At 34.7% G+C, this 144,179-nt stretch overlaps 4 protein-coding genes across 18 annotated transcripts; 3 read left to right on the top strand and 1 right to left on the bottom strand.

Annotated features, from left to right (window-relative positions):
• The first annotated feature begins 24,610 nt into the window (after positions 1–24,610).
• LOC149901476 (uncharacterized) lies at positions 24,611–31,031 on the top strand. Of its 3 annotated transcripts, none has more exons than XR_016457699.1 (3): positions 24,611–24,841; positions 25,052–25,136; positions 26,931–27,019. XR_016457699.1 is itself a non-coding variant. In XM_090111951.1 (3 exons), the coding sequence occupies exon 3, from the start codon at positions 29,949–29,951 to the stop codon at positions 30,405–30,407; it is 459 nt and encodes a 152-aa protein (XP_089968077.1). In that variant the 5' UTR covers positions 24,611–24,841; positions 25,052–25,136; positions 29,872–29,948; the 3' UTR covers positions 30,408–31,031. The 3 variants fall into 3 exon arrangements, 2 of the variants coding, with proteins under 2 accessions (XP_089968077.1, XP_089968076.1); XM_090111951.1 differs by lacking the exon at positions 26,931–27,019 and adding an exon at positions 29,872–31,031; XM_090111950.1 differs by lacking the exons at positions 24,611–24,841; positions 25,052–25,136; positions 26,931–27,019 and adding exons at positions 27,559–27,595; positions 29,872–31,031.
• Positions 31,032–39,855: 8,824 nt separating this feature from the next.
• LOC149901475 (uncharacterized) lies at positions 39,856–44,123 on the bottom strand. The gene is made up of 3 exons (XM_090111744.1): positions 43,812–44,123; positions 40,728–40,884; positions 39,856–40,296 (listed from the first exon to the last, which is right to left on the bottom strand). The coding sequence occupies exons 1-3, from the start codon at positions 43,969–43,971 to the stop codon at positions 40,050–40,052; spliced, it is 564 nt and encodes a 187-aa protein (XP_089967870.1). The 5' UTR covers positions 43,972–44,123; the 3' UTR covers positions 39,856–40,049.
• On the top strand, positions 41,695–75,204 carry LOC149901474 (THAP domain-containing protein 5-like). Of its 13 annotated transcripts, XM_090111737.1 has the most exons (7): positions 66,922–67,163; positions 68,777–68,955; positions 69,174–69,250; positions 70,505–70,550; positions 71,705–71,897; positions 74,441–74,494; positions 74,573–75,204. In XM_090111737.1, exons 3-7 carry the CDS (start codon positions 69,241–69,243, stop codon positions 74,969–74,971), a joined length of 702 nt encoding a protein of 233 aa, XP_089967863.1. In that variant the 5' UTR covers positions 66,922–67,163; positions 68,777–68,955; positions 69,174–69,240; the 3' UTR covers positions 74,972–75,204. The 13 variants fall into 13 exon arrangements, with proteins under 13 accessions (XP_089967860.1, XP_089967862.1, XP_089967856.1 ...); XM_090111739.1 differs by lacking the exon at positions 68,777–68,955; XM_090111736.1 differs by lacking the exons at positions 66,922–67,163; positions 68,777–68,955; positions 69,174–69,250; positions 70,505–70,550; positions 71,705–71,897 and adding exons at positions 42,713–42,851; positions 44,163–44,385; positions 51,092–51,278.
• A 15,838-nt stretch (positions 75,205–91,042) lies between these two features.
• Positions 91,043–92,720, top strand: LOC149901473 (uncharacterized). Its single transcript, XM_090111867.1, has 2 exons — positions 91,043–91,775; positions 92,236–92,720. Exons 1-2 carry the CDS (start codon positions 91,684–91,686, stop codon positions 92,633–92,635), a joined length of 492 nt encoding a protein of 163 aa, XP_089967993.1. The 5' UTR covers positions 91,043–91,683; the 3' UTR covers positions 92,636–92,720.
• Positions 92,721–144,179: the final 51,459 nt, after the last annotated feature.

Genomic DNA, 144,179 nt, shown 5'->3' with positions numbered 1-144,179 from the left:
AACTGTCAAATCTTCTACTGAAAATCTTACAAAACAGTTCGAATTAATTACATCGAAAATTAAAACTATCGAATCTAACAATGCGTCTAACCAAGAAAAAATTAACTGTCTTGAAAGGGAAATAACTCAATTAAAAACTAAAAAAATCACCGAAACTTCTACACAGCCCGTAATTCAAGAAGAATCCGTAATTCTTGAACTTAAAGACAGATATAATCGCGAAAAAAACCTGATAATTACTGGAATAACGGAAAAGATTGACAGAAATCCTGACTCACGACGTATATATGATAATGAAGAAACTCTAAAGCTCATAACATCGTTATTCAAGGACAGCCCGAAACCGATAAATTGTTTTAGAGTGGGAAAATATATCCCAAATAAAAGTAGACCTATCAAAGTATGTTTTAATGATACAAATACACCAAAAATCCTTCTTCGGAACAAAGATCACGTTCCCGCTGGTATACGTATCTACTCGGATCAAACTCCTGCACAAAAACGTTTCTTACAATCACTAAAAGTTGAATTAAACCGTCGCACAGAAAATGGCGAAACTGACCTCACTATAAAATATATTAAAGGTAAACCTACAATTGTCGTTAACCAAAAAAACTAAATAGAAATTCATTACCAAACGAAAACTACACCAGCAAAATTAATCATCTATTAATAAAAAAATACGAAGATATTCCACTACACACCTCCTCATTGAGATTTTTTTATGCAAATTTACGCAGTATTCGAAAAGCTGGAAAATTGGATGAAATAAAATGCATAATAAAATCAATAGCAATGACCACACATTTACTTATTTTCACCGAGACCTGGATTACGTCGGAAACCGATGCTAAACTGTATGAACTACCAAACTACACGCATATTTATAACTATAGACCAAATTGTAGAGGAGGGGGTGTTTCAATATATATTCATAACAGTATACCATACGAAATAACAGAAGAATTATATAAAGACGGGAACCACTACCTATGGATATATATACAAAAACTATCGCTAAACATCGGAGCCATTTACAAACCTGGAGACACAAATATAAAAGATTTTTTGGAGGTATATTCTCCACAACTCGAGAGCAGAAAAAGATCAATAGTACTCGGGGATTTTAATATAGACTTGCTTACCACAGACACAAACTCCACAAAATATCTACATGAAATTAATGAAAATGGATACGAGATTATAAATAAAATTAACAAACAATACTGTACTCGAGAAACCAGCACTTCTAAAACCATTCTGGACCATATATGTACAAATATAAACAATCACGTATTTAACATATCCTTAATAGAATCAAGCTTATCAGATCATAAACAAATCTACCTGGAAATAGGATCCCTAACGCCACCCAAACCCAAGAAGATACAATATAAGGCCCTAGACTATGAAAACTTATTCAAGAGTGCGTCATCAGCTACCTATTGTAATGAAGACAATGACTATTGCTACCTCGAGAATTTTATAATAGAACAAATAAATAGTAACAAAAAAGACAAAACAAAATTTATGAATTTACCACAAAAAGATTGGATAAACCGTGAAATAATAGAATCAATAAATTTACGAAATCATTTATGGCAACAAACAAAATCTCAACCAAATGACTATAACCTACAAGAAAAATTTATCAAGCAGCGTGAAAATACTAAAGAACTTATAAAGATGAAAAAAGAGACCTACTATATTAATTTATTCCAAAAGACCTCAAACCAACCGAAGAAAATGTGGGAATTAATAAATAATTTAGCTTTAAATAAAATAAAAGAAACAAGTGCTCCTCCAAAGCTGTTATCGGGTTCCAATTTAATTACGGATGGCGATTCTATATGTGAGTTATTTAATTCTTATTTTTCCGCAATAGGCACAGAATTAGCAAACAAAATACCTAGCATGTACCACACGAACACTGACACTACACTTTATTATACACAACTTTCATACGAGAACAAACTAAACGAACTAAAACCTTGCACAACACTTGAAGTAATAAAAATAATCGATAACTTAAATTGTAATACTAGTACTGGTCTAGACGGCATAAGCACTAAAGCCATCAAATGCTTAAAAAGCTGTATTGCTGATCGCTTAACGCATTGCATCAATAAATGTTTAACTTTTGGGGTGTTTCCGGACTCTCTAAAAGTGGCTAGGGTCAGTCCAATTTTCAAATCTGGGAGTAGAACTGATCCAAGTAACTATAGGCCGGTGTCAGTTCTGCCCGTTATTTCAAAAATATTTGAAAGAATATTGCACAATCGTCTCAATGAATACTTAATCGACAACAGAATATTAATTGATCAACAATATGGTTTCCGTACAAAATCAAGTACTCTTACAGCTACCGTAGATTTAATAACGAAAATTAAAACTCAAATAGACCAAAAGAATTTCGGATTAGGTATCTTCATCGACCTAAAAAAAGCTTTTGACACCGTCAGCCACGAAAAGCTTCTTCGAAAGTTAAAAAGCCTAGGTGTGACCGGTAACGCCCACAAAATGTTTACATCATTCTTAGAAAATAGAAGACAAGTTGTCAAAATTGATAAGTACACTAGCTCAGTTCAAAACTTATCATATGGCTGTCCTCAAGGGTCAATTTTAAGTCCTTTGCTCTTTTTGATTTACATAAACGACATCGATAAAATTGGACTTACAGGATACTTGTCATTATATGCAGACGACACGTGCCTCTTTTACTTTGATAAATCCTTACATAACATTATATCATTAGCTCAAAAAGATTTAGACTTACTTTCTACATGGCTTAAATTCAATTTACTCACAATCAATATTAAAAAAACTTCATTCATGATATTTGCAGCAAAAAATAAACCTCTTCCAAATTCTACACCAATTATTACCATAGATAACGAAATCATACAGCATTCGAACTGTGAAAAATACCTTGGACTCTGGCTAGACGATAAACTCACATGGACAGTACATATAAATCATATCAAAAATAAACTTACATCATTACTAAAATCACTCCATCGAGTAACACATTGTATTCCGAAAAAAGAACGTTTAATGATTTATAACTCCTTAGTTAAGACACATCTAGACTACTTAATTGAGATATGGGGATCAGCTTCCAAAACAAATTTAGATACACTACAAAGATCTCAGAACAAAATTATAAAAACGCTTTTTAATTACCCGTACCTAACTCCCACAAAAACACTCTATTCATCAACAAAATTACTTAAACTCTCACAAATCTACGCATATTCCACATGCATCCTTATAAAAAAAATAACAACAAACGCAACAAAATCAAACTTACAGCTACATAAAAAATCAACTAAGTATAACCTGAGAAGCCAAAATAATTTTCAACCTATCTCGACTCGAACTAACTACGGGAAAAAAACCATACTCTTTGAAGGAGCACAAATGTTTAATAAATTGCCAAACAAGTTAAAAAATTGTAAAAGTATAAATGTATTTAAAAAATTACTTAAAAATCACATTTACTGTAATTTAGAATAGTACAGTAGAATTTATGCTTATTTTGTATAATTATTGCATGATAACTAAAACTAGAGAACTAAGTTAATTTAATTTAAGATAGCATGTAACTCATTTTAAGTGAACAAATTGTTCTTATGAGTAATAAAGTCTTTAAACCTTTTTTTTTTTTTTATAATAGGAAACTGTAAGTGAGTACATATTATATTCACGGCACACCAGTAAATATAAATACCTACTCTCTCTGGCTATAAATTACAAAGTGTGCACATTGAATACTGATTCTCTTATCTCTGAGATCTGGAAATAGGAGTGATTGTAACTTGGCAGGGGAACAAATAATAATGTGGACGAACAATTTATTGGCATTCTACTAATATGTCAAATTACATTATACATTACAAGGTGTGGAAAGGTATTTATGCTAATTAATGTCTTGAACAAATTTTATTCAGCTTGTTTATGGAGCAAAGTCTCAGAATTATTAAGAAGAAAACGCATGACACATCAAAATATATGTTATTTTTCCAGCCACATTTCAGAGTGATTTATTCTTTTATAAGGAAGGAATTCGAGATAAAAAATCATGACGCCCAAATTCTTTCGCTGAAACGTTAACGATAATTGCAAGCGATTTGATATATTTCGATGTGCGAGAGGATTTGGTGACGCTGAGCCAAGTGCCAGAAACTCGTCAACCATTTGGGTTATGACGGGACTTCATCAAGCGATGAGCATCTTAGGGCTCAAACTTATAAAAGTTATTTGTGTAAAAGTTTTGTATCTGTTCTTTATAAGTTATCTGAAGTAATGCTCTGCGGTAGTATCTTATTGTTTGTTTTCATTATATTAAGTACGTGCTACTTAAAATTAAGCTGCGTAAAGTTAGATTTAGTAGGTGTATTTGCTCTTCATTTTAGGAGCTATGCAGACATTAAAGTACCCTTATTTGCGTACGCTTTAAACAACTAAAAACTCTAGGACAGTGCCTATATTGCAAACATACTTCCCTACGTTGAATAACAACAAAAATATACTGTAAATTGATTATATTTTGCGACCAAAAACTAGTATAACAATACATCAATGTCATATTGTTTTCATGATACAAAACATTGGAGTATATTCCACATTGTTAGTCACAATGTGACCCGCTTGAGGTTACTTTAATTCTATTTTGGATATATTTGCATATCATTTAAATAATGTATTTACACAATCAATGTCAGCCCGTCCGCGTCTAGTTCACTGTTCTTGTTTACGTCTTTATTCGATGCTTAATGATTGTTCATTCTGTCTTTCGGTATTACATTTTTCCGCTTTTAGCTTTACTTAACATAAATCTATCATGACATCTATATTTTGTTGTCTGTGTTTATTCAATTTTGTAGTTACATTCAGAATAAGTTAAATATGTTTGTCAGTTATTGTCATTTTCTCCCTATTTCGTATTTAACTATCGTTGGAGAACTATCTGCTTAGGATAAAAATTTCCCACTATTAAAATCATTATTAATAGCATATTAGATGCACAGATGACTGCTGGCCTGGCATGCCACGTGTGGCAGGGCTGGTGATGGCCGGTATATTGGTCGCTTGCATCATGCCCGCTTGGAGACACGCCAACATCTGCGAGTCCATTGTTCCAATGTTTGTCGATTCTCTTTGATCGCTTTTGGTGTGAGATTGATGGCGTTTTGATAATGAATTATGTTATGATTAATGTACGTTTTAGGCAAGAAATAAGAAGACAAATTTGATAAAATTCATGAATTTGATATTTTTGGTTTAATGGCATTTAAATGCTTTATAAATATAAATTTATAAAGAATAGAAAAATATTTATAAAGCATTTGAATGCCATTAAACCAAAAATATCAAATTCATGAATTTTATCAAATTTGTCTCAAATTCAACAAAAAAGGGCGTGTTCCATCGTTACAATATTGTATTCACTGAAAAGTGTTTCATATTGGTTGAGATGGTTGGTAATCATCTCAATAGATGGCGCGCGGTATGTCCCTTAGACACAAAACTAAAAGAATAGAATCTGTGAATAGAATAAATTCGATCGCACTGTCGCGCGGGTCACGAGTGGCTGTGATCGAATTTTTTCTATTCTTTATAAATTTATATTGATAAAATTCATGTTTGTTATTACGCTTAAAAGTAAGAAATGGAATTTGTTAGAATCTTTAATTTCATGCAAGAACAAGTTAATGAGAAAAGCAATTTCAAAAGTATTTTATGATCTTATTTACAAAGACATTTTTACATCAGATATAAGTTTATGAGCTGACATCAAGACGGAGGCATTTTGAAAATTTCATTTAGTTTGCTGGATATTTTGATTAAAATGCTTAGAAGCGAAGCGTTCCCGAGTTGTTATGGAAATATAACTTATATTAAAATAATAAATTAGGAAAGGAAAGAAATGCTAAAGGATTTAATTTTGATAAGTGGTGCTCCATCCAGTTTGATAAAACAATTAGAGCAAACTCGTCCCAATTTACGAAGTATATTTTTTGTTGCTATCTCGGCGGTTGATTAAATTATCATAAAAGTTATGAGACTCGCCAAATTAAATTTCTTATTCATGAAAATATATTGCGGTGGTATTTGCATAAGTATTAACATTCGTTTTATTTTGGTTGCTGCGATATTGTGAGCCATTTATCATTTTATGGGGCTCAATCAAACTCCGAGGTTGCGCACTTTAATCCTATTATTTAAATTTTCGTTGTACAATGTACAGACTCTATAAGATTTATTTCTACATTTAACTTATTATATCTGTACGAATTTAGCTTTAAATGTATTGTTTGGGTTGGCTAGGAAACTTATGGTTGCAGTTCAATGTATGCTTATCAAACATTGTCTTTTACACGATGTCGAATTTGTTAGCCAGAGCTAAAATTAGCGGTGATATTGTATAAGAGTTAATTAGTTAATATGGAGTACGGTTTCATCAGCCAGCCGTGGGCTGTCGGCTGGCGAGGCAGACAGGCCGGCGCTGGCCGCGCGCCCGCCGCCTCCCGCGACGCCCGCCATGCCCAGTGCCCATGCCAACTACTTGCACGTTTTCCCTTTCTAATTATTCTCGTACCTTTCGTTGTCAAGGCGAGAACGTTTCCCAGAATTTCTTTTGAAGTCGCGACGTCGATCCCGAAATATCTCGAAAGAAGGGCCGCTCTCGATTAATATCCGAGCGGAGCGCTCCGCAGTATCCTGGCTTACGTCCTCTAATCTCTTTATCCTAATTCGGTAAATCGCTCTGACGAAAAGCATAAAATTAAGGTTGAAATTTGCATAATCGCCGCCACGCCCGAAACTCCCCGGTTCCTCTCCTTTCATTACTATTGCGAACTAAATTTCGTCCTTCATTAACGGCGAGAGTGAGTCGATGTGAAAACTTGTCGGAGAATAGAGTCGACTTCAAATTGCGAGGGCTTATTTATAAAGGAAAGTAATTTCGGCGCCATGTTTGACAAGGTCTCGATCTGACCCTCTAAGATTAGGGTCGGATATTGAAAATTACGTTTCGATATTCAAATCTTTATTCTTCGTCTAATTGAATCGGGCAGCGAGCGGTCAACGGTTCCGCGGGCCTCCCTCGTCGCATTCAAATGGACTTATGAATCCGTTTGCTTCGATACGACTTCTAAATAAACGGCGAATGTTTACGTAACGTTTTCTGAAATAAATAAAAGAGAACAAAAACATTTATTCTTTTCGACGGAGATGGCAATCGCGAGAGATTTCTTATATTTCCGAATCAATGTTATAGAGATTGCGTCCCAAATTCAGCATTTTCGCAATACACATTTAAACAAAGCGTATATGAGAAGACGCGAGCGTATGAAGTCCATAAAAACGGAGCCATAAATGTAACGATTGCGACACTCTCAGTTTTCCGGCGACTCGGCTCCTTACGGCCAGAATGGTGTAACGTATTCAGATCGGGAAGAAAATTGGAAACGCGTCGGCACCGAAACGTTTGTTCCATTGGAAACAAAGAGCGGTGACATAACGCTCAGGGTTGGCTTCGTGCCCGCTCCCAGCCCGCGCTGACACGCGCTCGCCTGGAATTGAATGCATTTAAACAATACATCGCGTGGACAAATAAATCGAACCGCAGCCATGTTTAAGGGTGCCCGCTTGGCAATGCTGCGAGGAGTTATATAGCTAGTAGCTACATATATGTGTCCTTATTGTTCATAATGTTGCTTCGCTGTTTCGTTTACACTTTATTATAACACAAAACTAACGTCGCTAAGAAAATGTGACAAATGACGGGAAAAGAAACAAAAAATTCGGATGTAGGTAATTATAATTAAAATTCAGTGTTGAGCAGTTGGCAGCTCGTCTAGTGTTTTTATTTATATTTCGTAGAAATAGGCGTGTCTCCTTGACAGTGAGAGCGTTGACAGGTTCATGGTCGGTGTCGTTGGCAGCTGGTCCCGTGGCCCACGGGGATCTGGCCGTGGATCTGGCCCCGCGTGGGTCAAGGGACAAATCGCAAGAGGTTTATAATATGTTAGGAAATATGTTACCGCATATCTGTTTGCATTGAACTTGTATTAGCGAATAAAACTATATTGTGTTTGGGTTGTTAAATTTAACAAATAAACCGCTTGTGTGAAATTTATTTCATCACGAAAATCATAATTTATTTACTTATCACGTATTTTTTTTATTTAAATTGACATGAACATAATATTTTTAAATAATCGATTCTATTATATTATTATTAACAATAAAACTAATGATTCGTATAATGAATATAACTCCAAAGTCCTAGTTACCTAAAACGCAGAGTTGGCTTGGCTCCAAGGACAGTGTCGGTGCAGTTTCGAAGATTCCCAAATACATTGTCTTCCAAGGTCGATGGCACACGCAATGATTATTTCGGGATTTGGGCTACAGCGCTCCACAACATGTTTTACTTTAAACGGTTAAAAATAAAACGTAAGTTGGATTATGACTTGCTTTTTTGAAATCAAACGATAATACAACCATTTTACAACTGAATATATTATTTAAGATTAGTAATTGTTTTTTTTGCTCTATTATTGCAAGAAAAATTAAAGAAAACTGCATCTACAATCTTTCTTACAATAAATTAAGATGCACAGTAATTAAAATAAGCGATTTTATCAATAGTTACTTCATAAATGTTGTGCTACGAGAGTAGAAACGGCAATACAATATCAAATATGTTGTATATGTATTTGTATACTTTGTATAACGTGGTATAACACTCAAAGATTGTTTACATCGAGTTTAATATAAGAGCTTTGCTATTTCACTTGAATTAATATTCTTCGCCCGCAATCATAAATGGATCGGGTGAGAGCTTTGTGATGAGCGGTAGCGAGAGCGGATATTTAAATATCGTTAATGACCTAAAGATATGTTAATAGGTAATTGTAAAATTGTATGTAACTATGTGTAAAATTTACATTTAAATGCACTCACTGAATTTTACAAAGTAAAATTATTCTTAAACGAATTTGTACATCTTGCTCTTAAAACGATTCTAAGTCATTTAAGGACACAAAACACAAGAGAAATAATCATTTTGGATTATTATAAGTTAACCTTCCATTTATGTGCTCATACTTATAAGATATAAATTTAAGATCAAATATTTTATTTTAAGATTTGCACACATGATGTAGAAGCAGCTTTCAAAACTAATAAAAATAACTCCAGCCATTATTTCTTGACTAACGTCTTTGTGTCTTATAAATCGCTAGCACATCCGCTGTCGCTCATCACACATCACCACCCTTACCACAACTTTTCAAATAAAACTCCATCATCATTTATTGCGCAAAATTGCAAGAGCGAAGCGGTCGAGATAGACCGACCGACCTAGAGATATATTCATTTTAAACGCAATTTACGCGTCTCGATACATCATGTTTATGTGTTTGTTTGTGAATCCGCAAAAAGTCCCTCGTCTTATGTCAAAAAGCTACGAAAATTGTGAATTATAAGGTTCTAACAGCTTGAAATACTGTTTAGAGGTTGCGTGGGCGTAAATGTTCCCTAGTGGGGCATAAAATCGATTTCTACATGTATGTTTATTGAATGATTTCTCTTCAGGAGTAGGTAATAAGAAGCATTTTAAGCAAATTCTGAACACAATGAAATTAAGGTCTTACGGGAATAAAACTTCGAATAAAAATTAATGCCAAATAGCCACAATTTTTTTAGTGTTCTAGAACTTAAAATGTACAATTTTTGTAAGTAGGTACTATAAATTTAACCAATACCAGCAGACACTTAGATTTTAACTGCGCTTGATATGATAGCTTTTATAAGCGTTATAAAATTATTAGTTTACATGTTTATTTATACAATTCTCTTTGAAGTATATTCGTGCAAACATTCTTATTTCAATATTATATTAGCTGTGGCGTATTCTTCAAACATTTAAACTCAAGTTAGAATACTTTCATAACGTCTCATTGTGATGAAAAGATTAAATTCAATGAAAGTGGAAAGTTTGGCAACGTTACTAGATAAAAGTCTTTAAGATAAGCTCTCTACGTCTAATCTACACTTTATGAGGTGAATTTAAAAAAATAGGTAGGTTATTTCACTAGGTATCTAGATTTGAAAGTTTTGCGAATAACATGAAATAGGAATGTTAATGGTCAAATTCGCGAAATAAAAAAAACAAATCCGATAATATTTCAACTATAAAGTTGTATAAAGCTATAAAGCTTGCCTCATTTTCCGGTTTTATTTAGTTACCTACATTTTTATTTTTTAAGTGAATCTTAATTATCTGTAGAAGATGGATTATAACATACCTACCTAATTATAATTGTTACTGGAAATTAAGAAACGAGTAAAGTAATCGTAATAAGTCGTTACTACAATGGGCTCTCGAAAGTAGGTAAGTAGGTACTTCAAAATGAGGGTATTACCACAGTATTACCATCCTACAGTATGGCGACGAATGTACTTGTGCAGAGAAACGGAGGGGAACTGGCGGGGGGTCGGGCGACGCGGGCCGCTTAATGCAATCACGCTGAGTTTGCATTAACTATCGCGAAAGGACGACGCAGTCGTATTTTTTGTGTAATAATTTTATTATACATAGGTACTTACATATTCTATTATGACGCGCAAAATCTGTTCCGTTTACGGATGTAAATCTACATTGAAATCCCAGAAGGAAACAATATTTCAGAAAGATTGTATTAATTGTATCTGTTGAATTAAAATCAAAGCTATGTATATGTTGTCCTCATTATTTTCTAATCAGATTGTACATCCCAATGCGAATGCATTACTTAGTTAAATGGTATAATATACAATTAAGAACATCCAAAAATAAAGTGTCCACGTAAATAATATTTAGCAGTGCAATATCTGTAATTATATATTTATGAACAAATAATTACATCAGATTTAATAATCGCAATTATTTTGAATGTACATATGAATAAATGATTTCATCATAATATTAATAATCAAAATTGTTTTATTTCCCATTTGTTGCAACCCTAGCGTATTTTCGTGTGGCAGCGTAAGTACCTACGCTGGCGGCGGCATCGCGCGACATCAAAGGCGATTCCTTACTGTAGGAAATAATATTGTAATACTGTGGTATTACCACAGACTAATCTAATATATATTATAAAGGCGAAAGTTTGTAAGGATGTATGGATGTATGGATGTATGGATGTATGGATGTTTGTTACTCTTTCACGTAAAAACTACTGAACCGATTACAATGAAATTTAGCACACATATAGAGGGTAACTTGGATTAACACATAGGATAGGTTTTATCCCGGAAATCCCACGGGAACAGGAACTATGCGGGTTTTCCTTTGAAAACGCGGGCGAAGCCGCGGGCGGAAATCTAGTAATAATATACTACGTATACAAGTATTACAGATAATAAGATTACTTATTAAATACGGACCTTGAAACAAAAAAGAAATTTCCAAAGTTGTTTTTGTTAAAATGGAAATTTCCAAAGTTGTTTTTGTTAAAATGGAAAAGAATGAATGAAGGTCGGGAGGAAAGCTCCTCTGTTAACAGATTATTTGTGTTAAGCTGCTTTTGAGCTACTTACTCTATTGTATTCATTATTTTGGTAATTACTAATTAGAAAAATATGTCGATTTTAATGCCTTTTAAAATTTCTCTTGTGTAAAGATTATTAGGTGTATTATGCCTATCATATCGCAATAATTCATTTTTTACTTTTAATCAACATTTTTATGTTATTTTAAAAATATGCCTTGTAATAATAACAGTTCTTGATCGTAGCATAATAACGACAAGATACTCTAAATAAAAGAAACAATAAATAAATCTCTAATGCATCCATTACAAATTCATACCCGTAACTCGTAAGTGCTTCAATTTTCTTTTCAAAATGAAACTGATATTTTACAATGATATTCATACACAAATTCTCTTTACTTTGTTGTAATGATATATATACTAGTTTGAGTTTCAATATTAATAAAACTACCTTACCGCCCGCGGCTTCGCCCGCTTTGTCTAAAACCTAATAAATTATATACTAAAACCTTTCTCTTGAATCACTCTAGATCTCTTAAAAAAACCGCATCAAAATACGTTGCGTAGTTTTAAAGATTTAAACCTGTGATTTAAACATACAAAGGGAAATAGGGACAGAGAAGCGACTGAGTGAGAAAGCGACTGAGTGAGAAAGCGACTTTGTTTTAAATACTATGTAGTGATGATGAAAGTACCTATCAGCCATCTATCAGCACTATCAGTAAGCCTCTCTTATTAGCGATTAATAGTAGGTATGAATTACCTACTATGTACATATTAATAATTATCTTATTTTTGGCAATCACAAAGATACAATGAAACGAATAGAACAAAAATACGTATACATATAAACGGATAGTTGTATTTTTACGTCGTTCGTCACAATCCCAAGTAATTACTTATTTTAGGAAAAGCCTTAATTAAATGAGACTTCACGTTCAGAGACATATCGGATAATGCGGATATCTCTACCTCATTCACCTAATATACATCCTGTTAATTGCCGTTATAATTATTTTCAAACCAACCACCCTTATATCGAAGCTATAAACGCTAGATTTGCTTGTTCTTTATTCGAAGGATAGGCAATTATTGTGAGTTGATCTATTTTGAATTCTAATCCAAGGCGATAAGGTTTAAGTTTCTTTGTGGGGGATATCACTGGTCGATACGTGACTTGCGCAGTGCAGTTGCAAGCAGTCGCCCGACCAGTTGAGCGACTAGTACTTGCGCTAGTCGAGTTGGTCGACTGGTCGCTGGATTTCGTCCTGGCAACAATCAGCTGATCGCAGCCCCTTTCATTCAAGTCGAGCTATTTTTACTTTCAATGAATACTTAAGCACTCTTATATCACCGGCTTTGTATTTTTATCCGTAAATTATCTGTTTCAAATTAATTATGTTACTAATTATTGATACGTATTTTATAGAATGTACCTACTTAATGTACTCTGTTAGATTCTTTGAAAAGTAAAAAGCGAACGTTTTATATGCTAAAACGTTAGCTTGTGCCAAATTTATGTTTGGAAATTGTATGAATTGTATTAATTAATATATTATTACCTATATAAAGTCGCAAATCGCCATTCGTCTCTACACAAAATTTCGCGTTTACTACTTATAAAATATATTTCTGGATCTTGGATAGGATAGATTTAATGATTTATAGACAAGTCTATAATATTCCACTGAGTTCATAAGGACACTTTTAAGTAATCATGCTCTGATAAATCATAGGTTCCTAGTCACTAATAACTACTCAAAATAATAATATACAATGTACCTATTGTCATGGAGCCGCCTACGCTTCCCTGTAAATCTGTAATTAAGGAGTTATTAAATATTGCTACCTACTCATAGTCATAATTCACTTCCTAGATATTCGTACCTATAGCATTATACTATGTATTATGTTATCTTTGTTAAAGAGTAAGTAAATTAATAATAAAATACCGGATAACTTTAAGGATCTCCCAGTAAATATATTTAAGAAGAAACTGACGAAATGGTTAATGGAGAAACAATTTTATGATATTCAAGAACTTATTACATTGCGGAATCTGTGACAAGGAAGAATTAGTGACGTTTAACAATAGTGATTAGTGACGCGAAGAATTTGTGTAGTGTTGGTGTAGTGTAATTTAACTAATTTCCATTTAAATATTTGCACACCCAGAAAGTGGGTAGAATGTATTAACTATTAGCGCGTTAACATTATAATAACACCTTTTTTGTAACTACATTCTTGTAAATATAAATGAAATTTGAATTTGAATTTGAATTAATAATAGAATTATGTGCGTGGGTTTGATAGAAAATAAAAGACCCTTGTTCCGATCAATCCGTAAATCAGATGTTAAATGCTCCATGCATTACTGAATGTTATTGTACCTAGTATAATTTTAGGCAGGGTCCAAGTTACTGAGAAGATAATAGTATACAGTTAAAACAGTGTATTAATTACGTGTGACTGCACCCACAACTGCAACCGATTTAAATTGTTTTTTAATACGTTTAAAATCAATAGCATTATTTAGTAACTATTAACCTATACCTACATCGAATCAAAAAATAGCAAGACACCCAGAATCAATATTATATACCGTAGCCTACATACATGGTAGTACATGCATAGGTAGGTACCTAATATATGTTATTCTAGTTAGGATTATACTGTAAAACCCTATTCGTGTGCACTTTACGTTATCGCAAACGCCAAGCCTCATAAAAATATCCACCCCTGTTCGCCCATTTAGGGGTTCATTTTTTGGAAAAAAGCGTCATGATATAACTCGAATTTTTAGCTATAATCATGATAAAATTCACCAAAATAGTGCTGTGTGAACCTAGATGAAACAAAGGCGGACAAATGGGTTACGCTGTTACTATTTAATAATCTGTGACATTGCATTGGTATGATTCGTTGCAAGTTGCAACTAACAATCAACTAAAAAGGTAATATCAATACATCACATTCACATCATTCAATTGTGCTATTTCAAGCATCAAAATGAATCCCAAATAATCAGAATATAACACTACTAACCCGTTCTGATAACAATGGTGTAAACTAAATAGATATTACGTGCCCTCACGCAATAATCTCCCCAAATCGAGCGTCAAGTGAGGGTTCGCTGAGACAATAAGGAAAGACATCACGTCGACAAAAAATCTAGTATAATTTAGTTGCTTTTGTTAAATCTGCGTGCGTGAGGGGCGAGGGGCGAGGGGAGCGGGGCGCTCGCGGTGCGGAGCGGGCGGGGATTGAATCATGTTGAGTTTCTGTGGAAAATTTCTATTGATTACATAATAATGTGAGTGTTAGAACTTACATTTATTTATGTTTAAATTAATTTTATTTTTCAAGGACTGTACTAACTTCTAATGTGCTTCTAAGCAAAGTTTGTGTTTTGTGGTGATGAAAGATACATAAAAGCATAAGCATAGAAATTACAAAATCGATAAGTTTATTAAATTATCCGCTTTTTAATATTGCTTTCTAAGTTTCTAGTATCTAATAGGACATCTTTCTAGTTGGTATATAAATTATTAAAATCGCAGATGAACCATCCTTTGATAAAATAGTCAGTTTACTTAACACTGCGTTAATCAATAATCAAAATATTTATCTAATAAATTCCAGTTTTTAGAATTAATGTTAGTTAAAAACGTAACAATTATTACACATGATTCGACATAGTCATGGACATGCTCGTATGAAATATCGACAAGGTATTACTACCGTTGTTATATTATCGGACCCCAGATGGAGTGGGGGTGGGGGGTAACCCCATTAGCCACTGAACACCTGTGAACACTTGTGGAGCTGTTGGAACCGCTCCAACCCAGTGTTTTAGTCGTCGATTGCTTTATTGTATGATTTCTTTGTCTATTTCGTGGAATGAAAAATTCTGTTATGTGATATTATAGAAGGCTACATTGTCTTTGTTTTTAGTTCATAATGGGATATGATTTATATAGCTACTTAAAATAGATATAAAATCAATGTAAAACATTTATCATTTGAACTCACTTGCTCGTACTTATATTGGCAAAAGTCTAATTTTAAAAAATATTAGTCAGCTATTGCAATTGCAAAACTTACATCACTAACTTACATCACAGGGCTGATTTTTCAATCCTTGCAGGTTAAAACTTATTCGTCGAATAATGTATAAAACTACCATTTTAAAAACGTATTCTAATTGCCCGTATTTGACAGTTTACGTGACATTTTAATATTATCGTGTTATACTTTATTGGACGGATAAGTTTTATCCAAGCATTTAAAAATCGGCCCTAAAGGTAAAGTATATAATATGTATTCAGAAAATATATTTTATTCATAAAAGGTAGGCATGTATTTCTATCTTGAAGGCAAACAGCTGATGCATTCTAACTTCTAAGTGACCGTGAGCACCCTAAATATAAACTATTAGTTTATAGCCTTTACAGTATAGTGTAAAGAATGTTGAATTTATCAATAAAATCTGACAATGAAAAGTTTAAAATAGTAGCCAATAGTATACATAATTTACAATATCGTACATTTTGTGTGATCCTTTGAAAAACAGTAATTTATTTCAACAAAATTTCCTTACATAATTAGGATTGAACCAGCGACCTCGATACAATTCCACACGCGATGTATCACAGGTTGTGTAACCATAAATGTGTTATTTGATTTCTGAACCGAGCGCTGTCAGGTTTGTCCTTCAACTAACGTCGTGGGGGTCATTGCGGTGCACACACTTTTTGATTTATCAGATCCTACATAAATTTATTCACATAATTATGTAAAAAGAAAGCAAGAAAGCTTTCGAAAGTGTATAAAGCAAATAAAACAACGAATGCGTGGAACTTTGTTTTATGATATATACTCATGATTTATGCGACGAAAGTAACATCGCAGCGTCGCAAAACTTTTCTCATTTTCCCAAAGATGCTTCGCTATTTTTATTCCAAATAACAGAAACCGACGTCATTATATTTACGTCCATAGATTTGAGTGAAAACAAAACGACAATATCCTCTTAAACTTTTTATTACACATAAGAACATTAGCGGAACGAAAGTTGGCTCGTCACCAGACATGTGCGTCAACACTACAAATTATACTCAGGAAATTCCCGGTGGAATTGCTAATAGTAATGTTAAAATTATTGCGCAATTTTCTAATGTTTTACGTTCGAAAGCATGGTTCGGATGAAATACAGTTCATGAACAAGGCGATGACACAAATATATGTTTAGCATTCACTTCATAAGAAACGAAAGGAGCAGTTGTGTTTTAAGATGTTCAATGTATTTCTCTAGTTATAATACGGAATGCATTATACTTAGATTTTCTAATATCACCCGAATTAAGACCGTTTGATAAATGATACATTTACAAAAAGACACATTTTAAACAAACTTGTTTTGCAAAAATTAATCCTTTAAACAAATACTTAAAACATTATATACTAATGATTTCTATTCATTCATTCATTCATTCATATACTAATGATTTCTAAAAGCTCGTAATTTATTATCAATAATTAATTTATTATTAATGAAACAGAAGCTAACTGAATCGAATATATTACCCATTCACCTATAAATCATACCTACTGAAATTAAATGGGAAAGTCCCGTTAGTTAAGAATGAACTTCAAATGGACACCCCCGTATCGATCGAATTTAACCTTGGCAGTGAGCGAGGACAGCTATTTATATCGAGGGGGTCGCGGAGGTGCGGGGGTGCGGTGGTGCGGGGGACGGGGCACGGGGGACGGGGGGCTCCCCACGTACGAAACAAAGGGTGGGTATGCAAAAACTGTTAAAAATTTCTGATAGGATGGGCGGTGGGGTGCGTTTTAACATATTTCACTGCGTTTGCTTTTATACCTGTGAGAGAATAACTACATGTAGGTATAGGATATTTAATTATGTAGCTGCATAGCGTTTTTTGTGTATGAACAATGTTTTAAGCATAAAATTGTGTTTAAATGCAGTTTAAAAGCTGCACTTGCTGTATTTACATTTAAAATTTAAATGTTATACTTATTTCTTTATAAGAAAAAATATGTAAAATTATTAAAAACTAAATGCTTAGTATGTATTAATAATATTAATTAACGTACCTAAGTATATACCTAGTCCCGATTTTCTGGCAGCGGTTTTATTTATTAGAACCGTGTAAAACAAATTCTATGAATTGAGAATCCGCCGTTTTAAGTTGGAACTGGAACTGTCGTTTAAAAATACATTATTTTTTGTATCAACGAAATGTCACGTAAGCGAATATTTTTATGTGCTTTTATACGCCCAAAAGAATAACTGTTGACGACATGAGGGGAGCCAGCGTGGTTCTACATCAAATAGTATAAACTAATGGTGTGTGACGGACTGACAGATGCCAGTACCACTAGAGCTATAGAAATGTTATGCATAGTTTTGTGAAATAAAGAATTGGTACCAATGATCGGTACCTACCGCTACTTTCGTGAATATTCGGTAGGAAATCAAGGAACTTGATGAAATTGGGTATGGTATATGTAATTAGATTGAAATTATTATAAAGAATACCTACTTCTTAGATTACTTCTTTATGTTTATCACGATTTCAATGTACTTGTACATTTATGAAATGCTGATGTTTCTTAATTTATAAATATGTAAAACCATTTTAATATTGAAACACGCAAAATACGTGTTATTATATTGCGTATCATGTAGCTCATCTTTGTAAACGCAATCAACTTTCTTTTGAACATCGATTAGTGTAAAGTCACACAACAGAGACTGCATATTAATGTTGAGATTGAAGAGATAAACTGTAGGCATTATGAGTAGCCATTACCATCATTACTCATTTTGTTGCTAGGCCGTGTAGGGGTTTACAGCTCACACATAAATACTAAATATTATGTAATTTTATGTGCTATTTTAATTTTTATTTATTGAAGTGAAAGTTCTTTAGCTCAGAATAAAATTTCAAGATTTTGGTATCTTTGAATCTTGTCAAAGAAGTTTCACTTCTGACACGTATACTCGGCACACACACTCTTTTTTTATTTATTCAGGCAACATATACCTATCCACAATTTTACATTAACATAATTTCAGTAAAAAAATAAGAATTAGCTAATGGTCCGGGAGCCAGCAGCAGATTTTATGACCAAGTTCCTCTCAAGCGGTAATTAGTAAAATGCATCAAAGTATAGTATTATGAAGCCTCGTGAACGTCAGCTGGAGCTCGGTTGGGGGGAAGAGCGGTTGTAGCCTCCCGTATCAGCTGACGGTTTTTCCACCAAGATACAGCCAGCTGACATATATATTTATCCACAGTTACATATAAGCTATCATCAGGTAAATTTTTGTTTGAGAGGAAATAACGGAAAATAAATTTTTCTTTAAATTTAACTTTCATGTTCGAGACACCAGCTGACGTATAATACACCATGTTGTAACCAGCTGACTATTTTTTTTCGTTGAGATATTGGGTTAGCTACAATTTGACAAATTTTTAGCTGAGAGGAAATGAATGAATGAATGTATTTTTTTTCCTATGTGCGTGGGAGGCTACAACCGCTCACCCCCCCAACCGAGCGCCAGCTGACGTTCACGAGGCTTTATAATACTATACTCTCATGCGTCTGACGAATTATCTCTTGAGAGGAAATAGTTAACCAAATTTGCACCTGGCTCCCTAACCATAATTATAATTAATTTATAATTCATAAAAAAATACCACAGTATCTGTACAACAAGTTGGCATGGTTGGGACAACGTAGTGAAATCAACTATGGTACAAGATTCGCCAGCGTAAAACTTTCAGTTCCGAAGCATCACACCGCAGCCTTTAGAGGTGGATTCACTTACCGGGCCACAAAGTGCTGGAACGATCTCCCTCCGCCTCTGTCTAAATTAACATCAGTCAGTAGCTTTCGTTTCAAGTATCGAAACTACCTTCTAAATTCTACGAATCAGCCTTAGTACCCGTTGTAGTGTCTGTCACCATATTTCATCACTTATAATATTGTAAGTATAGTAAGTATTTATAGTTAATATGTATATCTATTTTTTAATCTACTGTATTATTGAATCCTATATAGTTCTTACTTATTTATATGTTTTACGTTTATTTTATTTATATATACCTACGCACCGACCCACCCACACACACCCACGCATACACATACACACACACACACACACACACACACACACTCACACACACGCACACACACACACACTTACTCACTCACGCACACACATCACACAGGCTGTAACTCCGACTGTCAATAGGGGTTTCTGAAAATCAGTGCTGCTAGTTGACTCAAAAGTCACTGCAGCTTTATACTGAGAAGCCCCTTTTGATAACAGACGTTGCCGCACAGTACCTGTCTAATTTTTAGGTTGTAAGTTTTTGATTGTGTAATATTTTGTTTTAGTTTTAAGTTTTTTACCATGTTTTTGTTCTTAACTACTTTATTTTTATTTTTTCTGTTTCTGTGTGGCTTGTATACTTTTTCGTTTGTTATCAATAAATGTTTTATTTATTTATTTATTTATTTATTTAATTAATAACATCTAATTATAGGTATATTTATTACCTACCTATTACATACCTAGGTATTCATTATTAAAATACATTGTTCTGCTTAATAAAATAAATGTGAATGTCTCATGCTTTGCATGTAAATCGTTGAACCGATATTTTTCAAATGAATAGCTTATAAAATAAGGGATGAAATTTGGATTGGGGTTAGAATCTATGTAAAGTGGACGCAAGCAAAGCCGCTGGCGGAAAGTTTGGAAAATTAATATTATTAACTAGAATACATAATTATTATGTATTCTAGTTTAGTGGGCGGGATTTTGATTTCTTTAATTAGCTCTTTAAAAACACATAATATCTTGTTCACATTAAATTTTATTGGGTTTCACATATTGTCTGGGGTGTCATGGCCATATAACACCTATTGGCCAAAGCCAACCTCACCTGCTCGTGGTGCACCCTGCTGGTCTACAAACGAGGCTCTGGCGATTAGTTTAGAGTGGTAGAACTACAGCTGCATACAGTCTCTGTATGTAGCACGAACGGGCTGTAGTTCGTCCGGGGCAGGACCACTACCTCACAGGAAACCGGCGTGAAGCATAAATTTGCGTTTCGCATTGGGTAAGTGAGGCATCCGGAAGCCCATCTCCCCCCCCCCCCCCCCCTTTAAGCATCATGGCAGCGGTTTTAAACAGACATTTACCCCAGGAGGGTACCAGCTCCATCGATGCTGGAGAATCCCTCCCTGAGCAATCTTGTTCAGGCCGCCCTACGTATTCTGGGGAGGGCAAAATACCGCTCGTTACTTCCCTACCAGGCAAAAAGAGCAGAAAGACCAGCGCACCCCTCTCCACGCTCTGCGTTAACTTCTGCAATATCAGGGGTATTCACTCTAACATCAACGCCGTGCATTACCACCTCGAAACGGCGAAGCCGGCCTTACTGTTTCTAACCGAAACTCAGATATCTTCACCGTCAGATGCATCATACCTTAGTTACCCTGGCTTCAGCCTGGAGCACAATTTTTTACCCCGCGCTGGTGTATGCGCTTATATCCGGGAAGATATCTGCTTTCGTCGCCTTGGTCATCTTGAAGGTAGGGACCTTTCCATCCTTTGGCTACGTGTAGAATGCGACGACCACCCGCGCATCTATGCGTGCCTTTATAGGTCCCATAGCGGAAATGACGAATCGGACCGACTCTTTGAGCACATTCAGTCGTCGGTTGACACCGTGCTTAATCAGACTCCTGCTGCAGAAATTGTTGTCCTTGGTGACTTCAATGCTCATCATGCTGAATTTCTCAAGTCACGAACAACCGACCACGCGGGTAGATCTGTACACGACTTCGCTCTTGCCTATAACCTCACGCAATTGGTATCATCGCCCACGCGAATTCCAGACATTGAGGATCATACGCCTTCTTTGTTGGACCTTCTGCTGACTTCCCACCCGGAAGGCTACCAGGTAAATGTCGATGCTCCTATGGGCTCTTCCGACCACTGCCTAGTCCGGAGTTCAGTGCCAATCTTGCGCTTACCTCGGCCTCCACGTGCAGGCCACCGTCGCGTTTGGCACTATAAGTCGGCAGATTGGGATGGGATGCGTACTTTCTTCTCATCTTATCCCTGGAGCCGAGTTTGTTTCTCCGCGAGTGATCCTAGTGCGTGTGCTGACTCTGTCGCCGATGTGGTGCTTCAGGGAATGGAGCTCTTTGTTCCAAACTCTGTTGTTCCCGTGGGTGGCAAGTCCCAGCCTTGGTTTGGTCGCTCTTGCAAATCGGCATCGCGCCGTAAACAAGATTGCTTCCAAGCCTGGGCCAATGCACTCGCGTCTAGTGATCCAAACGCCCGTACATTGAAAAGAGAATTGAACTCGGCCTCTAGGTCCTTCAAGAAGGCTATTGCAAGAGCGAAAGCAGAGCACATTGCTAAGCTTGGCGAAAGACTTGCCCTACTTCCTTCGGGAACTCGAGCCTTTTGGGCCCTCGCTAAAGCTGTGCAAGGGAATTTTTGTCAGCCGTCCCTACCATCTCTGCGCAGGGAGAATGACTCGTTGGCCCACACAGCAAAAGAGAAAGCCGACCTTCTTGGCTCTCTTTTTGCTGCTAATTCGACGTTGGACGATACAGGGTTCTTGCCACCTACCATCCCACGATGTGAAGCATCCATGCCTGACATTCGTTTTAGTCAGAGAGCAGTGCGTAAAGCACTCCTTTCCCTGGACGTCCATAAATCAAGTGGCCCTGACGGTATTCCTCCCATTGTGCTTAAGATGTGCGCACCTGAGTTGGCTCCGGTTCTGACGCGACTTTTCCGGTACTCCTACTCTACAGGCGTTGTCCCGAACTCATGGAAGACGGCTTTAGTGCATCCGATCCCGAAAAAGGGCGATCGCTCGGACCCGTCCAATTATCGACCCATAGCTATCACTTCTTTGCTCTCCAAGATAATGGAAACCATTATCAATCGCCAGTTGCTGAAATATCTGGAGGAGCATCAGCTGATCTGTGACCGTCAGTATGGATTCCGTCACGGACGATCGGCTGGTGATCTTCTAGTATATTTAACACATCGTTGGGCGGAGGCGATAGAGAGCAAGGGTGAAGCATTGGCGGTCAGTTTGGACATAGCGAAAGCCTTTGATCGGGTCTGGCACAAAGCGCTTCTTTCGAAGCTTTCTTCCTATGGGCTTCCCGAGGAATTTTGCCGATGGGTCGCCAGTTTTCTCACTGAGCGTAGTATGAAAGTCGTGGTCGACGGTTCATGCTCCGAACCTAAGCTCGTGAATGCTGGTGTACCACAAGGCTGCGTTCTGTCTCCCACACTGTTTCTTCTGCATATCAATGATTTGCTGCGCGTTAGCAGCATTCATTGCTATGCAGATGACAGTACGTGTGATGCAGTTTATGCCGGCCGAAGCAATATTTCTCGGGATCGCGTCATTGAGTGCCGGAACGATCTTGTGTCCGAAATCGAAACTTCCTTAGATGAAGTCTCGAATTGGGGTCGAATTAACCTGGTCCAATTTAACCCCAATAAGACACAAGTCTGCGCATTTACCGCTAAGAAGAATCCCTTTATCGCGACTCCCATTTTTCAAAGTACTCCCCTTAAAGCCACAGCCAGTATCGGAATTCTTGGTCTCGAAATCACGAGTGATGTGCAGTTCTCCTGTCATCTGGAAGGAAAAGCTAAGTTAGCTTCCCAGAAATTAGGTGTACTCTGTAGAGCGGGGCAGTATTTCACTCCGAGCCATCGCCTTAATCTTTATAAGGCGCAAGTCAGGCCGCATATGGAATACTGCTCCCATCTTTGGGCCGGTGCACCTCAACAGTATCTCCTTCCATTTGACCGAATCCAACGGAGAGCTGTGCGCCTCGTTGGCGAGCCAAGTCTAACCGATCGGCTTGATTCTTTAGCACTGCGTAGAGAAGTCGCCTCATTATGCGTCTTCTACCGCATTTATCATGGGGAGTGCTCTGAAGAACTGTTTGGAACACTGCCTGCGGCTGAATTCCACCACCGTACAGCACGTCACAAGCTCAAATTCCATCCATACCATCTGGACAGCTGGCGATCAACAACAGTTCGCTTTAAAAGAAGCTTTTTGCCTCGTGCTACGGAAATTTGGAATCTGCTCCCGCGGGCAGTGTTTCCAATGAGATACGATTTGGGGACCTTCAAGAAAAGAGCGTACACATTCCTTAAAGGCCGGCAACACACTCGCCATACCCCTGGTATTGTGGGTGCAAGTGGGCGACGATGTTCACTTAACATCAGGTGACCCGTCTGCTCGTTTGCCTGCTATTAACATAAAAAAAAAAAAAAAAAAAAAATTGTATCTAAAAGCTTTATAATTGATTTTGTTTTTGTATAATTTTGGCATAAATACAATTTATCACGATTCACGATCTTTAACGTCAGCTGCTAAGACATAAGAGGCTGACAAGACCCAATTTTGTCAAAATTGAAGATATTTGAGCAGTTTTTTGAGAAAAGATAATACTTGCCCATCAAAAAAAAATATTTATTTATTTATTTATTTATTTATTTATATATATTTAGGAGAATCTACAGCTGTATCCTTAAAGATAGCCACATAATATAATACTTACAATAAGCCATTTACAGATTCTCACGGCTAGAAAAATGTTAATATATAACAATTACAAATATGTTAATATTCATCATATTTCGAAGACCGTGGACGGACTGGATACATAATTGGACGAAATCGGTTCTATAGAAAATAATTGCAAAGATTGGTCTTAAAATCATCATTAAACGATTTTATGTCTTTATTTTTTTGACGTACGGGTCTGCAATTTAAAACACGAAGTCAACATATTCATACCTGAAACTCTAACGAGTCATATTTCGCATATGACCCACACTTTTCCTTAAATCACATATTTTCTTATTATTATCTTCTAGCAGCTCTCGTTTACTCCCATACAATTGGACAATGGACAGTGTACGCCAACGCGCCTTGCTAGACGGACCTGTGCTTCCCCTTTGTGCATCGAAAACATCGAAAAACTTGAGTTTAAAAATTTTAAATACTGTGTACATACTTATTTAGTGTTTACTGTTTAGTGGAGTTAGGTATAAAGGAGTGTTAATATTTAGTTAAGTGTGTAAAATAATTATAAATATTATATATAATGGGGAACAAAAATAAAAATAAAAGGATATCAAAAAAGCGCTCGTATCGTAAAAAATACGATAGAATGATGGAAGTTGTAAAGTAAGTACATTAATTCATTTACTATTACGACTATATTACCTAAGGCGCTATACATAAGGTCTAATGTCGTGTGATAATAAAATACCTATGTGTACTTACAAGAACAGATTGTTCAATGCACATCTTACTTAGCATTCGATATTTATTTTGTTTGATCTTGAAACTCGCAAGTCGCAACTTATAAAACAACAACTTTCTTTTTTATTTTAGTAAAAATAAACGTAAGAAGCAAACCGGAGAGCAAAATGAAGAACAAAATCAACAATCAGGAACGAATCTGCATACGTATACTTACGTAAGTACCTACTTCTTTATTTCAGCCCTTATGCTTATCATAATTAAAGATACATATAAACACAGTAGGTACAACTACACAACTCTAACAATAAATATACAAAAATGTTAACAGTATATAAATCAACTCGCGTAACTAGTATAGTGTTGAGCCACGTTTACAAGTTGTTTTTGAGGGTCATCACAAACCGCCTTGCTCATCGACTCGACGAATTTCAATCTGCAGAACAGGCCGGGTTTTGATGTGGTTATAGCACCATAGACCACATCCACACTGTGCGGCCGATTATGCAAAAGACCGAAGAGTACAATCAGCCCCTTTGTCTCGCTTTTGTGGACTATGAGAAGGCTTTTGACTGCATCGAAACGTGGTCTGTTCGCGAATCCTTACAGCGGTGTCAGGTCGATTGGCGATACATACAAGTGTAAAGATCACTCTATAATTCTGCAACGATGACCGTTCAAATTCAGAATCGGCGTACTGAACAATTGAACCATCTACGGCGAGGTGTGAGACAAGGTGATGTTATCTCAACGTCACAACCGCGTTGGAGGATATGTTCAAGACGCTGGACTGGATGGAAAGGGGTATTAACATTAATGGTAAATACATCTGACACTTGCGTTTTGCTGACGATATCGTTATAATGGCCGAATCACTGCATGCAAGAGATGCTGAACGACCTCGCTAATTCGCGCATCGGTCTCCGCATGAACATTGATAAAACTAAGATCATGTATAACGATCACATTACACCGGAACCAATCACTGTTCATGGGGCGACTCTCGAAGTTGTTCAGGAATACAATTACCTGGGACAAACTAATGGGTGATTTTTTCAATAAACTACTTTTATCACATAGGTACCCAAATTTCATTAAATCTGTTCTCCAACAGATTGAATCACGAAAATAAACTAAAAACCAACTATCTTTTCTTTACGATGCCCCGTCTATTTTATTCTGCACTCTTTGGGATGCCTACGTGAGACTTACGCCTTGTACCGGCAGGCGTGTTGATATCTGATCGCGATCGCTAGGCAAGCAAGTAGTTACGCTTCGCGCCGCTCACTTGAGAATCCGCTGGGAGCAAATAGGCGGGGCTAGGGGCTTGACCAAAGTTCCGAATTCTCAAGGGCATTTTGGTCTTAACAGCGTCATAATACCTAGCTACTTCATAACAAAATATGTGTGCAGTCCCATGTCCCCCTAGTGGGGTAAAGGGCAGATGCATTATACATCTGTTTCACTGATCGAATTTCTTTAGAGACAAGTAGGTGATCAGCCTTCTATGTCCTGCCAGACCGAGACATTTTTCTTTTCTTCGTCTCCACCGGGAATCGAGCCCAGGACCCCTCGGTTTTACTCTCACGCGTCAACCACTGTACCAAGGATGCGGTCTCATAATATGACAAAATATACATTAATGATTATATTATAATTTATAACAAAATATAGGTAGGTAATAACTAACAAGCAACGATACTATTACATATAAAGAAGAACAAAGAACTAAGCATTGATGCAAAAATGAATCACAATTCTTTGTCACCTTACAAGCTTATTCTCACTGATGAAAACGCCCTAATAATAGTTGTCATCCCTCGTGTGTGTGTGGAGGTTACAAGGGGAGGGGGAGTTACAGGGGAGGGGCTGCTCGCACCGGAGGCAATTCTTTTTTAATTTTCTGTATGTCGAGTAAGTGCCCTCCGTAGGAGATTAGCTATTAACTGTGCTGTTTGATGTTCGTCTTCAAAAGTGGGATTTTCTGCTGTTTTTGATGTTTTCTTTGTAGGTTTTTCATATGGACCTCAATCAAGCGATGGAGTGTCGAGTGATGCAGCTTTGAAATACAAGATGGAATGTTTGGCTGGAATATCGTTTGGTAGTCACTTTTTATAAATATTATATGTAGTTACTTAGATATTAAGTTATAAAGCACAGATAACTAATTTCTAAATAGTTACTACGTGAGTTACAGTTTGGAAGGATGGATAGATGTTTGAGTGTTTCCCGAAAAACAACTATTAATTGGATTTGTTATCTTTATTTCTTCAAAACAAGATAAACTTTTTTTAGCCGGGTAGGTAGAACTAGAGTGAAACCGCGAGCTACAGCCTACAAGTAGTCAATTATAACTCTAATGTTTGACGACCCACAGGACCATTTTTCTTCCTTTTAGATTCTACTATGATAGCTGTGATATTGAATTGTACAACCTTTAGATATTTAAGTTTTATTTTATGACATTAAGAGAATCGTTTTGCATATCATTACTGGCGTTTCCTTCTTTGATCTTTTAACAAAAATATTATTTTAATAAGAAATGACGTAATGTTTACTGCAATTCGCATCAATAAATTGCGAGATTTCTCTTACGAATAGTTCTCAAAGCAATAAAACACATCATTAAGCGTGCGATAAGCCGCTCTTGCGACATGTTTCTCGCCGTTGCAACATGTAAGTAATCCCTTTGTATTTAATTCACTTTTATAAAAGGTTTCGTATAAATTATTGTCACGAAACGCTTATTAAACATTTTTGATAAATGTCAACTACGAAAATATAAAGGACCTTCCTACCTACCGGACTAAGATGGCTGTGAAAATATTTGAATGTGTAAATTTTTATATCCCTCGAAAAATATACCTACCTCGTTAATAAAGATTGTTTCACGATGATCATTATTCTGCATATGTTTTATTTATTTATTTATTTATTTATTTTATTTATTTATTTAATTTAATTCAGATAATTGCAATATCCATATAATTGTTAGTATCATGTTACCTTAAAAAACTATGTTAGTATTAAAATTACACAATTCATTTTCAACAATACTATTTTAAATCATAATGTGCTTGAGACATGGATTTTATTCCAATGTCTCAAGACATTGCTTTCCCATCTATCCACGAAAAGAGATAGGATGCTGCTGGACGATTGCCGGACACGGCGCAACATGGATGCTGCTCTTTTCCGCATGATTGCGTGGAACCCGTCAGTGCGCGCCTCCGCAAACATTCCTGACGCACTGCAGTATCTCGGCAACCCCAGCAACATCCTAAACATATTATTATATTGCACCCGGAGGGTATTGATCGCTCTCTGGGTGTAGCTAACCCATAGGCTACACGTGTAAAACGATTGGCAAAACGCTTTAAACAGACTCACCTTTACTTCGCGAGAGCAGCGTGCAAACCTACGGGCCAGCATGTTACCCCTGACGGCCAACGCCCTCCTCTCCCTCTCAATGTCGGCATCATCCACGAGTTCATCCGTGACCCAGTGGCCCAGATACTTGTATTGAGAGACCCTCTGTAAAGGTGTATTGTCGAGAAACACCAGCGGGACTGAGTCAACTCTAAAACCACGCGATTGAAACACTAAAAGGTTACTCTTCTTTACATTATATCTGAGCCCGTGGGCCACGGCAAAATCTTCACACTTTTCTAAAAGCTTTCGTAACGCACTGATTGATGGAGCCAACAAAACCATGTCGTCTGCGTAACTTAAGTTGTTGACAAATTTACCGTCAATCGAGCAGCCGACACCAGTTCTATTGAGTCCAACAATCAGCTCATCCACATAAAAGTTAAAGAGCCGAGGAGACGTCAACCCCCCCTGTCTCACTCCGCACTCCAACCCGTACGGTTCAGAGAACACATTATTCCACCTCACCGAATTAATCTGGTGGCCATACCAATACTCAAAAACACCAATTAACTCTTCTGGAAGCTCCGTTTTATTCCTTAACTTCTGCCAAAGGAGATCATACGACACCATCTCAAAGGCCTTTGATAGATCTAGAAAACAGGCATATACGGGGGTTTTCCTCTTTGTGTAGTATTGGACCGTTTGCTTTAGACAATAAACAGCAGTTTCGGTAGACGAACCGGCTCTAAAGCCAAACTGTGCCTCGTCCAACTTTAGGTGTTTGCATAAATATCTGTCCAGCAAACCGTCCAACACTTTCGCCAATATCGTGGCCAAAGAGATGGGTCTATAGTTCGACTTATCCGAAGAGTCGCCTGTTTTATTTTTAAGTATTGGCACGACCACAGTTTTAATACAATCTTTCGGCAAATATGAGTGCCTAATGCATAGTGTGAAAAACATAGCCAAAATTCGCGGCAAATGAGAGCCAGCATTGACCAAATGCTCAACACTGAGACCGTCATGTCCAGGGGATTTACCTCTAACCATGTTTTTAATTACCGACGCCACCTCTATCGCCGTGATTTGGACCGGATTACAAACAGACGGACGGTTCTCAGTGCTGGACACTTGCCGCCGCTGGCTTAACGGTTCGACTCTAAAATGATCCCTAAACAAGTTGGCTATGCTCATGGCGTCAGTAGCGTCACCGACACTGAGAGGAATTCCTGTTCTATGGTTCATCTTATTAGTTTGTTTCCAGAAATTTTTGAAGTCCCTTTTAGCGTGTAGCGAGGCCAGAACATCCATTTTCATCATTTGCTCGTTATTTTGGCACCATTTTAGTTTTTTCTTAAACTCTCTACGTGATTCAGCCATGTTATTGTAGATAGGCCCGGTATTAGGCCGGCCACAGATCAACCATTCCTTAAAGAAAAAACGTGCTTTTCGATGCAGAGGATGCACATGTTTGTTCCAGCCAACCACTCGCTTCCTATGATGACGATGACCAGACGTACATATATAACTGGCCACCGCGGCTTCTGACATAATACATAATACTTATACTTTATTTACAGTTTGGCTGCTCTGTATAAATTTCTCATCAATTCAATCAATAGACGACGACCCACCGATACAGAAGAAGATTGAAAACATGAAACTGTTTAAAAACCTATCGGACGAGGAGTTACTGGTTGATCCTGCAACTTTTATCAACGAGTTCGGTCCGAAGCCGGCCCTTCGGTTGAAAGCACGGTATTTGGAACCAAAGGAGATGGATGTGAGACACAAAGCGATGGACTTGATGAAACAGGCGATATACGGAACCCAGGCGAGGCTGAGAGACTTGGACCCCGTGCTCGAGAAATATAAGGACAGTCCATCCATGAAGATGGCTTTCTTATACGGAAGAATGAAGCAGCTCATCATAGACATGAGGCGGATCCACACGCTCGCTCTGAAGAAACGTGGCTGGAAGAAAGTCATCGAACATATAGTGCTGTACCAATATATTGCTAAGAAACACATCGATATTATTTATATAGTGGAACATGTTATAGAGATTCACAAAGGAGTAATGGCGCAGCTTGCAGAATTTTTAAAGGAGGAATAGCCCATGGCGAATATTAAGCCTAAAATAAACGTGCAAATATAATACATAATAATATCCTCGTAGATATTACATTTTTTTTCAATTCAATTTTATTGCAATGCAAAACTCAAACTCAAGCTCAAAAATTTATTTATTCAAATAGACTTCCTCTAAAGCACTTTTGAATCGTCATAAATAAAATAATAAAGATTTGTGTAATTTTGAATGTATGGAACCAAAAGAATTTACGCAACATATTGCTATAGGGAAACCTTTCGGATATAGGCTAAAGTGGTAACAATATAAGTGAGCAAAAGTCGGTCACAACTCACAGCAACAAGGTGCAAATAATGTTCCTGGAGCCACGTGAGCTGTTCCCTTGAATAGAAACGGTTAACAAGGCCGCAACGTGCTGATATAGTACATTGTTAGCAGGGCTGCCAACCGGACAAATTGGGAAGTAATACTTTTGCCACCCTTATTGCTGATATTAGCAAAATGTAATATCAATGGTTTTGCGACAAGCCATACAGTACGTTACTCTAATTTAAATTAAATGGTTGATTGTTTTCGAATAGCTTTGTTTTATAACGATTCATTATGCTGCTACATTGTTTGTAAGTTTAAACTTCAAAGAAGCCACATAGACAAAATAGTTAATTATAATATTTATAGGTTATACACCATGTATTGTTTTAAGTTATTTCGATAAATATAAGAGATCATGATTGTAATTAAAATATATTCTAATTCAGAATTCCTGTCTTGGTTTATATTTTTATAGGCAAGATAGATGACGGAAGCGTAATGCCATTATTTTTTTCAAATCTAAAAATAAAAAAAATCCAAAAGTGCACGCCTCATAATTTTTTTTTAATAAATATTTATTAATTATTATTTTTGTTTATTTAATAACAATTAAACCACATCGAATCAGACCCTGAAAAATGAAAGGGTTCTATTCCTGAGCATACTCAAGCGTAAGAGAAAAAAAAAGACTCGATTAGTAAAGTATTTCGGTCGCTATCGTGTTAACAAGAAAAAGGATCCGCACATACAGACACACGGACGTCCAAGACAGAACTTTTTTAAACTGTTTTTTAACTAGTTTAAATAACAAAAATGACATCAAAAATATCATGAACGTTAAAAATAGTGTTTTTTCTTAATATGTGTGTGTATGTATTATCTTACAAGTGCAATGTATGATACATAAAGACATTTTAAGTTTGAAAAATCAGATGTTTTGCGCGAAGTGACAGTAGTACCCACCTCAACGCTTCGCTTATGAGGCGTGCAATACCTCTATTTGTATGATCTGCCTGTCAATAAACTTGTTTGCATTTCAATTGATATTTTGTCTGCTATTTTTGACGTTATTTCTCACAGCCACAGAGCATGTGACCTGTGAGAGCTAGACTATTGAGAAGCAAAATTACCAACATTTGGAGGACACTGAAGAATTATTGATCCCGACGCACATAGAAAGGTCAAGCGTGATCTTGATTTGAAATTGAAATGTCAACTTATTTGTGTTGAGTACGAAAACAGGTTGACGCGTACGTATTATGAGCAGGATTGAAGTCCTTATGTGGAGGGGATAAGGTCTAGATTCCAGATGGGTAAATTTTGTTTTCATAGTTTCAAGGACACGGTGGAATTTAGAAGATAGTTATGTAAGTGTGATGTGCACGGGTTGTAATAAATAGCCGTGCTCAGGGGCAAATGATCTTTGAAATCTGTTTTTCAAATAAATTTTATGTTTGTAAATATTTTAAGTAGGTATCTAGTATCTACCGCGGATTTTCTTTTTCTTTCTTTTTTGCGGTTTTCAAACTAGCCGCTATGAGACCATATTTCAGGCTTAAAAAAAAATTAGTAATCTGTGCCTTTACAAAACATACCTGAACTAAAAAGCAAAATCTGTAAATATAGGTTTTGAATGAAATTGCATTTCAGAAAATACTTAATCGAAATCGTCATTGAAATATATTTATTTTTGTAAAGCATCTTCTATTTGTTGCATTCTTATAAGTACTTTAAATAGTTTTTGATAAGCTTCTTCTGCTTTATTTATCAGGTAGGTAGTGACGAACGATTAATGCAATCGAGTAGATCAAAGTCAGGATAATATTTTTTTACCACTTGCTTGCAAAGAAAAAACGAGCAAAGAAAGTTGCTGGAACACTTCTGGAACATAATCAATTAATATTATTTAAAGTTACATAAGTGTTTATTATACTGTGTTTTTTTCTGCCTTAAGATTTTTTACGCTAAAGCCTAAAACCAACCCAACGGAATATTCCATGATCCATCTGCAATTTCGACTCAATACAGAATACAGATACACACAAAATCGTTCAAGCAGAGTGCGCATACCATAAACACGCACGCCAGCGGACAGTCCCAGCTCCCCGCCCCATAGCAACAACATGGCGATCATTGTTGGTGTAATTACGCCTCACTCAACGATCCTGCAATTGCCTTAATGTTGGTAATCGGTTCGTATACAAATAGCCCGTCAACTGTTATGACAGAGGTTTGACTGGACGATGTTAACGAGGGTTTAAGCACTAATTGAAATGTATACAGTAATTTGATTTGAAAATTGATCACGGTTGATATTGAAATGTAAAGGATAGTTATGTTTGTTTTGACCCAATTGAGGATATTTAATCAAAGTTTAAAAGGGTCCGTTTTCAATGCGTTTGTTTTCATATTGAATAATGGCGTCATGCATCAATAACGTGGGGATAGAGTAGGTAATTAAAGTTAAAATTTTAAAGGTATTTGACTATCTACTGTATCTATTTCTAGTTATACCGCTGTCATAAATAATCATTTCTTTAATTAATTACGCATTAAGCATTAAATCTTTTATCAGTTGAAATGTATTTGTATATTCTAATGGCTTAGCTTAACGAAATCTCAATTTAAAATGAACTCAAAATCGATAAAAGGTTAACAGTAGCAATATATATTATTACACTTTGAAAGATTAATCGATTAGAAGAAATCATAAGGTGTTAATAAATATCAGATAGAAGCGGCAATATCTCGTAAACATTTATCAATAATTTATGGGGTGCATAAAATCCGGCGTACAGGAAACACGAGTAGTGTAGCCGCGCGATAAAGCGCAAGGGACGCCGCAAAGGGACGCGAGCCGGCGGCGGCCGGAAACAGCCGATGATTCACGAGCGCGCAGTAATGACTGAGCGTGTCCCGGTTATTTATTAGGCAATTGTTGTCTCCCTACAATATCGGGATAGGTAATAAAGTGGCGATTGATAATATTTATATCTTTGTTTTTGCTGCGCGCTCGGATACATTCATTTATTGTAATGTATTCGGCGAAGTTGCGCAATAGGGTGGATTCATTTCGGTGATTTATTGCGATAAATATTAATTATTCCTGTTCGTACCTTTCGCTGTAATTTATCAGATTAACACGAAACGGCGGTGTTGCTAATGAAATCAACGTTTCATTATGCTTCTCTTCCGTGTATTTTATTAGATTTATTCGATTAAATAACAATCTTTCTCGAATTTTCTCGTAACAAACCGTGTTTCAAGGTTTCAAAACAGTAACGAGCATATTAGGTACCTGCACATTATGTTTCTTCTGCACTCTTTATAAAAGCGTTACTTTGCAATGAGGCAAATTACTTAGAACCTACCAATACTTATTAATATTAATTGCTTCTGCAGATCATCATATTATTTTAAAAGTACAGTTGACACATGAATATACCAGCTTAACCTATATAACCTACGTATTCTGCCAACAAGTATCAGTCGGCAATCTACATAATCAATAACAATTTGCCAGGGGAATAGAAAATTTTTAAAAGACACTAGAATACAAAAGGACAAACATGTAGAATGGTTCTGTAGTGCAGTGTGGAGTGTGGAGTGCAGTGACAATCGAAGCAGACCAATTTATCAGCTTTGTTACCGAGGCGGACGGGCGATGGGCGCGGCTGTGAAATGTTTCCGGGAATTACATTTGCATTTTAACTGTTGTACGTTCATTGAACACTGAATGGTTGAGATGGTTTGTACTTGTAGTCGTTTGCCCCGGCTTCACTCGGGTAGAACTAAATCCCAAAAGTAGGTATATGGTCAATGGAAATATTTGTGATAATTGATTACAGACAAACAAAAATTGATGTACAAATCTATTTTACCTAAGTAGGTAGGTAAGTAGTAACCACATAAGTAACGGCACATAATACTAAATACTTAGTTAGTAGTTACTACGTAACAGAGTATATGAATGAACTATATGAAAGAAATGCAATGCTTTTGTCAAGAGATTAAAACAGGGTATTCCAGGGGCTATTCTGTCACTCCTATACAATGGAGTACCAATATTATCTCGTCTGTGAAATTGTTTACAAATAGCAAAAAGTATAGATATACCGGGTCATTTCAACCGAAATCTTCAACGGAATAACACAAAATAAGGTTAATAATATCTTAATTCTTAATATTCTTCATGTTCCTCAAAATTACACAGTTCACAACAAAATCATCAAAGTAAATTACGAACTCAATACCATTAAGATTTAAGGAGGTTCACATTGATCTTCTTTCGTATGTGTGTCTCCATCAGGCTGATTATGCGGCGACACGCGGCGCTGCCTGTTATTTAGCTCATTTTCTTCTGTACACATGGTCTATTTATCTTCACTCATAAAATTTGTGTCCTCAAATAATTGAGATGAAAAAGCTTTCATTACACAAACTCGTGGCCTTATTTCGTGAAGCAATAAAAATGGCCAAATTGAAGATGTTTTTATAAACTTACTTTTGGGAGCGACAAATAAAAATAGAACAAAGAAGGATAGCCTTTGTTTAAGTATTGTCGATTGAAGATTTTTCATTGTGATTTTATACGAAAATGGTTTTCTTTATATTTGGCGAGGTTATAATATAGGTCATTCTTTAGAATTTCGTGGAAATATCTGAGAATATTACAAGTAAGATAATGAATAACTACTTATTCTACCTACAACTTCTTACCTGGGTTTTACAATAAGTGTTGATATTAGTTTATTCATATTTTAAATAGACTAGGGAGAGATATTAGAGCTTAACCCATTGAGCCCCGAACGGCCCGATCGGTCCACGACACAATAGATTTTCTATTGTGTCTGTGATTCCGGGGCCTGAGTTATTAAATAACATAATTAAGCGTTCTCCCAAGTGTAAAATGAGTTGTATTTTAATAAAAACTTCCCTAAATAGGGTATTAAGTATTTCATCAGTTTTCCTTGTCATCGATTCCGTGACAATATTATAAAGAAATGTATTCATCGGTGGATACGGTAAATGGTATCTACACCGAATATTTCAATTCTCAGTATTTGAGGAGCGGTATGGCGAGGGGGTGGAGCAGTGGGGAGGGGGGAGGTGCGGAAATTACCTCGTGCCGGCGACAATATTGATATTGGAAACCTCCAAATGTGCTTTTAAATATTTTTCCTGTGTATTTTAACATTACTTTTTCATTTCGAAGTGCTTTTGGAATCATTGGGGGAAGTATTTGCTTAGCAGTGTTATGGCTTTTTAATAATAATATACATACGTGTATGTAATGTATTAGTGGCACTGACTAAGTTCTACGTATAGAGAAGTCAACGCGTTGCTCGATTTTGCACCACGCATTGCGGTACAGGTACCACAGTATTACCATCCTACAGTAGTGCGACGAATGTACTTGTGCAGAGAAACGGAGGGGAACTGGCGGGGGTCGGGCGACGCGGGCCGCGTAAAGCAATCACGCTGAGATTGCTTTACCTATCGCGAAAGGACGACGCAGTCGTATTTTTTGTGTAATAATTTTATTATACATAGGTACTTACATATTCTATTATGGCGCGCACAAACTGTTCCGTTTACGGATGTAAATCTACATTGAAATCCCAGAAGGAACAATATTTCAGAAAGATTGTATTAATTGTATCTGTTGAATTAAAATCAAAGCTATGTATATGTTGTCCTCATTATTTCCTAATCAGATTGTACATCCCAATGCGAATGCATTACTTAGTTAAATGTTATAATATACAATTAAGAACATCCAAAAATAAAGTGTCCACGTAAATAATATTTAGCAGTGCAATATCTGTAATTATATATTTATGAACAAATAATTACATCAGATTTAATAATCGCAATTATTTTGAATGTACATATGAAATATGAATAAATGATTTCATCATAATAATAATAATCACAATTGTTTTATTTCCCATTTGTTGCAACCCTAGCGTATTTTCGTGTGGCAGCGTAAGTACCTACGCTGGCGGCGGCATCGCGCGACATCAAAGGCGATTCCTTACTGTAGGAAATAATATTGTAATACTGTGGCGGTACACTGTACCGCAACTATCCAGTGAATATCCAACGCCTGTAGAGAATAGTCGTGTTTGGCTCGCATAAATAACAACATCAAAATGCCTGGTTGTGTTCTTAAAGACTGCCGTAAACACTCCAGAACAACAAGAAAAAGTGATGGTATAACATTTCATCGGTAAGTTGACATTTAAACGTTTAAAACTCTTTGATTTAAAGTTTTCGATGTAACAATGCTCATGAGAATCGGGGTGCCGATGCCGGGTGCCGCCATTTTGCAATACTAATCATAGAGTAATGAAAACAAAAGACGCAGATACGCAACATACATTTTTACCTATTTTGTGGTTGTCAGTTTGTCGGTAGTAGTAAATGGTGACTTTAACCTAAATAATTTTGAAGGTTTCTACGGTTGTATCATAAGCAAAGAAAATCTTGGATAAAATTTGTGCAAAATAATCGTAATGAAAAAACATGGCTTCCGACTCCTCAAACATATATATGTTCGTTGCACTTTAAGGATGAGGATAAGCGTTATACAAAAACAGGTCGAGTTTATCTGAGGAGAAACGCTGTACCATGCGATATAAACCCCATACTAGTATCGGTAAGTGTGGTTTCTGTATAATTTCTATTAAATAATGTGTTTATGAGGTATCTTATATTTCTTACTTTGTTAAATGCTAGTATGTACGTACATACACGACTTATAAATATGCTGGATGATGAAAATATAAAGGAAGCTTCTAAAATAATAGTTGGTTACATTTCCGGATATGTAAGCACTCGGTTGACCAAAGAGTTAAAATGCGAGGACTCTATTGATACTTTGACCACGACACAGAAACTTCCGCATCATAAACTTAAGTATAAAAGATATGACTGGTTTATGCTAGTCATATGCTACTCCACTGAAGATGTTTATAAAATTTGAGAATGGCTTGTCATCTAAATGTGTATACAATCCTATAAAAGTAAACATTCAGTCTATGTTTATGACAATAATACCTAACTATAGGTATATACTTTACTTTATTCTTGCATTCTATTGATAAAGGAATTGATTAACATCAGCCCATTGAGAGATTAATAATTGTAATAAATTACGTACAAAAAGTAAATTAAAAACAAACACAAGCCCTTTATTACACTTGCAAACTTGTTGGCAAGTTAAACGGGTTCCATTGTTTCTCCTTTTGTGAATCCTTTCCAAGTTCACGGAAGTTTCGTAATTAAGTTCCTTTCAACTTAACTCTGTTTTATTTTATACTTAAAAATTATGCTTTTGGATCTTCGAAAATTTCCTCTTCAGAAATGTAAATTTGTTTTTTTTTGTGCGATACAACATAACTTTTATGAGTATTAAATAAACAAATATTCCAGGACAAATTTCACACACGGCACGATCTGATCCCATATGATTTCATGCTTTTAAGCCATTGAGATAATATTACTACGTATGGAGGAGACACCACGAACAAAATCTGTGCGCCATTTTTTTGCTCTAAATAAGTTTTAAAAATTATTATCTAGTTAGGTACTTACCGATGAAAGTTATTCCTTTGCACTTTTCCGTATTATTTGTGCAATATCGTAACACACACGAAGGCATATTTGATGCTTTTCACTTTAAAACAAATAAAAAATGAGCGTGCAGTTACGCCATATGGCGTATGTTGAGCGGAACATAAGTGATGAAGGCGGTGTCGTCTCCATATGTATATCTCGCGTAACATAACTTTCGCTTATGTTATGGAAACCAGATGGCTGATATACATACATATATAATTGAAAATAAATACTTATATCGATAATCAACACCTAGATACAGAACAAACATCTATGTTCATCACACAAATATTTGCCCCGGGTGAGAATCGAACCCGTCGTGGCTTGGATGGCAGGGCCACTACCAACCAAGTCAACCCATCATTCAAGTATTATAAATTGAGTTTTAGTTTATACAACAACGTTTAGTAAAACCTACCCATTATCCAAAGCTATTTTAAAAAAGTAACTTAAAAGTTAAAATAGAATATTATAATTGTCTCGATGTTTATATCGGATTGAATATAAAGATAAACATATATCGGATTATACAAAGTCGCTCGAGTAAAGTTAGCGTCAACTGTTGCTATTCACTATAGCTTATAATAATATAACTTTATTTATCCAATTTTGTAATATCTTTTTCTTCATCTAAATTAAATTCAAATACTGAAATGAAAAAAATAAAAATATCAAACATTTACTAACACAGATAATTTAAATAGATAAGAAATAAAAAAGCTTTAATCAGTTTTGTAATATTATGCTTTAATTTTAACCAGTCATACTTTATTAAAGTAAGTGAAAATTGATTACAACTGAAAAGTATACACATTTTATATTGCCACTAGAAATAGTTTATGATCAGTCTTTATCTGGCAAAAATATAAAAAATAAATCACTTACGTGCTGGCCACGGACAATTCGCTATAGCGAAAATTCGCGCGGCGCGACTGGCGGCGCGTCTTGCGAATGAATCAAATGTATGGAAATGTACTGGGCATGCCACGCGCAGCGGCGACCAGCGAGACGACCGGCGAATTTCCCCGAGCGAATCGCGCGGCACGACTAGCGATCGAAACAAATATATGAGTTATTACGGCGCAGGCCACGGAGTCGAGCGGCAGACGCGGCGACTACTCCCGGAGCGAACTTAATTTAAAATAGTTTGTTTTTTTTTTCGCGAAAATGGAGACGGAAGCTTTTATTGCAGAAATTCTAGCTAGACCAGCTATTTGGAAGTCTAGCCACCCGCAACATAATTTTTCATCATGCCTATATTTTTCATATTTTTGGTGGAATTCTCCGTTTGTAACACGATTTCTATTTAATTCGTGTACTCCACTATATCTTCCAAACATTAAATCTTGAGCAAAAAAGCTGCTACTCTCCAAACAACGTCGAGCTAACTTTGATAAAGCCATCTCGTCTCCTCGTCTACACTGGTCGCGGCGGCGAACGCAACTGCCCGTGGCATGCTTACCGCGCCGCGCGAATTGTCGCGCCGCCCGTCGCGCCGTCGGTCGCGCCGCCGGTGTCCGTGGCCAAGGTGTTAGGTGCTTGACCGTTATTAAATCAACCAGAGAAATCATGAACATCTGCCCCACACGGGGATACATCTTCCACGAAGAACAACGTCTTCACAAATCAATAAAGAATACTGAATACCACTAAAACTAGATTTACATTAACAGACAGTTACTCAAACTTACAGCTAAATTGCTTAGTCTGTACAGCCAAACATCAGCAATGCTATCCAGATTTTGTTTCATTGCCTTCATACTGCTCTTCCACCCTCAATAGTACATCCAGTACTTGTCTCTTGACCTGGTTCTGTAATCTTTTGGGCAGTCGCTTGGTGCTCTGGCAGACGCTGGCGAAGAACAAGTCGAGGGAATCCTGGTCGTTCCCGGGGTCCCACGGCTCCGACTCCTGTTCTTGGTCTGATTGGATCTCCGCTTCGTCTATTTTTATGTCGTCTTTTACTACCCGCCGGTTTCTGAAGAGGAATATTAAATTAATATACACAGTAAAATTGTTTTAATGGTTAGAATGAAAATGGTCCATTCCCACGTCTTCGTTCAGCTATAAATGCGATAAAACTATTCAATGTATTTAAGGCAGTAATGGCGGTAATTAACAAGCAACAACAAATATGAAAAAAAAAAAACAAATATGTAGTTATATGTAAGTATCATTTATGCTGAACTAGCTGTGCCCTTCAGATTTCACTGCGATCAAAAACATGGGTACAAGCTAGTAAATATGTATTTCTGTAACTTTTAACGAATATGCTATTTATAACGGTACCAAAGATACAAAAGAACAACATTATGAGTCACAAACTTTTCTGCCCTCGACCGAAATTTCGCTTAAATATAAATTAAATCATATTGGTTTATTATGAACCAAAACGTAGGTAACAATTACCTCATAGTCATATAGGGCAGGACGAAAGCCATTTTGTTCTGGAGGCGCCACTTCTTGCAGGGCGCTCCGGCCTTCGTGGTGGCGCCCTTCGTCGTCTTCTTGAGGGACTGCCGCAGGGAGTCGCGGAGGATCTTCCATTCCCGTTTGAGTACCTCACCTGGAAGTTATAGTACTTATTCTGAAGAAGTAATAGCACAGACTAATAATAATATACTACGTATACAATAGTCTGCGTACAATAGTCTGCGTACAATAGTCTGCGACTATAATCTCAAACATATCTATGTCAATGTAATCAATAAAATCATAATAATGCTGTACTCCGCGGTTTAACCCGCAGTACTCCACTCCTGTTGGTCTTAGTAAGATGACATATAGGCCTTCCTCGATGAATGGGCTATCTAACACCGAAAGAATTTTTCAAATCGGACCAGTAGTTCCCGAGATTAGCGCGTTCAAACAAACAAACTCTTCAGCTTTATAATATTAGTATAGATTTTACATATTATTATATTTTAAAATATGTAATATATATGCCAGAGAAGTGTTGGTTGTATTTGGTATCTTATCGTTTCTAAACCAATTATTTTTTTAATACTGAATAAAAAAAATGTTCAAAAAAATCACGTATCTGCAATGCTCATTGAATCGCTCGAAAAAAGGCAACCCAGGCGATGCCGTTGATAGATGGAGTTTTGACGACACAAAGCTAAAAGCGTCAATAAAAATATCTATCATAATAATTCATAGTATGGAATATCAAGCTACTAACTGTTAGCTTCTTAAGTCCTAAACATCTAGAATCTATATTTGAATATTACAAAATTACACCTTAAAACAACACTTTATTTAAATAAATTGCAATAAAATGACCTGCGGTTGGTTCCCGCTATAGAAATCTAAATAACAGTCGTAATCACGCGTGACCTTGTCGCCGCTGTGACTCTCACGCCACCTGCGTTCGTCGCTGTCGGCTGTGGGGCGTGGGCTGTTCGCCTGTTCAGTTGCTCTCGAGACGTGCTTGCGTCGACATGGTGTATTGCAGCATTTTCAATTGCTCAAGTTCTTCCACAACTTCTAATTATAATGATAATGGAATAACATTTCATCGGTAAGTATTTTCTTATTTACTTTTTAATAATGCCGTTTTTCTTAAAATTATAGAATCTTTACAAGTGATACCCATGAGCCATGACACAGTCGACCGTTGTTATTATCACTTAACTATACATTGCCTCTTATTTTGGTCAACATCTGGTGAAGTACGGATTACAAAAAGCAATGTACTGCATAGTAAACGATAACTTCGCACTCGGTTTCTTTGATACAATATGGTGGTGTGGTCGAGCCGCAGAAATGCGGTCACGAGCTAGTTTTGTGATTTGTAAAATAACTTTGTTAAATTACAACTAGGTATTGCTATAATATATATATATGTACTTGCCGGGCTGCTTGTCATGCGTCTGACCGTACCATTCCAGAATCACATTTCATATAAAATAATACAGCACATAAATTAAAAATACAATAATATTAGTCCAGTCATTTCGTCCGAAAAAAAGGCAAATAAAAGAAATTGAATTTGCGCATCAAATTTTTGATACGGAAAAAATGGTCAAGACTTATTTGTAGAGCATAAAAAAAGGAACAATAAAGGTCTTATAAGTGATTTCCGTATTTCATCGGATAGCCGAGTTATTTCCGATAAACAAATTTTACCCCTTATTTTAAGATGGCGGCGAAAGCTCATATGAAATCTTGGTCGAAAAACTCAAGTTAAAAGGTATCCCCTACAATATATCAAAAAATTAGATGCGCAAATTCACTTTGTTTTTTGAATGTATATAATGACTGGACTAGGTATATTACCAGGAACTTTTTTAGGTGAACAAAACTGTTACCTATTATATTATTAAGTATTATGTTCTTTGTAGATTTCCACAATGTCCTGACTTGAAGGAAAAATGGATAGAAGCGACAGGAAAAAGACATTGGTTCCCTACAAAATATAGCAGAATATGTTCAAAACATTTCAAAGAAAGTGATTTCAATTGCACAACAAAAAGACGTACATTAATGAAAAAAGCTGTACCTACACTCGAAATATGGAAATTGTGCAACGACGTAAGTCATAATCATAAGTCATAACTCTATTTCATTACACATATTTTTTAAATTATTACTTACTAGGGTTCCGCCCGCGGCTTCGCCCGCGCAGTCAAAGAAAAACCCGCATAGTTCCCGTTCCCTTGGGTTTCCGGGATTGCGTCATTTTCCCGGGATAAAAGTAGCCTATGTCCCTTCTCGGGTATCAAAATATCTCCATACCAAATTTCATGAAAATTGGTTCAGTAGTTTAGGCGTGATTTGAGTAACAGACAGACAGACAGAGTTACTTTTACATTTATAATATTAGTATGGATTATTAGTAGGTACATTAAAATAAACATTATGTATATGTATTATAATATATGTACTAAGTAGGTATGTTAAAAAATAATAATCTGCGGTAGGTAATCCAGCATAATACTGTAATATGAATAAAAATAAGAAGTAAATAATGTTCAAGCATTATAACATTATAAGTACATAATTACAGCCTTACATGTAATTTTAACTTCTACTATTCAATAGAATTAAAATAAAGCCAAGCCAAAATCAACAAAAAGCACACTCTAAATTTGACATAAATATTCACATTTTATGAATCTATATAATATACCTTAATCTATCTTATTATCAACAGCTGAACTTGCCTATCTCATAAATTAAACATTTTTGTCTATATCTTAGTTCATTCGCACTGAATCTATATAATTATGTACATAATTTGCATTGAGTATAAACTAAAAACACAAAATTATTCAGTAAACTGTAAAATGAGATAACAAAGCTCATGTTCGTAATTCTATTTAATAAACAACCTGAACATCCACGTCCCGTATGTCTCAGATATTCCACAGAAAATAAACCTTTATCCTTATAGGATAGAACACATTTCAGCTTGATCAATGTCAAACGTTGAATATAATTTCAAGAGCAGCTAGGCGAAATTGAAACTTAAGGCTACAAGATAAGGCTCACTGTTAGCGCTGAGTCGCTCCGATATCTCCAGCCAGCAGCGGTCCCGCACATCGATATCGCGATGGTTTTCGTGTCTCGTGTCGTACAGAACCGGGTACTTCTTCACTTCGTCAATTAGTTTTTCCCTATACACTCTAGTGTTCATTTTATCGTTATTCATATTCGTAAAAATAGTTTAGGACGTTTTCGATAACGCGCGTGCCCCCAAGCGAGGCGCTAGCTATACTGAGCGAGTGAAACGACACTCGACAGACATAGCGCGACGTTGCCGCTCCGCGGCGTATCGCTCATCGCGAGCGGTGTGCGCCGTGGCTTAACCTTTGAGCTAATATTATTATTATTACTACGTAGAAAGATGACGCCGCGCCGCGCCGCCCCGCGCCGCATCACTAATGATTCGTTGAACAGCTGTAGCCGGCCGGCTGCAGTCGCTCTTTATAGCGCGAAGTGCACGTTGTCTTGTTTGTTTTAAAGCAAAAAAGTGATAAACATCAAATATGCCCTCGTGTGTGTTACGATATTGCACTAAAAATACAAGTAATACGACAAAGTGCAAAGGAGTAACTTTTCATCGGTAAGTAACTAGATAATCATTTTTAAAATTTAGTTCGAGCAAGATTTTTCGCGGGCGCCATTTTGCGTTATTTGCCATAGGCTAAAAATTTAAGAAATGACATTGAGTATGAAAGAAGTGTCGATAGTATCTAATATTTATAGCTGACGTATATTTTTATAAATAATAATTTTATTTAGAAAATAATAGATTGTGGTTATTAATTGAAAAAAGGTTAAATCATGAAATATGAAAGTCAATTACCTTATTACTTATTAGTTACGTAACACTTTTTTTGACGTGACAACGTCTTATAATTCGATAAAGCCGGCTGCACGCACGAAAAATTGGTTGTCTGTAAAGCGGTTTACTGACGATAGTTGAACGTGACAACGTCCGATTGTGCTTCTTTGTCGCTCGTTCCGCGCTCTCGCTTGCACTTCAAGCCTATGGAACGCCTCAGAGCGAGGTAACGCCAAAGAAGCACAATCGGCGTTCGACATCCGTCTGAGCGATGCGTCTGCGTGGACAGCTGCTATACTATAGTACATTTACATGTTTTGATCGAGTATCAAGTGCAGTGAAAACTGAAAAGTGAATGTGGTGTCAATTGTTTATAGCAACGATAATTACAGCGATAAAGGTAATGGTTCTTTCAATATTAATTATATATTCAGTGACTAGCTGGTGCGTTGTGCGCGGGCTGCAAGCAGCCCGCGAGCCCCTTTTGCCCCTGGGTTGAAGCAATAGGGCAGTCATTTGAAAATGCATTAAAATGCCCCGTCAATTTGTTATTATTTGCCAACAGCGATTCCACAGTCGATCGGAAGTGCTTATAAATTCCCAATTCAAATATTTTCTATTTTGAAATGCTGTCGACCTTCGAGGGTGCGTGGTGCGCGGGCTGCAAGCAGCCCGCGAGCCTCTTTTGCCTCTGGGTTGAAGCAATAGGGCAGTCATTTGAAAATGCATTCGAATTTCCTGTCCATTTGTTACATCTGCTAACAGCGATTCTACAGTCAGTCGGTAATGCTTATAAATTCTCCATTCAAGTATTTTCCACTTCGAGAGGCTGCCCACCTTCGAGGGTGCGTGGTGCGCGGGCTGCAAGCAGCCCGCGAAGCATCCCAGGACAGAAATCTTCAGTCAGTTGAAAATGCATAAAAATTCCCCGTCAATTTGTTAATATCTGCTAACAGCGATTCCACAGTCAATCGGAAGTGCTTATAAATTTCCCATTCAAATATTTTCTATTCCGGAGGGCTGTCTACCTTCGAGGGTGCGTGGTGCGCGAGCTGCAAGCAGCTCGCGGCTCATCCCAGGGCAGAAATCTTCAGTCATTTGAAAATGCATTTGAATTTCCTGTCCATTTGTTACATCTGCTAACAGCGATTCTACAGTCAGTCGAAACTGTTTATAAATTACTTATTCAAATATTGGTTAAATTCTTGAAACGTGATCCCCGAATTTCATCATTTTGAGGTATCTAATCGATAGCGGGCAGTGACATTTCATTTTTCATAATAAACTGTTAAAGAGTTTACTTAACACGCTCGTCGCTTCGCTCCTCGCTACCTATTTGAATATTTACGCCGGCCGCTGACGTGACTTGCTCGCTTCGCTCGCTTGGCTAGTGCGTTAGTTCAAAAGTAACCTAACTCGCTCGTCGCTTCGCTCCTCGCTACTTCTTTGAATATTTACGCAGGCCGCTGACGTGACTTGCTCGCTTCGCTCGCTTGGCTAGTGCAGTAGTTCAAAAGTTAACCTAACTTGCTCGTCGCTTCGCTCCTCGTTACTTCTTTGAATATTTACGCAGGCCGCTGACGTGACTTGCTCGCTTCGCTCGCTTGGCTAGTGCAGTAGTTTAAAAGTTAACCTAACTCGCTCGTCGCTTCGCTCCTCGCTACTTCTTTGAATATTTACGCCGGCCGCTGACGTGACTTGCTCGCTTCGCTCGCTTGGCTAGTGCGGTAGTTCAAAAGTTAACCTAACTCGCTCGTCGCTTCGCTCCTCGCTACCTATTTGAATATTTACGCCAGCCGCTGCCGTGATTCGCTCGCTTCGCTCGCTTGGTTCGTGCGGTAGTTCAAAAGTTAATAAATATTTTCTACTCCGGGAGGCTGTCGACCTTCGAGGTTGCGCGGTGCGCGGGCAGCAAGCAGCCCGCGGCGACGTCTTTTGCCGTTGCTATTCAATTAGCCTTCCTACTATGGAAATTTCCATACAAAATTTTTGAAAAGAAAAAAATTCGCTTTTTACCAAAAATTTTTATATGCCTGGAAGCGGACCAGGTTTTGAAGTATTTTATACTAAGGCGACCCCGACCTACCTGTCACCGGTTCAGAGAGCCGTTGAATTTCCTGATGTATGGAAAATGGAAACCAGGGGTCGGAGAGAGATTCTGAGTATGCAGTTTTGTAAATCTGACCGATCAGAGCACAGACGTCAATTTTCAGACCGATCGTGAAGTAACCGGCGCCACCATCTTGCCTCAAAAAATCGGCCATTTTTGAAAAAAAAATTGCGTCCAAATTGAAATTTCTCCATTGCCCTGGTAGCACCCCATCTTCCTGATCATTTTTTAGTTCTACACCCCCCGGCTATCTGGCGCCGTTTCGGAGAGCCGTCGAATTTTGCGTTGTATGAAACTCGGAAACCAGCGATGGAAACTCGATGATGAGTATGCCAACGTAATGTGAGGCTCGATTAAAGGCCCTGTGCCAAGTTTCAGCGCGATCGGACCAGCGATGGCCGTTTTAGCATTTGTATGGCAGCGGCCATTTTTTCGGCCATTTTTAATTTTTTTCACTATCTGTGGTAATTGCTCGAGGTCTACTACAAGTTTAGTTCGAGCACCCCAGATGTAGCTGCTACCGTTTGCGCGGGCCGTTGACCGTCTCCGCGGGCTGTGAAAAAGTTCAAAATTTCGGATTTTTCTGGATATCCTGGGAGCTGGGCGAGTACGAATGCATCATTGGTGTATTTCTCCGTTGCGCCACCTCGTCTAAATTTACGTTTTTATGTTTGCGCCAAAAATGGAAAAATTCCAAAATCGAGCGACCCACTATGGCTCCCTGGTAGCGTCCCAGGGTGGTGATCATTTTTAGTTCCGACACCCCCAACCCAACTCGCACCGTTTCCGCGGGCCGTTGGATTTTACGTTGTATGGAAGTTGGAAACTGGGGCCCGGAGCCACTCGAACGGGGCACCGATCGATTCGCCGGCTCGAACAGAGCACGTGTGCCAAATTTGAGACGTAAGGATTCATAAACGGCGATTTTGGCAAAGTACGGCGGCCATCTTGTTTTCGCGAAAATCGCCATTTTTCCACCACCCCTGGTAATCGCCACCAGTTCCGAGCATTTTTTGTTCCGACACCCCCCCTCCAGGTGGCACCGTTTCTGCGCACCACCAGGGGTCCACTCGGTATTCGAAGGTGATCGAGATCGCTATATTTTTCCTCTGGTCGCTCGGCGCACCTCTACACGATCACGTCGTTATCCCCCCCACTTTCCGCGTAGTTTCCGAGAAAACCGATGTCAGTCAGTCAGTGAGTCAGTGGTAGTGTAGCTTTATATATTATAATAATATATTGTCGAATATTCGTGCTTTCATCATTCAAATGAATAGCATCGGTCCGCTAGAGCAGCGATTGTAGGTCAAGCTATAATTGACGAAATTAAAACAATAAGTTAACAGAACTATTTCACGGTGAGTAAAAAATCGATGGCTTTACTATTCAATCGAAATAATACGCTTATGATTAAAAAAAAATTAAAACATAAATACATATTAAATGTTCCACATATCACAACGATGAACGAGTCAACGACGTGTCTGAAATGACAGGTTGGACCAGCCATCCGTCAAAGGGAACATTTTCTCCTATATCAAACACACTGAGGCGGGCTTTTTAAAAACTAGATTTACGAAAATTTTAATGTTCCCAAATTGCACGCCTCATAAGCGAAGCGTTGAGGTGGGTACTACTGTCACTTCGCGCAAAACATCTGATTTTTCAAACTTAAAATGTCTTTATGTATCATACATTGCACTTGTAAGATAATACATACACACACATATTAAGAAAAAACACTATTTTTAACGTTCATGATATTTTTGATGTCATTTTTGTTATTTAAACAAGTTAAAAACAGTTTAAAAAAGTTCTGTCTTGGACGTCCGTGTGTCTGTATGTGCGGATCCTTTTTCTTGTTAACACGATAGCGACCGAAATACTTTACTAATCGAGTCTTTTTTTTTCTCTTACGCTTGAGTATGCTCAGGAATAGAACCCTTTCATTTTTCAGGGTCTGATTCGTTGTGGTTTAATTGTTATTAAATAAACAAAAATAATAATTAATAAATATTTATTAAAAAAAAATTATGAGGCGTGCACTTTTGGATTTTCCAAATTATTTTAAATTTTAAATGTAAGATTTTTAAACAATAATTTAATCATTGTTTATTCTTATAATGAATGATTTAAAATTATTACTTTTTTATAACAAATTACAATTAAAGGAGAATGGGCATTTTACTATGTAAGTTGGGCCTGAACACTTGAGTTGGACTAACACACATGAGATATTGTTTTTATAATAGATCATAACGGAAAAAATATATATAAAAAAAAATCAATCGGGTTTTTGTACAGTCACATCAAGTTTTATTTCTTTGTGTATAATATTTTTTGCAATTAATAACTTATAAGACAATGACAATATCTTTATGTTACTCCAATTTACTTTCACTTACAAAGACGTACTAATCTTAAGCCTTCTAATAACCGAAATAGGTACACTAATATTATGTTTTGTAACAGGTACCTATACCGTGTTTATTATAATTCAACGTAGTTAGACGTTCTTTGTGGTTAAACTCAGTCACTCCAGTGACATTTAGGTTTATATTTATGTCACTAGAATTAAAAACACCGTTAGGGCCGGCGCCCACTGCCGGCACGGCGTGGCATGGCAGGGCAGAGGATTTTATTACTAATGAAGTTATTTTGAATCTTATTTCAATCAGTTTAGAATTCAAGTTACTTTATTTCGATGCCACGATGCCGCGACGTATCGCAGGATGCTGCAGCATGACGCGGCACGCCGCAGGATGCGGCGGCATGACGTGTCTTGCTTTGGGGTCGAGGAATTATGATTGCTAGCTAGTTGAAATAAGGTTGAAACTTATGCAGCATTAGTGGGGCTTTTAGCAGGATGCCACGGCATGCCGCGGGATGCCATTGCACGCCGCGGGATGCTCTGCCGTGCCATGCCGTGCCGTGCCGGCAGTGGGCGCCGGCCCTTATTGTGCGCAAAATAATAGCCAAATAAATAAAAGTTTTTGCCTTGACTGTATAAGAACCCGGTTGATTTATTTTTGACGTGACAACGTCTTATAATAAATTCGATAGAGCCGGCTGACAAAACATGACTCATGCGGCGTTCCCTCGCTCTGAGGCGTTCCATGGCTTGAAGTGCGAGCGAGAGCGCAGAACGAGCGACAAAGAAGCACAATCGGACGTTGTCACGTTCAACTATCGTCAGTAAAACGACTTTACAGTACAGTAAAACCAATTTTTTTATTTTATTTTTTTCGTTAGGTATGTGTGTGTCTATATGTGTGTATCTATCACAAAAACAATATTTCGTGTGAATTGGTCTTAACCCAAGTTTCAGGCCCAATTTGACGCGTCCTCCTTTGCAAAAATAATGAAGTAACTAATTGAAAAAATTTAATTATATTATGAAAATAATAAAATCAAAATTTAAATTTAAACAATAAATTTTATTCAAGTATTTTGTTGTAACTATTTTTATTTTTTAAATTAAAAATGATTTTCTGATTGAAGAATTTTATGAAAAAAAATTTAAATTGTTTCGAACGACGATTTATTTTGCAGAACCGCTTACAATCCCACCATAAAAAAAGCCTGACGAAACAGAGGATGTCATGAATAAGCCACTACCTTCGATGAGTGAACCCACGGAGGTTCAAGATGCTGTAGCATCTACTTTAGCAACGCCATTCGCGCAGCCAATAATCACTGCTTCAAAATCGAAAGCCCAAAAACAACGTGAGTACAGGCAGCGTATCAAAGCATCTAGAACTCCTGCTCAGGCGGCTGCTGCGAGAAAATTGAAAAACGAAAGACAACGCAAAAACAGATTACGCCAAGCTACTAAAGTTAGTAGCTGTAGCCAAGTGGCTATTGCCAGTAATTCTCTTGAAACGACAGAACGAACAACTGCTGCTCGAAAAACAAGGGCACAAATACAACGTGAGTACAGACAGCGGATTGCTGCATCCAAAACTCCTGAACAGGCAGCAGCTGCAAGAGAAGCACGTAATGAAAGAGATCGAACCAACAGATTACGCCAAGCTGCTAACTTGCTTATTGCCAGTGGTTCTCTAGAAGCGACAACTACATCCTCATCTCTTTCAGGGCAAAGGTGGGATTTCCAATTACCTCCTTCTCTATATACATACAAATCTATTAAACAGATGAAATTAAAATTTTCTTTTGAAAAATGCTATCATTCCATCAGTATTTTCTTAAAACGTTGTCACGTTCAACTATCGTCAGTAAACCGACTTTACAGACAAGTAGTTAGGTTAGTTAAGTAATTGATAGACAGTATAAGCTACTGACTTTATAGGTAGATAATATAATTATTAGTCATGTATCAATTCAAAGATAATTGGTAATATATTTTTATTCAAGATTTCCACGTCCGGACCGTGAAGAAAGGGGAAAATGGGTGAAATTTGTACAAATCAACCGCAGTGAAAATAACTGGTTACCATCCCATTATTCTCACATATGTTCATTGCATTTTCGCGAAGAGGATAAATATATCACAAAAGAGGGAAGGCGTTATCTAAAGAAGTCTGCTATTCCTTGTATTGATGTGAGTAATAGTAATGTAATTCTACGGATTTACAAAACAAATAAACTATTATTTAAGCCATCACTAACATTATATTAATTACTTACTTATATTTATTTGAAAAAAAATATTTATTTTAAAATAAATAACAATTAAAATATTCACAGTGTTGCTTCTTTATAGACCGGACTCTCAGTGGAGTTTCGTTTGCAAAAATAGCGGACCTAAATCTGACTTCTGATATATATTGTATAGATCCCAGACATCCTATAGATAGATGTTGCCAACCAGTTTTGTGGTCCCCCTCCCCCCACCCCGGTAATTAAATATGGCATACAAAGAAAAAAATAAAAATTTCCAAAACATGCCGTGTGGGGTATCAAGTGAAAGAGCTTATTGAGTAGATCTCGAATATATAGCATACTGTAACATTTCTTACACTTTCTCTAAGATTTTTTAGAAAATTTACGAAAATGCTCTATTTTTGAGTTAACTTTAAACCACTATAGATTGAAAACTCATGAATATATTTTTTAAATTATTATTTTAAATAATTAACAATAGTCCATTGTTTACGATTCAATAGTTCGTACAGTGAAATAGTTGCATGGGGGAGTGGGGGGAGCATTCAAAGATGGCGAGTATATTTTCAAGTTTATGCCAGAAATAAAGGCCTAATACAAAAATATCGGTGTCAGGGCTTAGAATAATTATCTCTGCACTGTCGTTGTGTTTGACAGAATGAAAAATATGGCAGAACATTCTTGAATCAGCCTCTGTGTGATTAGATTTCAAATCGGTAACTGAAAGTTGCGCCTTGCAATTTAAAACACACATATAGCTCACTTATATTATATGTTTTCTTCTCTAGCTTCTCGCAGCCGGCATATACCGCTTCTCGACCTCATTCGCACGAGAGTTAAAAAAGCGTTGCGTTAAAACCCGGCGTTGGCGCTTTTTAAACGTTCTCTCTGTGGTTGTTCATACTAACGCTTTAAAATCACTCATGTCTCGTCTCTGGCTTCAGTAAGACGTGGAAATGGTTTCTGCTAAAATAATTACGTAATGTCAGTTGCGTAATATCTTTATGATATTTATATTATTATATTTGCTTAGAATTCCTCGGAAAGTTTGTTCTTAATAAACCACTTGTAGGTACCTACTTAGGTATTTGTTCAAACTCGTCATCGATAAACATGTTACTAAAGGAATATGATAAAAATACCTACTGTTTTAATTTTTATATGTTAGGTATATTTGAAAGAAAGAAAGAAAGAAAGATTGGCACTAGCGATTTGTGTTATTAAAAGACGAAAAAGAAAACAAAAGGCATTCTGGGTACATCCTCTGAATGAACAGAGATACTTAAAAGGGCAGTTTGTGACACTGTACGAAGAGTTAAGGCAATACCCCGGAATTTTTTTTAATTATTTTCAAATGTCTATAACGATTTTGAATACAGGAACGGACGAGACTCCACATCTATAATTAATAGTTCGGGATCAACAATCCACGACATCGTATCGATTTTCTGATGATTATAAGCACAACAAACACGTGCTACCGCTGAGCGAGCGTGCGGCATACTGAACGCAGCGCCGGCGCTTTTTTAGCGCTCGTCTGAATAATAGTAAGAAGTTTCCTATGGTCTATTTTATTTAACGCCCAACGCCGAGCGTTGAAAATAGAACACTGCGCGATAAAAAAGCGTCGCGCTTTAAAAGCGCTGACGTGTGAACATATACTTGGGAATGCATTTGTTCTATTTGGACGCTTTTTTAACGGACGTTAAAAAAGCTCTCGTGTGAATGAGGTCTAATGTGAGCATTTTGTCTATGAAAACGTAATCTTTAACGATACCTCACGTGCGGGTGACAAAATTGGGCGGGTTGCTTGTTAGGGGTGTACACATAGAATTTTAAGAATTCATCTATTTGAAAAAAAACTTCGTCTGGAATTTTTTAACTATTTTTAACGTGATCAGTGTATGCAAAACTACAAGTCCCTTCGCGCTTAGTATACCGATAGTGGGACACCCTGTATATTCGTGATCTACTCAATAAAAAATAAAAATTATTATGAAAAATTTATGTTTGACCATAATATTATATTTTCGCTTTAAACAGTAATTTTTATTTATTTGTATGTTAAATATTACCTGAGCAGACATAATATGGGAACATATTTCAAAGATACCTGTTTATAAAATTAGCAGTAAGGATCTCGAACAAGTAACATGTGAAAATAAATAAAAATTACTGTGTAAATGGAAAATAAATATATGGCCAAACATACATTTTTCATAATATTTTTTTAAACAATGAAACAATGGAGTGCATAAAAAAATTGGGTAAACATTCCAATGTATAGTTTAAAAAAAAAGACGGGTTGCACTCCGGGAGTGCCGGCAGAAGTGAAAACGCGCGTAGTAGAGAGGGGATAGCTGTCTACTCTCCATCCGTCTTACGCTTTTTCGATCAGGTCACGTGTCCTGACGCGAGCTTAAGATTTTATACCCATTACAGAAAAAGTGCTCAACGCCGCTAAAGAAGTTTTCACTTCAACAATATTCACTATAACCACACCCCGGACACTCCATACAAAATGATCGTTTTGACAGTCACACTGTAGAGACTGCAAATGTGTGTGTTAACGCTTTATGGTTGGCACATTTGTGACTAGCGTAAAAAAAAATTCTCGTTTTTCTGATGAAATACATCCGTAAACAGCACAATATCTAACCATTTTCTACGAAAAACGATAATCACAAATCCAAAATAATAAAATTACTTTAAGTCAATTTGATTAATGTTGTCAATCTTCGTTACGTATCGTCCTTTCAGAAAAATATGGCCCATTTTATGTCTGATCGCGCGGGGGTGAGGTAAGTTTAATTTTGGCGGGAGGCGGAGAGTGTCCGTTCTGTAGCGTTTAGCTACTATTATGTATTCTGTGCTATAACTCTAATCCGAGGTTTTACGGTTTTGAATGCTACAGGCACTCCACTATACATTTGACTTTAACAATTTGTCGTAAGTAGTCTTTATTTATTATATTTTATTTATCGGTTTAAATGTGTGGGTTTGACGGCAGTGGTTTTCATACAAAATAATATGACATATTTTATGCACTTCTATTTGTTTTTACTGTTCTGTACAAGCAATTGTTTTTTAAGGGGACTAGAAGAGCTAAACGCGAGTTTTATAATGCTTTTACGAATCTGACAAAAATAAGCAGTTTTTCGATGCATTTTGCGGCAAAATTTACTTTACTTACTTTATTACTCCTTAATCTTTAAATGGTAGCAATTTTTTCGTCGAAAATTTTGGTTTATAATATTGTAAAGAATAATTTCCGTTGTCTCTTCACACAAAATTGACAATATCGTGCTGAATAAAGAAACATTTTTCTCTTATTTAATAAAATAATTTTATTTATTTAAAAAAAGTGTTGTGTGGTTTTATGAAACCACGGTAAAAGTGAAACTGTTCGAACGGTTCCGAACACTGCTTTGTGTAGCGCATGTCGCGTGACGGTCGGCTGCCGAGTAGGTATACTTACTCGGCAGCCGCGATACACGCGACATGCGCTACACAGACCAAAAAGTTTGAGACGATGTAATAAAAGTTTCACTTTAAATATTTTAAGTAAGCAGACATGTCCAGCTCAAAAAGGTAGGAACTAAAACTATCAAAATGTTACATATAGGCTGAGAAAAAAATTAAAATCAAATCTTATTTTTTCCCAAATATTTTAGCTGTAACGCGTGATACTTATTGCATTGAAATAAGGGTTATTTTATTGGTCACTACCTTGAATTATTGCACAAAAATTTGTAATGAAATATTTTAGTAATTTAGTCTGCGCTCAGCCGCCGTTGTGAGTAGACACTGTGACGCTTGTAAGCAGCTCCTCGTTTACGAAAAGATCGCTGTACGTATACAAAATAGTTGACATAGTCAAACTTGATCCTTCACGCATTCAATAAGGCACAACAAGGTAAGATTTTATTTATAGTATTTTATACTTATGGGATTATAAATTTCATATTTAGTTTCTGACTTGACGGAGTGACCTGCAGGTGTACTTCGAAGACTGCTACTGGAACTATTATACGAGTAGAGCGAGGTGTGCCGAGTTTAGGCTCGTTTTGTTAGTTATGGTGAGACTTTACCTCCGGACTTGATGGAGTGACCTGCAGGTGTACTTCGAAGACTGCTACTGGAACTCATAGACGAGTAGAGCTAGATGTACCGAATTTGGGCTCATTTTGTTAGTTATGTTGAGACCTTACCTCCGGACTTGATGGAGTGACCTGCAGGTGTAGGTACTTCGAAGACTGCTACTGGACCTAATAGACGATTATAGACTGTAACTAATAAACGAGTAAAGCTATCAGATAAGAGTGATATAGTCGATTTTTACAATTTTTGTTTTAGATGCCAAGGCCGTTCGGGAAAAGCTCGCGTAAGAAAGTTCTCGCTTGTAAACGTAACTTTCAAAAGAGTAATCGGTTAGTACTTATATGATTATTAAATGCATGTATTTTTAACTTACTTTACTCATACATAAAAATACATTTTGTTTCTGTGTACACTACTTATCTTCCCAATTTTGTAATTGTAATAACTGTCTGCTTTTATTTTTTGGTTGTTTGGAAGAAATTGCTGTTAAGGGCGCGTATAAAGTCAAATCACCAATCAACTTTTAGTTGATACGTGTAATATTCAAGACCAAATATAAAAAATAAAATATATGTAAAACTTGATGATATTTTCGATTATATTGTCAGATCAAAAATATAAAATATTGAAATTGACTCGATAGAAAAAATTCACGAAGTTACCTCTAAATTTCACACTTTTACGTTTTTTACTGGACATGGTAATACTTATTATGATTTTTTTTCATAAACAATTATATTAAAACATTTGCAAGATATTTGTCAGAGCATTTTGTGTAATTACTTTTAGTTTTGGTTTAATCACGATAAAACACTTTTGGCGCTTACTATATTTTTAATTACGCAAGAAATCATCTTCCATCGCACGTTCCGGGAGCTAAAAACATAATTCTATTTCATACATCAGACGCTATCGCTCCGTTGAGACGAGTAGACCACGCTAAAATTGCTGCGCCGTGTTTTATAATTACGCCGAATATTGATTTGTTGAAAATGGTAAACAACAAAATGAAAAGACTTAAGAAACGAGAACTAAAGAAGATTCAAATTGAAAAGATAACTAAATGTCGAAGGTAAGTTATAATAGTATTGTTATAATAATTATAATATAAAAAGATAAGTCTTGATTTACCTATTTGAGAAAGTTTAGTTTCTGTAAAATAATTTCCGCGGGCTGAGTATTGACGCAGCAGCAGCAACTATAGATAGGTAAATAAAATTCATAGTGGTACCTAATTCTTACAGTCGCGGTGCAAACCGTGCAATCAATCAAGTCAAGAAAGATTTATATTATTATTATTACTATAGGCAGATCCTATGTTCGCTCCAGTAAATAATAATATCAATAATATGTAAACCGGTTGTGAATAGTACATATATATTATATTTACAATCTGTATTAGATAATCATACATAACATCTATACATAGGTATAACAAATTCGTACGAAAGTCAAAACTGTACTTACATTGAATAGGTATTTTTTTATAATATACATATGTATATGTATATATATAATATATTCATAATCTGTATTACATAGTAATATGTAGTACATATCTATACATAAATATAGTTTTTAGAATTTTTGTATGTCTGTCTGTATGTATGTCTGGGCTCTAATTTTGGTGCAGATATAGCTTGAGACCTGAGAAAGGTCATAGGATGAGTTTTATCCCGTAAATAAAAAAAAACTGTCTGTGTTTGTCTGTTTGTTTGTACACGCTAATCTCCGGAACTACTGGACGGATTTGAATGAAAGTTATTTTGTTGTGTAGGTACTATTATATTATCCGGGAAATATAAAATAATAATTTATTTTGAAAACTGAAACACCTGATGCAGAACCGCAACAGACCACCTAAACTATAGATTCATTTGAGAAAGTTTATCCAGGCGAGTTTGGATATTATTATTTGTGTAAATTCTGTAAATTCGTTTCCGCGAGTTGAGTATTCATGCGACGATATTTATAGATACCTACATTCATAGTGGGTACCTACAATTTACAAAGACACTTTTTATACTTAGTTATGTAGGTACCTAATTCCTACGGTCGCCTTGCAAATGCAATCAAATCGGGAATGTTTTATAATATTATTATTATTATATATATATATACAGGGTGTCCCACTATTGGTATACTAAGCGCGAAGGAACTTGTAGTTTTGCATACACTGATCACGTAAAAAATACTTTTAAAAAAAATTACGTCCAAAATTGTTTGCTAAATTTTTCCTGAAAATCCATGTTTTCTTCTATAGCTTCGCGCAGCCGGCATATACCGCTTCTCTAATATGAGCATTTTATCTATGAAAACATAATCTTAAACGATATCTCACGTGCTGGTGGCAAAGTTGGGCGGCTCGCTTGTTATGGGTGTACACATAGAGTTTTAAGAATTCATCTATTTGAAAAAAAAATGCGTCTGGAATTTTTTAATTATTTTTTACGTACTCAGCGTATGCAAAACTATAACCTCCTTTGAGCTTAGTATACCAACAGTTGGACACCCTGTATATATATATATATATATATATATATATATATATATATATAATATTATAAATATTATAGTTTATAATTTTAAATTTGGAAAATGTGGACCCTCACTCTCAACCTGTGTCTACTGACTATTGCCACGCAGAAAAAAATACTCCAGAAAGGTACCTGCTAAAGTTACCAGCTCTCGATAAAATAATACGTAAATTTCGAAGAACTTTGTAATATTTTATAAAGGATAATTTTTATTTTTAGAATAATTGCTGAGTCGAAAAATGTCGTACAATCTAATAGTCCATTGAATAAAAAGTTCTAGAGTGCGTGAGTTAGTAACGTATGATGTTTCTTCGGAAACATGTCCAGAGTCCCTAGGTAATAAACATACTAAAACCCCTGGCCACTAGGAGGAGCCCCGGAGTGGGGGAGGGGGAAAATGGGTCCATTTTTTCATTTTTCGCTTAAATCTCAAAAACAGCACATGTTAGAGAAAAACTTTCAAGGAAAAGTTGAAAGGTCATAAAATTATCTACAAGTTGTACCTGAATCATTTTTTCCTATATCCTACCGTTTCTGAGTTATACGCAGTAAAACATGATTTTGACTCAAACAATTTCCACATCAATCGATCAAAAAATATTTCTTTCTTCCAAAAAACTCAAAAGTGCAACTTGTGACCGGTACTGATAGATTGCTCTTAATTAGGTCTATAATTGGTAAAATAAACACATTCCTCCATGGAAGCCTTTAGGAGGAATCGATTGTCAAAATATTATTTTATGGTAGTTTGAGTTACAGAACTTGATCTTTTTATTTTTTTCTTCCAAAAAACTCATAAGTGCAACTTGTGACCGGTACAGATAGATTGCTCATAATTTGGTCTATCATTGATAAAAATACCAGATTCCACCATGGAGGCCTTTAGGAGGTATTGAATTTTATTAGGGTAGTTACGATACATGAACTTTTTAACTAACTACCCTAATAAAATTCAATTCCCCGTAAACGCCTCCATGGTGGAATCTGGTATTTTTATCAATGATAGACCTAATTATGAGCAATCTATCTGTACCGGTCACAAGTTGCACTTTTGAGCTTTTTGGAAGAAAAAAAATAAAAAGTTCATGTATCGTAACTACCCTGATAAAATTCAATTCCCCGTAAACGCCTCCGTGGTGGAATCTGGTATTTTTAGCAATGATAGACCTAATTATGAGCAATCTATCTGTACCGGTCACAAGTTGCACTTTTGAGTTTTTTGGAAGAAAAAAATAAAAAGATCAAGTTCAGTAACTCAAACTGCCCTAATATAATATTTTGACAATCGATTCCTCCTAAAGGCTTCCATGGAGGAATGTGTTTATTTTACCAATTATAGACCTAATTAAGAGCAATCTATCAGTACTGGTCACAAGTTGCACATTTGAGTTTTTTGGAAGAAAGAAATATTTTTTGATCGATTGATGTTGAAATTGTTTGAGCCAAAATCATATTTTACTGCGTATAACTCAGAAACGGTAGGATATAGGAAAAAATGATTCAGGTACAACTTGTAGATAATTTTATGGCCTTTCAATTTTTCCTTGAAAGTTTTTCTCTAACATGTACCGTTTTTGAGAATTAAGCGAAAAATGAAAAAATGGACCCATTTCCCCCCTCCCCCCACTCCGGGGCTCCTCCTAGTGGCCCGGGGTTTTAGTATGTTTATTACCTAGGGACTCTTGACATGTTTCCGAAGAAACATCTTACGTTACTAACTCACGCACTCTAGACCCCCCTTGGAGGGACTCATTCAATGGACTATAACCAAATTAATCAAAATAAAGTTCTGGAGGAATGTGTGTCGTCGACTGCGTATGTTTATTTAAAAATAGTATCTATACTCGCTATTTCGACAGACTTTTTTACGGATTCGTGCTCTATACTGTTTCCCTAATATTGTTTTTTTTTTTATATATTACATACAGACAGTTTTTTATTGTTTTATAATATGTATAGATTATCATTAATAATTATAAACAAATAATAATAAATAATTTGGAAAATCCAAAAGTGCACGCCTCATAATTTTTTTTTAATAAATATTTATTAATTATTATTTTTGTTTATTTAATAACAATTAAACCACATCGAATCAGACCCTGAAAAATGAAAGGGTTCTATTCCTGAGCATACTCAAGCGTAAGAGAAAAAAAAAAAGACTCGATTAGTAAAGTATTTCGGTCGCTATCGTGTTAACAAGAAAAAGGATCCGCACATACAGACACACGGACGTCCAAGACAGAACTTTTTTAAACTGTTTTTTAACTAGTTTAAATAACAAAAATGACATCAAAAATATCATGAACGTTAAAAATAGTGTTTTTTCTTAATATGTGTGTGTATGTATTATCTTACAAGTGCAATGTATGATACATAAAGACATTTTAAGTTTGAAAAATCAGATGTTTTGCGCGAAGTGACAGTAGTACCCACCTCAACGCTTCGCTTATGAGGCGTGCAAAAGACATATTACATAATTTGTGATGATTTCAACTTCACTGTTTTATACAATTATTTTAGACAACATACCTACTAACTACCGAAAATACGCGTTGAACGAGCGAAGAATATTGTGTATAATTTAGCGTGCGATGAACTTTACGTACGTTGGATGAGCCGGGTGTATGAGGGTATTGTGAGGGCGCGCGGCATGGCGCGTAATGGGCGGGGCTTAATCGTAGAATTATCTGGCTTTATACGCCCTCTTAAGCAATAAAGCCGCCAATTGCTTAGTATAATATCCTGATTTTGTCAAACTTTGTGTGTGCAATAAAGAGTATATGAATAAATGCATAATTGTGAACATTTATTGTCATAGGATTTTTTTTCACAGGCAAAAAAAGGATAAAGGTAGTCGTGATGATACACCCGAATACACTTTATCAAGTACGGAGGTAAGGTCTCAATATAACTAATAAAATGAGCCCAAACTCGGCACACCTAGTTCTACTCGTATAATAGTTCCAGAAGCAGTCTTCGAAGTACACTTTGGCAAGTACTTGTTTACCAATCAATCACTGTCCAATGAAATTAGGTAAATGGTATCTACTTTTGTGACCATTCAACGTTACAAACAAATCAAAGTAAATTTAAAACAAAATCAAAGTAAATATATCGACAACGGCGAAGCCAAAATGAAGGGTAATTAATGATTTTGACAGTCTATGTATGTATTAATTTACGTTTGTTTCAAATGAATGAAGTATCAATCAAGAGCTTTGTAAAATTTGTCCGGGTGACATAGTAAAATTAACTCCAAAATAATTTAAATAAAAAATAAGTTTTAAAACTAACCCTATTTTCACATAAATAATAATGGAATATTGGAAATTGGAATATTGGGTGGCAAGTGATGATTTACAAAGTCAAAATGATGTTCAGCCTGAAAATCAAGACACCGCGATGGTATCTATAAATTATATTTAATAGAATTAGTTATTCCGCGAATACAAACTTAATTATCAAAATTATTTTTAGTTACAATGTTTTATGCTACAGGTAACTATGTTCATTAACTTCCATCAACATCCAAATTGGACGGAGAATCATTAACGTTTCCTTTTTTTTGGCAAAGTTATATGATACTAGCGGTCCGCCCCGGCTTCGCCCGTGGTACATATAAAAAATAGATGTTGGCCGATTCTCAGACTTACCCGATATGCACAGAAAATTTCATGAGAATCGGTCCACCCGTTTCGGAGGAGTATGCAGACTAACACTGTGACACGAGAATTTTATATATAAGATATATCAAATCACGGACCATTGGACTGTGGACTAACTTGAACCTAATACATATTAAATTAACCTTATATTGGTACCTAATATAATTACATTACAATTACAACAATTTTATCTATAAATGTTACGTAGTGACCATAGATGTTTTATTAAATTTAAGAACCATACAAATACAATTATTAAAAGTACATATTGAAGTGTCACGTTGAGCAATAAATAGCATTGTGGACAATGGACATATCACGCGTTAGATATGGATTAACAATCGTGTGACATGCGCAAGCTGAGCGTCGCGCGCCGGCCGCCGTGCCTGCACGAGTGAACGCTCTGGCCGACCGCGACAGTCGGGACTCGGGCGCGAGTTGCTTGCGCGAGTGCACGCACACGAGCATGAGCAAGCCGGAGAAATGGACCGACGACACGACGTGCCAGTTTGTCTCTCTCTACAAAAAGCACGAATGCCTCTGGAACGTCACGCTGCCGGAATACAAGAACAAATACAACAGAGACAGGGCGCTACAAGCGATCCAAGATGAAATGGCGATACAGGGGCTCGGTGCGAACGAGATAAAGAATAAGATACGCAGTTTGCGCTCCACGTATTACTTGGAGAAGAAGAAAATAGACAAGAACAAGAGGGAGGGCTTCTCGCTATACAAACCGTCGCTCAAGTGGTTCCACATCATGCAATACATTATGCATACTCTTGCCAAACAGAAGTATACTAATGAAGTAAGTAAACCATTATTAGGTCATGTGCATTGTTATAATCATACTTCTTTGTATATTCTTTGTTACTTACTTTTATCCCACTTCAAAAAAGCGAGGAGTGCTATGGCGTTGATGTATAGATACATACCTAAGTAGTACCTATGCATTAGTTTGTATGTATGTACCAACATACATGAACACGGTTTAGCAGAAGACTCAATTTGCTTTGTACCCGACTGCGAAAGGACGGTTGAATTATGAATATGTTTTCGAGTGTATGTATGTAGGTAAATTTTTTTGGAACACTACTAGAGATTTCAACCGCTGGACGGATTTTGTAATCGAATTGTGGTTGTGACGTCATAGCCTACATACATACATAAATCAGCAGTATTTTCATAATAAATAGTACCTAATTCTTGTTTATTAATTTAATTTTGATTGGTCAATGAACATATTTGTAATATTTTATCCTCATTTAGCTTGATTTAACATGATTATTATTATCTACTGTACGAATAAAAAAATTAATGGTAAAAAATAATTTTATTTTTACTAGGTACGTATAATATGCTTTATTTTAATTTTTTAAAGTGAAACTTTTATTACATCGTCTCAAACTTTTTGGTCTGTGTAGCGCATGTCGCGTGTATCGCGGCTGCCTAGTAGGTATACCTACTCGGCAGCCGACCGTCACGCGACATGCGCTACACAAAGCAGTGTTCGGAACCGTTCGAACAGTTTTACTTTTACCGTGGTTTCATAAAACCACACAACATTTTTATTATTAATGAGTCGAATATTGTTCATATATGCAGAACTATTATGTATTCCGTGGAATACCTATCCTATTTATCTATCTATAAAGTGACTATGTAGGTCATTGGGTGTTTTTACTATGAAATTTAATTAGTGTTTTTTTATCTACAAAATCGCAAATAAAGAATTATGAATCATAATAAATTATGAAATAAAAAATAATTAAATTAGATGCCGTGAAATTTTAACTTTCACATCATTTTTTTAATAGGTACAATTCCTATAATCTATAGATTTTAGTATGTGTATTTTTTATAGAAGAATAATAAAATTATATGAGTAAGTTGGTACTTACCACAGATCAGAGAAACTAAAGGGAGATATGGTTAGGGGGCGGGGCCGGTGTCGCAGCAATATGCGCCCAAAAAAAGAACACATGCTCAGTACTACTGTTTGTTGCATTCAGTTGACGTTCGACCGTCGCGTCGGCCGGGTATTATTTGACAATGCCGTGTTGTTCCGTTAAAGTTTGTAAAAACCGAAGTGCAACCAGCAACTTTAAGGCAAATGGAATCACATACCATCGGTAAGTACTGAAAATTATACGATTTTCTTACTAAAATTTCAAATACAATATTACGTAGAGTGATTTCTTGGTTTCTTATCTTTTATAGGTACCTATTATGTCTTTTATGGTTATGGCCGGCCGGTACCGCCGCAAACGGTACGTCCCGCAATTTTTAAATCTGTAATATCTTCGAAAATATTCACTTAAATCATACGGTGTAAAGGGCCATATAGATCTATATTAAATGAACAGTGTATTCAAGGTATTTAATTGGTTAAGGATTAATGCTGTATTGGTTAAAATTGCTTCGAAAATTAGGCATTATTTGTCGTAAAAAGTAAATGACAAAAAAATGTTATTGTGGGTTATCCATCAGAGATAGACATATACCATCGCGGACTTTTCTGTAGACCTTTTCAATGTGTATAATACTTAGTAGGTACATTATTTTGATAAAACTCGTAAGCGGAAAAAATGTAATTTTTTACGACATCACATTAGAAACCTCAAAAATAACAGTACTTCTCCACTATTTGATGGATGTTATTATACATATAAACCTGCCTCTTGAATCACTCTATCTATTAAAAAAAACCGCATCAAAATCCGTTGCGTAGTTTCAAAGATTTAAACGTACAAAGGGACATAGGGACAGAGAAAGCGACTTTGTTTTATACTATGTAGTGATGATTCATATTTCATACAGGTGTCCCAAGGCAAAGTGTAACCTCGAAAGGAGGTGACAGTAGACCTAAAACGTAACATACTGAAAATTTTTATTTTTTATTTTTACTAAACAAAGATAATTAAGATATTAAGATAATAAGATTTTTTAATATTTATTTCTTTTAAAATAGTGGTCCGATTTTGATTAAATAAAAAAGTGCACCCAGACTACTAGGCTGTAATGATACCATAACTAATTGCCCGCAAAAAAGTCTGTATCGAGACAAAATTGTTGCTTTATATAAGAAAAATACATTTTGTTATCTGACTTTTTAAAAGCATCTAATTTATTATTTATTTATAACGCGTTTATTATTTATTTATAACCTACTTTCAGATTTCCTCAAGACCCAAAGATAAAAGAAAAATGGATTGATAGTACAAACAGAGGACCAAATTGGTGGCCGCTAGAGCGGAGTACGATATGTTCGGCTCATTTTGAAGAGAAATGTTTTAAGCCCGGCAAGACCAGTCGAAGACTGTTTGAATGGGCCGTTCCGACATTAAGATTGCAGCTTGTATTTGCAGTAAGTATCCAAACGATTTTAATACTGGAAATCGCTTTTAAGCATAGGGCTAGCAGCGGGCTAGCAACTTGAATTTTTTGAACCATGTTTTGAACAAACCTCTTGTTATTTTTATATGTATTTTTATATCATGATGTATTACTATTAGCTTAATATCTGATAACTGATTGTATTATAATTATTATTTGATAGGTACTCCAGCAATAATTTTATAGTAATTATTATACATGGATTAAAAAAAGAAGTCACTTATTTCATACTTATTTTACTTTACAATAAGTCAATAGGCAATGCTTTATGGACTTCATCACCATGAATATTGCTACCATCAAGGTGTCCATTTCTACCTAGTTAGACCTCATTCACACGAGAGCTTTTTTAACGTCCGTTAAAAAAGCGTCCAAATAGAACAAATGCATTCCCAAGTATATGTTCACACGTCAGCGCTTTTAAAGCGCGACGCTTTTTTATCGCGCAGTGTTCTATTTTCAACGCTCGGCGTTGGGCGTTAAATAAAATAGACCATAGGAAACTTCTTACTATTATTCAGACGAGCGCTAAAAAAGCGCCGGCGCTGCGTTCAGTATGCCGCACGCTCGCTCAGCGGTAGCACGTGTTTGTTGTGCTTATAATCATCAGAAAATCGATACGATGTCGTGGATTGTTGATCCCGAACTATTAATTATAGATGTGGAGTCTCGTCCGTTCCTGTATTCAAAATCGTTATAGACATTTGAAAATAATTAAAAAAATTCCGGGGTATTGCCTTAACTCTTCGTACAGTGTCACAAACTGCCCTTTTAAGTATCTCTGTTCATTCAGAGGATGTACCCAGAATGCCTTTTGTTTTCTTTTTCGTCTTTTAATAACACAAATCGCTAGTGCCAATCTTTCTTTCTTTCTTTCTTTCAAATATACCTAACATATAAAAATTAAAACAGTAGGTATTTTTATCATATTCCTTTAAGTAACATGTTTATCGATGACGAGTTTGAACAAATACCTAAGTAGGTACCTACAAGTAGTTTATTAAGAACAAACTTTCCGAGGAATTCTAAGCAAATATAATAATATAAATATCATAAAGATATTACGCAACTGACATTACGTAATTATTTTAGCAGAAACCATTTCCACGTCTTACTGAAGCCAGAGACGAGACATGAGTGATTTTAAAGCGTTAGTATGAACAACCACAGAGAGAACGTTTAAAAAGCGCCAACGCCGGGTTTTAACGCAACGCTTTTTTAACTCTCGTGTGAATGAGGTCTTACTGTATTGCCTATAAATTGTTTTAATTTTAACGTTTCTTATTTTATCGACAAGCAATCCCTATCATAAACGCATATCTTGCGGCTGTAGTGGTGCTGTATACGTACGTCACTTACAATCTAGTGTGCGAACGAGACACGAGTAGTCGCTCTCAAATTTTTGTGTGATGACACGCACACAACGCGAAGTATTATTTTTATTTTGTTTACTGTTGTGTGCGTAAATTTGTAATGAGACACCAGGTTTCGTACTCAGCGCAAGCGATTGGCATCTCTCTAGATCTCTATGGTACAGTTTGCATATTTAAAAAATATAAATTAAAAGTTTTAGTTAGTAACGGACAACAGACTGCCAATATTACAGCATTACGATTATTATGAAAATTATTAGCCACAAATCTAGTAGGTACTTAGTTTTGAAGTAAAATCGTAAATAATAATAAATCATGCAAAATTTCCCTCAAATACGTTTTTCCCCACATCATAAAAAGTATTGAACAGTACCAGAAAAGTAGTGAACAGGTACCTGTTTAGGATAATTTACACGGTATTTTATATTCTCAGTTATTCTAAATTGTAGAATATATAGTCCTTTAGACATTCAGCTATTTATTTTTATCTAAATTAACGTTTTATTTCAATTATTACTTAAATTAAAAATACTTCTTACATATTTTCGCGCTCGCGGTTGGAAGCGGGGGCGGGGGGTTCATCAGTCCGGGCTCAAAAGCGCTCGCGGAAGGACGGCTTTATCGTTATTTTGCAAAAAATTAATACGAAATGGACAAAGATTGTATAGTGTTCGTGTATATGAGATGGGTCATCGTTTCGAGATTGAAAGTACATAATTAATAGATACTTTTTCGAACAGAAATAAAAGTAAGTACAAGTTTCATACTTTAATATGTGTAATGTAAATCTTTATCTTTATATATTTATTATTTATCTTAATCTTAATATATATAAATCTCGTGTCACAATGTTTGTCCTCAATGGACTCCTAAACCACTTAACCGACTATAATGCTAGGCGTCCATTACAGGCGGATCGGGCCGGGCCGCATCGCAACGGGCCGTCTCTAAAGCTACGGACACACGTGCTCATTACTAGCACGAAAGCATGCTTTTATTGAGCAAGTGCTCATTAGTAGCACGTGTGTACACTAGTTGCTAGTAATGAGCATGCTTTTTAAGAGCGTGCTCAAAAATCAAACGACGTTTGATTTTCGAGCATGCTACCTGAGGCGCGGGCAGGTGGGGGGCGAGCTCCGAGCACGTCTGAACATTTTTGCTTATAAGCATGCTATTAATTATTATCCATTTTGTCCCGATCTGCGGCGGACGACTGTTTTGTGCAATTCATTAATGTAATTAATTAAAATTAAACCGCAATATGTTATCATTTTTATTTTTCACCAAAATGTTCTTACACAATTCCATTGCAAGCAATATGATTATTTTATTAAGTTTTGTACGGATAGCACTTTCACTATAATAACTTGTACATCCATTTTGGCCGAGAGCCTGGTGCCAAATAGCACGTCTGTCCGTACGTTTGCTTTGAGCATGCCTATTTAGGAGTATGCTTTAAATCAAGCATGCTAATTTCTGGCAAATGTGAACAGTTTGCAGAGCATGCTAATTTTAAGCAAGCTTATTAGCATGCTTTTTTTGAGCACGTCTGTCAGTACCTTAATGGACGCGCTGTTTGCTCCTGCGTCCACCTGTACGGGGCGCGGCGGATTGCCTAGGCGGATTTTATCTAACAGACGCTCGCCACTCACATCCGCCTGCCTGCGTCCACTAGACGGGTCGGGGCGGGCCGGGCCGCAGCGCACCGCCGGCAGAAATCCGCCTGCGAAGCGATATCCGCCAATGCGTTGCGGCCCGCCCCGGCCCGATCCGTCGCTAATGGACGATGTTTCATACAAAACATAGGCCGGCGTATTTTTGCGTTGCGATGCGGCCCGGCCCGATCCGCCTAGTGGACGCCAGCCATAATAAAATTCGCACACCATGTGCAGTTCGATCCAACTTGTGAGATAGGATAGTTTAAACATGTAGGTACCACGGGCGAAGCCGGGGCGGACCACTAGTATGTATATAAAAATTGCGTGTCACGTTGTTTGTCCGCGATGGATTCTTAAACTGCTGAACCGATTTTATATTTGATTTACACCCAGTGTGCGGTTTGATCTAACTTGAAAGATAGGATAGCTTACATCTCAGTTTATTGTCGCAATATTATTTTATTGCAAACTAGCTGACCCGACAGACGTTTTCCTGTCTGCGCAGATTGTCAAACCCGTGAAATTAATACCTAGCCGTAGTTTTCGTAGTTTCCTAATATTTAGGTAAGCAAGCAAATTTCTTGAGATTTTCGTTAATAACATCCTTTTCCTGACAATAACGAACACATCAAACGAATCGAATCGAACACAGCAGGTTTTTAGTTTTTTTATTTTATTTAAACGTTGAAATTAATATTTTTAGTCGAATGCCTAAGAAAAATCTAACCTCAACAACGCGATGAGCAGAGAGGCAAAACGCAAACGTATTAAAAGAGCTAATCAATCGGCAGAACAGATCGCAGCAAGAATTGCAACTCAAAGACTCAGGACAGCAGAGGGTCGTGCACATGCATCTCAAGAACAGCCTGATGTACAAGAGCGGTACGAGAAATATGGCGCCGGCGAACAAGCCGGACTTTTAATTAGAACCGATTACGCGTTTCACCGTTCATATTCATAAATATAATAAGACTGGACATCGTCTGTTGGCTCAGCTAACTGACGTTGAAGTTGAACTGAATCCCCGAAAATTTTATATCTTTTCGTAATGTTCACAATTGTACTGTGTACATTGATCTGACTGTTTCATTATTTATTAGATGCCCCGTGTTATGCGGTTTGGATATAAACCCAAAAAGTCTTTAAAAGTTGCAATTAAAAAAAGAAATGAGACTATGTAAGTATATATTTTCTTTTTGTTATTAAGAGCAAACAAAAGAGCCGTTTTCCATACAAATGTAGTCCCCTGTTTCCTCCCTGAATTGTGCCACTAGAGTAATATATTTTTTACTTTAACTTTGCATGCGAACAAATTATGACATGATTTGTAAATAGTTCTGAAAATTACGAACACTTTTTTGATGATTCCCAAAAATCCCGAATTTCGTATTAGGTCACTTTCATTCTCAGCGTGCGATATGTGTTGTTTTGATTGTTATTTTGAATATTACCAGGGGGGTTTCACTCCGAACTTTAGGTATGTTTCGCGCGCGTAAAAAGTTGGTACCTACCTATAATAAAGTAATGTATCAAATATTGTTGTTCCAAATAATTTAACTCTTTGAACCAACGATGGGTAAAAGAAAAGGAAATAAAAAGCGTTTATATTTATCTGCTAAACGAAAAAAACATTTTTTTTTCTAAAAAACGTAAACTCCATATCGCACCTCGTTCAATGTCCAGGTTGGTAGTTTTCGACCGACATCAAACCTATTTAATAAATAGCACATCTAAATAATATGTAGTAATGAATAATATCATTTTTTTTCTTATTTTTTACTTTTCGGTCGGTGAATTCGGTTTTTTTTACGTAGTTATTTTTATTATTTAAATAAACAACTAGGTACCTAATTAAAACGTCCCATTGATGCTTTTCGTAAATATTATACGGGGTGCTCTAGATTGATTGTAGGTACGTTAATTTTAAGGTTCCGTAGCCAAATGGCAAAAAACGAAATTGAAGCGGCTATACACTCACGTCTATCAAAAAAATTACTTTTCGTGATGAGAATTATGGCCAGTTAGATTTAGAACCAGATATACCAGCAGGTATATGAGCAAAAAAGAGCAGCTCGGGCCGAAAATACCTAGGAAAATTACGCAAATTCGACGTTCCGTAGCCCCATGTTTTCTCCTCCAATCCTGGACCGATTTAATTATTTTTTTCATAATTTCATAATTTAAGATATGACAAAAAGGAAATCATAGGAACGTGGCTAAAGTTACCATAGATTAATAGTAAAAAATATATTGCTCTAGTCCTAGTGGCACAATCCATGGAGGAAACAGGGGACTACGTTTGTATGGAAAAACGGCTCTTTTGTATGCTCTTAATTAATTTATGATTATTGATTAGTAGGTAGTTAAATTCTTTTTGTGCTTCGTTCTATTATATTAAATATGACTCGTGTGTTATTTTTTCTGTTAACAGTGAAAGCAGCTTGGGTATCTGGTTACATCAAGATGGAATTCCAATTGTAAGTAGTTTAATCAAAGTTCATTCATTATTATTTATTGGAAAGAATTTCCTTCTCGCGCGGCACGCTGATACTTCGCCCCGCGCACTTCCAGTGAGCAGTGATCGAGGTTTTATTGTTAAAGCCACAGAACATAATATAAAGAGAGGTTAGAAAGGCATTGTAGGCGGGGCAGACGCGCCAAGGACATGAGCACTGCTCACATCTACGCGATCGCGCTGTTTAGTCACTCGCTATCTGCAACGGAGAGAAGTACTGTGAACGCTGTGACAAAATTATGAGAAAATGCCTTCATGTGCGGTCGTTACTTGCCGTGCAAGAAGCCAAGTGCTTAACTTAAACAAAGGAAACATTTCTTTTCATCGGTTAGTAAAAAAAACAACGATATTTTAAACAAGTCTCTCAAAATGTCCTTCAAATAATTCATTACTCAAAAATATACATTGCGGGCTGCATTCGCTCGTCATTTTCAACACGTCAATTAGAACGCGTAATGTAGTGCGTAGCAACGCGGTATTAGCTCTAGTGCTGGTAAAAGATGATATCGATAGATTTTTTATGATTTCAGATAAAAACAATATCCTTATATAATGTAATTGTGGCCAGATAAATTTAATATTTTATGCATTGAAATATAGTTTGAAAAAATATTGACGCATTTTACACGTCGGAAGTCGAAACCATCGAGATAAGTACGTAGTACATATATCTCGATGGTCGTAACACTGTTAAATTATACGTTTCAGTTAAGTTTGGGGCAAAATATTCTTGTTACAAGTTTGTTTCTGTTTATATTATTTTTAGAATATTTATTTTTTACACGTCGTTTTCTAGGCTTTTGACGCTCTGCCTTCCTCGTAAGGGAAAAAGGTGTAACTATAATAATAATCTGTACATATGTATATATGCATATTGTACAATTGTTAAATAGCTTGATAGATGTCGCTGTACGCAAATTGGCGTTGATTACACGGTTGCTCAAATTGTTAGTGAAGCGACACTTTACACCAGGGCCAGGGTTCCTAGGTTCAAATACCACATTTGTGAAATTTTAGGATTCCACATTTTCATGTTTTATTGTACTTTTCTCTGTGGTGCACAATAAAGGATTTTTGTTTGTTTGTTTTATTCTAATAGAATTTAATGAATTTTAGTTTCCCGAACGATTCATTTATACGAGCAAAGTGGATCGCTGCAACAGGCAGAGTTGACTGGATTCCTACTAAATATAGCACTATATGCTCTGCACATTTCAATGAAAATGATTATGATATAAAAGCGTCTGGGAAGAAATATTTATTAGACGGTGCGATACCACATGAAAAAATCGTCAAAATACAGTTTCTCGTGAGTATCACGTTTGTTCTATTATTAATACAATACTCAAGACTTTTATTTTTTCCGCAATGGACTGGTAGCAATTAAAAATCTGTTGAGAGAGCCGAGGGTTTCAATCATAGAGATCTAGAGATATGCCAATCGCTTACGCTGAGTACGAAACCATGTCTCATAAAAAATTTACGCACACAACTGCAGTAAACAAAATCAAAATAATACTTCGCATTGTGTGCGTGTCATCACACAAAAATATGAGAGCGACTATTCGTTCGCACACTAGATTGTAAGTGACGTACGTATACAGCACGGCTACAGTTTGTTCTTTTTTTGAACATATTGCTGCGACACCGGTCCCGCCCCCTAACAATATCTCCCTTTAGTTTCTGTGATCTGTGGTTTCAATGTATCGCAAATTTGCATTTGGGCGAAGGGCTGACAATCTTATACATATTTCTGAAGTATGTTTTAGTAAAAAATGTATTCGGATATCTAAATATTTCTCAATAACGACTTTTATCAAATCGGTTACATGATTAGATGTTGGGAATTCACCAATATGATGGAATGATATGTCCTCAAACAATGTAGTACCGACAAAATGCCGTAATGTTTTCGCAACTAAAATATTTTTTGTAGTGAAAACTTCTTTAGCGGCGTTGAGCACTTTTTCTGTAATGGGTATAAAATCTTAAACTCGCGTCAGGACACGTGATCTGATCGAAAAAGCGTAAGACGGATGGATATCAAACATGCTCAACGCAGAAGTTTGCAGAAGTGAAAACTTGATTATTAAATCAAGTTTTCACTTCTGCCGGCACTCCCGGAGTGCAACCCGTCTTTTTTTTACATTTGTTAGTCTACCCGTGAACTGTCGTATGACAGTTTCTGCATTTTTGCATATTTTAAGTAGGTACAATTCAAGAGATTCTATGCACAAATTTATCGATCAAAAAGATAAAGGAGGTTTGCTATATCCATCCAGGGATGTACTTAATCCAGCAATATCTACAACACACTATAATATGTACTACCATCGATGCAGTTTTTTCAAGAAACTTACGAATGAATCATAAATATATGTGTCTTATTTCAGTTACCATAAACCAAATTTATAATTAAGTTTACATGTATTTTATATAACAATTAAAAATAAAACAAAATGTGTATATCCATAACTTGGTTTTATTATCATTCCTTCACTTATTTCATGTATCATTTAATTCCTAAATATTGTTAATTTATTTAATTACATCTCTATTATAGGTACTTATTGCAAATCCAAAGGAACTTCGTTTAATCGATTCGGGTGTTCCTCATGTGATGATGTGACACCTCAGACATTTTTTTTAATTGAAATTTTATAGGTGCGTTGAGATTAAAATTTCATGGTCGTCGCAATACCGTCACGTCATGGAGTAAGGCGACAATTTTGGAATCTTGTCTAAGAAGTTTCATTTCTGACACGTGTGTTCGGAACATGCGCTTTTTTAACTTAGGTTCTTACTGATTTCGTTTAATTTTCAGGATGAATTCGCAGTAGAATTTCAGCTAAAGCCTAAAAGAGGAGAAAACAGTTAACTTTGAGCAGTTAATCCTGAATCCAAGAATATTACTGTTCGAATGCTGTGAATGATCTGTCAATAAATAAATCGGTCAAGTGCGAGTCGGAGTCGCGACACTAATTCCGTACAAACGAGCGTTTTATTTTCTTTAAATAACCCTTTTTATTCGCAATATTTATATTATAATAAATATCTTGTTTTATTCTAATGATAGCCTCCATTATATCAATGTACATATTTAATTCCTTATCCTGCGTCTGCCAGATTTACAAATAAAAAGATGTAAATACTGTGTACAAAGGTTTATCGAAACTGAAGGTTGTTGAAATCGGCACACATCCATACTAATATTATAAATGCGAAAGTAACTCTGTCTGTCTGTCTGTTACTCAATCACGCCTTAACTACTTAACAAATTTTCATGAAATTTGGTATGGAGATATTTTGATACCCGAGAAAGGACATAGGCTACTTTTTATCCCGGGAAATAGGATAGGTTTTATCCTGGAAATCCCACGGGACGGGAACTATACGGGTTTTTCGTTTGACTGCGCGGGCGAAGCTGCGGGTGGAAAGCTAGTACAGAATAAATGGTCAAACTTATATTGTTTACATTAAATAAATATGTACGACGCTATATATCTTTATTCGACCGCCTCATTGGTACAGTGGTTGACGCGTGAGCGTAGCGCCGAGTGGCCCTGGGTTCGATTCCCGGTGGAGACGAAGAAAAAAAAGTGTCTCAGTCTGGCAGGACAAAGAAGGCTGATCACCTACTTGTCCCTAAAAAAGTCGATCAGTGAAACAGATGTATGAATAATGCATCTGCCCCTTACCCCACTACACGGGACTTCAGTCACACTATATATTATCTTTATGAAAATAGTTTTTTAAATATACCCATTAAATATTTTAAATATACCCATTAAACCAAATCTAAATATTTTTCAAATACATAGTATTTCTACTAACCATTATTATTTTTTCCAGCCATCCTCAACAAGCAACCAGCCAACCAGCCAACAACAAACTGATGAAGAAATGGTAAGCACAATGTAATTTGAAAGAGCAACAAATATTCATCATCATGATAGCAAAATTAACAATGCTTTATGTTTCCAGTTGACCCAAGTGAAGGTTGAAGTAGAAAGTGATGATGCTGCGTCCACCGGCTCCGAACCGGATAGACCGGAGATAAAAAGCGAAATCTGTTTCAGTGATTACGAGATCACGGCACCCAGTACTTCTGCAGCAGAACCTCCTGCCAAGCGGCAGAAGACCAAAATCGATGATCTGAACGCAAAGATTGACGAATTAAAAGACATCATGCTTAATAACAACGACAACGATGAATGTCTCGTCTTCGGGAAGTACATAGGGTTCCAACTGCAGAAGATGACGTATGAAACCAGGACGCTCTGCCAGTTGAACATACAGAAGTTGTGCTCTGAGGCGCTTCTCAACCAAATACAGCAAGGGACCAGCATAACAGTGGACGTGGTTCATCATATGAACAATTAAAACACATTTATAACATTTGACGGTTCAAGTCTGAATTTTCGTGGAAAGTGTTTTTGTGTAATGAGGGAATTCCAGGTTCTACTGCAATCCCGGACAATGTGAAAAGAACTATAATTTATAAGTGGACTTTAATTTTTCAATATATGCGACATATTTCGTCTAAGGGTTTATACAGCTGTTACTACCAAAACAATTTTCACCGGAATAGTCGTTATGCGATTTGCCAAGTTCCTTTTGTCTAAATATTTCTAAAATATTAAATTCTGATACCTAATTTTTGATTTTATAGTGTTTTGTCAGGATTTTTTTAATTTCAAAATATTAGAGTCAATATTTTATCGACTTATTGATTTCCACGACTTTAAAAAGTGTAAATACTGTTACTTAGGATATAAAAAATGTCTCAATTTTTTTCATAATTTGCAATGTGTAATAATTATTATAGAATACATGTTAAACTATGATGCTATACTCGTTTTTGTTTTCTAGGTAATTCAATTGATTTCTGATGTACCATTTCATTATAATTTTAACTGACTGATTACAATAAAGAGGACAACGATTTGTTTAGTGTTTTTTAAATAATTTTGTTTTAATCAATTACTTGTATAAATAATTTTATTTTAGGACGTTTGTCCTGTGTGTCCTTGGGGGGAGTATGGCAAAAACGTTGTACACATCTGTTTCATTTATCAATTTTCTTAACGAAACAAATAAAATTACAACTTGTCCCGACTCCTGCTGGATCAAGACATCCTACTAAATACTAATATTATTATAAATGTGAAAGTTTGTGAGGATGTGTGTGTGTGTTTGTTACTCTTTCACGCAAATTCAACTGAACCGATTACAATGATATTTAGCACACATATAGAGGGTAACTTGGATTAACACATAGGATAGGTTTTATACCGGAAATCCCACGGGAACGGGAACTATGCTGGTTTTTCTTTGAAAATGCGGGCGAAGCCGCGGGCGGAAAGCTAGTTATTTTTATAAACAAAAAAGTATACAGGTAGGTAAATAATTTAAAATAAACGGTTATCAAAGGGCTATGAACTGATATAAAGCTATAAACTGATGTAACAGCCCTTACGTCAGACAGCAGGTGACCTAGAACAAGGCTAGGATATCTAGACGACCTAGCTTCAAGGGCAGGTGAGATGATAGGTGACCTAATATATCCTATACTAATATTACCTATAAATGCGTAAGCTTGTGAGGATGGTTGGATGGATGTTAATTCTTTCAGGTAAAAACTACTGGACCGATTACAATGAAATTCGGTATGTAGGTGAAGATCCAAAATAAGACATAGTCTCTTTATACCGAAAATCTATGTTCCTATAAATGTTTTAAGAGGTCATTATGGGAATCCATCTTTTTATCGCAAAATAACATATTATATAATCCTGGATTGAAATGACATTGGGGATAAATTACTAGAAGTAGCTTTATGCACCAATTGGTATCTGTAGTTAACAACTGTAGTCTTAACAGCTTCAAGGTCGCAGTGAAATTACTCTTCTATAGTAAAGATTTGGTTCTTCTGTTGATATGGTTCAATATTAGTAGTAGTCTAAGATCCAAATATAGGTCGACCTTCACCGGCGTGATAATTAATGATAATAGAATGAGACCAATTTTATAATAAATTTAGTGTATTAAAAAAGGGGTTTACTGGGAAAATCCTGGACAGGATATTTTTTAATTAATTAATTGCAGTTTCGAGATAATATTAAGTATATAGATATTATGGCTCTAGTACAATGAAAAGATTTGCCATAATTAGTCTAATTGGCTTCAATGACAGTCATTTTCAAATCACGTCAACATCATCATAAAGTATAACTAGATTCTAGAATCTAGACTACTTACTAACATAAAGTTCTTTGGAGCTGATCTCAGGAATGATGAGACTGTTGGTGTCACCGTCGTAAAATAGGTAAAAGAAAAATTAGGTAAGTACCTACTACCTACCCATTTTTTTATACATATTAAAAAAAACACATTTGGACGTCACAACTCACAGTTCTGAAATCACAATCAAACACGTTTTACGTAAAAAAATATTTTGTTTCATCAAATTGGGTCCAAATAAAATGTACAACTAAAAATAATCATTTAATTTATATTTTACATAACATAAGCACACGTAAAGAACAATATATTACATGTACTCACACATTCGCCGCGCATTTCGCGAGCACTGAACCCATGACCCAAAAAAACATGCTCCTATCTCCCCTCTCTGTCGCACTCGTGCGTTTCGCCAACCTTCTCCCTCTAATACGGGAATAATCTCTGCGTAGATCGGATTAACGTGTTCATTGTGACGCTAGCTCTTCACTCTCGTCGAGGTTAGGCGAGGCGAGGTTTAGCGAGGTTAAGCAAGGCGAGACAACACGAGGTTGTATCCATCTTCACTCTCGCCTTTGTTCAGTTCTCTCTGTGTCGCGAGCATAATGGACGTGCTTGAAGTGTCAATAGCCGCAACTCTATGCGTCTTTGCGTATATTAATTTTATTTATTTATTTATTTATTTTAGAATTTCCAACAGAGGATACAGATTCCATTCGTTACATCTAATCCAAGTACATGATCTTCTGCACATCTAATTATAGGAAATTACAGCGTTCAAAATGTTAATTACGATTACAATTCGTCAATTTATTAATTTAAATATTAGTTTAAAAAAAAATTAAAGAAATTTAATAAAATTAATTATATAGGTAAACCAAAAAAGTATTACAATTACAAATTTAAAATTACAATTATATTCGTCAAATTATAAAAAATATGATATAATAAAAATTTAATGAGTAATTAATTATATACAGAATTCAAATAATTATTATTAAAATTGCAAATTTTATTCAATTACAATTATATTAAAATTTATTAAAATTAATCACTACAATAAAAGTATTTTTTTAAAGTATATCACACTTTATAAAGTTAGTTAGCATTGGAGAAGAAGGCGATGGTGGATAACGAAATATTGATTGATAACGAAAAGTCTTGTGGCATACTGATTGAATGAACGCGAGAATGTGGACGCCGCATCTCGCCTCGTCTGCTCTCGCGCCTCGCGTCCTTTGACTCGCGCCCAAAAAACCGACTCCAGGCGGAGACCAGACGAGGCGAGACGAGGCACGGCAATGTGACGCGAGGGCTCCGACTACACTCTCGTGCTCGCGTTCCCTCGCCTAGCCTCGACGAGAGTGAAGAGCTAGCATTAGAATTTATTCGATCGTAAAGTTTTATAAAATGTTTAGTTTGATTCGTGATGAAATAGACGCGTTCGTCTGCTCAAATATATTTGCGTTGAAAATATTCATGTTTACGTTTTCAGAGAAATTGTAAAGAATTCATTGTTGACTTTTGTTCTATTTTCAAATTGACTATTTCGATTTTAAATCAGACGGTTATGTGGGCTTTTGAATCACCCAAATGACTTACTTTTATCTGTTCTTACACATTGACGTTGTCCATTTACAAAATAAAAATCTTTATAACTTTACATACAAGCATAATCATAATATACCTAACCACATATAACACATTGATCATACACGTGGATAAACATTTATACCCGTTTACCCACTTATGTAACATGTTATAAATAATAATACCGATTCTGTTCATTCAGAGAAGATCAGGTTGTTCAAATAGGTAATATAAAACAAAAGAAACTGTATAAAAACTACGTGTAATAAAAATTTGAATAACGAAACCGGGCGGTACAAAAATGCGCTGTCAAATCTGACATATCATTATAAAAATAGGCTTCTCAGTTGCCATGGACATACGGGCGTAACGTACAATTGTGTTCAATATAAAAAAGTACGACAAAAAGGTCCGAATCCTTGAGATTTATCTCGAAGGGATAAAGCAAAAAATCGAAGTCACGTCGCGACTCGATACAAAGTATTCGCTTCATTGGCCCGAAGATAAATTGATAGCTAAATGCGAATATTATATCTGACAAGTTGAGGAAATGATTAATACCAGTAGCATACATAATGTACAATAAATAATCGTAATTCGAACGATACTCGGATTGACGTCGCTAATGAAGCTTATGCGAACTGTGTAGGTTTTCTTCTTGTTTTTATATTTTTGTTGTGAACGATATTTTATAAATCATTTGTTTGTTTGAAGGATTACCAACGTTGTTTACACTAAGATTTCATTTCTTAAAGTAAACATTTTTATTCGTGAGTAATTTTTAGGAAATGAACATAATATGGTTTGACAATTATTCAAATAATCGTTTAGGCCACAAGCACAACAGCGGCGTCTTTTTATATGGGAGTTAAGTATAACAAAAAAATAATAATAATACAAAACAAAAGACAAAAATCTACGCTGTTCATGTACATTTTGAAGAATTTTAATTACAGACAATGACGTAATAATAGTAACTGGCTATGACGTTGATTGGTCGTTGGATATGTTGGATGCCAAATTTCATATCAATTGGCGAAGTGGTGCATATAAATTGAAAATTTCGATCATTTTCACAAGCATCTAGATGGAAACGATTTAAATAAATTAATTGATATCCCATCAATACATCGACATAATATGTAACAAATAATATTATTTTAATGTCAAAATAATAATGAATCATATTATAAAACTGAAGAGTTGGTTTGTTTGTTTGTTTGAACGCCTTAATCTCAAGAACTACTGGTCCGATTTTAAAAATTCTTTCGGTGTTGGATAGCTCATTTATCGAGGAAGGCTATAGCCTTAGCCACAAAGTACATTATTATTACTGGGGCCTTAGCCTAGCCTATAGGCTATACATATATCATCACGCTAAGACCAACAGGAGCGGAGCCACGCGGGTGAAACCGCGGAGTGCAGCTAGTATATTATAAACACGAAACATGCACTTTATAGTTAAGACAACACACACTATGCAAATAACATACAGTACTAACACTTCATTTAAAACTTACACGTAAATAATAAATAATCATACATAATCATGCTTCACAATTGGTTGAAAAATGTCTCGCTAAGGTTGGTTCCTAGCAATATAAAGATGGACGAAATAAAATATCTAAATAATAAATCAGCTGGAGGTCGTCTTGGGGTTCTGCCAGCTCTGCCGTGATGCATTGGGTTCCGCACAAAATTGACTGAAAAAAATTACAATTGATCCTGCTTTGGACGTATTGGTGAAGTTCTTTGGTTCAGGGATGATAGGTAGGAAATTGTTGGTGCAGAGTGGAACGAACGTACCTACTACCTACCTATTTCGTTATTTTTATCATTTGATATAGGTAATGCTTAAATATTAATTAATCTGGTTAAGTTCGTTAATATATGTAAGTACCAAAAAAATTATGTAAACGGACTTTTAAAGTTGTCTAACTATTAGGTAAAATTTGATAATCAATAACACTGATTTAAACACAAAATAAATTTGACCGAATAAGCTACCTAGTATACGAGTAAATACAGGTGTTTAAGTATGTACTTAGCATGTGCTAATAAGCAGAAATTATAGTTTATGGTAAGTAATTTTTTCAAAGAAAAAAATATCCCAGATGTGGCCAAAGCTTAATCAAAAGGCAGCGAAATCACGAAGCCGGCAAATCGATAAGAACGTGTCGGCAAAAAGCTGAGTCGTTCTTAACATTTTGGTTTCCTTCATAAAAAATTCGTAGTTCGACAGAAATTGATATCCAATCGAATTTACACCATAACTCAATGCAATAAGGTTTATAACCCTTTGTGCATAGTACAGGAGCTACCTGTGTTTTTTTAACACAAAAGGGATTTTCTATGAACAGGTGGTCAATTACAACGTAAAGCTATTGTATTCGTCTAACTTATAAGACTTAACGTAGCTTAAGATGATTACAGGTTCCGGTTAAGTTACCGTAACTTTATAAGCGATTTTTTTTGTTGAAGGGTTGAATTTGTTTAAAATTTCAATATATTTTTTTGACAAGTGGGAGGGTTCGGGCTTTCGGATTTAAACCCTTTGCAAAAATATTAATAAGAAAGTGTAAGGATTTTGAAAGTTTGGACGGGGATAATCTTCACAAATTGTACTTATTAATAAGCCTTTTTTAATTGAAATAAAAGACATATCTTTACTAAGTTGGTAAGTATATGCGTTACATCAGTATTCAGTAGGTATTAAAAATAGTTTTAATAACTTTTAAACATACATTGAGGCATCTATTCTCTTATAGAACAGTAGTATGATAAACCTACAAGTATTTTTTATTCTTTAATAAGTATTACCTACATGATACATATTACATGATGTATGCAAGTCAACCGCAACGTACCGGCTAAAATTTATTGCATTTTCTTCAAAAATATACGAATTTAAAATTTCAACGTGCAATGTAGTGTGACAGGGCGATTAGTTACAGCCAAGCATTTTTTGCAAACTCCGCCAAGTCGATATAATATAGCGTGACACTGGCCCAGTGTAACTGCATCTTTAAAAAATACTGCTAGTAAAGGTGCGTGTACACACTAAAAAATATTATATTCATTCAAATCATGATTGATAGGAATAAAAACTATAAGCAACAAAACACTTGGGAAACCAGTTATCATCATCCGAGGGAAAAAGATAGGTAAGTATGTTGGATAGGAAACATTTTAAGATTGGTTATAGGTATGTGAATAAATAACAAAGCTGATTAAAATTGTTGCTACTTATAATAATAATAATTATATAACAGATGGCTTTTAATTTTTTTTAAGGTACTTACTTACTAACTTATTTTAAATCTACTTTCAGAACAGTTATTAGGATAAGTCGTTACGGAAAAAAGAAATTTTAATAATTCTTTTGTACCTATTTATATTGTTATTAGGAACTAGGTACAGTTTGTAAGTTATTATAACGATCAAACACAATATCTACATACTTATCAGTTATCTGATAAAAATAAATTATATTATTTTATTTAGGTGATTTACAGATATGCCCCACCCTTACTCTGTAACAGCAGATCAATTAGACAGCTTGTGCCACTCGGCTCCGCTTACACTAGCGCGTGCCAACATTATTTTAGCTTCAAACTTCTAGAACATGAGATTTATTTCCAAGATAGATAATATGTATATCATTTAGCGTGAATATAAAGTGTTAAAAATCTTGGTTCAGGTAACTGAATATATTAAACTATTCGATATCAGATTTCAGTGCAATTTTTTTATCTTAAATGTTCATTGAAATAAGAAAGAGAACTGAAACTATTCAAGTACCCATACCTTTGTTAAAATACAGAAGTTATAAGCTGCTCTACCTACCATAGACCATAGAGAAGGTACCAAACTAATTAAATTTTTCCACAGCATGAATATTCATCTGGTCTGACGTAATATTAAATAATTCATCATACACAATAATTATCACTTATTGCACAGAAATTAAATCCATTTATTTTATATTACGGGTCTAGAGTATACCTACTTACTGTTCACAATATATCCACAGTATTAGAGCGTATACGCACTATGCGGGTAGCCGCATTGCGGGTAGCCGTCCGGCTGACCGCAAGCACAATTATGTACGTAATATTCATTTCTATGCGCACTGCGATGCGGCTACCGCAGACCGCACAGTGCGCATAGAAATGAATATTACGTACATAATTGTGCTTGCGGTCAGCCGGACGTCTACCCGCAATGCGGCTACCCGCATAGTGCGTATACGCTCTTACAATATCTATATATTGTTAAATACTGTGATATATCTATGTTTTATCTTTTATCTATAGACTTTCACATTAATACATAAGTATGAAATGTTTCTGAATATATTGTGTGCAATGTTCTTGAACATGAATAGAATGAATTAGAAGATAGTATTTCAATTCTTTTGTATTCCAAATTCCAATAAAATTATTAAAACTCGAACGACTTTATGAAGCCGTGCGTGTGCTATCTATTTCTATTTCAAAATATTTATTAACAAAGTGATGTACCTATATCTACAAAATGTCAATCTCACTGTTATGTAAAGCAGGCAACCGCACAAAAAACGACGGCATCGCATTTCGGTTTCGTTACAACAAAAAAATAATTTACATTAACCTAGCGACAAGCGAAATAAAACCGGCCAAGTGCGAGTCGGGCTCGCGCACAAAGGGTTCCGTAGCAGCAAATATAATAAATTACAGTTAAATCAACCTATCTCAAAAACTATAAGAGATACTTTGATCAAACCAAAAATCGTTGAAAGAGTTAATTAGCATGCATCACCTCTATTTTTTTTAGAATTTTATACCCCGTAGTTATAAAAATAGAGGGGGGGGGACATACTTTTTACGACTTTGAGAGCTGATATCTCAAAAACCGTTCACTTTAAGAAAAATGTTTTTTAGAAAACTTTATATCATTTTAAAAGACCTTTCCATTGATACCCCACACGGGTATGTACATCGAAAAAAAAAATTTCATCCCTCAGTTACATGTATGGGGGGCCCCACCCCCAATTCTTTTTTTTACTATTTAGTGTCATATTTTTGTAGCGGTTCATACAACACATATTCCCATCAAATTTCATCACTGTAGTACTTATAGTTTCCGAGTAAATCGGCTGTGACAGACGGACAGACGGACAGACGGACAGACGGACATGACGAAACTATAAGGGTTCCGTTTTTGCCATTTTGGCTACGGAACCCTAAAAACAGAATGACGACAGTAGTTATGAGAATTCTGAGAAATTGTTGCCAATTATCGGAATTCGAGCCAAAGTCACGGTTAGGCGAGCAGTGTTGCCAACGTGCTCTGATGTGTCATATTGTGTACTAATGAGCGACTAAATAAATATGACATCATGCTTTACTTTATTATATTCAACTTAATATCTCATTTAAAAATTAGTGGACATTTTAACACAAATTTGGCAAAGGGTTCGATTATTAAGGAAGTGCATGGTTTGGTAATTTACTTCAGTGTAGTTTTTAATTTTTATGCGTTACATTTAAAAAATCGATTTATGATCATATTCAATACCTTGGGTAAATTAAAAAATTGTTAAATAGTCTTAAATAAAAACCACTAAATTGATTATAAAAAATTTACTTTATTTAAGCAACCACTTTACTTTGATTCCGATTATCTTAGGATATATACATAAATTCCCTAATTAGGTTAAAATTTAAAAAAGCAGCAATACTGACTCGGCGACGCTCTGTCTGCTGCCATGCCACTGTCGAGCGAGATGCCATCATCAATCACCCTGCGAGCGACAAGGACGAAGCAAGCGCGGCCGGCTCTAAACAATTTCTCCGTCTCTCTCCAACGCTACACGTCAGAAAAGGACGGTGAAGGTCGCAACGTCCTTCAAACACTGCCATTTTAAAATAGTAATAAGTGTGTTAAATGTAAGAGTCATTTCTCATTATTATGGTAATGGGTGAGATCACAGTTACGAATAACTAATTGAATAAGTTATTGTGCAAATGTCGGAACATAAACTTTTTATAGACTCTTTTTCCATTACATTATGAAGTCTGTTTGTGAAAAATTTTATGAGGTTTTAAATTATGTACCTAGTCTATGTACTGAGTAGCTTGTTTGTTGTTTAATTAAATATCGCGTGGGAGAACAAAGGGGACTAGTAACTGGGACTATTAAATTTTAATGACAGCGGGTTGGATAGTATTCATTTATAGCCTGTAGGTATCTATTATATTATGTTATTCATTTTGAAAAATAGGTAGGTACGATTATAATAAATATGATTTTCAAATACTTGTAGGAAATGTTAAAAATTAAATAATAAGTTCATTAATAATCTTTATCTTTATACATATATAAAAATGAATCGCAAAATGTGTTGGTAAGCGCATAACTCGAGAACGGGTGGACCGATTTCGATAATTCTTTGTTTTATTATATTCCTTGAAGTACGAGGATGGTTCTTATGTAGAGAAAACGTAAATATGTACCACGGGCGAAGCCGGGGCGGACTGCTAGTTTATAATAAAAAGTGGTTCAGCAATTCAGCATTACCTACTTCAAATTTAATCATATTGGATATAATAAGTACTTAATCAATTAAAAATTTATATAATTATATCCTACTACATAATAGGTAAGTACTATACATAAATGCGAAAGTTTGCGAGGATGGATAGCTCATCATGGATGGATAGATGGATGGATGATTGTTATTTGTTACTCTTTCACACAAATACTACTGAACCAATTACCATGAAATTTGGTATGTGGGTAGCTGAAGATCCAGAATAACACATATTTATCTCAGAAATCTCACAAAAACGGAAACTGTGCGGGTTTTTCTTTGAAAACGCAGGCGAAGCCGTGAGCGGAAATTTAGTGTGCCGTAAAACAATAAAACATACACTTCACACTTCATTTGTCGACATCGTACCTATCACGAAGTCAGTGATCAGTAAAATAAACATATTTAACATTAAACACATATAAATATTAAAACACATAATTTCTAATCCCTTCGTAAGTACACAATGTAAATGATACTAGATAGTTTCGGAGACAATCACGCAAAATGGAGTCACGAGCGTCTTATTACATTGTTATATTACATTGTTATTGGTTAATTATAACGCATGCTTTTATTTTTTGTGCATAAATGTAATAGTTCGGCATGATCGAGCATTATGTCCGTCTGTCACGCAGTCGGTAGTTTTTATGTGTTTTTTATCGCGATTTTGTTTGGTTGGGACTTGGGTCACCTTGCTTGTCATCGAGCTGTTGATATATTATTTAATAATAATTCTTTCTTTTCAGGACATTTGCCAAACGATGAGGTTTTGATATGATGACTAGAAGTGAAATACACAAGTTGACGGTCACTTCAAAAGATTTTTCTGATGTGTTCTTACAGTGATGATTTTAGTCCATTGAATGAGTCCCTCCAAGGGGGGTCTAGAGTGCGTGAGTTAGTAACGTAAGATGTTTCTTCGGAAACATGTCAAGAGTCCCTAGGTAATAAACATACTAAAACCCCGGGCCACTAGGAGGAGCCCCGGAGTGGGAGGAGGGGGGAAATGGGTCCATTTTTTTCATTTTTCGCTTAAATCTCAAAAACGGTACATGTTAGAGAAAAACTTTCAAGGAAAAGTTGAAAGACCATAAAATTATCTACAAGTAATACCTGAATCATTTTTTCCATATCCTACCGTTTCTGAGTTATACGCAGTAAAACATGATTTTGGCTCAAACAATTTCCACATCAATCGATCAAAAAATATTTCTTTCTTCCAAAAAACTGAAATGTGCAACTTGTGACCAGTACTGATAGATTGCTCTTAATTAGGTCTATAATTGGTAAAATAAACACATTCCTCCATGGAAGCCTTTAGGAGGAATCGATTGTCAAAATATTATATTAGGGCAGTTTGAGTTACTGAACTTGATCTTTTTATTTTTTTCTTCCAAAAAACTCAAAAGTGCAACTTGTGACCGGTACAGATAGATTGCTCATAATTAGGTCTATCATTGCTAAAAATACCAGATTCCACCACGGAGGCGTTTACGGGGAATTGAATTTTATCAGGGTAGTTACGATACATGAACTTTTTATTTTTTTTCTTCCAAAAAGCTCAAAAGTGCAACTTGTGACCGGTACAGATAGATTGCTCATAATTAGGTCTATCATTGATAAAAATACCAGATTCCACCATGGAGGCGTTTACGGGGAATTGAATTTTATTAAGGTAGTTAGTTAAAAAGTTCATGTATCGTAACTACCCTAATAAAATTCAATACCTCCTAAACGCCTCCATGGTGGAATCTGGTTTTTTTATCAATGATAGACCTAATTATGAGCAATCTATCGGTACCGGTCACAAGTTGCACTTTTGAGTTTTTTTGGAAGAAAAAAATAAAAAGTTCAAGTATCGTATCTACCCTAATAAAATTCAATTCCCCGTAAACGCCTCCGTGGTGGAATCTAGTATTTTTATCAATGATAGACCTTATTATGAGCAATCTATCTGTACCGGTCACAAGTTGCACTTTTGAGTTTTTTGGAAGAAAAAAATAAAAAGATCAAGTTCAGTAACTCAAACTACCCTAATATAGTATTTTGACAATCGATTCCTCCTAAAGGCTTCCATGGAGGAATCTGTTTATTTTACCAATTATAGACCTAATTAAGGACAATCTAACAGTACCGGTCACAAGTTGCACTTTTGAGTTTTTTGGAAGAAAAAAATAAAAAGATCAAGTTCAGTAACTCAAACTACCCTAATATAGTATTTTGACAATCGATTCCTCCTAAAGGCTTCCATGGAGGAATGTGTTTATTTTACCAATTATAGACCTAATTAAGAGCAATCTATCAGTATCGGTCGCAAGTTGCACTTTTGAGTTTTTTTGGAGAAAAAAAATAAAAAGTTCAAGTATCGTAACTACCCTAATAAAATTCAATTCCCCGTAAACGCCTCCGTGGTGGAATCTGGTTTTTTTATCAATGATAGACCCAATTATGAGCAATCTATCTGTACCGGTCACAAGTTGCACTTTTGAGTTTTTTGGAAGAAAAAAATAAAAAGATCAAGTTCAGTAACTCAAACTACCATATTATAATATTTTGACAATCGATTCCTCCTAAAGGCTTCCATGGAGGAATGTGTTTATTTTACCAATTATAGACCTAATTAAGAGCAATCTATCAGTACCGGTCACAAGTTGCACATTTGAGTTTTTTGGAAGAAAGAAATATTTTTTGATCGATTGATGTGGAAATTGTTTGAGCCAAAATCATGTTTTACCGCGTATAACTCAGAAACGGTAGGATATAGGAAAAAATGATTCAGGTACAACTTGTAGATAGTTTTATGGCCTTTCAACTTTTCCTTGAAAGTTTTTCTCTAACATGTACCGTTTTTGAGATTTAAGCGAAAAATGAAAAAATGGACCCATTTCCCCCCTCCCCCCACTCCGGGGCTCCTCCTAGTGGCCCGGGGTTTTAGTATGTTTATTACCTAGGGACTCTTGACATGTTTCCGAAGAAACATCTTACGTTACTAACTCACGCACTCTAGAACTTTTTATTCAATGGACTATTTGTAAAAGTCGTTATTTAAAAAATAAAACCGGCCAAGTGCGATTCGGCCTCGCGCACGAAGTGTTCCGTACTATGGTATATTCCCTAAATATATATTTTTTTGTTATTTTTAGTATTTGTTGTTACATATATAGGCAACGGAAATACATCATTTGTGAAAATTTCCGCTTTCTAGCTATCACGGTTTATGAGATACAGCCTGAAGATAGACAGACACACAGACAACGAAGTCTCAGTAATAGGGTCCCGTTTTACCGTTTCGGTACGGAACCCTAAAAATGGCAGGATTCTAGTGTTATACCAAAGAATAAATATTAAACTTTATCTTACCTCTTAAAATGATGTTATAAATGTATGTAGTTACAACATTTACATGGTGATTTATTCATGTTCTTATGGCGATGATAATTACAGCTTATATCTACATAATATAACGACTCTATTCGAGGAAATATTTACTATTTAGAATAATATATTCTAACATATACAAAAAACTGATATGGGTACAATTAGCGCTTTTTCTTCTTAATTTTTTTCATAATAATACATCACCATATTTTATACTGATAGCACTCAAGAGTCTAAAATTAAAATATGGTATGACGTTCGTAATATTGATTCTTAACACTTTTTTAAAGTTAAATTTCTATAGGCGCGTTGAGAGTAAAATTTCAAGTTCGCGTCATGGCAATACTGACACGTCATGGAGTGGCGACGATTTTGGTATCTTTGAATCTTGACAAAGAAGTTTCACTTCTGACACGCTCGGTACACACGCTGTTTTTTTAATACGGATTATAATATTGAGTCCTAGACACAACAAAACTGTTAACAATTCTATTTTTAGAATAATCGTAAACTAACATTTCATATGAAGTAGTACCTAAGGGCGTATTCAGAAAGAAAGCTTGAAACTTATAAGCGCTTATAAGTTTCAAGCTTTCTTTCTGAATACGCCCCTACATATGATTCAGGAAAACAATTGAATATATAAAGTTTCAAGTACTGTTATTGTGCATTCAATTATGCATTCGTAAGATTTATCTTTGTCTAAACTTGAGGCCAAGACATTTTATCATTGCGTTTATTTTTATCTTGGGGCTTTGCTCAAGTATCCTTCTAGATGTTATGGATGGAATACATGTGTTATTTAGTACTAGCCGCTCGTCCCGGCTCCGTTTGGGTTGACCAGACGAATAAAATATTGTAACTTCCTAATAATAAAGCTTTAATTACCAAAATCAATAGAAAACTAGTTTTTGTTGATGACAATTATTGTACTAAAACCATAATTAAATTAAGTACATAATATACTTAGTCAATTCATTTTCGGCTATAAATTTTGTACCTAACTTTCTGTGTCCGAAACTACTGCACCCATTTCGATAATGTTTGAACAGATGAATGTTTTATGGATAACTTTGTTCTAGAATCTGTGCTGGAAGTTACATGATTAATAAGTATGTCATTTTTTAAACCTGGACGAAGCAAGGACTAGTTGGTACTTGCTAGTCCGATTTTGTAAAGCTTAAAGGATTGATCATGTTTGTACACGTTGCCTTGCAGATATCCTCATAGTAACGGGAGAGGAAGCGATATTGCAGTAATTACTGTTTCGGCCTTTCGTGCAGTGTCACTCCCATGGTCAGATGTATAGATGCGACCACTGTTTTTGTTTATATACCTTTTTAACTATAGAAAATGTATTTGTAGTGCATTTCTTTATTAGCAGTATGCCATAGGCCATTGCCATCATTTAGGATATGGCTGGTACCATATATTCTGAAAACATAGCATAAAGAGACTCATGGACAAGCACAAAATAGACCTTCTGACATGATCATAACAATGATAACATTACATAAATAACATCAAATTAGTTCCATGCGAAAGATATATTATCTATTGACAAGTTTGGATTTCACTCCAGACAAGCTTTCTACCTTACATTTCAGGAAACTGGATCTGTTTGTTTCTTTTTTCCTACTTACCTGTAACCTGTAATCCCTCCCAATTATTTAAATTGGCCACAAATCTGCCTTCATTCGTCACATTATAGCTGAATTTGTAGCATTTTCCACAATCCTCCAGCATAAACAATTTCCGTTCACAGCACATAATATATTTCCCTAATCTCCATTCACGACACATTATTGCCCACGTGAGGGGATATAATCGCTAAATACCGCCATTAATACACGAAATTCATTCACTACAAGCGAAAAGCGTGAACACCGATAACGCCAAGGTTAAACTGATAAGCCTAAATGACCTAGACCTTGCTGAATGCTAATTAAAGCCTGTAAGTTGTAACTAGGTGGGATTATCTCTGGTGTAAGTGGGTATTAGGATACAATGTTCTTTGTTCAATAGTTATAGCTAAGTAGGGTATGGCTTACATCTATTCTTGAAGTAGCTCGCCATGTCGTTGGTTGATTGGTGTGAAAATAATATTATTATATTAATAGGATACTTGCTCTGTGCAGCCGCACAGAGCAAGTGCTTTGGACGATATGGACGTGTCTTTGACGTAGAAAAGTTGCAAAAGTCTGCTCCTAATTGTGAAAACCCGCCTAATGTATAGAAATTGAATAGAAGTAATAGTTTTATCTTGATATAACAAAATTTTGTGAGGGTTAATAGAAAAATCATCTTTGAAAAGTAGAAAAAATATCATCTAAAATCTCATACCTAATTTAAATTTTTAACCATTAGTAATTTATTTTTATTGATGAACATACCGTTTTACAATATTTAAAAATGTAAAGTAGTTTGCATTAAGTTCTCGCAATTTGAACAATCTATTCAAAATTGAAAATCATATCCCAACTACGGAACCCTCACTGCGATATCCGGCGTGCACTTCACCGCTTACATCGCAAATAGCCCAGTTCCCGGGAAATGGAATAAATCGATACAAACGGATTGGAAATTTTCATAACTTATTTATCATACGTGTTTTGAAGTTGATAGCGATGCATCGAGTGGCCGGGTTGCAGCGGGGTGGGGGGTGCCCGGGTAGCTGCTCAGTCGGCCGGGAGCTGCCAGTGACGTGACTCGCATTATCTAACGTGACACATAAATAGCGTGACACCGCGTGTATACAATACAATCTACGTGACATCGGTCGGTGCGTGACAGCTCGCTACGGTCGCTATAGTTACGGGACAGCCCGCTCGAAGCGGGATGCACCTAGGGCGATATTGTAGCCTAACCGTAAAGTGTGACACATCTTGCGTGACAATAAAGTGTTCGACTACACACATCTTGCGCGACAAACTCGACCGATTTGCTGCGTATAAGTGGTGAGGGAATAAGAGTGAGTTTTGCGTGACATAAGGCTACGCAATCAACACGTAGCCGGAGCGAGCTGAGCGGGCCGTGCAATGTGACAATTTAAAGTGCGTGTTTCGCGTGACAGCCTACTTCAGAGCCACTAACTTTGCTTGGCAACTAGTTATGCATGCGCTACTAATGCATCAATTGGTCACAGCGCTTAAGCAACCGTTTCTGTAAATTATTCATTGGAGAATTTGCAGCGAGACTCTTAAGTGTAAGACACAAGGACGCAATTTGCTTGGCACGTTGAGATCAGCATTCAACACGTGGTTTTGGTCCGCCACCGCTCGTGGAACCGCTCTGCTTTGCTCGTACAATGGTGAATACAAGTTGCGCCGTGTTCCAATGCAACTCTTCATCCCATAGACACAAGGGCTTGAGATTTCATCAGTTCCCGCGTGATGAAAGGTCAAAATTTTCTCTTGTTTAAATCATTGATATAAAGTTATAGATAGGTCTACATAGTTTAATATACAATTACGTATATTATAGAGCAGATTATTAAAAATTAAACTATTATCATTGGAACGGAACAATGGCTATTATTATACATTTTTCTGCACTGGATTTAAGAATTGTTACCAATAGCACTTTAATTAGGTACCTAATTAGAATATAATCTGAATAACGCAATAATTAGGTAATCAGAATATAATCTAAATAACACTTTGTTTGCCGGACATTAACGAAGGAGGTAAAAGTTACATTTCCCCATTATATTGTCCTAAAGTCCCATAAAGTTATTTAACCTGTTGTTTTGCTTCTGCCATACGCATTAGGCCAATAACTGCAACACGGTTAAAAAAAAAAATAATTCTTCAACATTTTGCGACGAAATCCATTGTGACATTGACATATTCTTTTCCAGGATACACCTCTGGGTGCTAGCGTGCAAGCGTCCCGACCTGATCGGCAAAGACGTCGATCAGCTGAAGAACATGCACGTCTGCAGCTTGCACTTCGAGCATCGCATGTACGGCAAGCTTCTGCTCAAGAAGTCCGCGATACCAACCCTGAATCTACCTGCTCTGGCCACTAGAACCATCTCTACGCAAACTGACAACCCTGACGCGCACATGGCGCTTCACATCCTGACCAGCCAGGGCGTACAAACTGATGAAATTATTGATCGCAGGAACTATATCGGTAAGGAAGGCCAGGGGATAACTCTCAGCCAGTTCGTCAAAGCCTGTGACGACTTCTTGCCACGCAGTTTGTGCAACTTCGTCAAGAATCACATTTATCTGTCAGAACAGAAACACGGTTAATTGTTTGGAAATTTTATATTGTTTAAGATCAAAATTGAGCTTAATTATTGTATGTTATGAATTGATGTTTTAAAATATATTATTATTGGTGAATATTACTTTTGTTTCTATTAAAACCTTATTGTATTATCTTTATTTTTAATCTACATTAGCTTAGTGTCTGGCCTATTGGTGAATGAATAATGATATTAAATGGATCGATGGAAACAAGTAAAATTATAATAATGACCGTGACAAGAAAATAAGTTACGCTTTCTTTAGAAAATAATGTTTAGAATGGGATAAACATTTGTGCGGGCAAAGCCGCATACAGCAAGCTAGTCTATAGTTATATTTGTTTACGAGCAGCCGCGTAGTAACACAAATCGATATGAAAACATCAATATGGCCGCCGCAAAGCCTCTTCTAATGAGCAATATTAATTATTAACTGTGTAACTAATATTCGGTGCTAATGAGAATTACAGTCGCTTTCAATTATTCCTATATTAGTATAGGTGAATCCAGCGGCTTTACTCATAATATAAAACGATATTTAAAAGAGAAAAAATTGATATTTTTTATTTAGTTTTAAATATAGCATTCATTTATTTAGTTTTTAATATAGCATTCAAATGCGAATTTTTAGAATAGAAAAAATCGATCACGATGCTTGATTTGAACCGTTTTCGTCTTTCTAGTTTCTGACTTATTCTGATTCTTAAAAAAATCCTCAGTAAAAAATAACACGGATTTTCTATAATAAGTTAGACATTCAACATCATTATCAACAGAAAATAACTGTTACGAACGCAATTTCGCAGTAAACACGTTTTTATAAAATTTATTATTATTAATAAACTTTTTATATCAGAAAATTCATGCGAAACAGAGTACAGGGCGATACCATTACACAAATAAAATTGCTTTGAATTTTATGTGTACAATAGGGCTGTCACTCGAATGTTTTATTGTTATCGAGTTGTTGGAAACGATTTATTGAGTTAAAATTTGTGTGATTAAAAAAATAATACTTAACATTTACCGCCTATATTTCAAATAATTTTTTGGTAGTATTAAAATAAAGATTAATGATTCTATTCAATTTTAAGTAGAATAACATAATATAGATAGTATCGCGAAGTTTAACTTTTCGTGTTATCAACAAATTTAATTTCTCGTGAGTAGCAACCCTAACCTACTAAAATAAAGTAAGGTAACGTGGAATAACGTAATTTGGCTCATTCCGATATCTGTGACCCTTTGAACTTATGTAGCTTTGCGGAAATTACATATTTTTCGCTTAAAAAGGTCTCTCGTTGGATTATTTTGTTTTAACCTCATAAATATATTTATTTCACTAATTCATAAATAATTAGAAAGCTGAAGGGAAATTCTCTTATATGTGAATTTTCACGAAATAACATTTCAAACATGATTTTAATATGTACAAATAAAATATATAAAACATTTATTTTTTGAGCATGAGTGTAAAACAAAAACTAATGCCACGTCATTTTTGAATCGATTAATTTTATGACGGTAAAGATATGCTATTATAAACATTCTATAAAATATATTATTTTCCGAATTTGGCCTTCGATCTTTGAGTCGAGGAAATGAATATATTTAACATTTTCAACAATATTCGAGGCGCCATGACCATAAGGTGTTTTATTAATTAAGGAAGAGTATGTAATCCTTAAATTATTGCATTAAGGAAATTTTCGTCGAAGGCTTTTTGTATTTTATATGTTTTAATATTGATATATTGGGCATTGTTTTCATGACAATATGATATAAATGAGATGATAATATCATCTTCACATAAAATATATAGATTATAAACTCCAATTAGGTACTTAACTGTGCACTAATGAAACTAAATATTTGATAGACTTGTGGAAAAAAATCAGTTGCTTGCTCCAATGCAACGTCGCTCCTTTACGACTGGACCAATTTTATCACAACTTCCACTGTTTAGAAGATGCTGAATGCTGATAAGGAATTTTATTTTCAAATACATATTGAAAATCAATAAAATGTTGTACAGTGTACACAAAGAAGTCTCAAACACGGATGAAGTTTCAAGCTTATTCTAATTATTTATACAATGTTTTAGACAATAGTTGCGGTAATATGTAATAAATAAGAAACACGGCTTGCATGTCGAGTGTCACAAACAACACACTAATTGTTATTCAAGTCGGTTAAAACAGACGCCTCCGAAATATATTAATACTTCACTACATAGGTAGTATAAAACAAAGTTGTCTCTATGTACCTATGCTTAAATCTTTAAAACTACGCAACGGATTTTGATGCGGTTTGTTTTGATAGATAGAGTGGTTCTCGAGGAAGGTTTTAGAATATAATTTATTAGGTTATAGGCAAAGCGGGCGACGCCGCAGGTGGAAAGCTAGTATTGAATAAACAAAGAAAAGTTACATGTTATTCGACGACTCCTTGTCTCCTTGTAATATGCAGGAAGATAGAAATAGTAGGTATATCAAGGTCAGCAGAAAACAAACTAACGAAGCGATTCCAAAAATATTTATTGAAATTAAAAATAATAATTAGTAGGTACCTATTTAAAACTTTACAAAAAAATAGTCTCTATTACATCGAGATATATGTACACATATATCTCGTAGTACATATATCTCGATGCTCTATTACGATATCTGCTGACACGTAAACAATTTGGTGTTATATACTATGCTTAGGTGTCGTGTGTATGTAAATTGACCTTATTCTCCATTTCCCGTGATTATGTAGATTCAAAATTTTAATAATAAAATAACTTTATTGGCTATTTCGTAAAATACTCGATTATTTTAAATTAAAATAAGCTATACATAAAACAAAAATAATCATTTAAAAACCCCCCTTTGTCAACAACACACACGTGTAAAAACTTATATATTCTGCATCGTGCAAACGATATGTAGATAATTGCGAAATAATTGCGTTGGTCTGTTGCATTGCTGTATTGTTATAAGGCTTTAGTTATCACTACATACTACATAGTATAAAAGAAAGTCGCTTTTTCTGTCCCTATTTCCCTATGTCCCTTTGTATGCTTAAATCTTTGAAACTACGCAACGGATCATGCGGTTTTTTTTAATAGATAGAGTGATTCAAGAGGAAGGTTTATATGTATTATAACATCCATTAAGTAGTGGAGAAGTACTGTTATTTTTGAGGTTTCTAATGTGATGTCGTAAATAATTACATTTTTCAGCTTACATTGCAAATGCAGGCTGAACCCTACGAGTTTTATCACTTTTATCAATATACTGTACTAAGTATTGTACACATTGAAAAGGTCTATAGAAAAGTCCGTGATGGTATATAGTCTATCTCTTATGGATAACCCACAATAACTTTTTTGGTCATTAACTTTTTACGACAAATAATGGCTAATTTTCGAAGCGGTTTTAACCAATACAGCATTAATCCTTAACCAATTAAATACCTTGAATACATAGTTAATTTATTATATAGATTATATAGATCTATGTGGCCCTTTACACCGTATGATTTATTTAAGTGAATATTTTCGAAGATATTACAGATTTAAAAATTGCGGGTCGTAGCGTACCGGCCGGCCGCCATTGTACCCTTGCGAAGCCGGGGCGGGTCGCTAGTTAAAAATTAATGATTAAGCTCTTTAAATAAATATTACTTACTTATAAAGAACAATGTATCGGATTAAAAATTGATAAGTTTATACATAGTATGTTACCAACTCATGTTAGCACCAAAGAGTTCGATATGTGGAAACAATACTCATTTTAGAACCATAAACAAATAGGTATAACATCAGAGAACAAAGCACAAACAAGGGGAGGGCGTCAGTCAAGCTTCTACAATAAGCAGTTTCTGAAAACCAATAAATAAACAAATCAGTTATACAACAGCTTATATATTACACAATACAACTAAAAATATAGTGCTGAGCAGTTTGTGTATTTGAGTAAGTACATAGTATAATCTCTTTAGAGGTACTATGGTAGGTACGGAGGCATCTCCCTAGTTCAAATACCTAGGTACTTATTAGTTATTACTTCCTACTTAAAACATTTTTGAAGTGAAACTTTTTTATCGGGGTTGGGCGTGACATTTTTCCGTTACGCGCCATCTTTTCTTATCCCTACCACGACGACATATTTCTGTAAAGTTGCATATATACATACTTAGTAAATTATTTTTAGAAAAATAAGGTCATAAAGAAGTTTCACTTCTTACGTGTGTAGACTAGTACACGCACACATTTTTTTAACTTTTCTTCATATAGTGCTTCTAAACAAAGCAATGCTCACGTATTTGTATACGTAGGTAAGTACTGAATAATATTCAATACATAACATGTAAAAGAGAACCGTCGTAGCGTTATAAAACACTCAACACTCTCCAAAGAGAATAAACAATATAAAAAAGCGCGCTGCAACTCCGTTAAACAACAATTTCAAGTTCAAGGTCCCAAAACTAATCGTGGAACTTTTTCGCAATTAAAACTGCCCCTCTATCGATTGATTATAGACTCAAGTACATTCTAATAAAGTCGAAAGTCGCAATTAGTGAATGTGTATATTATTAATCTTGGTGGAGGCCGTGACATAATGCCGCAAAAAACTGACAAGTCAAGGTTTGCCGAATCATTGTGCAAAAAGCACATGGTAACAGAGTGGGCTGGCCCGCGCTTACCTGTAAACTTTTATGTTGCTATATTATTTTATTATATTGTAAATTAGTGTTTTTTTCTATTTGAGAAAAGAAAATATGAGGTAACCATCGGTAAGGTAAGTTCCATATGTTTGTTATATGTTCTTATAATGTAGGTATTACGTATTAGTGCAATTAATTTATGATCACTATCATTCAAAGACTTAGAAAAAAAAAATAGGTACGTAAACACTAAATAAAAATTAAAAATTATAAACTTAAAGTCAAAAGGAGTCGTACTTTCGTTAAAAGGAAATGCAGGTAATAAAATTTGTTACAATAGTCAAATGTACGCGCAGCCTTGTGTCAAACGCACATAGCAACAGCTAAAAGATTAGTGTTGCCAAGTGAAAGAAACGGAGTGAAAGGCACTCGAATATTGAGTTCACAAGAAAAGAGGTTTAGCTTTGTAATAATCTTATGAAGTTATGACGTAATATGGTTTTAATCGCTATTCGAAATTACTGAATAGCATATTTTGGTTATGATTACGATTTTTTGTTTACTTTAAAATAAGAAATAGAATGAAACAATGTAAATATGCATATAATATTAAGTGTATATCTGTACTAATAATAAAAAACCTCAGATATCGAAAAAATTAATGAGAGCACATGAAAATAAAAATAACTTATAGGCTATAAAGCCACATAAAAAAATTAAAAACGTAAGAACAAATTACAACCTCTTAATTTTTTGAGATCGGTTAATAATAAAAATTAAAAAGTGTAGAAAAAACGTAAAAAATATTATTGGCGTGTTTTTTTTACTTTGATGTTTCAAGTTTTTATTTTTTGTGTCAATTCAACAATCGATCAAACCTAACTACTCATCTGGGATGTTTACTACCTACTTACTTACATTTATTGTAAAAATTAAAAAGTTTTATGTATAATAAGTTAATATTTTATTGTCATATACGATGCAGTTATTTTATCTAGTCACAGTTAGATAAAAAACACACAAAACAAAGAGAAATTCAACACAGAGTTTCATGAATTATATATTTTATGTGTCATCAACATCGATTTAAAAAATGAATTAAACAAGGAAATAGGTACAATACAATATGTTTTAGTTATGGATATGTTTTCGCCGAGTGTGCGATGTAGGCACATGTCGGACCACGCGGGCCGCCGCGTGACCGCTAGCATGGCAGTGGTTCGTTGATTCCTTAGGCTCTTTACGCACGGTGCGTTTTTTTTATAAGTATTAAAAGTATATAAGATGGTACCTATGCTTTGAATCTTCGTTGTTGCTGGGTGATATTATTTGCTAGAACGTGGATTCTGTCGATATTTATGGGCGTAGTATAGGGCTTAGCGCCATAGTATATCGATGAAATGAAATGTTGAAAATTGGAGATTTATGGGTATCCAACAAAAGTCGTTACATCTGATATATGAATATCCATAAATACATATCACAATATTCAAACCTCACATATACTAAGTACTAAGACATATTTTTAAATAAACAATTCAATGTAAACTAATGACTTAAATGAAATCCTAATAGAAGTAAAAAAAATAATTATAATATTTAATTCATTTATGCATAATAAGAGCGTATACGCACTATGCGGGTAGCCGCATTGCGGGTAGCCGTCCGGCTGACCGCAAGCACAATTATGTACGTAATATTCATTTCTATGCGCACTGCGATGCGGCTACCGCAGACCGCACAGTGCGCATAGAAATGAATATTACGTACATAATTGTGCTTGCGGTCAGCCGAACGGCTACCCGCAATGCGGTTACCCGCATAATGCGTATACGCTCTAAGCCTTATTGCATCGACACCGTGGTGTAAAAAACAGCAATTATTTTCAATGTATATTTTAATAATAGCACTAATTGTTTAAGAATAAAAACTATAAAAAGCCAAGCTATCATAATATTATTAAACGCGTGTTAGCAATTCGTTGAATGAAAAATAATTTGAAATTAAATACACATTATAATTATATTTTAATTTTTAATAACAGTTAAACTTCGTATACAGATTTATACATATTCCATTATAAAAAGCAATAAAAGTTTTATTGTATTTTTATAAGTAAGTAATCAAAGAAAAATGTTTTTTTAATATCTCATTGCTCCACAAAATATTGGCATTGAGATATTTTTTTTATATTAGGTATCATAAATGATAAAATCGAATCTAAAATAATGTTTCAGAACATAACATTTTTATTAAATTACTAGCGGTCCGCCCCGGCTTCGCCCGTGGTACCTACCGTAGTCTAACCTAATCTAACCTAACTGTTTTCTTTTGCAAAAACCATTCGCTTCTGGCATTCACCGGCCGCTGCCGCGGCACTAACTTAAATGGAAATAAACAAGTTCTTAAAATATTCTTAATTTTTTGACGTGACAAGTGACAACGTCTTAAAATTCAATAGAGCCGGCTGCACGCACGAAAAAACATGACTCATGCGGCGTTATCTCGCTCTGAGGCGTTCCATCTAAGGCTTGAAGTGCAAGCGAGAGCGCGGAACAAGCGACAAAGAAGCACTATCGGAAGTTGTCACGTTCAACTATCGTCAGTAAACCGACTTTACAGACAACCAATTTTTTTTTTATTTTTATTTTATGGACTCTCTATATTTTATACGATGTGGCCAAATGTGGATGACCAAATCGTGAAACGTTGACGATTTAACGATCTGATCAATCTATGTTGGCCATTTCATGAAATGCGACCATTTCGTGAAATGATCAATCATTTCATGAAATGAGCAAATCTACGATATGGCCATACAGATAGATTTAAAAATAAGCAGTGATAATATACTATACTAGAAATTAGGTTGGACAAATTTTCGCGTCCTTCATCCATGTGAAATACCACTGAAATACATTTCACCAAGATTAACAAGACTCGCGCGTATAAAGTCAAATCTCCAATCAACTTTTAGTTGATACGTGTAATATTCAAGACCAAATATAAAAAATAAAATATATGTAAAACTTGATGATATTTTCGATTATATTGTCAGATCAAAAACATAAAATATTGAAATTGACTCGATAGAAAAAATTCACGAAGTTACCTCTAAATTTCACACTTTTACGTTTTTTATTGGACATGGTAATACTTATTATGATTTTTTTTTCATAAACAATTATATTAAAACATTTGCAAGATATTTGTCAGAGCATTTTGTGTAATTACTTTTAGTTTTGGTTTAATCACGATAAAACACTTTTGGCGCTTACTATATTTTTAATTACGCAAGAAATCATCTTCCATCGCACGTTCCGGGAGCTAAAAACATAATTCTATTTCATACATCAGACGCTATCGCTCCGTTGAGACGAGTAGACCACGCTAAAATTGCTGCGCCGTGTTTTATAATTACGCCGAATATTGATTTGTTGAAAATGGTAAACAACAAAATGAAAAGACTTAAGAAGCGAGAACTAAAGAAGATTCAAATTGAAAAGATAACTAAATGTCGAAGGTAAGTTATAATAGTATTGTTATAATATTAATAAATAATAATTATAATATAAAAAGATAAGTCTTGATTTACCTATTTGAGAAAGTTTAGTTTCTGTAAAATAATTTCCGCGGGCTGAGTATTGACGCGATAGCAGCAACAACTATAGATAGGTAAATAAAATTCATAGTGGTACCTAATTCTTACAGTCGCGGTGCAATCAATCAAGTCAAGAAAGATTTATATTATTATTATTACTATAGGCAGATCCTATGTTCGCTCCAGTAAATAATAATAAATAGTTGTGAATAGTACATATATATATTATATTTACAATCTGTATTAGATAATCATACATAACATCTATACATAGGTATAACAAATTCGTACGAAAGTCAAAACTGTACTTACATTGAATAGGTATTTTTTTATAATATACATATGTATATGTACCTATATATATAATATATTCATAATCTGTATTACATAGTAATATGTAGTACATATCTATACATAAATATAGTTTTTAGAATTTTTGTATGTCTGTCTGTATGTATGTCTGGGCTCTAATTTTGGTGCAGATATAGCTTGAGACCTGAGAAAGGTCATAGGATGAGTTTTATCCCGTAAATAAAAAAAACTGTCTGTGTTTGTCTGTTTGTTTGTACACGCTAATCTCCGGAACTACTGGACGGATTTGAATGAAAGTTATTTTGTTGTGTAGGTACTATTATATTATCCGGGAAATATAAAATAATAATTTATTTTGAAAACTGAAACACCTGATGCAGAACCGCAACAGACCACCTAAACTATAGATTCATTTGAGAAAGTTTATCCAGGCGAGTTTGGTACATAGTTTATAGAATTTTTGTCTGTTTGTCTGTATGTATGTCTGGCTCTCTAAGCTCTAACTTTGATACAGAGATAGCTTGAGACCTGAGAAAGGACATTGGATAGGTTTGTTCCCGTAAATTCTAAAAAAACTCTATGTGTCTGTTTGTTTGTACACGCCAATCTCCGGAACTATTGGACGGCTTTGAATGAAAGTTATTTTGTTGTGTAGGTATTATCTGGGCAATATAAATATACAAATTCGAAGATCTAGAATGTATGATGAGGGACCCTGAGATCACACTCTAACATGTTTAGGAGTGAAGTCAACAAAAATTGTTGCGTCTGATGGAAATTTTCTGTTGATTAAAAAAAATCAAAGATCTGGAACATCTGATATAGACCCATAAGAGCCCAGCTACACATTTATAAGAATGATTTTATTTTTAGAATAATTGCTGAGTCGAAAAATGTCGTACAATCTAATAATTGAATAAAAAGTTCTAGAGTGCGTGAGTTAGTAACGTAAGATGTTTCTTCGGAAACATGTCAAGAGTCCCTAGGTAATAAACATACTAAAACCCCGGGCCACTAGGAGGAGCCCCGGATTGGGGGAGAGGGAAAATGGGTCCATTTTTTCATTTTTCGCTTAAATCTCAAAAACGGTACATGTTAGAGAAAAACTTTCAAGGAAAAGTTGAAAGGCCATAAAATTATCTACAAGTTGTACCTGAATCATTTTTTCCTATATCCTACCGTTTCTGAGTTATACGCAGTAAAACATGATTTTGGCTCAAACAATTTCCACATCAATCGATCAAAAAATATTTCTTTCTTCCAAAAAACTCAAAAGTGCAACTTGTGACCGGTACTGATAGATTGCTCTTAATTAGGTCTATAATTGTTAAAATAAACACATTCCTCCATGGAAGCCTTTAGGAGGAATCGATTGTCAAAATATTATATTATGGTAGTTTGAGTTACTGAACTTGATCTTTTTATTTTTTTCTTCCAAAAAACTCATAAGTGCAACTTGTGACCGGTACAGATAGATTGCTCATAATTGGGTCTATCATTGATAAAAATACCAGATTCCAACACGGAGGCGTTTACGGGGAATTGAATTTTATTAGGGTAGTTACGATACTTGAACTTTTTATTTTTTTTCTCCAAAAAAACTCAAAAGTGCAACTTGTGACCGATACTGATAGATTGCTCTTAATTAGGTCTATAATTAGTAAAATAAACACATTCCTCCATGGAAGCCTTTAGGAGGAATCGATTTTCAAAATACTATATTAGGGTAGTTTGAGTTACTGAACTTGATCTTTTTATTTTTTACTTCCAAAAAACTCAAAAGTGCAACTTGTGACTGGTACTGTTAGATTGCTCTTAATTAGTTCTATAATTAGTAAAATAAACACATTCCTCCATGGAAGCCTTTAGGAGGAATCGATTGTCAAAATACTATATTAGGGTAGTTTGAGTTACTGAACTTGATCTTTTTATTTTTTTCTTCCAAAAAACTCAAAAGTGCAACTTGTGACCAGTACAGATAGATTGCTCATAATTAGGTCTATCATTGATAAAAATACTAGATTCCACCAAAAAAATAAAAAGTTCATGTATCGTAACTACCCTGATAAAATTCAATTCCCCGTAAACGCCTCCGTGCTGGAATCTGGTATTTTTAGCAATGATAGACCTAATTATGAGCAATCTATCTGTACCGGTCACAAGTTGCACTTTTGAGTTTTTTGGAAGAAAAAAATAAAAAGATCAAGTTCAGTAACTCAAACTGCCCTAATATAATATTTTGACAATCGATTCCTCCTAAAGGCTTCCATGGAGGAATGTGTTTATTTTACCAATTATAGAACTAATTAAGAGCAATCTATCATTACTGGTCACAAGTTGCACATTTGAGTTTTTTGGAAGAAAGAAATATTTTTTGATCGATTGATGTTGAAATTGTTTGAGCCAAAATCATGTTTTACTGCGTATAACTCAGAAACGGTAGGATATAGGAAAAAATTTATTCAGGTACAACTTGTAGATAATTTTATGGCCTTTCAACTTTTGCTTGAAAGTTTTTCTCTAACATGTACCGTTTTTGAGATTTAAGCGAAAAATGAAAAAATGGACCCATTTCCCCCCTCCCCCCACTCCGGGGCTCCTCCTAGTGGCCCGGGGTTTTAGTATGTTTATTACCTAGGGACTCTTGACATGTTTCCGAAGAAACATCTTACGTTACTAACTCACGCACTCTAGACCCCCCTTGGAGGGACTCATTCAATGGACTATAACCAAATTAATCAAAATAAAGTTCTGGAGGAATGTGTGTCGTCGACTGCGTATGTTTATTTAAAAATAGTATCTATACTCGCTATTTCGACAGACTTTTTTTACGGATTCGTGCTCTATACTGTTTCCCTCATATTGTTTTTTTTTATATATTACATACAGACAGTTTTTTTATGTTTATTGCAATCGCTTTAAAACTCAATTAAATAATTAATTCACATTTGAAGCTGTTTGCTTATAAAAATGGCGACCAGTGTCCAAGCGTGTGCTCGTAAAAACTAGAAAATATTTTTTTTAAGTTGAGTGACGCACGATTGATTTAACTTTAATATTCTAAGATTTAACTACGACGAGTGATATAAGTGTTGGACTAATAATTAATTATTTGTTAATTACAATTATTTAAAAAAAATGTATTAATCAAGATTATTTTTAAACAATGTCGATACCCGATCTGACTGCATTCATTTCGTCATTGTTTCTTATTTTTTAGGTGCATTTGAGAGTTCAGTGTAACAAACAATGACTTTAAGATACAATAATTTAAAATTTTTACAATCCTAAAAATATGATCAAATAGGTACCTACTAAAAATAACCTGTAACCTTCAACTGTACCTACACCTATCTTTTCACACTTCCATTAATACTCGATCTATCATATTTCGTTAATACTTTTTGGCTATATTTTATATTTCGTCTGCACGCAACATACAATTTTTGAAGCAACACTCAACAGTGAAAACATCTGCAAATATTTGATTAAATTTACAAACGTGTTTATACGTTCCATTGTTTAGGAATACGTATACAAGTCGTTTACAACAAAACAATAAAGGCAAATGAAAAACAAACATCTGAATCAAGTTAGTTCTTACGGATGCAGATGATGTAAAAACTATCTTTCGCTCTAACAATGTAGGAAAGGGACACTGGATTCGAGCTAGTCGTTACAGAGAAGCCCGATTAAAAGATACGTATCAATTTAAGGGGCCATGGTCCGACATTCGTGTTTCTAAATCATGTTTTTTTCAGAGAAATCATCATATTTAAAATCCTAAAAAATATATAGTACCTACAGATAAACGTTTGATCTAGTTGAATTTTTGGATAGAAACACAATATTAAACATTTAACTCGATAAAAAAAAAATCAGAAGTAGCATCGATTTTGAAAGCATTTTCAGTTTTATGCGAATTAGGGAAACGCTATTTTTATGAAAATTTTACATTTCATTTACTAATCAGGTTTTACAGTAAAATTTTTGGATAGATTTATAATTTAGCCCTTATTTTTTTTTTATATAAAATAAAATACGTAAAATACGACTCGCGCGCTGCGCGCACCACGCCAGTCCAAAGTCCAACCGGACGTCATGTAGGGAGGACCTGTGCTAGTTTTGCTCCCGACCACGTTGTAGTCGCCGCTCGCGTATGTAATATTTAAGTATATTCAAAATAAGTGTAATATAGAAATTAGTTAAAAAAAATACTCGTATTGAAGTACACAATACTAACCTATTTTTTTAAACAGTGTTTGTAAATAAATACTTTTTGTAAGTTGTGATTTAATTAAAATGGCGAATAAAAATTGCAAAGTTAGGAAAAGAAGCCTACCTAAAGTGAAGAAGATCCGAAAGTATATTGCGTAAGTATTTAATAAGTTCCCATTTATAATAAAAAAATACATTTTGGAATAATTAGATATTATCTACTTTAACAGGGATATAGACTAGCTAAATCAGTATGATAATTTTTATTTTCATTTTATAATTTACCTTAGAGCAACAACCAACTGGAGTGGCCATTGCCAGGCGTTCCTCTCTGCCAAAAGTAGGAGACCGCCGCATGTTTTTGGGCCCGAAAAAGTGACATTCTTGTTTTATTGGAAATATCTAAGGAGCTTCTCCATTTAAATGCACGAGTAGAACACCCAGAGTTTTATTTCAAAAACACGATTTTTAAAAAAATATTTAAAATATTGGAATTTTCGCGGCCGACCTCTGGGTGTTCTACTCGTGCATTTAAAAGGAGAAGCTCCTTAGATATTTCCAATAAAACAAGAATGTCACTTTTTCGGGCCTAAAAACATATAGTGCGCCGTCCATAGCGGTTATATAAAACATGTTGACGCGATCCTACCGCCATTTTGCTAATGTCAGTGAACGTGTAAAAACAGGAGCGAAATATCCCAAATTGCAAACAATAAATATGCGTAACATATACAACATGAAGTAACTTTCTTTAGTAATTTTCTGGTTTTCAAAAATTGATAGCTCAAAAAGTAAAAGATTCCGTCAACTGAAATTTCATATTTATGTTCCATAGGACAATAACTAACCACAAAAAAATTTCCGCATTTCAACTCGACGTCCGATAAAGTACAGTTTTACCTCGTAATAAGTATCATGTAATTTATGTTGTATAGATTTATAATCTCTCACACTTTTTTAACCGGTATGTTTTGAAGTCAGGCACAACTTTTTATTCGTGACTAGCTTCCGAGTCGGTCTTCGCGTGGATGGTTTATTTCTCCATTTTGAGTAAATCTGACAATGACATCTTATAAATATCTATTGGATCCAAATACGGCTAGGCCTATAATAATACGCAACGTGTGGTCGCGGTTCTACAGAACAACGTCTATGGATAAAACTGAAAAATTAAGATTAATTTTTTTTCTACGTATTTTTCCAGGATAAAAAGTATCCTATTTTACGCCCAGGATAATAAGGTATATATTATACTAAGTTTCATCGAAATCGAACCGGTAGTTTTCACGTGATGTCTTCACATACAGACTTTTTGACAATGAAAGAATTGCGCGTGTCGTCTCCGGTTGGCTTGATGCTCTAAGGTTTCTTTCGCTACACAGACTAGATCCTATAGTAACATTCTAACTTATAGTAATTCGTTTTTTTTTTCATTTGTTTATTCCATTCTAGATCTCTGAGATCTCGTACCGAAAAAGGTACTTTAATGTCCAAAGAAACTACTGATGAGCACTCTAAGGAGAGGCAGTATGCGTAAGTACATTATATACCTACATAATATTACACAATATACTAGATAAGTTTTTTCTACGTATTTTTCCAGGATAAAAAGTACTTACCAATATTTTACGCCCAGGATAATAAGGTATATACTATATATTATACCAAGTTTCATCGAAATAGAACCGTTAGTTTTCACGTGATGTCTTCACATACAAACAGATAGACAGACAGACAGACAGACAAAAATTTTTTTAATCACATATTTGGGTTTGGTATCGATCCAGTAACACCCCCTGCTATTTATTTTTTCAATATTTTCAATGTACAGAATTGACCCTTCTACAGATTTATTATATGTATAGATTCTTTATAAGAATACCGGTGAAGTTACGAAACGTACTGCGCGGGTAAATCTTTGTGCGTGAAAATACGGCTAAAACGATTTCCATGAGACCTAACTAGATCTATTTTTCGTCCCTGTAAACCCTTAAATTGAAACTTTCATAAAATCGTTAGAGCCGTTTTCGAGAACTTTCGAGATTAATATATAAACAAATATATAAATATGCAAATATTGCTCGTTTAATGGTATAAGATAAGTAGCGAATTTATTGATCAACAACATTCCCAGGATAGCAAATAAAATCGAACTACTGATTTATTTATACTGTGGCCCGCCTTCAGGTCATCGGAGTTCATGTCGCGCGGGCTCCAGCGCAACGTGGGCGCGAGCCGTCTCAGTGCCTAAAATGCCTAAACTTTCAGTATAAAGGGCTCTTAAAATGGCATTTATGGCTCTAGAAATATGTAGATGTTATATTTATATATATTTCAGTGGGTCGTTTATTCGTGCAGCAAAACAGTCGAGTAATAAAACATAACTGCCGCACTCCATGTTACATCGTCGTGCCTAAAGCAAACGGGTACACTATAGATAGCGATCGAGCGACAACGTCCTAACGACACGGAACCTTCACGCGATTTAACACCTTATATGTATAGTAAGAGAAGCTAGTATCGCGTGGGCTGTGTCTGGTTTGTTGGACGTAGGAACACGTGGCAAAGCAACTAGATGTCAGATTAGAGCGTAAACAAGTTTCGTATACTTATAGCTACGTGTATGGGCCGAGTATTGAGAGCTCCGTCATAGGTATAAAAGGTTTAGAGAGTTTTTCTTTGTTTTCAAGGCGTTTAATTGGAACTAAAAGCGAACCCAAACGTAGTTAGATTATCATATATGTAGGAGATAAGGTTGTTATAATAAAAAATATGTAAACGAGTAACTAATCCCATTTTAAGTATCACATTTTAACAAGTATTGTTATAACTTATAGGATATGGGATAAACAAACTACCTAAATAGATGTTGTAAAATGTATTAGTTGTTCAACAATTTTCTGTGTTTTATCTATTTTAAACGACATCAAAAAAGGAGGAGGCTCAATTCGGCCGGTATATTTTTTTATGTATGTAATATATTGTATACCGATTTCGCCGAGGTTTTTGAACCGATTTACGTAATTCTAATTTTATTTAAAAAACGTATAAAGTTAAATTAAAAAAAAGCATTAATATTCTGAAACAGTCACACATACAATCAAAATGGAACTTTAGCATATGATTTATTGGGTCTTTTTCTTTTCATGTACAAGACAGTTACGTTATTGTAACATTTTCGCTCGATTCATTTTTTATTCAAAAATTATGCCTTTTTTTAAGGATTATTACTTTTTTTTTAAGATTTACTTGGACTTTATGTCTAAAATAAATGTTAACAGTAAGAAAATATAGTTTACTATCCAATTCCAAGATATTTTTGCTCTAGATCAATAATTATTATTACTTTAGTTATAAACGAAATAAGAATTGAGACTTTCGAGTTTCGAGATTTAGTTTCGAGCGCGAACGCGATCAAAGAGCGCACACGATATTCAACTTTATTACCGCTGCGTTAGCGTCTAGCATCGTAGCGGTCTAACCGGTTACAATACCGCCGGTCCCTCACTCCTCAGTGCCGTGCTGTGCGCCGTCGTGAAAGGTCTGTATCGCACGCGGCCGCACGCGTCCTTTAGTATACTGTATATTACATATTTTGTAGTTATTTTAATAAAATTCATATTATAACGCTATCCAATGGGAAACAAACATAATAAAAGATATGTTCAGAAGAGAAAGAAAGTAGAACATGAGAGAAGCAAGCATATATTTTTTTTTATTATAAAGGTACTTAAATATTATTTTGACGAAACGTCTAACATAATGATGAGTATAATGACCCTTTAAGAAATTAACGGTGATTAAAATTATTACACCTTGTTTATTATACAGATAGAGATCGAGTAAACGCAGCACGGTGCTCTGGCGGCTGCACTAGCGTCTGCGCGGGCGGCGGGCGGCAGTGTGTCGTGAACTTTCATGTGGGACACTTGTGTCGTTGCATCCGCCATTTTGCTAACTTAGTTACCTAATCAATAAGCTTATCAAGCAAGCACTACCAGTGATAAACGTGTAGGTAGGGAGAATAATGATATAGGTACTTTGTATACTATAAAATATTCTTTGGCATGCCGCATGAGTCTTAATTCCAATTCGGTATCAACCCTAGCGCTAAACGTTGCTGCAAGGTCACCGGCGCTGCGACTCGCACGTACACAGAGTGTCATGGCTGTGATATAGGGATGTACCACAGTCGCTCCGCTTGTACTTAGTGTTTATTCCATTTCAAAATTGACGTTAGTGTATGGGCCCTGACGAGTTTACAACACGTGAGTATAGAAAAAGATCAGAGACAAATCTTCACACAACAGCATCGATCGCCAAGTACCTACTACTACAAGCGTCGAGCGTACCGCGCATGTGTGCGTATCAACCAGAGTCCGACGTCACATCCATCTCTCCGCCCCCCACCCCGCGCGCCGCCCTGCCGGTTAAAACCGGTTTTCTGCCGCGGCCTGTTAACAAGCGCAGAGCCAACACAACATACGCGTTTTATACTCCAAAGTCAAAACTCTTCGAAATAATTGTAAATATTCATTCATTCATTCATTGTTCATTGATAGTGTAATAAATTATTTATTAGATGCAAATAGTAGTAGATTTTGTACTGTACAGTTTGTCCGAGCAATACTTATAAACAAAAGCATATTTCATTTTTTTACCGTGTGTAAGTAAATGAATCAGACAAAATTAGATATATGTGTATTGTATGATATGTGTTTTTCATAATATATGTAATTATTTATACGAGATCATGTTTTTATTAGATAAAAAGATGAATTTGTTTTATTTCTACAGTGAAGGTAGTTGCACAAAAAATAATTGTTAAATTTATTACACAGCAAATTAATTGTGTGTGTACATATATTATACCAAATATTATTTAGACTTTAGAGTAAGCAATTTGTAAATATCTAAAATTTATCGTATACCTACTATATCATCTAACCTAAGCATCTTACATAATATTTCATGACATATGACAAACATTTTTGACATACGTTCTTACGTATGTCAAAAAATCACTATTTTTCCATACAAACGTAATCATTTTCAGTTTGAGTATATTTCCACTTGATTGTGCTGTTATTCGGAATAAGACAGTATTAATCTAGGTTCCCATTTGATTTTTATTTTAAAAATTTTGTCAACTCTTCTATAATAAGTAAAAATTTAACATTTTCTTTGGAGTTTCGCTCTCTGTGTCTGTTCGTTTTCACTAATGTGCCTTGTGCATGAGTCATGCGCTACTCGCTAGCGATGCGGCAACCGCGCTGCGGGCTGCGGTGCGGGGTACGGGGTACGGGGGTAAACATAAACCGGCCGGTGGCCACTGGCCAGTAACCAAAATGATGTCGTGAGAAATGCACGCGCGCTTTTTATTTTTTAAAGTATTAATAAATATAAAATAGTGTAACATTTATATGTTTACATGAACAGTACGAGAAGTCAGAAGATATCTTACACAGTAAATATGCGATATAAACTTGATTACCTATTTGTGTTTCGATGAATATTAAATCTAGTTTTAAGTATGACGTAGTAAAAATCAACGATATAGGTTGTTGTCAGGGTAGCGACTTATGAATAAAAAATTGATATTTATTTATTTACGTGTGAATAAGTTTCACTCGTAAATAATTGGTCCGTTGTATAAATGTATAAATATAAAATTAATTGCTAAATGATTCTGTATTTTGATTGGGAATATCTTTCTTATATTTTTTCATACATATTGTAAACTTATATATTACACACAAGCTTACAGGTGTGAGGTGATGAGGTGATAACTTCAACGTGTTAATAATAAGATATTTTTTCAATTTAATGTTCAATTGTGTAATTATGATTTATTTACAACTTGTAATAATAATAATTTACAACATACACAAAACGTTGGCGGAGTCCTTCTATTGGGAGAAGTCATTACCAAATAATGAATCAATTATTTTTATACAATTATAAATTTATGATTTGGTTATACCTACTATTTTTCTTTTATTTCAGGTGGAATAATTGTTTAAATGCAGTTGCGCGAGAACATCTAGCTCCAAAAATAAGTGACGTTAATACTACACTAAATTTGTCTACATTTGACTCTGATAGTCAAAGCAACATGGCTAATTTGGAAGGAGATGAAATCGTAAACGATCCCCTGGAAGATATTGTTGAAATTTCAAATCTGGATGAACCCATGCCATCTTGTAGCAGTACGAGTATAGTGACGCAGACATCAACCACTTCAAGGAAGAGGAAGCTTCCGGGTCGTCTTATTGAAAAGAGACAGAAAACGATCGATGTGCATAGTGTAACTCGGGAAGACTTTATAAAACTATGTAACAAGTATTTGAATACAGGTATGTCTCAAATTATTAAATGGCAAATGGAATCGAAAACGAATATTGGGGGGGACCGGCACAGCGATGCTTTCAAATTGTTTGCACTCAGTGTTTATTATACTGGACCAGCTGCTTATAACTTTTTAAAAAATACTCTTCGTTTACCTTCAGCAATTGCGCTTAAAACATTCGTCAAACCGATTGGAACTAGGCTAGACGATCGATTGCTTAGTGTGTTAAAAACGAAGGTAGATAAAATGGTACCGCAGGAAAGGATCTGTTCTGTATGCGTAGATAGCATGCCTTTAAGACCTAATCTGATGTATAATATCAAAGATGACAGAATTGTGGGATTACATGAAATAAATGGATGCCAAAACGGAACACCGGCTAATTACGGTATTATTATAATGGTACGTGGTATTGTACACCGGTGGAAACAACCCATAGCTCATTCCTTTCTATCGAATATTAAACAGCATCAAAAAGTGAATAATTGGATTGAACAAATTATGAGATCATTGCTAAGTATTGGTTTAGACGTACGGGTCTTTATATCAAATTTAGATTCCAATCTCTTGCCTCCTTCTAAAACAATAGATGGCAAAACTTATTTTGAAGTACACGGTAGAAAAATTTACTGTATGTTTAACATCCCACATCTTTTGAAACTTATGCTAAATGAGTTTATGGAGTATAATATTATGTTTAATAATAAAGTAGCAAAGTGGTCTCATATTAGAGATTTATACAGTGTAGATAGAAGACAACAAACTAAATTAGTACCACAATTCTCTGAGCATAATATAAATACGAACCATGGTAAGAAATTGAGTTTGAAAGTAGCGCATAGCCGTTCTGTAGCGTCTGCTATATTGAAATATGTTGACTTAAAGCTAATTGAAGCAACTGCAACAGATACTGCCGAGTTTATTAATAAAATGAGTGACTTTTTTGATCTATTCCACTCGAGTAAAATGCAAAGCGCAGATAATAATAAAACTATTTTTACCGGTGATAGCGGCCAAATTAGGTTTCTAGAAGAAATGATAATTTTTTTTAGAACTTTAAAAGTGGGTAGCTTCAGTCCGGAAGCGCTCAGAAATAACATGTATTTTCTCTATGGTTTACAAGTATCTATAAAATCATTACTTCTACTCCATAAAGATTTAAAGTCAGAAGAAATCCATGCATTTGCAACGAATCGTCTCAATCTAAATTCTGTTCATAATTTCTTTGATAAAGTAAAAAGGGCGAGTGACTCTAGTGAGGAGCCGACATGTCGACACTTTAATATCGCATTCACTGAGATGTTTGTCAACAAAATTTTAAGAAAACTCGTAGTTACTAATACTAATGATGATTTCGAAAACTCACTTAAGCAATCAAATAACTGTTCAATGTTTGATAGTTCAAAAGTGTCGCCTAATGTTAATATGGGGGTATTGGCTGTAGGAACGAAAGATTACAGATTTGAACTGCCGAAGACGAACGGATTGGTCTATATATCGTGTTATTTATTTAGAAAATGTCTGGAACAACACAAATGTGACAAAATGAATTCGGTTTTAAGTAACACTGAAGAAAATCTAGAAAAGCAAACCGATTCTGACGTTGAAAGCAAGAAATCTTCCAATGACTCAATTTTCTTAAGCGTACCTCCTAAAAATTTTATGACGTTTATTGAATTACTCGAGAAAAGGTTTATTGAATATTTTGACGACGATCTCTTTGTTACTAATATTGGTAACGATTTATGTAAACATCTCGCAAATTGTACATTCGATATGCCATGTGAGTGCTTCCCTTTAGAGTTTTTAAAAAAACTGTTCATTAGATTAAGATTATTCCATTCGATCAATAAACATAACAATATAATACAAAAGAAACATTTAAGTCACGTAAAATTTAGGGTGAGTAGATTGTGAATTATGTAAGAGGAGAGTCATTCGTATTTCACAAATACGCGCATTCTGTCTAAGACTTTATTTTTTTTTATTTTTTGACTAATTGGTAGAGGAGCTGATTGTTAGATATTGATTGTGAAGTGCGAAAACTGATGCTCATGGCGATGGCATAAGCATACGCTGAACGAAGGATGGTTTATATTGCGACTAAGATTTCAACTTTCGACATAATGTTGGACATTACATAAATAAATGTTTTGTAAAGAAATTCTGACTTTATATTTCTTGGAATACCCTCTATTTATAAATCTTTACCCCGTATTTTTTCTTATAATATTTAGGTATATTTAGTATTTAAACAATGGTAAGTATAATCTTAGAAAAACTAGACAGCAATTATAAATATTATATAAAACTTTGTTACATATCTACGGAGGCAATTCTAAGACAATTGGTATACCTAGTACAATGCATATTACAGTTCCTTTGTTTAAAGATAAAACTGTTATAATAATAAGTGGTTTGGTTAAAGAAAGCGCTTTCTTATTATCTTACGGGCTTAGTGAAAGTAAATGTTATCAGCTTTTGAAATAGCCGTGATTCCTGATAACTGATAAGCTTTGCGTTGATGCATGTTCGTTGCTGCGTATTTATGTTTATATTTTAATTATTATTTATGCTTTTATATATAGTTAAATAGCTAATAATTGTAGTCTATGCTTTTGATTTAAGACTAGATAACTGTAATCCAACAAATTTTATAAAAGTCGGTTACTGTTACGTTTTTACGTCTGGCAAAGAATTTTGGTAAATTTTAAGATGGAACCTTAAATTGTGATGGCATGAGTGAAGTTGTCAATATAAAGTTAAATGTGTATAGTAGAGCCATTTTAATAGGCAACATTTGACAGTTCAACAAAATTCAACAACGTAACCTAGTAACGACGACATAGAATAATATGATATTTCGTTTTGTTAGAACTGCACATTTGCTTAACTTTTTTCAATTACGATAACATATTTATAATAATAATGACCGATACAAGTAATTTTAGGTTTTGATTTTACTGATAAACCATTCTAAACATAATAAACAATTTCTGATTTAAAGAACTGACGTTGCTACAATTTTGTGTCAATAAACCTTTTTTCTTTTTAAATACCAGAGACGTTACTCTAAAAATCGAAATCTGACATCTAGAATCGAATGCATTGATTACTTGGGAATAAAAATCATCATAAATTATTGACATGTGTTTCAAGTTCGATTGACAAATGTTTCAAGTCCGTATCGATTAATTAACTTTAATCGATGTTTTTAAGCAGGTTACCACCCTATGAAGATAAAATTGATAGACGTCAAATGTTGCCTATTAAATTGGCTCGACAATAGTTTGTTAATTCAAATAAAAACAAGGATTTCCTGTGCAGAGTAGAACATATGAGTGAAAAAATAGTTCTTATAAAAATGTAGGAAAGGACAATTTCACACACGGTCTGATCCCATACTAAGCTTTCGCTTGTGTTATGGAGAAGTAAGTACCTAACCAATCTTGAAATGTATTAATTAGTTTTAGGTAACAGAGCGCTATAAAGTGAAGTCCCATGTCCCCTAGTGGGGTAAGGGATTAAAAATTATATATGATACAGATTACAGATGCATTATACATCGGTTTCACTGATCGATTTTCTTTAGGGACAAGTAGGTGATCAGCCTTCTGTGTCCTGCCAGACCAAGACATTTTTTTTCTTCGTCTCCACCGGGAATCGAACCCTCGGTGTTACGCTCACACGTCAACCACTGTAAACAATAACACAAATAAACTTAGGAAATTTCTAACTATATAGTTTTAGATTTCTATAAAGCTTCATCTACACTTAAAAGTTAATCCTAATAAATATAAATAAACTTATGAATGAAGAGGTACATATTGTAAATAGGAACTTTTTTTGTATGTTAAGACCACCAGGAGCGGAGCACTGCAGGTAAAACCGCGGAGCACAGCTAGTTACTAAATATTATCAGCAATTCTTCTGATTCCATATTTTGAGGAATATAACCGTAATGCGTTGGCTACACAGGCCGAAGAATTTACGACAGAAAAATAGGATGTGGTAATTACATAAACGTTTCGTCCAAATTAACTTAATTGGAATGAATTCAATTAATTCCACTGCCTCAGAGATTATATTTATCACTGTAATGAGTTAATTGGAAAATTGGAAATGTTTATGTTTTTATGAGGTTTTGAATGCAACCTGATATCTTGAGTTTCAAATCCAGGCGATTTAAAATTGGTTTAGTTTTTTTTTTATTTATAATATAATATCTACTTCTGTACTAATATTGTAAAGCTGAAGAGTTTGTTTGAACGTGCTAATCTCAGGAACAACTTGACCAATTTTAAATGTTTTTTCACCGTTAGATATATACGTGAATTCAGAGTTCTAGAGGCTTTGTGTGTACCACGGGCGAAGCCAGGACAAGGCACCAGTAATTAAATAACAATAGTATATCTCCTAATATAAAAATCATCATAGGTTCCAAATCAGGCGTTTATTATTGAACACACGTCTAGCCTCAGCATGAAAAATACATTTTCATTCAATTAGACCTCAAATGGCAATAAATTACACTGTAAGTGTGTCTGTACAAGAGTTTATATTAACAGTAATACGCCATTAAGCTGTGGACGCACGGACAGACAAACGGATACATTGGCTATACATTTAAAGAGTCGCTAATACCTTCCTTGTGAATTATACGTTGCGATCTGTGAACGATACGATTTATCTGTTTAATATTATGCCTGACGATGTTAATTGGACTGACTTAACATTCTTTCAATTTAATTTTACTCAAATAGATTATGAAATTCAATAATGTGCAACTATTCATTAATATTCAATATTCATAAATTCAAATATTATAATGTAGCCCAAAAAATTGCAATTCTATGTTTACCTACCTGTAAATTTGTAAATCTGTTGAATCCTCTACCTATAGGTATTTTACAGAAATATTTATTTTCCTTTTCCCTCTACATTGTTTCAAAAACACTGAAAGTATAAAAAATAATAAATTACAAAAAAAAATCTTACACTATAAAAGTCAACAACTGTACGCAGTACGACACGACACACGATATCGTTGTCGCCACGTTGTCGCACCACGCCCGTAAATTGCGAATGTCTTCCAGGCAGCAAGAATAACATAGAAAGATCGGTACCCACAGCACGTCGCGTCGGCGATAATAGTTTGCGCAAACAGCTTCAATTCCGATCCCGGACTATTTATAAAGATCTTGCGAATTAGCACACTTGTATGATCTTCTATGTTACATCCTATTTTACTATTTATTATAAACAAGTTATTAAGAATGTATGTTTGTTACACTCTCTACGCGAAAACTGCTAAACGAACCAGAATAACACATGAGTACATACTTGGTTTTGCCCGCGGGTTCGTCTACAGTCTACAGGCTCTACAGCTAATATTATGTTTTTAAAATAAAGTCGTGTTTATTACACCTACCATAACTCAAGAACGGCTGAACCATAGAGATTGTGATCTGTGGGCTGAACGTATTTTAATAATTTTTGTTCGTTAGATTAATCTCTGCTTGGATAATTTATAAAAAAACAATGGCGGCAATGGATTTTGCTCTTTCCTGCGAAAACAGCTGATTGAATCTATATGAAATTTGGCAAAAAGATAGATTATTTTAGTTTGAATTATCACAATGGTAAAAGCTATTTTGTAAAGAGGCGTCAGCTCGTAACTTAGAAGATGACGTTGTACAAAATAATAATAATTCAGTTTAAAAATAGTCTAATCACTCACTCTGATTACTTCCAATTCAAAATTAACTTCCAACGAAGTGTGTGTGTGTGTGAAGTCCCGTATCCCCGTAGTGGGGTAAGGGGCAGATGCAGCATACATCTGTTTCACTGATCGATTTTCTTTAGGGACAAGTAGGTGATCAGCCTTCTGTGTCCTGCCAGACCGAGACATTTTTTTTTTCTTCGTCTCCACCGGGAATCGAACCCAGGACCCCTCGGTTCTACGCTCACGCGTCAACCACTGTACCAAGGAGGCGGTAACTTCCAACGAAGGTCTTATTTAATTCTCCTAAATTGATATCTTAAAGCAATACATGTAATGAACTTATATTATGTACTGTCTTTATGTAAAATCAATTCGATTCAAGGTTATCGAGCAAGTCCTATGGTTATTTGTGATTGGAATTTGAACTTTATATCAACGTATTAAAGCATACTCTATTAGCAACGCCTCGAAGTCTAGTCTGGATCTAAATCGAACACAGCTGCAGTTAATGATGGCACAATTGTAATAGATACTTGTAACTGAACACTTATAACTTGACGACATAAGTTTAACACGTGTGTCTATGGTACATGGAAGATTGATACTTACTGACACGCAATAAGGACGATAATGCTATGTGACACAGGTTGCTAGAAGATACAGCTTAGTGTTTAAATATGATACTAAAATCCACACGTTCCGAACAGATAATTGTAGCAAGCGATGATGGCCTTTAGTAAGAAGTAATAAAGGGTAATTTGGAGTGTATAGTTAATGTATTGTGTAGTTCAGAGTTGTGTAGTATAAACCTTGAGTCACAATGAACAAACAGACTGTTGGTCGCCTGTGTTGCTATGTGTTTAGGGCTTGGTTAAACACTGGTTATGTGCGAGGATTGTTCTTTCGGTATATTTAGCTTTTATGTTGGTACGACTCTTGTATACGCAACGAGGTATAATGAATTAATTGCCGGTAAATTACGACAATTAGACTTTCGTGATTACACAGATGGCTGTAGTTGGCGATGATTTAATGATTAGTGCTCAAACGAGTTTAAATTATGATGGAAATGTTGTATTTTTAGAACGTGTAAGTATAGATATACTTTGATAGAGTATTTATTTTAAAATTGCAAAATGTATCAGACTGGATAAATTTGGCCCTTTTTCTACATCTAATATATATTATAAAGGCGAAAGTTTGTAAGGATGTATGGATGTATGGATGTTTGTTACTCTTTCACGTAAAAACTACTGAACCGATTACAATGAAATTTAGCACACATATAGAGGGTAACTTATATTAACACATAGGATAGTTTTTATCCCGGAAATCCCACGGGAACGGCGGAAATCTAGTATTACTATAAAAATAAAAACAATAATAGGTACTTATTTAATACTCTCAGATATTGGTACGATGAACAGTCTAGTATAAAAAATAACGTTCTAGAAATTGGATGCTAATAACTAGTTTCATAATAGTGAGGTAATAAATCAATCTTCTAGAAAATATCTCACTGGTCCATAGGCAGATAAGTGTAGTCATATCGGACATTTTTAGGACAAATATGTAATTATACCAAAGTAAGACTTTTTATCGTCTCTATCGAGAATCGAACCGCAACCTCCTAATAAAGTAACTGGCAACTCAAACCAGAAATTTTAACATAGATTATTAATATATATGTATTTAGTATTTACCAAATTCACCTTTCGTATAAGGACACTATCGAGTTGTAGGGAACATTATACATTCTCTCTGCCATATTAGTAGAATCTGCCTAATCTGTAGGACGATTTGAAAGTCTAAAGGTATGCCAAATACATATCCATATATGTAAAAAGAAATGGTTTGGCTGTTTCACGTCTCGTCCGAGACTTGAGTTCATCAAGTTTACTTATTTGGAAGATAGAAACCTCCGCTAGCCGAAAGGCTTTCCGAGAAATCAGCTACGAGTTTTTTAACACCATGTGTATGGGTCTATGCATGTTGCGACTTTTAGACGATTGTTGCGATTTAAAAGTTGTGGTTTGATGATTAAAATGTAAGCGTCGGATAAATAAATAAATAAATAATAAATAAATAAATATTATAGGACATTATTACACAAATCGACCTAGTCCCACAGTAAGCTCAATTAAGGCTTGTGTTGTGGGTACTAGGCGACGATAAATATAATATTTAATAAATACATATATAGATAATAACACCCAGACCCAGAACAAATAATTGAGTTCATCACACAAATATTTGCCCTGACCGGGGATCGAACCCGGGACCGTCGGCTCAGTAGGCAGTTACTTTACCACTGCGCCAACCGCGTCGTCAAGGTTAGGTTAGGTTAGGTCGGATAAGGTTTCATGTTGTTATTAGAATATGTATATAGTAGTGGCCACAGCATTTGCCACTACATTAGTAAAAATTGTTATATTTTCCATTTTATAGCATTAAAAACAGATTGAATTACGTTACAATGTTACTTAGCTATGTGAATAAATTAAAATATATCACATACCTTCAATGAAATGTATTTATAAACCCTTCACCATATTCGTACTTTACAAAATTATAATTCTCGCGGTGTACATTGTATTGCGATTTAAAATCACTGCGTGAATGGGCCCCCATACGAGCTATCTCGATCGCTTTTTGTCGACAGATAATTTATTCAAACATGGCTGCATGATGTCATTGCTGTCAGCAAAAAATAGAAAAAAGCCACTCGATTGTTAGTTGAATAATTATGACTTCACACGTGATGTTTTTTTGAGCTGATATAATATTTTATTTTTCACTCTTGGACGATAAAAAACGTTGAACATATACAGTGTCCTAAACGAATCTATTCTATACTAATATTATAAAGCTGAAGAGTTTGTTTGGACACGCTAATCTCAGGAACTACTGGTCCGATTTGAAAAATTCTTTCGGTGTTAGGTAACCCGTTTATCGACAAAGGCTATATATAGGCTATACATATCATCACGCTAAGACCAACAGGAGCGTAGCATTGTAGGTAAAACCGCGGGGCACAGCTAGTTTAGAATATGAGCACTCTATTAGGTTTGTAATTAGACGGTTTGCTCAAATGGTTATACATAAAGTTTTGGCCTTATATTGCACGCCTCATAAGCGAAGCGTTGAGGTGGGTACTACTGTCACTTCGCGCAAAACATCTGATTTTTCAAACTTAAAATGTCTTTATGTATCATACATTGCACTTGTAAGATAATACATACACACACATATTAAGAAAAAACACTATTTTTAACGTTCATGATATTTTTGATGTCATTTTTGTTATTTAAACTAGTTAAAAAACAGTTTAAAAAAGTTCTGTCTTGGACGTCCGTGTGTCTGTATGTGCGGATCCTTTTTCTTGTTAACACGATAGCGACCGAAATACTTTACTAATCGAGTCTTTTTTTTTCTCTTACGCTTGAGTATGCTCAGGAATAGAACCCTTTCATTTTTCAGGGTCTGATTCGATGTGGTTTAATTGTTATTAAATAAACAAAAATAATAATTAATAAATAATTATTAAAAAAAAATTATGAGGCGTGCACTTTTGGATTTTCCAAACTATTTTTTTTTTGTCAGCGTTCTGGTTGGTTTTTCGTACCAATATTAAAAATTAAAGTAGGTTACTAAAATATACAGAAAACATTATATTATAATATCGTTATGATATCTTAGCATATCTACCCTGTGCCGGCTGTACCCCAATGTTAAATTCCGAAATTCTTTGAATTCAGTTGATAAATATAATATGGTCGAGAATTTTTGGAATTTTCTTAATTAATATATTTGAGGTTTATTACTCATCTCATTAGTTACTTTAGTCTAATAATAACTAAACTATTTGAAAATTGACTTATTTATTCTTATATTAGGCCAAGAAAAAATTAATTTGCATACCTAGGTACTCATTATAAACATTAAAAGTATTTAATGTTTTTGTCAACTTCTGTAAAAACAATTGAACATGTTGGGCTTTTCCAAGTAAAGTTGCATTGTATTCAAATTAAAAAGTTATACTGATGTTACATTATGATGTGAGTATCCGGGTTATGTTATAGGTTCATCTTTGTAACATAATGTAAAATGTACATAATGTAACTTTTTTGTTTACATTTTCATATTTGCTACTTATATTGAATTTTTTCTTATATTGATCGTCGCAAGCTTTGTCTCAGAAATAACCTTGGGTTCGATTCCCAGTTACAGTGCCACAAACTTTACTGACCCGGTGACGGTGTCACTGATGTCGGTTATAGTGCCGCTAAATAGTATTTCCCCGGATGCAAGGGTAAAGATAATGTCATTGCCAATGGTGTAAATTAACATTAAAAAGTAACTTTTTATTTATACAAAATATTCCGTATGAAAAGTCTGTGAAAATGTGACATTTCAAAATGGCGGCACGTAGTTCCAGTTTGTGCCACCGGGTCAGTTAAGTTTGTGGCACTGTAAATTAATTCAAGTATTAGTCTAACAGGACAAAGAAGGCTTATTACGTCCTTGCTTTCAAAAATAATTCAATTTAATATTTTAATTTATGGCAGTACTTACTACGTTGCCACAATAATGCCCATGTCCTGTAGTAAATGGGCTGCCAAATATACTTACGAAACAGATCATATTCTATTCGTTTGACATCTGCGTCACAGGAATAGCTAAACGAATAATGATTCAAATTAATCAAGCGTACTCTATCAAAACAATAACACAAGCGGCGTTTCGTGGAATTGGCTTAATTTCAATTTCCTCGGCTCATTACCCGTCGGATCATCAAACAATAGTTTTTAACCGCTCCCTGCTTTGTCCCTCGACTGGCACTCGGTACGTCAAAGCGTGGCCTTGCTGTGTCAAGTTCATGGGTTCAATGTACTGTGTAGGGTTGCCACTTGAGGGAAAAGGAAGATAAAATTGTCTAGTTTAATGTGTTGGGCAAAAAACGGTTTTACATTGGATAATGTGTGCAAATGACGATTTTCTGCAGTCTTAGATACATATATATATATATATATATATATATATATATATATATATATATATATATAAAAATATGATTTTACTTACAACCAAACAAAGACTAGGAAACTACTATCTTTATCGTACTCAATATGAATATTAGATACTTACATATTTAATAAAATTTTCCTGAAAAAAAATTTTTGCAACCCTACCATACCCAAACCAGGCAGCTAGACCTCCTCCCCCCGCTATAATTAACCACTCCAGTACCCATCAGAGCTGCACTATACTTCACCAGGGGTCTAGCCTTACTGGACACGTCACGGTAGACTTGTGAGCCAATTAGGTCCCATAAAACGATTAGGTTACATCATGTAATGAACCGGCCATTACAGCGGGATTACATTCGGTACATTTCCATAGATCTCTATTTCCGCATCAATTATAATTATTTATACGTCAATGTGTGTGTATCTTCTCTTATATATAAAAATGAATCGCAAAATGTGTTGGTAAGCGCATAACTCGAGAACGGCTGAACCGATTTCGATAATTCTTTTTTTATTATATTCCTTGAAGTACGAGGATGGTTCTTATATAGAGAAAACGTAAACATGTACCACGGGCGAAGCCGGGGCGGACCGCTAGTTCATAATATATTTTTAGCAACATGTATTTTGTGAAAGTTTTTTCTTCTCGGTTGTTTCTTCTTAAATTTCGTCTAGTTCTGAAAGATCAAAGGCAATTTAGTTTTGGTTCAAAATAATTATTTTACAATATGTAAAGGACTGCAGATAGTTGTTACTTTTTAATTATAATTTTATGTCGGAACACTCAAGTTTATAATCCTCGTTGAGTTTAACATCATGTAGATGTTTTGAGCAAAGAAAGGCCTTAGTCAGGCAGTAGCATAATTACTTTTACTATAAATCTTATATATAAAAATGAATCGCAAAATGTGTTGGTAAGCGCATAACTCGAGAACGGCTGAACCGATTTCGATAATTCTTTTTTTATTATATTCCTTGAAGTACGAGGATGGTTCTTAATTCTTATGTAGAGAAAACGTAAACATGTACCACGGGCGAAGCCGGGGCGGACCGCTAGTAGCATATAAAAATAAATGTGTTTTGACAAAGAGGTAGGTTTGTAATCTAATCTAACATCTCTCGAGCAAAAATCTTGCAATCGTTTCAGTGTTGCAAATAAACATTCATACATAAAGACATATAATTCTACAAAAAACTAACAAAAAATACAATGAAATGTGATTAAATGAATTGAATCGATGTCCTTGGCCCTCAGAGCAAAGGTATTACTACCGGTTTACTTGTGTACGTTTTTTACACAAAAACAAATCATGATCAGTTAATTTGAATTCGATTTATACAGAATAATAAGACTTTCTTAAAGTAACTGTTTCCTATACAAACTGTTTAAAAGTGTTGAATGTATTTTTTTCTGCTTTAAATATTTTATATATTTATTTCCGAAGTTAAGAAAAAGTAATTAGCTTTTACGTTTGACGTGTATCTGTAACATATTTATTGAAATATGAAGAAATAAGCTATAAATAAATATTAGCTTTTTATCTCATAAGAATAACATCTCGGTCGTCATTAGAGTGACATTAAAAGCAATATTATTATAAATAAAATACTATTATGTAGATATAAAGATGAGTCACTGTACATCATTAATCACAATAAACATTATCATACGATAAATGCAAAGAAATTAAAACGATCAGCGAATGAGGTCATGTTAGGTTATTTAGTCGTTAGGAAACTAGATTTCATAATACTTATTTTATTTGAATATTTTATAAAAATATTATTTTTCATCTTCAATTATGTTCTGATTTAAGTAGGTAACAAATATCTTGTCATCGACTTTCTATCTATCGTAATATCAAAATTCATCAATATCGCTTCTCCGATTGAGCGACGAAAACAAACCAGACAGACAAAAGTAATCTCGATACCTAGGTATAATAAATAAATTGTATTGAATTATAGGTTAACACTTTCAATAGATAACATTATTTCCTATTTCAAACTACAGTTCCATTTTAAATTGAATACAGTTTTTGTATAGATACAAAAACTATTGTTAAGTAAGGTCGCGGTTAGCCGCTCGTGTACAACCAGCCTACGTGAGATAGGTCACTCAAGGTTTTAAAGGACCTATGTTAGGTTTAAGGATATTACCTAACGTTGTGACTCATAGCTTTTGTTCTGTTATCTTCGATTTTTCTTTTTTATAATGCCTTGTTGCTACCGTCGTTTTTCAAGACAATGTTTTATTTGTATAGGCAAATATTTTCAAATTATTCGGAACAGTAACGAAAACTATTAGTCTTATTTATAGAAAAATTAATTCTATAACATTGAGGTACCTACTATGTTCTATAACAACGCCCAAAAAGATGTTAATGTGAACTTAAGATGATTTATTCTCAATATTAACATATTCTCGTTAATTTACGAAAACAGTTTAAAAATTGAGGTGGTATTTCCGTAAAAATTAAACAGCTACCACATACACATGATAATAATTTAAGAATTACGCAACCAAAAAAAGGGATGTGTTAATTAAGGAATATCAGCGACTCGCGATCTCCGTGAAAACGCTTGTTAATTATAATTTAGAAGTTACACGTGCAAATAATGAATTTATTATAAATACATTGACTTACACAACGATCTGAGCCACAAGCGCGACCGCATCAAGAGCCGACTTTGAAAGATAACCAACATCTTTTCACGTGCCAAAGATATTTGTTGGAAACCAGACGTTAAATCAAGCGAATAGAATACAATTTTAGTTGTCAGATTGCAGCAACAATGTTGCTACAGCGTGCTTCAAACACAAAAGGAACAGAAGTGTATCTTAAAATAATGGCCGTATACATGGTAAGATAAATATGCAAGTGAACTGTTTGAAAAGCTGTATGTATTCGTAACGAGGGCTCTCAGTTATATTGTGCACATCTGTGTAATTTTCTCTTAAATAAATGGCGATTATTTGCACGTGAAACAAGTAAGTATTGTCCGCGTCATCGCTTCAGTATCGTTGCACTCAAATCAATGCCATTCTTAGAGAACATTTTTGCCTTATTTTTCAGCAAATTTTGGATTATAAACACCTTCTTAGAAAATACAAAAAAAAAAACTGATGTAGTGTGAAAATCGTGACCTTTATTTATATTATTGACACAATTATAATATTGAAAGCGTCAAAACTTATACAAGTCCTAAATTCAACTCTTATATAATGTCCCAACAGGCAATTGACAATTTGCTTTATTATGACCGCCATAAATACCATCAATTAATAAAAATATACGTGATCTATACTGCTCACAAATCATAATATTATTACGAAATAAAGTTCTGTCCCCAAAAAGATCGAGTAGTACTCCAAGTTTACACTATTAGGACTACAATCCATCTTTGTCAGGGCCCAAAAGGTTGAAGGGCCGCCCGCATGGCCCTCGACGCAAATTGAGGTCCTCGAATGCAGGGAGGGTCCTAAGAGCATAGAGGTAGATTTGAGGCAGGGATCTTGAAGGTATCTTCAGAAACTGTCTAATTAAATTAGTACTTTGAGATTTTTCGACCGTATGTCATCTTGATATGAAAGTGCCTAATTAAATGAATGCAGACTTTGTCTAAGTGACGTTAGGGCTTGTAGATTGATAAGTTTTTACGAGTTTTACGAGACATTCAAAGACTTTATTGGAAATGAATATATTAGTTTGTTTGTTGCAAGCAAGCAGTTCTATGGCTAAGTAGCGTACCTATCTCTTAGCAACGAAATACATAAGAAATGTTTTTGTAGGATTTCCAAAATCTATAGTAAAAAAATTGGTTGTCTGTAAAGTCGGTACTCGGTTTACTGACGATAGTTGAACGTGACAACGTCTCAGAGCTCAGAGCTTACATGGAACGCCTCAGAGCGAGGTAACGCCGCATGAGTCATGTTTTTTCGTGCGTGCAGCCGGCTCTATCGAATTATAAGACATTGTCACGTCAAAATAAATATGGAATTTTCGTAAAAAAGTTTTATTGCTCCATTAAATTGATTTATTTAAAGTTATAGGACAACTGCAAATTACAAAACGTATCCCCGAAAAAACATCGCAAAGTTCAATCGTGAAACGACCAATAATTCTACAAATCACTTTCTTCCAGGAAACTGTTCCAAATGATTGGAGCAGCATTAGACAACACTGATTGTAACCTATGACCGATCCAGCATCACAGTAATGATGATAAATATGAGAGATTATCGGTCGGCTGAAAGGCTATTGTCTAGTTTTTGTGCACCCGATCCCGAGTCGAGATAAAAGATTGAAGTTATCGCTCAAGGCGGCTCTATGGATTTTTCTAGCCGTATTTTGAGTTCTGTTATTAATGGTCCAATTAAGAGAATTTAAACTCATTACAATAACTAGAGTTTTCAACTATTACAAAACATGTTAAAGGGTGTCCTCTAGAAGTAGACAAAGTATGAGATGATGAAACTATTGATTTTCGTGGTCATTTCATATATTATAATACCTATAGATACAGTTGTACATTACAGTGTAGATCTATCTACAATAATGCAGAAGTATTTATGTTGATTGGACAAAAATTTTAAGCCAGAAATGTACAATGAAATATTCTAAAAATAAATATTTTTACATAAACAGGAAATGATTCACAATTTGTACAAGTGCTTTATTTTGTTATTTCGAACTAAATAGAAATCTTATACAACGGGATGTGCCTTTTTATATTCAACACCTTACAATGTATTTAACAATACTTTATTGCTTCGTCTCGAATATTTTACACTTCATAAATAAGTTATTTAAAAGGACAGAAGACGGTCATTTATCATCCCGTATTATATTCGCTGATACACCAAAACATCTATAAAAGGTAATCTTAATCAATTATTCGTATACATGTTGCTATCTTTATAAAATTAAAAAGTGGTCACATCTATACTTGACATTATTTATCGTCCTACTTCTTTGTAAAATATAATGTGTCTTGTAGATCATGCTATAGCGATGGTAGAAGAAGTTACTTGTTTTTAGAAACTCTTTAATAATGTCGAGTCCGAAACTTACCATTTTATCGATTTATTAGTAGCTGTGCCACGCGGTTCTACTCGTGGACGAAGCCGCAGATTAAAGCCGAAAATTGCCTGCATGATTGTAATAATTAATACACTAATGTATAAATACATTAATGAATCTAACAAACCTAAATATAAATATTTTGTTACCTTTTTTAATAAAAAAAATCTTTACAAAATTAAAAATAAAATTTTTGGAACAGTCAGAAATCAGAATAGATAATGTATTATCAGCTCTAGAATTTCAGGGAAAAGCGTTCTTTGAACACAGAACTGTATTCTGAACATATTTAATAAATAAACAGTCCAAACTTGGTTGGATCCGGTCGAGTTAAACAAAGGAGGGACAAACTGACGGGCCCTTTCTTATCTCCACTAACTTTGCTCTTATATTGTTTATACTTCACTGATATACCTTTTGGGACAAAGGAAAATCGTATTAATTGGTTTGGTAATACTTCCAAGAAATTGAGAGTTAAAGTCTCGAAGAAAATATAGATAATATAGATTGAAGGCATTTTTGCATTTTGCCTTGGTTCTAGGACTTCAAATGTTATATTACTAAGGGTTAGATACTTAATGGTTATTGATTTTATACATAAATATAATTCTATATGTATATAAATGCCTCTAGTGTTGTAAATAATATCATTTATTAATTTATATTTATGTATTATGTCATAATATGCATTTTAATTGGGGAATGAATAAAGATTAGGGTTAATTTTTATTTATACGATTTTTTAATTACTCTAGTAACAGATATGTGCATTTTTATTTTCATTGTAACAAACAACTTGGAATTTTGAATTAATTTACCAATAAATATTAACAATGTTACATTTATCACATGATGTAGTCAGTCTGTAAATGGTAACAAATACATATAATAAATGAAAACGGTTATGTTTGTGATGTATACTTACTAAACCGTATCATAACTATTAACTACTAAGTGTAAAACAAAGTCGATTTCTCTCTCCCTGTGTCCCTATGTATGCTTAATTCTTTAAAACTACGCTACGGATTTTGATGAAGTTTTTTTAATAGATAGAGTGATTGAAGAGGTAGATTTATATGTATAATTTATTAGGTTTTAAACACAGCGGGCGAAGCCGCGGGTGGAAAGCTAGCATCTTAATAATCTTATATATGTTTCCGTTATATTAAAAGAGATAGCAGTAAACTCAGCTTGAAAACATCTCAATTTAATTATGTTAATAACACATCTTTAGAGGCGCTCTGAGCCATTTTATACATATTTAATGGCATCCCATCTCATTCCATTTAATATTATAAATGTCTAATTTTGTATCCAGTATGTCGCTTTGGTGTACAAAAATATTTTTATGACTTAAAATAAGTATTTCGTAACATGACTATCGGTGATTTCTTGCTTATATTATAGTATGTTATTTCTACCTTATGATTGTGGTTACAGGTCTCTGTGGTTCAATAGCATCCAATTGTTATTAATACAGTAGATATAAGCGATTTGATAAATAAAAGTAGGTCCGAACGTAGATACACTATGCAGAATATGTTCTATCAATCTGATAGTCATCATCAGTCATCATCATTATCAGCCTACATTTGTCCACAGCTGGACATAGGCCTCAGTCATGGCACGCTACATAGACCAATAAAGCAGTTTAATTGCCTCCTGGAACTGCCGACGTTGCTACCTTCCTCACTGCTTCTGTAAAAAATAACATAATTAAGAAAAGAAATATATCGCATCACCACGCTTCCCAAACGCCTCCTAAACATGCAAAGGCCCATTTGATGCTCCCACAAATACAGTGAACAAAGCGTTTAACGCGCAGCTAATCGAAATTCGCGTGCGACCGGTTCATACCAGTTCGGTGCGGTCCAATTCGGTTCAATCCGGCTTGATCCAGATAGCGGCGCTCGGTTCCGGATTACAGTTTATCTGGCGCGAGCACGCTAATCCACTGCTAGTTGCTACCCTTGTTACACGCTAACTCTGCAGAGTTTGTCTTTAGTATACTTATAATAACTACAAGAATTTAAACTGCAGTTGTTCACAAGCTGCGCCAAGAAATTATATTGTGACAACGATTTCCACTAAGTACACAGTGTCATGCAACTCGGTTATCTAATTTCGCTGGTTGCGTAAAACTATTTAATTATGCGATGTCAAAAGCGACGCAAAAGTCGCTTGCTAATTAAACAGCTGTGGAAATGAAGGAATTAATTGAAAAAGTATAGGACACCAGAGTAATTGACTTAGCTTGTTTATGTTTAAAATCTTTATGTTATTCAGTTTGCGGTTATCTGTTCATTTATTCTAACGTCTATTATAACTTAGAAAAGGTCACATAACGTGAAAAACTGTAAAAGAATACTGTAAGAAACCGAATTCAAATGCAATTTATTCATTATAAGTTCGTATAAACAAATAAGTCTTTCAAAGAAACACAAAACTGTAATATTATTCATTATTGACCCTTTTGGAAAGCAGGTCGTCCAGGTAGGACATTATTAATGGCCTGGTCTCGTCCTAAACCAAGATGGATGATAAGACAAGGCGATTAATTCACAAAAAGACGAAAGGAGTAAAAAGCTACTCGACCGGTTGGCTACTGTGGGTGCAGTTAAGGCATTGTAACACACGATTATTATGTTTGTATGGAATTTTGAATTAACTCGGAATTTCTGTAATCTCGAGTATTAAGGTTTGACTAGATTTGATTTGTTATCTTGTTGTACTTTGAATTCAGTTTTTATTTTTTCAACTATTACTGCAATAAGGCCTGCATAATTCCTTCGTCTTAAAGCGTCTGTAATTTAGAGATGTATTAAGAAGTATTAGTGTATCATAAATTTCGTTATTGTTATTTTTAAAACATCATTGATTCTAATCAGATGATATAAGAGCATAATTGAATACAAGTAATTATATTTTCTCATTATACTCCTGTTGTTAACTTACTCTTTAATATTGAACTTAATATGTCTTCTAACGTACCAATAAACAAAATCTCCATTATGTTCTTCTTTATTTGCAGAAAGCTTAAGTACAAAAAGCACTTTATTTTCCGGACAAAACATAAATAGGCCAATGAAAGTAATCTCTTGAACGCAATGGGAGATGTCGCGGTAATCCGCACGAGCATGCGATGCGAATAATTGCGGACGACTGCGGATAATGGCGGACGGAGCCTTAAGTTCTCCTTACACTAGCTGTTACCAACTCGATTAGTTTTATGTTTGTAACGTCTTATTGATAATTAAAACGCTTATTTTTTGTTGCGTTGACGAGGGCATTTTTTAATCGTACATGATATTTTTAGCTTGATGAAATGTCGTGTATTATCAGCTTTATGATGGGTTGTTAATTGTTATACTCGTACTAGGTAAGCTTGAAAAATTTGTTCATCTCAAAATTTTAACTGTTTAATTTTCGATTACGGGGACTAATTTTTTATTCAGATATAATTAATAATATGTACTTACTTCTAATACTTAACCATTTATTAACTTAAAGTCTAAACTCACAGATCTACTCTACGTGTTAGAAAGAGATGCCTAGTGAAATTTATAGCCTAAATACTAAAAAACGTCGATCATTAAAATATTCTAATACCAGTGACGATAAAAAGATCTATAGAGAAGCAATAAAAGTACAAATAAAGATTATCGACGGCAATAATCCTAAATCTTTAGAAAAAAAACAGAAGTTGGTCGACCAGTCCCGAACGGGCCACTATCTGTCTCGCTCTTTTTACCTGTGCGTGAAACAGATAGATGTATAGAAAAAAGATTTGTAATTATTCTTAGAGATCTTTGAAGAATATTGTGTCATCGATTCGTCGCTAGATGGCGATGTATTTACTATATAAGGAGCTCCTAACATATTAATATATGTTATTATGTTCATTATTACTGTATGTCAGCTAGTTATTATACAATTATAGTAATTATTCATTTAAAACAATTATGACATTTCCTAGGATTCATAATAATATAATAATGGACAATTGTATTTTTAAAGAATTTTGCATGATCCTCTGGAATTTAGAAAAGCATATAATATAGAGTTACACTTTCTATACATACTTAAATTGGTATGTACTGTAACATATTATACCAGCTTTTTCAAATACAGAAAGTCAAGGCTATAGGTACCTATGTTCAAAAGTATATCTTTCAGTTAATATACTTTTTGGAGGAACTTTTCATTAAATTCCTTTTAATGAAAATTGCTAAACCGATTATTATATATATGTATATCTTTAGTCACAAATTCTTTCAAATTTACATTAAAAATAATCCATGTAACAAAAAGCGGGTCCGTCCCGGGGGGCGGTCGCAACTTAACTAGTTTAACTTACGGAAACTTAGATGGGCCGACACTTGCAGACCTCTGGAGAACTCTGTAGTTCTCTGAACTTTGAAACCCTGTTGGAACCCAAACACACGATGGGTTAGTTCTATTAATAATTCAAAATAACATGGATATTCTCTCTCTATATATAGATAGATTGATTCAATAATGTAGATATCGTGTGGCATTCGTCAGTTACAAAAATTAATCTATTGTTTAAAACTTACCATCTAATTTTTCGTAACCACCAGATAAGGCATTTATAATCCGTGCTAACTGCTAAGGTTGTTGTCTTTGAGTCTCTATAAAATCTAAAACAAATAAAAACTAGGTCATCCAACGGTGCTATGCCCTGCGGCCTGAGTGTACCTTAGCGTTTTGTTCATCAAGACTTTTTCTATTGATTAAGTTCATACGTAACCAGAACTATATATTTTAACATCTCGTCTCATTAGCAAGTTATCTTTCGATGATTTTGATCTTCAAAATCTTAAGTAGATATAACCACATCAGAGACAGCGATGTTCAAGTCAATCGAATCAAATTTATCTAAAATGTAATGGGTAATTGATATATCTTTAGTTATGCATAGTAAAAGCAACGAAAAACATAGTCAAGGTCACTGAACTAACTAAAAAATATTGCCTCAAGCACTTCGTTACTTAGTAACTAACCGGCCCACGCTTTATTTTTAACTGTGTTATGGGATTTTGAGCCATATTTTTAGGTACTAAAGGTGATAATCGAGGGTCAACGGACCGCGTGGGCGCTAGGGGTGCACGTAAGACGGTAGCCGAGCGGTAGGGCTGCGTTTCTAAGAAAACGATAAGATCGTGATTGTATTTTTTTGGGTAGAATGTTAGTTACGTTGAAGTCATTTTAAAACGTAGTACATACTATCTCGATGTTTTAAAATTGAAAATATAAGTAAGCAGAGAAAATTTATATTCTGTTGTGGTTATAATATCTTGTATTCGATTGAGTTACCTTTTTTGTACATAATTTATAGGTAAATAAATCCTAAAAATATCACATTTAGCCTTGCGTGATAATTTTGTTGCTACAATAACAATAAAATCGATGGTTTTATTTAGCCTTCTTCATTAGGTAATTTTGTTTTATGGCACCATAAGGTAAAAAACTAAAAAACTAGTTTTTTAAAAATAGAAAAATAAACAAGATTTTGAATCTATTTTTGACAAATATCTCATTAAAAAACACCATTAAATATTCAAATAAGGTTTATAAAAAAACGTATAAGTATGCTCCTACGCGGAAGCCATATTGGAATTATTATTAATAGGCGTTACCATTAATATTGTTGAAACATTTTTTCATATTAATTATATATTTCATTAATTTCCTAGTTAAATAAACCTTCAACCTTTAACACTTCATATTTTCCTCAGTAAGTTACAGCTTGACATAATAAAAAATTGAAAATAAAAACATATTATGATTATATTACTTTACTTTTCTATATGCAGGATAGATGCCTGTACATACAAAAATCCAATTTGAGATATTTTAAACATGGCTATAATATGCATTGAGCTTTGAAGAATATGATGTAAGTAAGTATTATACGAAGAAATAAATAAAAATCAAAAGTTCGACATACAACTAGAAAGTAGAAACACATACAACAAAATTCCTGAAAAAATGTGTATGTATAGGTATAGGTAGGTATTTGTAATAATATAACAGATGTAAAGTATAACATGAAATCACGTTTGGGAGGAAAATAATGGTCCATTCTGTAAGCAGTGGCGGCGTAAGGGGGGGGCGGTGGGGGCGGTCCGCCCCGGGTGCCAAGCATCCAGGGGTGACAACACGGTGACAAAGAAATGCTAACTCTGTCGCGCAGATAGTAGCCGCTGGCGCATCTGCAGGACAAGAATGGCGCGGGCGAAAGGGGGTCCCTTGCCGCTAGTGAAACAAGTTGACAGTTGGTCAGTCAGTGCTATTGTTTATAACCGTCGCGTTGCATCACATTAATTCAAACGAAAGTCAATAAGTACTAAATACTACCTTTACTTTTGATGTGAAATCCTAGAAGAAGTTAATCAGACACAAAAGTATATCCAAATACTGGGCTATCGCTGGAAAAGTATGTTATAAAAATCAAAGCCCTAAAATTTTTTCTTCAAACTCAACGTATCCAAATAGTGGAAAGAGCTATTTCCTACGCAACTGAAAAATGTGAGGACTTGGATATTTCCGTTGAAAGAAGAGGGAGGAGGATATTCCGACGACGAATGCCAGGAATGGTCGTTGGACTAACATTGCCAGACGAGTTGCATAGAGCTATGTTAGAATGTCTTGATAGATTTTACGAAGAACTACAGCATCGCTACAAAGCAATGGATGACATTCTCACAACATTTGGTGTAGTTCAGAAGAAGACCTTCGTGATATGGTTCCAAATCTTACAAAAATCTATGATGAATTTTCTGCAGAGGACATTATTTTGGAGATTTTACGACTGAGGCGCCACTTGGAAGCCGCCAGCATTTCTCTTCAAGAAGCGATCCAATGGACTACCCCGGATCTTTTGAAATTTATTGTAAAATGGGACTATTCTGAGTCTGTTCCAAATCTAGATCTATGTCTAAGATTTTTTTAAATAATAAATATTAATAAATAAATATTTCAGGACACAGGATTTTCACACACGGCACAATCTGATCTCATAGCTCTAAGCTTTCGCTTGTGTTATGGAAACCAGATGGCTGATAAACATACATATATATATAATTTTTAAATAAATACTTATATAGATAATTAACACCCAGACACAGAACAAACATCTATGTTCAACACACAAATATTTGCCCCGGGTGGGAATCGAACCCACGACCTCTGGCTTGGAAGGCAGGGCCACTACCAACCAAGCCAACCGGTCAGTCAGGTCTATTTGTGTTTCGGTGGCTTCTTGTGAAAGAAGTTTCTCAAAATTAAAGTTAATAAAATCTTACTTAAGATCTACAATGAGCCAAACACGACTTGCTAGTCTATCCATATTGTCCATTGAAAAAGACAGAAAAGTAAATTTTGATAATGTCATTGAGTACCTATTTTAGCAAAATAAAGTCACGTAAACACATTTAATAATATGAATATTTTGTCGTTTTATTTTGAGGGTGCTCAATAGAAAGTCGCCCCGGGTGCCAACCTATGCTACGCCGCCACTGTCTGTAAGTATCACAAAAAATCTTATTTCTATAACAAAATACATAATAAGTAATATTATTTTGTAAGTATGTTAATCATTTTCATTTTATTATATTTATTCTTAAAACGCTCTTAATTTCAGAATAATTCGCGCGTATCGAAATAAACCTTAATAAAAATCTTATTTCAATTAAAATTTACATAGTTACTGTTTTTTTAACATAAAATTAATTTCTACGTTCATATAAATGACCCTAATTTTAAAAGTAGCCTAAAAAATATTTTTTACGTCATATTAGTGCGTGGATGTTCATTATTCTATATATATTATGTATATTCGATTCATAAAAATAGTTTTTTTGATATGATAAACAATATAATGGGTGTTATATTAAATTCAAGGGCAGAACCGGCGCACGAAACTAGTTTAAAGAAAACAATACTTCACTGATGACCCTGTTGAACCACCAAGCCTCCGATACAACCAGTTTTTCGAGTTTCTTTACAAATAAACGAAATTTCACGTCTTATATAATACCACTTTACAACCCATTTACATCCTTAGCACCAAGAACATAAAGCTTACTTCAGTGAGAGATGAAATGTACTTACGATCTTTTAAACTGCAATTCATGTGTATAAATCTGTGCTCTTCCCACACAGCCTCTCGCCATACATCTGTCTCTCTCGTAAAAGCTGTCAAAGCCAGTTTTGATAAACACTGGAACATGAAATTGTAGCGAAGCCTTTTTGTGGGCGATATATTTTAAGTAAAATACACGAGTAGTTTTTGTACTAAGATCGTGGGTTGGTTATCGATTGATTTGCCGTTTTTGTTTCAATCGTGTTTTTTTACGATTCGTGTTAAGGAGCGTTTGTTTTTGTCGATTTAAGGAAATCATTCGGATGAATAATCCTATTTACGAGACATAAAATATGTATTTTGAATAACCGGTTTCAGAAAAGATGTTCCAGTGTATTTTTTAGGGATGTAACGATACATGATTTTGCCGATACGATACCGATACCGATATTTGTAGTAATGTATCGGCGATACCGATACCGATACCGATATCGATGGCTTGGTAGAAAAATAAATAGTGAATTATGCATAAAAAGTTACCAACATTTAACAGAGACAACTGTTAATCGTATTCTTTTAAATAAAAATGCCAAATCAAAAAACAACAAAACCAAACTTTTAGTATTATTATTTTACAAAGTCAGTTAAACTTTAAGTAATACACATACAATCAGTACCTAATAAAAGTTTACTATTGGTAGAGTTTTTTCAGAAAACAAAGTGCGCACGCGCGGGCGGCCTCCCGCATCGTTCATTGGGCGCGGGTTTTTGAATTTTTTGATATCAAAAAAAAAGGTTGTTTGTAAAGTAGGTTTACGATCGAGATGTTTACGTGATAACATAATGCAGTGGCAGCGCTCGAGATGAAACGGGAGATCGGTCCGTCTCTCTCTCGTTATACCTGCGATCGCGCTCGTGAGGTTTTGGTGTGACACAAGTTTATGAACATGTCACCCGACTAAAACTATTTTAAAAACGTTATCACGTTAAAAATTAAAAAAAATCAAAATTATTTATTTATTTCCTTTACATAAACAAATTTGTGATTGGAACACTCCTAGTAAGCAAATAAAATGCTTGTGTCAGGAGGTTCCGCTCTTCCTTAACACTATTACAGAAACCGAAATAAAACAATATGAATGAATACAATGCAAAAACATAAAAGAAAAGAAAGAATTTAATAAAAATTATTATCGGCGATACCGATATATCGGCTTGCCGATTATATCGGCCGATATATCGGTATCGGTATCGGTATCGTTACATCCCTAGTATTTTTTATGCATGTTGACCGATTTCAGAATAATTTCTCTATAATTTTTTTATGTTTTTTTGAAACTATTTATTTAATAATACAATATTACACATAGTTTATGAATAAATAAAATGAAACTGATAATTAAATCATGATTCATCAGTCCTGTTTTTCCGTTATTTCTATGTTTATTATTCTGAAAAGCGGGCCTTTGTACATAAACATACTTTTTATTTTACTCTACTTTTTATTTAACTAGCTTACCGCCCGCGGCTTCGCCCGCTTTGTCTAAAACATAGTAAATTATATACTAAAACCTTCCTCTTGAATCACTCTATCTATTAAAAAAAACCGCATCAAAATCCGTTGCGTAGTTTTAAAGATTTAAGAATACATAGGGAAATAGGGACATAGGGACAGAGAAAGAGACTTTGTTTTATACTATGTAGTGATGACTGATGAGTGACCCTGTTCTGTGTTCAATGTTCATATCTGAAATTTTAAAAGAAATATGAAAATAATATTATTTTAAAACCTTCCTTCACTTTCTTCGCTTAAAAAACGAAACATGGAAGCATTATATCCTTTCTTCCAGTATTCCTAAATCTACCACAATAATATCATTAGTATTGATAAAAACTCCTCCTATACCCATAAAGTAATTATTTTATCTCCAAGGGAGGTTTTATTTCAAGTTATTTTTCTTTGATCGCTCATTAAAAGGCCCTTCCTTAATTAGAAAGCTCGTTAATGTAAGAATGTATTTAGAGTTCGTTACAAATTATGAATTGATCATTTATTTTATGAATAGACGATTTTTTACGACTCTATATCTAAGTTATTTCTTATTACCTACTGTAGAATCTTTTATTTCTTTTTTGCGCTATCCTTATTCTTCTCACATTTCCTTTTCCACCAGGTTGCCTGACAGAGATTGCTGTGTAGCAATAAGGCCGCCTATTGTGCAAAATTTTTGTACCTAATTTTGTACCACATTTCCTACATTGTTTTGTACAAGAAGTGTTATAAATAAATAAAAAAATAAATTAGAAGCTTGGTTTTTACTCTGAATATGTTGTATGTAGTGTCTAAACTCTTATCTACGGAAACATATCCAGATTTCAAACAATATTGTAACTTAAAACCAAAATTTTGTCACGTCAACTTTTAGTGTCTGTACTATCGATTTGATTTATTTCTTTAATTTTTAGGTGGTCTCAATTCATCTAAGGTTATTTTAAACTGAAACGTTATTGTTTTTATTTGCACAAGTGTTCTAATTCTATTATTATAATCATTTATAATCATGGCAATAATGATGTTTATCTAACGTAGTATTGCGTCACGCTTGGCCGTTTTTTTATGAAACGTTTGGGTTATGTTGAACAGAAATAATGTCAAGGCTGACAACTTTATCCTACAATGTTTTATTTGATACGATCTCATGAGCATAATATATATATTATTATATGATACGGTAGTTAGTCCTCGTGTAGGGAAAAAGTATATTATATATATAATATATAGTAACTAGCTTTCCGCCCGCGGCTTCGCCCGCTTTGTCTTAAACCTGATAAATTAAAGACTAAAATCTTCCTCTTGAATCACTAGCATCAAAATTCGTTGTGTTTTTTAACAGATCTAAGCATACTGTATACAAACATAGAATTAGGACGGAAGCAGGCAGCGACTTTGATTTGCTTGATGTAGTGAATAGTGATGCATAAAAAAGACTTCCTAAATGTAGGAACATATACCTATCTCGCTTAAAAAGAAAGAAAATAGATTCTATAAAAGTATAGGTTGCATGTTGTGTTGATGTCTCTGGGGGTATGGGCCAAATGCATTGTATTTATGACTGATCGATTCATGAAGTTGAAATGATTTTTTAGTGGTCTCCTGGGGATCGAACCCAGATTCTTTAAATTGTAATGCGGTTATCGCTAACCATTGTAACAAAGAGTTTGTGTACATATATTTCAACTTTAAATTGCATAGAGCTTGGAATCAAAATTGATAAATTTTTGTCTCAAGGCAATTTTTGTCACGAAAATAACATTTTATTAAATTGTTTTATTCATGTAATTTTTTCAATTCAATTCATGTGAAAAATACTTACTTTGATAATCTAATACCTTATAATGCATCATAAAACACCAAACTTATCATATTTTGTCATTCGATATGAATAACAGTTGAATTATAATTGGTTTTAAATCAATGGTTTAAGAAAGGTATCACTTTTCAAAATACGAGCCGATGGACATTCTATGTAAATTGTCCCATAGCTCGTTTTTAGTGATATGAAGATGGATTGAATGCTTCGTTTACATTAGCTAGCTACTGGCTACTTAGTTCTGTATTTTAAAATACGTCATATTTATTATTTATTTTTATTTATTTATTATTAGCAGCAAGTAAATCGTTCAATTTCAATAGATTTAAATTTAATAATTATCCTGAATTATTATTTTAAAAGCATTTTCAATAGCGTCATATAAATCTGTATCAACTTGACCTTATGGTTATTAAATTGATAGTACCTAGTGGTAAAATACGTTTGTGTAAAACGTGAGTTTACCTCTTATCGTAAATTATCAGTTACTTATATACCACAGTATCGTAATTTCTAGATTTATCCAGAAAAATCTTTCCTCCACGTAGTAATTATTATTATGTATGCGTTAAATTACGGTTAGCATTTGGAAGATTGCATTGATCTTTTGTGTAATAGGTTAAAGAACTGAATGTAAGAAATGTTGTTTATGGATATAACACATACCAAAGCATATTTTAGGTATGACAAATGTTAATAAAGAATATATCTAATGTATGTACTTTTTATTAGTGTATTTTTTCGCTAAGTTGGTTTAGATCTCGCAACAAAATCGATCATTTTGCTATTTTACATAATATTTAATATGTAGTATAGAAAAGCATATTCATTTCAGTGATCAGTCTAGTGACTAAAAGTATCAAACGAAGCATTATAATCATACATACATGTGTTAGAATGGTAGAAAAATACGTGGGCTAAGGTAGCAGTGTTTATTTTGTGACTCTTCACTTTTTGAGTCCCGAATAATATTACCAAGATAGATGTTTGTAAGTTTAAGTAGGTATCAAAAATACTGAACTCATTTTGATGTGATTAAAATATATTAAACTGAAGTCAATGGCAGTGTTGACTTACAATTTAACACTTATTTTCAATAAAATGGAGTGAATATATAAATGTATTTTATTTTTTGTTTTATTTACACGATTACATAAAATATAAAGCGTACTATCTCAAAATAAATTCTGTATTCACAAATCTTGTTGAAACTATGTCTGTACTAAAAACGTACGATTTTTGTACAATCTCTATATTTAGTATCTGCTAGATAACGTCCCAGCGTAAACATGTCTGGCAAATTGTGTGTAAATAGTGGCAGCCGACACATGTGCGATAAATATAGTTTACATTACGATCTTACGACATTTGTGTTTTATTCTTACCCTATTTCAATAGTGGAGTGTTTGTAGAGTTTTAGTGATTTGCAGTACCTAACACATGAATGTCGATTATATACGTTGCTAAAAACCTTAAATGGTCAGTATGAAGCATGAAGTTTCTTTTTGCAGTATTTTTGATAAAGATATATTAGGTAGGTACATAATATAAATATTACAATATAAAATAAATAAATAACACTTTTTCAATACCTACCTACCTAGTTGTGATGTAACAGCTCATAGTTTTAAAAATAAAAAAATGTTGTGTGGTTTTATGAAACCACGGTGAAAGTGAAACTGTTCGAACGGTTCCGAACACTGCTTTGTGTAGCGCATGTCGCGTGACGGTCGGCTGCCGAGTAGGTATACCTGCTCGGCAGCCGCGATACACGCGACATGCGCTACACAGACCAAAAAGTTTGAGACGATGTAATAAAAGTTTCACTTTAAAAATACTATTATAGAATGTCCAAAGCTCCAAAATCGTTATAGATAATTGTAAACGATCCACCTAACGTTTGAAAATAACCTTGTTGAATAAAAAACATAAAATTATTGTTGAAGGACGCTCGATAAGAAGCGACACACTCGCCTAAATAATTGGGTTATCTTTATGTAAGCCACGATAATTGTCACTATATGCGATTTGCTTTTAATTTGATTAGGAATAGTTAGTTGCTGTAGAAATTCATTTCTAAATTTTGAGTCATCATCATCATCTCCCTTCCCTTATCCCATTTATTTGGGGTCGCACATCCAACACTCCACATTTGTCTGTCTTTTGCAGTTTCAGGCGTCAGGACTCAGGCCCTTCATCATTAGATCTTTGTAATGGTCGAAGTCCAGTTAGTCGGTGGGCGATAAATCCTATTTTTAACCGACTTCAAAAAAGGAGGAGGTTCTCAATTCGACAGTATTTTTATTTTTGGTATATTTGTTACGCGATTACTCCGGCAATTATAAACCGATTTGAATAATTCTTTTTTTATTTGGTAGGTCATACGTCAGAGGGGGTCCCATTGTCACCAGGTCAGGATCTGATGATGGGATCCCGGGAAAATCGAGGGAAACCCTCAAATTTTGTAGGCATATACACTGTTTATCAGAAATTATTAAAATTTGTACATATAGGTATAGTCTTGAAGTCGGTTTTTGTTTTTTTTCTAAAAATTTACTTTATTATCTTTTAATTTTTCGACAAACTGAAATTATCGTGTTTAAAGAGCATGTTTAAATAGCCAATAAACAGTGTCTACAGTTTTCGTGTTAACTGTCAAATAAATCATAACCCATGATTATTTGTTGGTAATTTTACACGATAATTCATTTCTAAATTTTGAGTGATATCAAAAAAGTGATTAGATTGATTGTTGATAATTTATTACATAATTTAATAAGATTATTTCATGTTTTCGCGATGTAAAAATAATTTAGCTCAAAAAGAGTTCTGCTGATAATACTATAGATATAAAATAGAGTAAAAGATATAAACTATAATAATAATACATGCTAAAAGCATGTTAAAGTAGTGGTAGATTGGATAAATAAATAGAAACTATGCCGAGACAGAAATCTTGACTTGGAGATAAAATTAGACATCATCGTAAATAATTTTTAAAATACTGAAAAGACCATTGAGTTACTATGTACTACGTGTTACATTGATTGGTTTTAATTGATAAGTTTATTCATATTTTAATAAGATAAACAATATTTATTTGTTACATTGATTGGTTTTAATTTTTAAGTAATAAAAGGCAGAATATCTACAAAGTGTATGACGCACTAGCCGCCGCACTGGCACTAGCTATCGCACAGATTTTGTTCGTGGTGTCCTCTCTATTATAATTTATAATACCTCAATGGAAAAGACAGAGAGATTGAGTTAAAAAAAACTGATTGGTTGTTATGGAGGAACATTTTTAATTAAAATTTTGTAGTTATTCAGAGTTATGAGCAAAACAATCAGTGAGAATGTAGGTCACATGTTTAATTATCATCAGCGTTGTTGTCCATAAACCGATAAAGTACGTCATACGATTATTCGTTTAATTATTTTTTCTCCTCGCAATTATGGATAGCCCTCTTGTTCCGTAGATAGGTAATTTTCTAATACACAGACAGATGAAATTCTAAAATCAATAAAAGTACCTACTTGGTTTATTGTTACGAATAAAATATACAGAAAATAGAGTAAATTTATTTAAAACAAATTTTCCGGCTTCGCCCGTGGTACATATTTACATTTTCTCTACATAAGAACCATCCTCGTATTTCAAGGAATATAAGTAATAAAAAAAGAATTATCGAAATCGGTTCAGCCGTTCACACGTGATGCCGTGACGCGTTGTCACGCGAAACGGGTTTCATTTTTATATACATACATAGATATAGATTGCATGTATAATATCATATGGCAGGTATTCTTGATAAACAGGCACACTTACCTCTTCCGATGTTTATAAATATTAATATAATATTAGCTTTACATAGAATAGAGCCTAGTCTTTCAATGTGATAAATTTCATCCCGTTTGAATCATCCATTCAGCCGTTTTACGGTTTACCATGATTGACACACAAACACACATAAATCTTATTAGGTATGTTTTTGCGAACGTCTTCACGGACAAAAACTAATTCTGCTGTGTATTGATAAAGTTACATTTTGTCTCATTTACTTTGTCGATTAGATAATAATTATCTATTAAATTTGCAAATATCACTTCAACAAACATTATCAGCAAATGTTCGAGTTTCTTTCCGTGTTTCATTGATAAGGCTTCAAGGGCGCGAACTGATAACATGGAACAATCAACCTTATTCGTTTAGTATAGAGTAAAAAATAGTGAAGCTGAAAATAAAACTCAAATGTGTTTTATTACATGATATATTGATTGAATTTGTACTCTAAATTGAGGAGATAAGGTTTAAAATCGTGAACAGTGTTTGCGGTTTTTGCAAACTACACATGGCATGTTGTTAGCTTTATATTAGGGATGTAACGATACATGATTTTGCCGATACGATACCGATACCGATATTTGTAGTAATGTATCGGCGATACCGATACCGATACCGATATCGATGGCTTGGTAGAAAAATAAATAGTGAATTATGCATAAAAAGTTACCAACATTTAACAGAGACTCAACTGTTAATCGTATTCTTTTAAATAAAAATGCCAAATCAAAAAACAACAAAACCATTTATTTTAGTATTATAATTTTACAAAGTCAGTTAAACTTTTAGTAATACACATACAATCATTACCTAATAAAAGTTTACTATTGGTAGAGTTTGTTCAGAAAACAAAGTGCGCACGCGCGGGCGGCCTCCCGCATCGTTCATTGGGCGCGGTTTTTTGAATTGTTTGATATCGGTATCGGTTGTTTTATTATCGGCGATACCGATATATCGGCTTGCCGATTATATCGGCCGATATATCGGTATCGGTATCGGTATCGTTACATCCCTACTTTATATGTATATTTGATTATTTGGATAGCTGTAACAATCTTGTATGTGCTAATATTGAGTATTTTTAACTAATATGTAGGTTGACCTAATAAAATAAAAATATGTTGAAAATATTTACAAGTAAGGTAGTTTTAATTCTGTGTAAATATTTATCTACCGAAAACGTAGAAAATATACATGTTTTTAAAAGTAAAGATGTTGTGGAAAGAAAGGAGCTAAAGAAAATGTATTGAGGCC

Source organism: Colias eurytheme, chromosome 17, assembly GCF_061535395.1.
Source record: "Colias eurytheme isolate Ceu_HAF_F1 chromosome 17, ilColEury1 Martin Lab GWU primary, whole genome shotgun sequence".
In the NCBI taxonomy this organism is placed as follows: Eukaryota; Metazoa; Arthropoda; class Insecta; order Lepidoptera; family Pieridae; genus Colias; species Colias eurytheme.
The sequence above is the reverse complement of the archived record's forward strand: the minus strand, read 5'-3'. Positions and strand labels throughout refer to the sequence as shown.

Bases quoted from the DNA above. Each gene is read 5' to 3' on its own strand.
- LOC149901476 (XM_090111950.1), top strand. From the start codon at position 27,574: ATGTTTCTCGCCGTTGCAACAT. The intron at 27,596-29,871 runs GTAAGTAATCCC...CTTTATTTACAG, and splicing joins GTTTCTCGCCGTTGCAACAT to TTTGGCTGCTCTGTATAAAT.
- LOC149901473 (XM_090111867.1), top strand. From the start codon at position 91,684: ATGGTGAATACAAGTTGCGCCGTGTTCCAATGCAACTCTTCATCCCAT. The intron at 91,776-92,235 runs GTCAAAATTTTC...ATTCTTTTCCAG, and splicing joins CAGTTCCCGCGTGATGAAAG to GATACACCTCTGGGTGCTAG.
- LOC149901475 (XM_090111744.1), bottom strand. From the start codon at position 43,971: ATGAATAACGATAAAATGAACACTAGAGTGTATAGGGAAAAACTAATT. The intron at 40,885-43,811 runs GTGAGCCTTATC...TATAACTTCCAG, and splicing joins GGAGCGACTCAGCGCTAACA to GTGAGGTACTCAAACGGGAA. The intron at 40,297-40,727 runs GTAATTGTTACC...ATTCCTCTTCAG, and splicing joins CTGCCCTATATGACTATGAG to AAACCGGCGGGTAGTAAAAG.
- LOC149901474 (XM_090111730.1), top strand. From the start codon at position 50,320: ATGAATAAGCCACTACCTTCGATGAGTGAACCCACGGAGGTTCAAGAT. The intron at 51,279-74,440 runs GTGAGTAATAGT...TATTTTTTCCAG, and splicing joins CTGCTATTCCTTGTATTGAT to CCATCCTCAACAAGCAACCA. The intron at 74,495-74,572 runs GTAAGCACAATG...TTATGTTTCCAG, and splicing joins AACAAACTGATGAAGAAATG to TTGACCCAAGTGAAGGTTGA.